This window comes from Eulemur rufifrons, chromosome 3 (genome assembly GCF_041146395.1).
Source record: "Eulemur rufifrons isolate Redbay chromosome 3, OSU_ERuf_1, whole genome shotgun sequence".
Classification (NCBI taxonomy): Eukaryota; Metazoa; Chordata; class Mammalia; order Primates; family Lemuridae; genus Eulemur; species Eulemur rufifrons.
The window spans coordinates 46,196,256-46,340,434 of NC_090985.1; the positions used below are offsets into that span (position 1 = coordinate 46,196,256).

The 144,179-nt window shown below is 37.6% G+C and overlaps 1 protein-coding gene across 1 annotated transcript; it reads left to right on the forward strand.

Annotated features, from left to right (window-relative positions):
* Positions 1-3,602: 3,602 nt before the first annotated feature.
* On the forward strand, positions 3,603-98,738 carry EIF3H (eukaryotic translation initiation factor 3 subunit H). Its single transcript, XM_069466065.1, has 8 exons — positions 3,603-3,738; positions 30,882-31,038; positions 84,564-84,731; positions 86,267-86,366; positions 87,520-87,669; positions 94,918-95,038; positions 97,065-97,197; positions 98,469-98,738. The coding sequence occupies exons 1-8, from the start codon at positions 3,607-3,609 to the stop codon at positions 98,564-98,566; spliced, it is 1,059 nt and encodes a 352-aa protein (XP_069322166.1). The 5' UTR covers positions 3,603-3,606; the 3' UTR covers positions 98,567-98,738.
* The last annotated feature ends 45,441 nt before the right edge of the window (positions 98,739-144,179 follow it).

The following is a 144,179-nucleotide window of genomic DNA, read 5'->3' on the forward strand; positions in this document are numbered from 1 at the left end:
GTGGTGAAATCCTGACTCTTTACTAGGGTTTCTCTGACAATCATTCCATTGGAGAGTGGCATGGGTACCTCATGACTATCTGATGAGGCTGGAAGTCCAGGCTCCCACATGGTTTCTACTGACAGTGTGCAGAGCACAGGGTTTTGTTGGAGTTTTTTGGTCTGTGCCTGTTGCCACTTCCAGTTTATTGAACTTCAGCTCCAAGTCTGGAATATATATGACGAATAGAAACCCTGGGAAATCACATCATGATGTTCCTTGAGTCCCAAGGTCCCTAGGCAGTCTTCTTTTTTTCTCTCCATCTTTAAGTCTTTTTATCACTTTTATTTTTGATATATATAATGTCCAGGGGGTTAGTTGTGCTTATTGGGGGAAATTAGCAAAAATATGTCTTATCCACTCCATGTTCCCAGAAGCAGAAGTTTGGATTTATTTGGATCCCTCCCCTTTTTTTTGAGACGGGATTTTATTTTATTTAATTAATTAATTAATTAATTTTTGAGACAGAGTTTCACTCTGTTACCCCAGGTAGAATGCAGTGGCATCATCATAGCTCACTGCAACCTCAAACTCCTGGGCTTAAGGGATCCTCCTGCCTCAGCCTCCCGAGTAGCTGGGATTAAAGGCATGCACCACCATGCCCGGCTAATTTTTTCTATTGTTTGTAGAGATGAGGTCTTGCTCTTATTCAGGCTAGTCTCAAACTCCTAACCTCAAGCAATCCTCCTGCCTTACTCGGCCTCCCAAAGTGCTAAGGTTACAGGTGTGGGCCACCATACCTGGCAGAAGTCTGTATTCTGGATACAGTTTTAAGATGAAGCCTATAGGATTTTCTGATGCAGTTGGGGTGTGGTGTGAGGGGCACAGAGCAATGAAAGATGAGACCAAGATTTTGGCTTTACCAACTAGAAGAATAGAGCTCTCACCCAATCAGATGGGGGGAAGACTGTTGGAAGAACATTTTTTGCGGGGGGCATGGTATCTGCAGGTACATTTTGGAAAGATTAAGTTGGAGATGCCTGTTAGACATTTAGATGGGGATGTGGAATAGGCAGATGGACATGCTGGTGTGGAGTTCTGTGGAGAGATCTAGGGAGTATAAATTTGGGAATAATCAGTGTATGTATGATATTTAGAGCCATGAGAATGAATGAGATCACCATGAAATGGAATAGAAATAAGGGAAAGATGTTCAAAGTCTGAACTCTGCTGCTCTTCGATATTTAAAGGTTGGGGAGTAGTAAAAAAAAAAAGAAAATCAGCAATGGCAACTTAGAAGAAAGGAGCAGCCAGTGAGCTAGGAAGGAAACCAGGAATCCAACGAAGGAAATGTCATTGTTTCCAGGCTCTTTCTAGTTAAGGTGATCATACTGATTTCCTAATTCAAATTCTGCTTCATTGCTTCTCTCTCTCTCTCTCTCTCCCCCCCCCCCGCCATTTGCACCTTTGGATCTGGGTTATTTTATATAGAGGGCCCACATGAACCATCTAATGACTGATAAAAAGGACCCATTGAAATGTGTTTAGCACATATGGCTGTAAAATCTTAGTGGGATTTTTCTAAGGACAAAAAATTTCAAAGAAATTTTAAACTTTACTTGTAGTTTTATTGCAGGTGGTAATATTGGTATTATAATTTTGAAACAAAACTCTGTTATGTGTGTTGTGGGCTAGAGCAATGAATAAATTTATTATTGCTTATAAGTAGCCTGGCTGTTTTCTGTTGCTTATCATTCCAGCTACCAAGTGTTAGGCATAAACTTCCAGTCTGGTTCTCTCCCATGAAGGATTTTCTTTCTTCTTTTTTCATTTTGGTACCATTCTATTACTGATTTGTAGTGCAATTTTACCATGATCAACCTGGAATACTTCTAAATTTGTGGAGACTTTCTCTGTGGCTCAGGATATATGGTCTATTTTGATAACTATTTCATATATACTGTTAGGGTGTGGACTCACAGGGAGCTCATGGCATGGGCAGAGAAAGATTTCTCACACAAAGTTTAAGATATAAAAAAGTAAAAAGTCTATACTTTCCCAAAAAAGAGAGAGAGAGAGAGAAAGAGAGAAAAGAAGAGAAAATGGCAAGGCACTGAGAGAAGGTAGTGGGAAATGCCGGCAGCTGAGGAAAAACGGCTTGGTGTTTTTAAAGGATAAAAATTGTTTGTTTTTCCTTTGCTGCAGAATGATAACAGGGACATCTCAACTGGGAGATGTCAGGGAGTTGGCTTCCTCCTTTCTCTTTCCCCTGAAGGTGAGTTTGTCCTTGGGATGTGGTTTTGGCAGGAACTGAGGTGGGAAGTTCACACCCTGCTGTCCGCTTAGGGCTCTTCAAGGCAGTGAAACAAACTCTTAGAGATAACAAGTTAGGCTTAAGGAGGAGTTGAGTCCAAGTGTTTAATCAAACAAAACAAAGGGGATAGTTGTGCTGTGAGTCTTCTCTTCAAAGGGGCAATTATATGCTGTGACTTTATTTCTCTTACTTTCTGTTGATGGTTTATTTTCCTCTGTTAGATAGGTTATTAGTAAGGCCACCTTTCATATACTTGAAAACAATGGAAATTAGCTTTCCATTTTGTAGTGTTAGGAACTTGTCACTGTAACCATTTCTGCTCCCAGGTTGAAATATAGCTCCAGAGCCCCAAAAACAAAAACAACAAAAACTTCAGGGCAAGATATGCCCTTCATTGGTGTATCCACTTCATCAATCCTGAATGAATTGTATTATATGTATTGATTGAATGAATAAACATTTCAAATATAAGGGCTAGAAAAAAGTTATTTGGAAGCAGAAAATGTTTTAAATTGATTATTTAAAATGTCTTTTCACAGCTGTCACATGTTCTTTTTAAGACTTGAGATGTGTATTTCAGAGGAATGTGTCCTCAGTCAGCATGAATAGTAGAAAATATGTTCTGCGTCATCCTTCATCACGGCTTTTGCCTTTCCCTGTCGCAGGAAAGGTGGCAGGGATGCATATGATAACTTCTTTGGTATTTTATTCATCTAAATCCCTACATGACACTAAGGGCAAAAGGCTATTAGTTCCAGTAATTCTGATCAACGTTTCTATGTTTTCATTAATTTCTGTATAATCGGAGTGGCTAGAGACAGCTATCTAAAATTACATAAGACAATTTGTGCAATACCGGCTCGCCAGTAATAAACAGAATATTGAGCAAATCGCCTCTCAGTTTCCCTAGTGTGTATAATGGGACTTATTACAGCCTTTGAGTTTACAAGATTAGAAATGAGAATTTAAAAATTAGAACTTAAAACATTTTTACGTAAGAGACGTTACAGAAATGCGACCTATAATGTTATTATGATCGTTTGTCTAGTGGAGAATGATTCAACATAAAGAAAAGTCTAGTATAGTCTTACACCAGTCAATGGGCAAGAGCCTAAAACGCACAATACGCGTGCGCAAAGGATTCCGCCTGAAGCGGGACTTAAGGCTGGAAAAGAGGAGGGAGGCGGGGCGTCACTTTGGTCTCTCCTCCCAGTTCCATCTCTCGATCGCCGGCTTGCGCATGACGACACGCAAGACTTGTACTTCCGCTTCCGGTACCTCACGTTTCTCTTTCTTCCTGTCTGGCTGAAAAGATGGCGTCCCGCAAGGAAGGCACCGGCTCTACCGCCACCTCTTCCAGCTCCACCGCCGGCGTGGCAGGGAAAGGCAAAGGCAAAGGCGGCTCTGGCGATTCGGCCGTGAAGCAAGTGCAGATAGATGGCTTGGTGAGTGGGGTTCTGTCTCCGCAGTCCCACGTGGGAGCGCGGTTTCCAGCCCGGTCCCGCCGGACGTGCTTCCCAGCATTTTCTCCTCTGGGCTTGATGAAACTGAGTCAAGGTTTTCCCCTAGTACCCTTCTCTTTCATCTTCACTTTTTGTTTGGGAGATGCGACAAACTTTTCTGTCTTCGGACGGGACAGTTGGCGGCTGAGGAAGGGGACCGAGGCTAGAGGTGTGTGTGACAGGTTCTTGGGGTCTTGTTTTGAGACGCCTAGAACAAGAGGGGATTTGGAGACAGATTTTTCTTGGGGACAAGCAGGTGACGAAGGTGTCGAGAGAAATTTAGGGCTTTGAGAAGGGGAGAGTAAGGGTAACTCCACTGCTTCCTTACTGGGATCTGACATTTGTAACTTTCCAAGTGGAGCTGCACTTTTGTAGCCACTCCTTTGAGCTTGTAGTTCAGCGCTTACCTGAAACCGCATAACTGGAATAGACGCTTCTGTAGTATTCATTCTGAACTCTATCAAAGAATATCAAAGAGAATGGTCTTAAATGTATCTAGTGATTGAGGTTTGTGAACTAGGACATATAAGAAAATGTTTTATAAGAGAATGGAGAGAGCCGGGGAAAAGCAGAACTAGGAAAATGTGAAATTTTATTTCTGTTATTTTTAAGCAAAACACATTTCTATGATCTAGCTTTAAAAGCATCCTCTCTCGCTTTGATCTCTTTCTTTTTAGGTTATTTTCTACTAGTGCAGACCCCATATTTATAATAAGGACATATTTTTATATCCACATAAAAATTTTAATTGCAGGGAGCTATGTTTAAGTGAAAATTATTGATAATTCCAATCCAGCATATAGTTGAACCTGTTGAACTGACGTAAGTAAACTGGATGAAAAAGTGTAGCCGGGTGGTTAAGAGCTGATTCAGTCTTCTGGGCTCTGCCACTTACCATCTTTGTGACCTTAGGCAAGTTAGCCTTTCCAGGCCTCACTTTCCTCATCTGTCAAGTGGGGATGTTCTTTGGATTAAATGAAAAGTTTTCATTTCCAAAAAAGTTTCCAAAGAGTTGTTCTTTGGATTAAATGAAAAAATTTATGTGGTGACCTGTAGTACAGTGTGATTATTATGTGTTTAATGTCTGTGGTTGGCACAGGGTGAAAGATATGGCAAGAAATAAACTTTGGAATGCCTTGTCCTATCTGCTTAAGTTCACCTGCATAATACTTTGAAAATGCAATAATGTTTCTTCTCCTTACTGATACTCTGGCTTTCCCTGCCTCATTGGAGGCAGGCATGTGTTCAGGAATAAATAACATATCTTTAGAGGTTGCGGATCTCTAAAATTTAGTGGGTGACTGGACTTGAGTTACACATGTTAAAGTATCACTTATATACTTGGGAAATGTTTAAATCATTTCTTAGAAACATATTTGTTATAAATTTGCTTATGTCACAAAACCACTCTTTGAATTACTTAGTTTCCAGAGTTGAAGAGGCAACAGGTAGGTGGCATAAATCTATTTGATGGAGGTAAGTTATTCACCAAATACTTAGGACATTCTTGTAAGTGCTGAGCACTGTCTAACACAGAACAGGGGTAGAAGTATATCGGTAACGGTGTCCTGGCTGCTTTTAGGAGAGATTGTTGAATTAAAAAGAGTGCCGAAGGTGGAGACGGACCAGATTATTTTAAGTTTCAAAAGCGGTCAATGGGCTTAGGAAGGTCAAGAGACTAGTTCTCAATTTTGTGGCTTTGCAAATTATTAATTTTTTATCAGCTCTCTCGGAGAGCTAAGTAGCTGATTACTCCTGTTCACAAGAGATTGATTTATAAACTTAAATGTCAATTTATTAATTTGCTATGGAAGATACACCTTTTCAGTGATGAAAAAATGTTCATGTCTACCAGCAAAAGTATCCTTTTTGATTACCTGGAAAATCAGACTGAAAATCAGAAGCTTACCACTGACCACAAAAATCAATCATAATGAGGGCAGGTAAAGGCCATCAGGGTTATTTATTCCACATTCTTGAAAATCTTAGTGAATTATCTCTTCACAGTAATGGATACCTCTCTGCTTTTGTTCTCCACCAGTCAGGTAGGTATTAACAAAATAGATTCTTAATAATGTCTGTTTCCCTGTCTGCAGACATCTGCCTTTCTATCATTTAAACAATTTTAGGCAACTAGATTGTGATGCAATTGCAAAGTTCTTCTATCATGTAGGGAACATTTAACTGTATGTTCTTTATGTCAGATACTGTGCTAAAAGTACAAGGAATACCGGTTACTCTATAATTTTATTGATTGATTTTTCTTTACGTGGAATAATCAAGAACTGCCCACTCTTGCATAATATTTCCACATCGATGTCTGACCAAACATAATTTTTAGAAACTCTTCCTTTAATTTCCACTCTCCTTTTGTTTCTTTTTTTCTGTCTTGATTAACAGTGTTACTCTTAGGGAAGCAATATTACATCTTGGCCAGGAATATGCTGAAGACAGACCTGGATTCAGATTCTTTATCATTTAAAAAGAATTTTTTTTTAAGACACAGGGTCTTGCTTTGTCACTAACGCTGGAGTGTAGTGGCCCCATCATAGCTCATTGTAACCTTGAGCTCTGGAGCTCAAGCGATCCTCCTACCTCAGCCTCCCAGGTAGCTGGAACTATAGACATGCACTACCGTGGCTAATTTTTTTTACTTTTTTGTAGAGACAAGGTCTTGCTATGTTGCCCAGGCTGGTCTCAAACTCTGGCCTGAGGCGTTCCTCCCACCTTGGCCTCCTAAAGTGCTGGGATTACAGGTGGGAGCCACTGAGATTCAGATTCTTACTCAAGCAGTAAATGTGACCTTCGGCAAGTTATTTAAAATTTTTAGGTCTCAGGATTATCCTTTGTAATATGGGGATAATGATAAAGTAGTTACCTTATAAGGGTTGTGAGAATGAAATTGTGAGGTATATAAAGTGTTTAATACAGTACCTATGTCATAGTTAACACTCATTACTGTCAGTGTCTTTGCCAATCTCACCTTTATTAATAATGGTTTTCAAGTCATTCTGAATGCCACATTTGCCAGTGTAGTTTGGAATTGTGGAAAGGGCACTAAACTGGAAATCAGGAGATGTGTGTTCTAGTCTGCATCCACCAGTAAGTAACAACGCTTCCTAAAGTTGTTTTACTCCAAAGCTACATTCCTTCACCCACAGAGTGATTACCAGTACCTGTTTCAATTTTAATAGTTTATGGTTTCTCCCTTTCTTTTCACTTTCATACCTGAATCCTGAGTGTTCTTACTGGCGTTTGACCCAGTCAGTCACTATCCTGCCTCACAGGCCACTTACTCATCGTTTATGTTGACATCTTTTTTCTTTATCTGTGAATGTTAGAGTGCCTCAGGGTTTCAGTTTTGGCTTTTTTTCTAGTCCCTGCTTGACATAGGTAGCGTAATGAAGTAAATAAAAGTGCATGCTCTGGAGCCAGACTGCTTGGGTTTGAATCCCAGCTCTAAAATTAGCTGAATGGACGGCCACTGGACAAGTCTTTGTGCTTCGTTTTCCTCATCTGGGTTGTTTTGAGGATTTAAATGGACTTAGTGTGTGTCAATAACTGGAACAATGTCTGGGACATAGTAAACCAACATTTAAGTTTAGTGCTATTATTTACAGTAGTTATAGTAATAGACTCTCTTTAAGGATTATTTATATTCTAATAACTCCTAGATCGTATTTCCTGCCACTCTTGAATACCCAACTGCCTGTTTGACATCACTATTTGGATATGTCATAGGCCTATCAGATTTCACAAGTCTAAAATAGAATTATTGACTTCTCCTCAACCCTGCATCTCGCCACCCTGTGTTTCCTTCATAGCATTTTCGACAGCCTGAAACTATCTTGTTTGTTTTCTTACATGTCTTCCCCTCCAGAATGTGAGCTACTCAAGGTAGGGACTATGCATTTTTGCCTATTGTATCCCTAATGGTGACCCTGTTAACTGGCATGTATTAGGATAAATGAATGAATATGTGATTCCTTTTTATTAATATTTTTGTACTACTACTAGTTCATGTCCTGATATCTTCTTATATAGATTATTTTAATGGTATCCTGAATTTTTCTGTCATCTCTCTTCAGTCTGCTCTTCATACTTTCATTAAAACATATATTTAATGTGAAAGTTCAGATCTTCCTTCCTTAGATGTTTTCAGTGACTTTCTGTTGAATTCAGCTCCACCAAAATGTTGTCCTTACTTCTTGCTTTTGTGTTCATGTTTATTTTCTCTTTCTAAGCTTTGTAGAAATTATACATTCCGGCCCCGTAAGATTATTTGACTTTTCCTTGAACAAATCTTGCATAGTTTTGCTATCTTGCTTTTGTTCATGAAGTTTTTTTTTGTTTGAAATTTCTCTCCCAGCATTATATATTGAATAAAATGTAATTTAATAGACTTATTCCGTTTTTTAAAGATTCTCTGTGTAGTCTAATTTCATTCTGTATACTCCAGATATTTCTTGATTCATTTAACAAGTATTTATGAATTACCTACCATCTGCCAGATCTAGCCCTGCTAGATACGGGGGTATATTGGTGAGCAAGGTAGACATAGTCCCTACCCTCATGACCATTCTCAGCCATGTGTAGACATGGATGAACCCAGAGATTAATTTCACCATTGTTCAGCCAAATGTTTAATCACATTTCTTCCTGGCACATTGATAGTGGCCAAGACCAGTTTTCCATTTTGTATTCTTGAAACCTTCCTTTATTACTTTTAGTCGTATTTCATCAATTGTTCTATATTTGTAATATTTCCTTTCCCTTGGTATATGAATGTCATCAGGACTTTCCCATATGAAAACTCTCAGCTCTGTCTCTTTTACCCCCAATTGTACCCCTACTTTTTTGCCTCTTGAAGACAATGGTTAAAGAATTGTCTATATTTGTAGTTTATCATTCTGTTTTAAACTCCACTGCTGTTAGAATCTGCCACCACCAATTCCCTGAATTAATTTTTTAAAAAGATCATTGATAACATTAGCAAAGAACTGTAGAATATATCAAAATATACGTGTAAAATAGTGTATGTAATATATAATTTAAATAATCATCTATCTATCTGCCATTCAACTTGAGAAATAGAGCATTACAAGTATCTTTGAAACCTCTTCCCCTTTTTTATCCCTTCATTCCATCCCTTCTCCTCACCCTTTGTGAAATCACAGTTGTGAGATTTGTTTTTATGATTTCTTTATAGCTTCATCAGTATTCCTAAACAGTTTGTTTAGCTTCAAATGTTTATATGAATACATAAGAATGAAGTATGAATTAAATCATAGGATGTATTCTCCCGTGTCTTGAGTATTGATATATATCTATCTCACATTTTGATTGTTAGGTCTTGAGTATGCTCTTGGTTGCTTTATTAACTACTGTAATGTCAAATTATTTGCCTAAGTCATTGTACCACTTCACATTTATCCTAGAAGTTTTTGAGGAGTCTCATTGCTCCATATCTCTTGTACTATTTTTTTTTTTTTGAGACAGAGTCTCACTCTGGTGCCCGGGCTAGAGTGCTGTGGTGTCAGCCTAGCTCACAGCAACCTCAAACTCCTGGGCTCAAGCAATCCTTCTGCCTCAGCCTCCCGAGTAGCTGGGACTACAGGCATGCCCGGCTAATTTTTCTATATATATTTTAGCTGTCCATATAATTTCTTTCTATTTTTAGTAGAGACGAGGTCTCGCTCTTGCTCAGGCCAGTCACGAACTCCTGAGCTCAAACGATCCACCCGCCTCGGCCTCCCAGAGTGCTAGGATTACAGGCGTGAGCCACCGTGCCCAGCCTCTCTTCTACTTTTAATATGGCTAGATTTCCAGTTTTGCCAATCCAGTAAGTTGAAATGGTATTTCTCAATAATCTTTTAGTTGTCCATTCCATAGACCTGGCAATGTATCTCTTACTGTACCCTGCAAGAGACAGTGCTTGGTACATCTTTGTGGAACAGAAGAGTGAATCTTCATTCTAGTCGAGTGGTCTCATTGTTTCTAGACAAGATCAAGCTAATTCTTCCTGTTGAACTTTTCATGTGAAACCTACCTTGTTTCCCAGAACAGTTTGAATTTTACCTTCCTTATGTTCATTAGACCCTTGCTACTCAAAGTGTGTGGTCCATGAACCAGTAAGATAAATAGCATTGACTTCACCAGGGAGCTTGTCAGAAATGCAGACATACAGTATCTTGCAATCTCAGTCCTCTCTCCTGACCTACTGAATCAGGTAATTTGTAGGATTTCTTTTTTTTGTAGAGATGGGGTCTCGCTTTGTTGCCTAGGCTGGTCTCCTACTCCTGGCCTCATGCTGTTCTCCTGCCTTGGCCTCCCAAAGTGCTAGGATTACAGACCAGCTGATTTATAGCATATTAATCTTTGAAAAGTGTTACTCTGGTCCATGTTGACCCCTTCCTTTCTCTGGACTTTTTAATGATGACGACTTGTATCATTCATCTTGCCATGTGATCACTTACTATTTATGTGTTTTCTCCTTCTTACTGAAATGATAACTCTTTTGAAAGCTAAAATGTAAAACTTGTATTGTCCATAATTCCCAGTGCTTAAAATCCATTTTCATTACTTTGTTACCTTGTAAATTTTGTTTTCCCCTCTATGTAAGAAGTTATCTTATTGTTTAACATATTACTAACATATTATTAACTTCTTATTAGGTACCACATTCCCCAGTTTTGTAAGTAAGGCAGAGTATGTTGTTATTAAATGGAAAAGTCTGAGTTACATATACAGTGGGCCCTCCATATCCTTGGGTTCCAAATCCACCAGTTCCACATCCCTGGATACAATCAACCATGGATAGGAAAGATTGGAGGGGGAAAAAACCAATAAAAAATAAAATATAAAATACAAATAAAAAACAAAACACCATAACAACTATTTACATAGCATTTACATTGTATTAGATATTATAAGTAATCTAGAGATTTAAAGTATATAGGAGAATGTGCATAGGTTAAGATGCAAATACTACAACATTTTATATAGACTTGAGCATCTAGAGATTTTGGTATCTGGTTCCTGAGAACAGGACCCATGTCAGGTTTGTTCACTGCAGTGATAGAGCAATGCTTGACATGTAGAAGGCACTCATATTGTGAATGAATTACTATACTCCTGTCATATGGAAATTTTTTTGAAAATGAATCAGGAAGAAACTGGGCTAGTAAAAGCTTTGTAGAAATTAATAAGGTGTTGACTGGGCGTGGTGGCTCATGCCTGTAATCCCAACATTTTGGGAGGCCTAGGTGGGAAGATTGAGGCCAGGGGTTTGATACAGTCTGGGCAACATAGTGAGACCCCATCTCTAAAAAAAAAAAAAAAAAAAAAGTAGGAAAATTAGCTGTATGTGGTGGCACACTTGTAGTCCTAACTGCTTGGGAGGCTGAGGCAGGAGGATTATTTGAACCCAGGAGTTCAAGGCTGCAGTGAGCTATGATTGTGCCACTGTGTTCCAACCTGGGTGACAGAGCAAGACCTTGTCTCTTAAAAAAAAAAAGAAAAGGAAATTAATAAGGTGTTGGTGAAAAAAGAACACACAACTGAGGACAGGAGATCAGTTACAGTTAGTTTTATGAGCTTGTTCATATTTTTTTTTACCTTTTGTCCATTTATCTGGAAGAAAAATCACTACTAATGTTAATTGAGCACCTAGTATTTACAAGACCTTGTGTTGGAATGGTTGGCTAGATTTTACCTGATCCTCACAGCAGCTTTGGGGGTAGATGTTATGTCTGCCTTACCTACCTAATGATTATTCAGATCTAATGTGAAAATGTTATGAACTGACATGAATAATTCAGATTTGTAATGCTAGGCTATCACGTGTCACTGTAAACTTTTTTTGTGACACCGTATGAAGGAAGTTAAAGAGACTGGATAACAACTTGTTAAATTCCATGAAATGGAAGCTCTTGTCTGAGAGCCTAGTCTCGAGTAGAATATAGTTTGGCCTTGATGTTTTAACAACAAAAAAACTGTGTGGCCCTTTGCTCCTTCTTTCAGTTTTCTGACTTCAGTGGAGAATAAATAAGTTGTTTCACATGTGTGAATTTTTTAGTCAGATAATTTGAAATCCTTTCAAGCACCAAAACTTTTATATTTTAGCCATTTTAATTATAAATCTTTTTGAAGTATATTACATAATTTTCTCCCTCTTTAGTCAGAGAATATTGAACACTGTGACCATGTTTTGATGACTTAGTATTATTGTTAAGAACGTAAGTTATTGACCAACAGTAGTTTTCAAGAATTCCTTGGAGTAGTCTGTTTATTCCTATAATAAATGTTTCGTGACATTCAATTTTATTAATAGGTGTCTTGAGCAGTTTATCTCTCTAGTTCATTGCCTTTTCTGGTTGTTTTTGTTTTTGTTAAATATATCTGTCTATTAACCCCTTAATTTCCAGCTTTTTATTTGCTGTGGGTGAAAAAACCAGTTAAGCAGAATTAAGCAAGTACACTTATGAGTGAGGATTAAATTAAGTATGCAGTCTGAGATTTTGACTATTTAAAGACATAAAGCAAACACATCCTAGAGCTTGAACTCAAATCATGTCTCACTCACGTTATTACAGCTACTTCATACGTTTTAAGGACTCCATAGATGTTAGTTCTTCCATACCAGATACTCTTCTAAGTGCTTTTTATATTTTAGCATTGAAGCCATACAACAACTCTTTGATACAGAAACCATTATCCCTATTTTATAAATGAGGAAACTCAGGTACAAGTAGATTACGTGATTTGATTAATGTCCGGATAGGTAGAAATAGAAGTTAATGTGGTATACACAGAATAATTAGTCCAATATTCCTTGTTTGAGCATTAGGAAGTGTATTTTTCAAAACTTAGGTGTCTTAACAGACAGCTTTAAAGTGTATGAGAAAGCTAATTTATCAGAATCTTTATATTTAATAATATGTCATTTTAGGAGAAGATCTGTTGCTATAATAAGGCAATTTGGTAAATGCTCTCAAGTTTGGAAACATGCATCCCTTAGCCTGTGGGTCCACCAATTAAGATATTAGGAATCAATATTGAAGAAAATAGGAGGTATATTAAAAACAGTCGGGAGGAGTACTGGTAGGTGTTCCGAAGTAAGGTATTTTACCTACATTAAGTAGGGAAACCTAAGTCCATCTGACTTTTCCATTTTTAGGATGCTTCCAAGATTTAAATAATCCTGCAGGTATCCTCGGCATTGTTCCTTTCCCTTAAGGTCAGAAGCTTATTCATGGCCTCTTGTGTTTTTTTTTTTTTGGACAGTGCTTACTGTGTTTGTGTCATATACACCAGTGATGACAACCTGTATCAGTAGTTTATTATAGCTATTTTCTTAGGCATAATTTAAGGAGCCCAGCATACACAGTATTTCTCCTGGCTATGATTTAATAAATCAGTTAGCATCTTTAGGCCTTAGTTCAATATGAGGATAATACATAGCTTTCCTACTGTAATAAGTACAAGCTTAATATATATTTTCTTATTGATGTTTAATCATTGTTGATAAAGGTTTTAGTAGTAGGTATTGATTTTAATAGTTGGTAATAGTTACAGTTGGATTCCAAACTGGGTACTTTACTGTGTAATTGGAATGTAATAAAAAATTTTAACTTTAGTTGTTACAGCAGATCTGGCCTGGATGAAAGAACATACATGGTTTACTCCCTAAATGTCTATTTTGGCATTAAAAGGTGTGCGTCCACAATAAGTATTTTACATCAGACTTGGTTTTTTATGTTGTGCTTTCTTGTCACCTTTGGCTTTAACTGAAATAGCTTCTTTATAATTAGAAATCCTGATAGTTTGCTTAATATTAATATCTAGGACTTCAATATCTGAGCAACTCCAGATATTTGAAGTCTGGGCAGGATTGTTCTGGACTTCCAGCTCAGTCCTAGCCCAGACACTAGGGGAGAAAACCCTCTCGAAAGCTTTAAGCTTTGGAAAGAGTATTTGCCAGTTCTCATTTTTGTGGTCAGATTTTCTCACTTTTACTTTATCAAGTCCGCTGTAGGTAGTTCTATGATGAAAGCTTCTGATTTTAGCACTTATGTGAAAACTTGGTTGCATTTGCTTTCTCTTCAAAATTAGTTTATAATTTTGTTGTTGTAAAATATTTAAGATACTTGGAATTTTCACTTGGCAATGTATGAGATAATATACTTAAAGAGAGTATAGCGTGTTTTCTTAAACCACTACTTGTAGAAGATCACTCTATAAAATGTTTATATCCAGTGAAGATTAGATTTAGTAGGAAAGTGCAGTGTAATTTAGTTACGTATCTATTTGATGACAAACTGTACCTGTTTTATCAAAACCGAAAAGGCTGAAATGGATACTTGTGTATGCCAGAATAGTATGCTGTGTTTTTGTTAGTGTTGGTATGAAGCCCAAGCACACAGAAAAAAAATTGGATTCAGGAAAAATAGTGGTAACCTAGTATTAACTTAGTCAAAATATATATATTTTTTATCCCTTGAGTCTTTTTGGGGGGGAGGGGACAGGGTCTTGCTCTGTCACCCTGGTTAAAATGCAGTGGCATCATCATAGCACACTGCAACCTCAAACTCCTGGGCTCAAGCAATCCTCTTGCCTTAGCTTCCTGAGTAGCTGGGACTGCAGGTGTGTGCTACCATGCCTGGCTAATTTTTGTGTTTTTTGTAGAGATGAGGTCTCACTCTTGCTCAGGTTGATCTCAAACTCCTGGCCTCAAGCGATCTTTGCACCTCAGCCTCCCAAAGTGCTGGGATTATAGGCATGAGCCACCATGCCTGGACTCTTTGAGTCTTTTACTCTTTGAACATCAGCTGTATTTGGCATAAAATTCTAAGATTTTATTTTCCTTCAAAATAGTGCCTAGTCCATGAATGCCACAGGTATTCATTGTATCTTGATGATTACTATGAGATTTTTTTCTCAATACTTTATATACCTCCTTCTTTCCTGTTCCTAACTAGTTTTATTTGACATAAGTGGCAAATGTTTGTTTACCTGTGGTATAATACAATACAAATGTGTTAAAATATGACTTTAAAAAATGAAAACAACATACATTCATGGTAAGAAAACTTTGGAGAAATCACAAAAAACCATGAAGGAAAAATTCATCAATTTTTAAGCTCCCAATTAAGCCCCCAATTAAGATTTTGGAGTTTATCTTTCTAGTGTTTTTCTATGCTTTAATAAATACCTAGAGTTGAAGTTAATGAGTTAAAGGTTATACATGTTTTAATCATTTTAAGCATGTTGCCAAATTGCTTCCCGAATAGTCATATAGTACAGTTTATTCTCCCACATACAGAGTGTGAAAATGTTGTTTCTTGGCATGGTTGCCAATTGAATGTTATGATTTTTTAAATCTTAGTCATTTTTTAAAGAAATTAAGTCTGCATGTTATTGTTCTTATTACAGTGATTTAATTCAGTAAATATTTCCTCTTCATTAATGATACCACCATCTGCCCAAGTCACCCAGGCTTCTGGTGTCATCTTTGATTGTTCCTTGAAGTTTTCTCTGAATTCTCCTAAATCACTTAGTTCTGTGAGTTTATAACTGTATTGTCTATGCTGTTCATTTCTTGCTCTCTTTGCCAACTATTGCAAAAGCCTCAGGTAAGTGGTCTTACAGACTAGATTTTGTACTTGGCTAACACTGACGATGTTGCTGAGTAAATTATCTTCTCAAAGGACAGCTGTAGCCCTAAAACTCAAAAACTCTTTGGAAAATCACCATTACATATAAAATAAAATCAGACTTTATTGACTGACTTTTAAGGTCCTCTCTATTTTTTATTTTCAGCTTCCACACGAGGGCTTGTTGATACTTTCAAGTCTGGTTTACTGGTAGCCTTTAAGACAATTAAAACCAAAATATTTTCCTTTTGGAGAGAAGAGAAGCCCCATTTTACATTTTATGCCTAAATACATAATTTTCAATTTCATTTTGAAGAACCTCTTGACCAGAAAGATGATGAATAATCATCTCTCATGGTCTTACTGTGGTACACTTTATACAGGAAAACAGAAGACTTTTTAACTTACTAAACTAACTTACTTAAACATAACCATTACACTGGGTAATACATGTACATGTTACACAAATCAAAAGACAAAAAAGAGTAGGTGATGAAAAGAAACTTTTACCTCACTGTCATCCCTTGTCTTCCAACCATCCTCTCTCAGAGGCAATCACAGTAACTTTTTAAAAATATTTTCTTCTGGACTTATTTTACAAGTATTGCCTCCTGTTAAGGATGCAGAAGCAAATTATAATCAAAGTGTCCCTAAATCACCTAAAGGCCTTCTGTTTAGTGCTTCTGAATATAGGAAACTTAAAATATATTAGTAAGTAGACAGTTCATAACAGTTCAGAATTTTTTTGTTGTTTTGTATAAGAGAGGAAATGAATTTTGTTCCAGCTAAGCCTTGTCACTCATTTTACTTTAGTAAAATTACCTACCAGCTACATGTGGGAGAATTTGCAGGTTGGGTATATATTTTGAATTGGTAAAATAGGAACTTACAAATTAAATATCCTTATCAGTCAACATTGAGATTATATATTTATGCATTTGATTGCATCATTGTATTTTCTCATGACTAATTTTGATGGTGAGAACAGTGCCGTTCTGTTGAATTTCTTGAGGCTACCTTCCCTATCTCCTCTTTTTCTCAAGAATCATTAGTCAATTTAACTTTAAAAATGTGGACCATCAATGTGCATTAGATCCAAGAGAACAATAATGAAGTATGCCCTTTCAAACTGAAATATTATAGAAGTTATATTGATTAAGTATATTGGAGCATTGTAATTAATCCCCTATGTGTTAGGAGCAAAATATCTTTTTTCCACCTATTGAAGTTACTTAAATTTCTTTCACATCAAAACTTAACAGCAGTGATTTAAATCCCATTTATTATTTGACTCAGCCAGTTATGAAATGGAACCCCTATCCCACTTGAGCCATAAAATGTGTTAAATTTAAGACTAATGCAGCTTTCTGCTTTTTGAATTTACATTTTGGCAATAACTACCTTCTTTGTTCAGTGTTAGAAAAAATGATGTAGGCTTAACCAAATATGAAAACTGCCAAGTTCACAGATCAGTTAGTGAAAGAAGCCAGAATTAAATGAAAGTCTAGATATTGACTTTACAGAATATGCTAAGGGGAGATTTTGTGGCATTACAGTTTCTTTGAGAATAAAATTCTTCTACAGTAATAGCTGTTCTTTGACGGTGATTGATGTGAGAAATTCAGGCTGTGGGCCTTACCTCCCAGAAGCAACAGAACTGTAGTAGAGCCAACTAGGAATTGTGCATCCTGCCTGACCTCTTCAGCAGGCCAGCAACTGTGCAGTTTGGGCTTTGTGTTTTTTATTTCAGACTTTTAAGAAACGCTTGGAGTGGACTCTGTATTTTTAGCTAGGGTAATGATGTTTTAAAGGAAAATTACATGCACACACGTATACAGAATATTTTGAGTAAATCAATTTAATTACACTCTTGACTTTTTAATGCAGATTTACAAAACCTTGCCCTGAAAACTTGTGGTATTGGTTGTTATAGATATGGCTCTAGGTCCAGATGAATGCTGTCTTCACAAAAATGGAAGTTTGGTGTCAGCTGGTTAATTTTTAATAAGTTATAATTTATGTCTTACTAGTCTGACAAAAAAGTCTTTAAGGAATGGACAGTAAACATTCTGGGGAGACAAGTGTCAATGCCATGAGGGTACTTGGCATATTTTAGTCACTCACTAAATATTCGTTGACTGCACAGATGTGTGTATGAGTGAGTAAGAATGAGTGAAATGTTTATTGTAGGAGTAGTCATTATAACAGTAGCTAACATTTACTGAGGACTTACTAGCATTGTATGCTAGATATTTTAGGTAGATTATTTTTTTAATCCTTGCAACAGTGCTTACAGATAGGTGCTGTCTGACTTATCTCCACAGGAGAAGGTGAAACTAGGGTAGATAAGATAAGCTTGTGTAAGGCTGCAGACCTGGCATTCAAATTTTATTTTAAATTCTGGTGCTCAACCTCCCAACTACTATGCTATGTGATTTTTCTGTTTGTACAGACCAGAGGGTCACATTTGTGTATATATTCATACAAATTCACTTTTAAGCTTTTACTAGAGTTTTTTTTGTTTTACTTGAACATTATGTTTTCACAAAGAATAAAGATTTCTAGAATTACTGTGTACTAGACAACAAATGGTAGATGACAGTGAGAGGTTTGATTGTTAGAGTTTCAGCTGGGCTTACTAGATAAATCATTCATAGTCTTCACAGAGCTTGTGATTCAGAGTGGGGCCCTGCTGCTGAAATAAGTTTGTTTTTTACCATTCTTGAAAATATTAATACAATGTTCAGAATAGAATTAGAACTAAGGGAGTGTAGTGGTCTGACCCCAGTGGAGGAGAATGCCTGTCTTCTCCTGTAAAAGCACCAAGGGGTAGTAGAGAAAACTATGGTATTGGTAGCCACACAGTTTGGAGTTCACTTCTATTGCGATAATGATGTATATTGAGAGACTTTGGATCTGTGACATATATTAAGAAGTGTTTGATTCCAAAGTCTGTATGTTCAACTTCTGGAGTTGGGAAAGAACTGTCTACCTGCTTAATGTTACAGCTTCTGTAAATCAGTGCTTCTTAAAGTGTGGGGTATGGTTTGTGAACACTGGTCTGCACGAGATAAGCACAGGATTGAGACTGAGTGTTTAGAAACTAATGGTAGTTTGAAATTGCTGTGACATCCTAGTGTGTGATCTCTGGGCTTGTATTTTCTGTATCTTTAAAAAGTATTCACTTTTCTAGTAAATACTTTTTATTTTTATTAAAGTATTGGGTCTGGGATAGACTGGAAGAAAACAGGTTCTTCATTACTGATAGTTTGAGGAGCATTTTGATAAACTGTTTTCATACCTATTTTGGCTAATAGCATCTTCCTGTAACCAGTGTAATAATATTTAATTGAACTGTATGTAAAGTAGTATTGTGATTACGAAATACCACTAGATTTACTTAATTTATTAAATAGGTTTTGGTGGAAAAAAGTTTTAATAATTGCAGTGTTTTCTTAAATTTGCAAGCTGTTTAAAAGGATGACCAAATAGTTCAGTGTTTGCTTACTGTAGGTGCACGACACAGGTTGCAACCTCAGCATTCCTTGTTAACTTTATAAAGGAAGGCTAAGAATGATAAATGGTATAGTTCTAACAATCTAAACTACTTATGCCCCTAGTTGTTTTAGTGGGGCTTTTCAACAGATTGTTTGTGTCTTACAGGTACAATGGGAAACCTATTGCTTTTCCTGGTGAAGGTTTATTGTAATAAGTTTACACAAAATTTGAACTGTTGATGTGTAATTGGTATAGCTTAGACTTCTCTGAAACAGGTTTCTGCTTGTGGAAAACCAGACTCTATATCCAGAACTTAATTCCTTACCTTGGTTTTGTATACGTGTTTATATTTTCTGGCCATTTTTATATGTGAGTGCAGTGATGTGATATCTGTGATTAGAGTAGCAAGGCAATCAGGTCAATAAGAGATTAGAATTTTTTTTTTTTTTTTTTTGAGACATAGTCTTGCTCTGTTGTGTGGACTAGAGTACAGTGATGTCACTGTAGCTCACAGCAACCTCAAACTCCTGGACTCAAGCAATCCTCCTGCTTCAGCCTCCTGAGTAGCTGGAACTACAGGCTCGTACCACGATGCCTGGCTAAATGGGGTCTCACTCTTGCTAAGGCTGGTCTTGAACTCCTGAGCTCAAGTGAGCCTCTCCCTTAGACCTCCCAGAGTGCCAGGATTACAGGTGTGAGCCACTGTGCCTGGTCAAAAGATTAGAATTTAAAGTCAGCAGGTGCCTTGGCTTGTAGTGTGTGGCTTTTTCTTTTTCTCATCCTTTCAAATCTACTTAACTGTGCTTCATTCAGCCCATATTTTACTAATATACTTAAAAGAAAGTGCTAAAATCAAGGTATATTATGGATAATTCTGTTAACTCGGTAGCACTGTCAAAAAAAGGAAATTAAATTATTATAGTTTATTCTATTTTATGAAACTCCGCACAACAAATTGAAGTGATTGCTGTATTGTAAAAATTCTTTCCCTTACTTTACTTGATGTTTTTTGAATTAAAAACAAATGCTTATTATACCAAGTAAATAATATAGATTCATAAAGGAAAAGGTCCTTCCAAACCATTCTTACTCATATAAACCTTGTAACTGCATGTAGATAATAGGTTTTCGTTACTATTAATTTTTAAAACTTTCTAACTTCTTGGGCATCATGACCTCTTTGGGAATTGTGTGAATGCCAAAGGTGTTTTCCCCCCCAGGAAAATGCCTTTAAGTACACAGACACAAAATATTGCTGATGATTTTGAGAAATTCATAGATCTCTTCAGGCTCATCAGTGGCCTTCAGGTTTGAATATTGGCTTTTAGGGCTTATATGTACATTTTGAGAAATATTGTTTTTGACGTAGAATTTTGGGTAGCATAGATTTTTCTTTTTTAAACCAATGTATTTTGTGGTAGGGGAGGTAAATATTTTAATATTTAATCTACTTTCTTTGATGGATTTGTTTTATGTAATCAGATTTTTCTAGAAACTGAAATTATCTGTTAATTGCCTAAACAGTCTCATTAAATTCCAAAATACTAGGCTGAGTACCGTGGCTCATGCTTGTAATCCCTGCAATTTGGGAGGATCGCTTGAGGCCAGAAGTTTGAGACCACCCTGACCACATAGTAAGACCCTATCTCTATAAAAAAATTAACAAATAGATGGATGTGGTGGCATGTGCCTGTAGTCCTAGCTACTCAGGAGGCTGAGGATGGGGGACTTGGTTGAGCCAGAAGTTTGAGGTTGCAGTGAGCTATGATCGCACCACTGCACTCTAGCCTGGGCAACCCGTGTCTCACAAAAAATAAAAAACAAAAAAAAGAAATTTCCAAAATACCTTATGGTAACAGAGAAATTCTAAGTATCATACTTTGTCTCCTAAAATTATACCATTTAATCTATTCTTGATGACCTACGCTTATTATAAACTTGAATTTATGTATATATATTATACATAATGTAGGGATATAGTTGTGGTTCTTTTCTTAGCTCCTTGGACCTTATAGCATTTCAGGGAATCTTCAAACTCTGAAATTGAGAGTAAGGTTGGGAGACAGTGCATGTATGGATTATTTCTTCATCAGACTTTTAAATGTATTGAGTTTTTTAAAGCTAAGTTGTTATTTATACACAATAAAACCCACTCATTTTAAATGTGTAATTTGAACTTCATAAACAAATGTACAAAAGTAATATGGAAGTACCTGAAAGAGCTAAAAGTAGAACCATTTGATCCAGCAATCCCATTACTGGGCATTCACCTGAAGGAAAAAAAGACATTCTATAAAAAAGACATCTGCACTAGAATGTTTATAGCAGCACAGTTCACAACTGCAAAGATGTGGAAACAACCCAAGTGCCCATCAATCCATGAGTGGATCAATAAAATGTGGTGTATGTATATCATGGAGTTCTACTCAGCCACACAAAACAGTGGTGATCTAGCACCTCTTGTATTATCCTGGGTCGAGCTGGAGCCCATTCTACTAAGTGAAGTATCACAAGAATGGAAAAACAAGCACCATATGTACTCACCATCAAATTGATATTAATTGATCAACGGTAATGTGTACACATGGTAGTAACATTCATCGGGTTCGGGCTGGTGGGAGGGGGGACCAGGGGATACATATATTCATACCTAATGGGTGCGGTGCACACCATCTGTGGGGTGGGCATGGCTTGTAGCTCTGACTTGAGCAGAGCAAAGGCAATATATGTAATCTAAACATTTGTACCCCTATAATATTCTGAAATAAAAACATGTATATATAAAAAAATACCTTTAGGTGAAAAAAAAATGTATTAACTGCTACCACAATCAAGATGTATTGACAGAATAGTTCCCTTACCTCGGAGAGTTTCCTGTTGCCCTTCTGCAGTCAGTATCCTCCTCCTCACCTTGGCCCCAGGCAACAATTACTGTTTTGTCTTTCCTAGAATTTCATATAAATGAAATCATATATATTGTGCATAGCACTTTGACTTCTTTCACTGTGCATGTTTTTGAGATTCCTTTATCTCCCGTGTATTGCTATTTTGTTACTTTTTATTGTTGAGTATGGATATACGGGTTGAGCATCCGTAATGGGAAAAATGCAAAATCTGAAATGCTCCAAAATTTGAAACTTTTTTAAGTGTCAAGATGGTGCCACAAGTGGAAAATTCCACACTTGACCTCATGTGATGGGTCAGAGTCAAAATGCAGACACACAACACAGTTTGTTCATTGTCCCAAAGGGAAAAAAGACCCTCCCAGCTCCCTTGGCTGTGATTTATTTTTTAATTCACGCTAGGATTCCCCACATAAGCATGCCCACAGAGGGTAATAAAATGGCACATTGTGGGCCGGGCGTGCCAACGGCAGGTTCTCCACAAGGATCCACAGGAGGCCAGGATCTACATGCACTACACACTGATTTTTTACTTATTATTCTTTGTTCTGTGGTGTAAAAAATACTGTTGAAAATGCAAATATTCCAAAATCCAAAAAAATCTAATATCTGAAACACTTCTGGTCTCAAGCATTTCAGATAAGCAGTACTCAAACTGTACTGCAGTTTGTTTATCCATCTGCCTTTGGTGAACCTTTGGGTTGCCTCTGGTTTTTGTCTGTTATGAATAATGCTACTATGAACATTTTTGAACATGTCTTTGTGTGAATATATGTTTTTATTTCTCTTGGGTAGATTCCTAGGAGTAGGTATTTGAATCATATGATAAGTTTATGTGATAAGATACTGTAATTACTGTGTTCTGCCTTTCCACTAGCAATTTTCATGAGTACAAGCTTCTTAGAAAGGTCTCAGTTTCTACTTTCCTGACTCAGACACCTTTAAAACCCCATCTCCTGACCCAGGGACAGAAATTGGGTTATAACTCCGTTCCTAACTCTTGGTGGATTTTATTTAGGTCTGTTACACTTTGGACGTTGTTGCATTAACTTGTAATGCCTAAAAGTCCCAAATGTTTCTTAGATAATTTCCTTTTTACCCTCTGAAGTTTTTTAGAGTTGTGACTTTTATTAGAGGAATTTGGGGTGTTAGCTTCATATCTTACCAGGTAAAGATTGATCTTTAAGATATAACTGTTTCTGCCAGTAGTTGGACTTATTATTTATTTACCAGTGTTTTCAGTAAAAACAGGAATCTGTACCACTCCCCCCCCACCCTCATCTATCTCTAAGCCTTTTTGTTCTCCTAAAATACAACTTGTGTACATTATGAAAAGTAATTGTTAGCATTTTTATTTGATTAAAAATCCATAGTTGTCAAGTATTCTCTTCATCCACATCTTCATAGGACTGATGGCTTGTGATTCAGTTTTCCGCTCAAGTGCTCCCTCTGAGAGGCCTTCCCTGCCTCTTCCACATTAAATTTACCTCCCTGTCCCTCCTTGTTACATTCCCTTTCTTCTTCATAGCACTGTCCACAATCTGTAATCACATTACTTTTCCTCATTGTCATTCTAGAATAGTGGTTCTTAAAGTGTGAGGATCTTGGACATTTTTCTAGAGAGCCTCTAAGGTCAAAAGTGTTTTCATACCAATACATAATTTGCCATTTTTATTCTCATTCTTTCACAAGTGTTTAATCAAGGTTTCCAGATGCTACATGATGTGTGATACCATAAAAGATTGAATGTAAAAGCAGACATGGTAATCCAATTGTTTCCTATTAACCTAGATATTAAAAAGATTTACAAAAGTGAAAAACAGGCTGGTCTGGAGCTGTAGTAAGTTATCTCAATTGATTGTTCAGTCAGTTATAGATTGAACTGCTTGTTCTACTTTTTCCCCCTTCTCACTATTACACTTACTGGTCTTAAAAAAAAAAATTAAAACATTTTTTAAAAAGGTAAAAAATGTGATTCTTCTATCCTGGTTAAAATTTTTTTTGAAAATGTAAATTTTTACAAAAATGTGAAATGGTGTCATTCTTGTATTCTGATAAAATTTTTTTGTTTTGGAAAACAGTTATTTTTTGTAAACATGTAGTTTATATTAGTATATAGTGTGTTTATTTTTAAGATGAATATTTCAAGCATTTCTTGGTTTGAATTTCTGATATGCAAATATCAATATAAAAGTTCTTTGGGAGGGCTCTTATAATTTTTAAGAGTTTTTAATTTTTAAGGTCCTTGTGGTGTAATATGAAATATATTTGGTCTTTGCTCCTGGTTCCTGTCACAGTGCTCCTAAAACCCTTAGAATTTCCTGAGTGATAGGCATGTGATTTGTTGTTATTCATAATTCTTCTGCTTTGATCACACCTGGCTTTATGCTAATGAGGTGACTTAGGTCCGGCCTCTAGATTGCCTCAGGATGAGGCTGGTTACCGGAAAGAACAAGTGATTGGAGAGTTTGAACTTTCAGCCCCACTGAGCTCTGGAAAGTGGGCTGGAGGTTAAACTCTAGTAAGTTCTATAAAAACTCTTAAGGAATAAGATTTGATGAGCTTTTTGGGTTTCTGAACACTTGGAGGGTATGGGAGGGTTGTGGGCCCAGGGAAAGTCTGCTTCCTACCCTTTATCTCCAATACCTTGCCCTATGCATTTCTTCATCTGACTGTTCATCTGTATTATTTATAATATGTAAGTAGTGTTTTCCTGAATTCTGCGAGTCATTCTAGCAAATTGTCAAACCCAAGGAGGATGTTGAGGGAACCCCTGATTTATAGCTGGTTGCTCAGAAGTACTGGGCTTGTGACTGGCAACTGAAGTAGGGCAGTCTTGTGGGAACATGCCCTTAACTTTTGGAATCTGACACTAACTCCAGGTAGATAGTGTTTCAGAGTTGAATTAAAATTGTAAGACACTCAGCTGGTGTTTGGAGAATTGAAGAATTGTATGGTACAGAAAAACCCCACACATCTGGTGTCAGAAGTATTGTGTGAGAATAAAGAGAACAAGTGTGTTTGAGACTTGTGGTTTTAAAACTATGAGCCCCATGAAAGTAAAGACCTTACGTGTTTGATTTTGTTTTATATTCCCAGGGTCTGGCAGAGATGACTGATCTGTAGAAGCCAGTCAATAAATATCTAAGTGAGTGAATGAATGAGTGAACGAAAGAAATAAAAATAACAGAAGCCTGGTGATTCTGTGCAGAAAGATTCCAAATCTTTCTGTAGTTACTGGTCTTTCAGGCATTATATTTGATAGAAAATTATTCTAGTACATCAAAAAGTATAATCTTTATTTGGTCAGATTTAAACTGTTCCCTTGTGTGGAATTGAAAGTTTTTGATACGATTTTGATAGGTCTTAGAAATTCTGTTAAATCTTTCCTTTTAGGAAGGATGGATGGTTTTACCCATCATTTTGAACTCTTTCAAATTTTAGGTTTATTGACTTCTAGTGTAATTAATTTATTTTGATATTTTATATTGGTATTTGTATTTTATTCTGTACTATTGAGAATACTTCTGTCTTAGAAGTTAAATCCTTTGTTGCTTTCAGATTATTGGGCAAAGTTAGGTTTTTGTTTGGTTTTTTTTTTTTTTTAAGCCAGGCACTTTAAAAAAATAGTATTATTTTCATTAGAGATTGATTACACAATAGTCTGCTTTACTTTTTCGGATAGTCTGCACTGAATAATAAGCAGCAGTAGAAGAAAAGCAATATCCTTTTTTTAGCAGACAGGACATATTTACTGTCTTGCAGGTTGGGATTCCTTGCTGAGATCTGCCCAACTTGAGATTGTGCAAAACCTCAGAAATCTGGAACATGGTTCTAGGGACAACTGACTTATTCCTAGAACAATACTTTGCAGAGCACATCAAGTAGGCTAAGCGTTTAGACCCAGAATGTGACCAAGTTTGAGAAGGTGTAGAAGAATTTGGTAATTTAGGTTTCTGCTGGCCAGTTTGCTTTCATCCCTTAAAGCATAATTTATAGAAGAATCCTCATTTACCCACTGATTTATAGGATAAAGAAACCTAGTCAAGCACAGTCTTAGATACGGGGTCAAGCCATAAGGCTTAAGTCTTACTTGCTACAAAAAACTTGAATGCTTCTGAGATGGTGTTAACCTTTGCTTTCATTTCTGTACTGTATAGATTCTTCCAAGAAGGGTTTGAATTTCTCTTATTAGGGATGATGTTTATATTTTTATAAATAAAATACTCACTTTTGGGTCTGTATTTCTCAGCACCTTCACTTTTTAGCAACACAGGGAGTCTTAAAGCAAAGCAAAGGAAACTTGTAGTTTAAGCAGCAGTTTGCATTGCAATCACCTGAGGAGTTACCAAAAAACAAAAACAGAGGAAAGCTGGGCCATACTACTTCATTAAAAAAAAGTTATAATGGAGTAGGATATTAGAATCACCTGGAGAACCTAAAAACAAAACCCCCCCAAAACCCATTATGGGAACCCAGCCCAGATCAGTTAACTCTAAGTTTCAAGGGTGCCTACAGGCATGATTATATTTTAAAGCTCCCCATATAGATCTAATTTGTAGCCAGGATGAGGGAGGACCCCTCTTCATTTATCTAGAAAAGCTCCTCAGGTCATTTTGCTCAGCTGAGAACAAGTGATATAGGGCTCCTGAGTATGTGGGGTCATTTGTGATCACATGTGTAAACAAAATATAATAAAGGAGTATGTTTTTGTTTTGGAGAACTTGTTAAGCTTTCCATATATCTGTTTTTAAAAGTAAGATCTGGGAGCGTGACATCTCTAAACAGGCTTAATTAAAAAATATATCAGCACTATTTTCTGGACAGAGGCATGTGGTTGGTTGGAGGGAGTGAAAATGGCATTTGGGAGCCTGACTGAAACAGGACTTTTGTGGGGGAACATTCCCATCTTGTGGTTTGTGAGAATAGTGTGCTAAAGATGAAAAGCTGCATTGCATTTTTACAACTACTGACAGTTTTCTGTTAATGCTGCTTTTAGTGATCAGGGCACAAGGATTTGACCAATAGCACTACTCCCTCACAACCTTTTGCTGCCTGACCCTGTACCCCTACACTAACCTTTTCTTACTCCATGCAGGAAACCCTGTTTCTGTAGGCGTAGTCACACGGACTTCTAGAGTTGTTGACACTGCATCATATCTGTTTCAGCCTTGTTACAAACATGTTTGGTCCACTCAGTTATTGTGAAGTAATTAAAAGTGCCTCGGACTCAAATCAGATCTCGTCTCCCTGACTTAATTTCCTGTAAGATTATCTCTGTTGCTTTATGTAAAATGGGAAAATAATCTAACTGACTTGATAGGGTAGTTGTGAGGATTAAATGAGTCATTACATGTAAGACATTTTAGTGGAATGCTTGACATATCTTCAGTGATCGATAAATGTTTACCATTGATTTCTTCAGCAAGTATATTTTGAGTATCTTTTATGTGCCAGTACCTGTGTGTGGTAGGTGTAGAAGATATGGTAAAATATCCCTGCATTTTTATGAGAACATTTATGAGGAAAGACAATGAGCAGAACATGGATTCTGTCTCACCGCTAATCTATGAAACATTCTCTCTCTCTCTCTCTCTCTCTCAAATTCTTGATTATCTATGTAGAATAGCAAAAGCACATGTCATTTAGTTACTTCTGATCAGAGATGTCCTTTTCTTTTGACATCTAAATTACTTCTGCTCTCAAGGCATTTATTTCCACTACATTATTGTTAAACTAAAGAATTGAGATTTCAGTGTATATAGGAAGCAGGAAGACCATAAAATCCTAGAATGAAGAATGAGCTAGCTTAGTTTTGTTACTAATTGTTTTCTTTCTTTTTTTTCCTGAGTGCTTTATTTCATCAGATTATATTAAAATGGAAAGATTATAAATATTAGAGTTGGAAATTATTTTAGTGATTGAGTCTTTCCTGAAGGCTTTCTGTTTTGGACATCTTTTAATGCTAGAGAGAATTGTCCTTAAAGTTGGAATCTTTCTTGCAACTGTCAGCTGTGGTCCTTAGTTTTTCCTTTCAAAGTAATCTAGTACCTGATAATGCTTCACTATTTGGAAAGTGATTTTATGAATGTTCCCCACTTAGAGATTTGAATTCATTGAACTGGTTCTCTTCACAGTGTTTTTTTTTTTTATTTTTATTTTTATTTTATTTATTTATTTTTTTTTTGAGACAGAGTCTCACTTTGTTGCCCAGGCTAGAGTGAGTGCCGTGGTGTCAGCCTAGCTCACAGCAACCTCAAACTCCTGGGCTCAAGCGATCCTCCTGCCTCAGCCTCCCGAGTAGCTGGGACTACAGGCATGCGCCACTATGCCCGGCTAATTTTTCTATATATATATTTTTAGTTGTCCATATAATTTTTTTCTATTTTTAGTAGAGACGAGGTCTCGCTCTTGCTCAGGCTGGTCTCGAACTCCTGACCTTGAGCGATCCACCCGCCTTGGCCTCCCAGAGTGCTAGGATTACAGGCGTGAGCCACCGCGCCCGGCCTCTTCACAGTGTTTTAAGCTTACTCTCTTACTCTTTTCTGTGTATTCTTACTCATATTGATTGTCTTTAGCAGATAGTAAAACGACTATGCTCTTCCCATCTCTTAATTGGGCACTGTTACTGGTAAATTTTCTCTTTGGTCATTAAATTAAAGATATTAAAGATTAAATAGCTTTCCCAAGGTCACAGCTAGTAAATAGTTCAGTGATGTCAAAAAGAGTGAGATGATAATTTCTTTTACTTGGAGCCTTGTACTTCTATTTATGCTGTATAAAATTACATTGGCTCTTTGGCAGGCATAACAAGCCTGATGTGCTGTTTGGTTACATTGCTCTCACTAATCCTTTTAGAATTCACTTTTGTTAGAGTTAAACCATTTTTCAACGTAAGATATTTTGAGCTGTGATGACTTGTTTTAAAATTCATTTATAATTTCTTGTTTGTAATAGGAAATGAGGTTATATTCACTTGGCTTCTTTGTGAAACTAGGCTCTAGTCATCAGTATTCCTTTTTGTACTTTTAAGAATTCAGCTGTATAGGAATCAATTCTAGAATTGGTCCAAAGATCTACATTAAGCCCATATGTCTTCTAGCATCTATCATTTACTTTGATTTCAACAGCCTTTTAGTTATCTCATTGATAGGGTTAATTATACAGGAACCTAGGTAACCTAGTTAAATTGGTAGGTGTGTTTGTGATAACTCTTTGTCAGTTTATCCCTTCCTTGGTTTATCTCTTGTTAATCATACCATATTGTTCTATTGTTTAAGTGTAAAAATAATCGTTCTTGGCAGAAAGATATGTTGAATTGGAGTTACTTCTTTTTATTGACAAAAAGCAATAATGATCATTTATTGAGCACTTATGTGGCAGACTTTGTGAAATATTCTCTATACTTTGTCATTTTTAATAGTATCAATAATGTTATGAAACAGCTCTGTTTTGTAAATTAGAATGTAAGGCTTAGGAAGATTAAGTAGTTTTCCCAAGGTCACAGCTAGTAAATGCTGGAGCTGTAACTCATACCCATACTTGCATGATTCTTTAAGTCCATTTTTATGCCTGTTGAGAAGTGAAGAGGTCTATTATACAGGAATGTGTAAGGTTTGTGTACCTCCGTTTCTCAGTATTGAAGGTCTGCCAATCTTACCAGTTGGTGTTCTTCCATATTGAGCTCTTTTAACCTGTTGACTGCTCGCTATCCTTTGGAGTTCTGTATCTTCTGGGTATAAAGTGTTTTTGGGTCTATGCATAACAAAGTCTTTGCTGGATGTCTATTACTAACTTATTTTAATTATCGAGTTGCTGATATGAAAATCATCTTGTTATTAAAGTATACACACAAGCATTGGACTTTAGGTTTAAATTTTGGCTCTACTATTTCTAGATGTATGACCTTTAGCCATTAATTTCTCTCTGCCTCAGTTTTCTTATCTATAAAATAAATGTAATCCTTTTTCTTACGGTTTTTGTGAGGATTACATGATTGGGCAATACATGTGAATAATTAGATTATTGCCTGGCACAATGTTCAATAAATATAAACTGTTATTAACCCATAATTAATTACTATTTCTATCATATATTTGTTTCAAATGAAACACCAATCAATGAAATACTAATAAATTATCATTTTGTTGTTAGATTTATTTTCCCCCTGAGAACTTTTCATTATATTTAGACTGTGTTGCCTTTTAGGTTTTCAGGCTTATATTAAATATTACTAAGTTATATTAAATATTACTATGACTACTATTAATAAAAACTATGTGCTGAGCACTATTCAAACACTTTACATATATTAATCCTGTGTTGTAGGAACTATTATTGATGATTATTACTGTGAACTTTTAAATGATAATTATCCAACCATGCACAGTGTTACCTCCTTTATGATTATGGGAATATTAAAGGAGAGAGAATTCAAGAGTTGCTTATTCCATTAGAGGTTATTTAGTGTATCCTTTTGGTTGAGGAAAAGTAGTGCTGGAAATTAGGTTCTCTTTATGTCTTCTTCTGTTACTAACCAGATTCTTGTTGGACGTGTGGTTTGTTGAGAAAGGCAAAATGAGTATTTGTCAAAGAGTTTGCTTTCAGGTGTCTAAATAATTGAGATCTTTATATCTATTGATGGTTTTCTTATCTACCTCAGGAAGTTATCTTCCTTTTAACAGGATCACTTCCTCAATAATAGCCTCGGGTTAAGGGGGTGCTGTTTGATTTGGCTGAAGAAACTCTTAGATGCCAGACCTTGGGGGAGCCTTAACTTGAGAGCATAAGTGCTGTACAATGGACATTTTTGACATGTATTCAAACTTCTGGAATTTCAGACATCCATTTAGATTATGTGAGCTTTATTATTTATGTAGGGGTAAAGGAAATGATTTGTAAGGTATTTGTTTAGTTCAATCATATCATTATGTGGTTTATGAAAACCCACTAGTACATTCTGTTTTTTTCTTAGAAATAAAGGAAATACAAACTAGCATGGCTTTTAAGCTCCCTTCTGTGTTTTCTTTAGGTAGTATTAAAGATAATCAAGCATTATCAAGAAGAAGGACAAGGAACTGAGGTTGTTCAAGGAGTGCTTTTGGGCCTGGTTGTAGAAGATCGGCTTGAAATTACCAACTGCTTTCCTTTCCCCCAGCACACAGAGGATGATGCAGACTTTGATGAAGGTAAGGGTATTCATTTCAAGTGTGTCTTTGCATTGCTCGCAAATGAATATTACATTTCTCATCATGACTTCTGATAATGTGTTTTTAGAATTCTGTCAGGCTAGCCTAATTCACTTGATTTCTGAGGTTTTGGAAAATTTACACAAGTTCTAGGAAACGATGAACAATATCATAAACTTCATTAGTTTGGCCTTTTTACTTATTTTGGAATTTGTGATTCTGATTTGTAGTAATTTGGATAGGAACTTTGCTGTTGTTGACTCTCCCAGTATGAAACCAGCTTGCCAAATTGTGAAGGACACAGATCATCATTGTGTCTAACATCCATTCCCCTCTATCCTATTTTGACTCAATCAGTGTTTAGGAAGAGATGAATTCAGCTCCCTGTTTCAGAAAGAAGGTGATACTCAAGCATTTCAGAAGCATTTTATTTTTGTACTACAGATGTAACTGCTTTGCTAGCAAAGGCCTATAGCATTAATAATTAAAAGCTCACACCAGAGGTCGAGGTCAACTCTAAAAGATTTATTTTAAATCTATTTGAAAATAACTTCTCACTTGTTTTAATTCTCAGGGCTCATTTTCTATATAACTTTTTTTTATAGTGGTAAAAAGCAAATGACGTAAAATTGACCATTTTAACCATTTTTAAATATACGCTACAGAAATGTTAACTGTATGTATGTTGTGCAGTAGATCTCTAGAACTGTTTCATCTTACAAAACTGAAACTCTGTATCCATTGAACAATCCCCTCCTTCACTCCTTGGCAAATAGCATTCTATTATACTTTCTGTTTCTAAGAGTTTGACTACTTTAGATACCTCATATAAGTGGAATCATGCAGTATTTGTTGTTTTGTGACTGGCTTATTTTAATTAACATAGTGTTTTCAGGCTTTATCCGTGTTGCAGCATATAACAGGATTTCTTTCTTTTTTAAGGCTGAATTTCCATTGCATGTATATACCACATGTCTTTATCCAGTCATCTGTTGATGGACATTTAGGTTGCTTTTACCTCTTGGTTATTGTGACTAATGCTGCAGTGAACTTGGGTATGCAAATATCTCTTCAAGATCCTGTTTTCAATTTCTTTTGGATGTATACCCAGAAGGGGTATTGCTGGATCATATGGTAGTTCTATTTTTAATGTTTTGAGGAACTTCTATACTGTTTTCCATAGCAGCTGCTGCACCATTTTAGATTCCCACCAACCATGCACAAGGGTTCCAATTTCTCAATGTCCCTGTCTACATTTGTTTTCTTTGTTTTTTTTTTTTTTTTTTTTTTTTTTGTTGAGACAGAGTCTCACTTTGTTGCCCAGGCTAGAGTGAGTGCCATGGCGTCAGCTTAGCTCACAGCAACCTCAAACTCCTGGGCTCAAGCGATCCTCCTGCCTCAGCCTCCCGAGTAGCTGGGACTACAGGCATGCGCCACTATGCCCAGCTAATTTTTTCTATATAGATTTTTAGTTGTCCATATAATGTCTTTCTATTTTTAGTAGAGACGGGGTCTCGCTCTTGCTCAGGCTGGTCTCGAACTCCTGACCTCGAGTGATCCACCCGCCTCGCCTCCCAGAGTGCTAGGATTACAGGCGTGAGCCACCGCGCCCGGCCTGTTTTCTTTGTTTTTGATAATGGCTGTTTTAACAGGTATAAGATGATGTCTCATTGTGGTTTTGATTTGCACTTTCCTGATGGGTACTGATGTTGAGCATCTTTTAACATGCTTATTAGCAATTTGTATGTCTTTGAAGAAATGTCTGTTGAAGTCCTTTGCTTATTTTAAAATTGGATTGTTTGTTGTTTTTGCTGTTGAGTTGAAAGAATTCTTTATATATTCTGGATATTAAACCCTTATCAAATATGTGGTTTGCAATATGTATTTTCTCCCATTTCGTAGTTGGCTTTTTCACCCTGTTGATTGTTTCCTTTGCTGTGCAGGAGTTTTTAAGTTTGATGTAGTCCCATTTGTCTGTTTTTGCTTTTGTTGCCTGTGCTTTTGGTATCATATCCAAGAATCATCGCCAAATCTAACGTCATGAAGCTTTTCCTCTGTTTTCTTTTCGAGTCTGATAGTTTCAGGTCTTATGTTTAGGTCTTTAATCTATTTTGAATTAATTTTTTATACTCTATGTAGTGAAAGGTAAGAGTCGAACTTCATTCTTTTCTGTGTAGATATCCAGTTTTCCTAGCACCCTTTATTGAAGAAACTATCCTTTCCCATTGAGTGCTCTGTGCACCCTTCTTGAAGATCACTTGACCCCTATATATGCTAGGGTTTCTTTCTGGGCTCTTCATTCTATTTCGTTAATCCATATGTCAGTACTACACTACTTTGTATTACTGCAGCTTTGTAATATGTTTTGAAGTCAAAAAGTGTGAGACCTTCAATTTTTTTCTCATTCAAGGTTGTTTTGGCTATTTGGGGTCCCCTGAGATTCCATAGGGAATCTTAGGATGGATTTTTGTATTTCTAAGAAAAATGTCATTGGGATTTTGATAGGTGTTGCCCTGAATCTCTTTTTGGGTAGTTTTGACAACATAACAAGATGTCATCTTCCGATCTGTGAACAGGGCTTTTCATTCCGTTTATTTGTGTCTTTAATGTCTTTCCGCTATGCTTTGTAGTTTTGGTTTACGTCTTTTGCCTCCTTGGTTAAGTTTATTCCTGAGTATTCTTTATGATGCTATTGTAAATTGGATAGTTTTCTTAATTTTCTTTTCACCTTTTTCAATATAACTTTCAGCTGATCCTCCCCTCCCCCCCGCCTTTTTTTTTTTTAAAGATATCAAGTCTCACCCTGCTGCCCAGGCTGGAGTGCAATGGTGCAGTCATAGCTCACTGCAGCCTTGTACTCTTGGGCTCAAGAGATCCTCCTGCCTCAGCTTCCCAAGTAGCTAGGACTACAGGTGTGTGCCACCACCCACTAATTTTTCTTATGTTTTAGAGATGGGGTCTTGAACTTCTGGCCTTAAGTGATCCTCCTACTTCAGCCTCCTGAGTTCTTGGGATTATAGGCGAGTCATTGGACCTGGGCTGGATCACTTTTAACTTGATAAAATGTTACTTATTTTATTTGACTTCACATCTTTATAATACCTTGGACAGATAATAGATACAAGGTATATTTTTGGTGAGGTTAAATGCTTTGTAATTTTTCTATAAATCAATATTTAATTAAAGTAATACCTCTAGAAACTAACCAAGGCTACTTTTGTTCTAGGAATTAGTACTAGTATACTTGCCATTTTTTTAAACCTTAGTACAGTATGCATTTTTTTTTTTCTTTTAAACTAGCTATGCACTCCCTGTTTCATCTGAATTACTGCCAATAGAATTAAGGTTGAGATTTCTCTGCAGTCCATTCTGGCAGTATTAGGTAGAGTATCTCTATTCCCCTACTCACAAGCATATTTGAGGGTGCTTAATTATATTTCAGTAAGACAAGGAATTGTTAATGCATTTTCTTTGGTTTACAAGTGAGAAGCTTGAGAGGTTCACTTCAAGTGACTTGCTTGGTTATTGGGTTGGTGGCACAGTTGGGAGTAGAATCTATTCCAGAACAGTTTATATAGTCACACACTTTTTTCAGGTAATTCATTTTTTATAATATTCTTGGTTTAGAATATGAAGAAATAATGTTCATAGCAATGATGGTAGATGAACAAAGCAAATTATATTACTAATTTTAGATCTCCATCGTTGGAAGCTAACTTCTTTTATGAGCTTGAAGTAATTGACCAATATATTATTTCACTAACATGTACTTTAATAAGCTCATTAAAAAATGTTTTAACAGCCCTGAGATAAGGAAAGACTTCAATTTAGCATTAAATAATCAAAAATAATTGGGCACTGTGTGCTGTGTACTATATATAAAGTGCCTATGATCAGTTGTTACTCTGCACAGGTGAAGGTTTTACTAGTCCCATTTTCCAGGTTTAGGAAACTGATGCTTAGTGAGATAAATAATTTATCCATTGTCATTTAAGTAGGAATTGGTAGAATAGGGATCTAAACCTGTGGCTGCCTGGATTCCAAATCCCATGATTTTTTTTTTTTTTTCTATACTGTATTGCTCTTAGACTCTTAGTGAAGCATATGCCAGAAATTAGAGGGTAGGCCATTGGAATGTAGGCCATCGTTATTCCATATCTGAAATCTGCTTTTTGTATAAAACTAATAAATTTGTTTTTCTTGGTTTACCTTTGGAAACTTACGGGATTTATCATTTATACATGTGAAAAATCTGAGAAAGTACCCTGTATTTCTTCATAGCTTTTATGTGGTAGGTTTGAATTTCAGGTTCTGTCACCTAACGCATTTATTCTATTTTAATGTATATTTTACTTTAGAATATAGACACTATTAGATTTTTATCAAATGCAGATAAAAACTAAAATTTCTTATTATACAGATATATCTTAGAAGAATATATCCATATTGTATGGTTATACGTATGTCGATTTTTTTTTTTTTTTTTTTTTTCTTTTTTGAAGACAGAGTCTTGCTCTTTTGCCCAGGCTACAGTGCAGTGGCATCATCATCACTCACTGTAACCTCAAACTCCTGAGCTCAAGCCATCTTCCTCTCAGCCTGCTGAGTAGGTGGGATTACAGGTGTATGCCACCACACCTGGCTAATTTTTTTTTTATTTTTTGTAGAGATGGAGTCTCACTTCAGGTTGGTCTCAAACTCCTGGCCTCAAGCCATCCTCCCACTTCAGCTTCCCTGAATGCTAGGATTACAGGTTTGAGCCACCCTGCCTGGCCTGTTGATGTTTTAAATCATGGTAAAGGCTCACTGTTTTGTTCATTGCTTTTCTGTTATTTTATGCCTGCTAAAACTAATAGTTATTTAGGGAAAGAGCTTTTTTTTCCTGCCACCCACCCCATGCAAGTAAAATACCACATATTTTACTTGCATTTCATAATTTTAATGATGGTTTTGAATTGGTTAGGTTTTTGAGAGGGAGGCAAGTTTTTTTAGTTTTTGTTTTGGTGCCTCATTTAAAGAGGAGATTTTAAATTTGATTTTAAAATGTTTTACATCAGAGGTTGACAAACTATGATCTGTTGGCCTGCCTTTGTAAATAAAACTTTATTGGGACACTGCCATGAACATTTGTATTCTGTGGCTGCGTTCTTGCTACCGTGGCACAGTTAAGTAGCTGTAGCAGAGATCATGTGGGTCTCCAACCTGATATATTTACTCTCTGGCCCCTTTTGACCATCTGTAATTTATACAACTATTTCTTACTCCTTATCATTCTCCCTCTCTTGTAAAGGTAAATAATAAGGAAGTAGTTCTTTCTTTTCATCATAAATTGATGATTTTTGTTCAGTGTTTTTTTTTTTTCCCTAAATGCTACCCATTCTTAATATTGACTGAGTCTAGAATGTACTGTGAACACTGAAATGAACGTACTGAATATTATAGGATGTTTGTTTCACAGGTGCATCTGGGAAGTGTCAGAATAGGTAATTTTTGCTTTAATTTTAGTGCATTTTTCCTTTTAAAAAAGCAGATTGAAGTTGATGTTTAGGGGAACTGTCTGTGTACATATTAATAATAGGGAAGAAAGACATTAAATTCATGATTGCAGACCTGTGACTAGGCATTGTGGAAAGGTAATGATATGAGGCCAAAAAATGTGGGTGGCAATCTCAGCTTTAGGAGCTGTTGCATTGCTGAATACCTTCTGAACCTGTTTTTTCACTTTGTGGTACATTTTATTTAGCACATATTAATTGCTCACTTACTGAGTACTAGAAACATAGTTAGAAGGATAATTTCCTTGTGAAGTAAACTTTTTGTGTCATGCTACCTTGGATTATGTTATTATAGGATGATTCAAAACCTATAAACTGTTGTGGTATGAATTTTCTATTGTTTCTCTCTGTTAATTCAGTTTGTTTTTGCACATGTGTTAACTCTCTTTTGAGTGGTTTAATCCTCGATAAACTTTTGTATTATAGAATTTACCTTTCAGTTGAAAGTGACATAATTTATTTTAGAGGATATATGCTTCAAAAAAATGAGTAGAAAAACTCATATTAAAATTCCCATTAGGGGGCACTATTATCAAGCTTAGGAGAACTGGAGACTAATTTGTTTTCTCAGACATGCAACCCGAGGCTTGCTAAAAGGGAAAAATACTTTCATCTGATAAGATTCAGATACTGTTTTATACAACTGAATTCCTTAAATATGTTATAAAGTGCACTGAATTAAACACAGATTCAGTAACTCACTGTCTTGTTTTTCAGCAGACTAAATCAATTTAATATTGCAGGTGAAATAAGAAGCTTATTTTATTCTACAGCAAAGCCAAATCCATAACTTTTATATTTGGAGTGTATACATTTTTTATTTTGCTTGCTTTAAGGTAGTCACAAAGGATGATCCTTGGCCTTCAAAATAGATTTCTTTCAAAACAAAGCATCAAAACTTCATTGTACTACTAAAATGCAGTTAGGAGAATGAAATGATGCCTAACTTAGACAATATTAATGTGTACAGCATGTATAATCACTAAAGTGATAACACACATTGAAGTAACACATACACATAGCTTTTTTTGTTCGTTTTTAGTAGAAGAAAATTGTTACTTGAAAATCATTCTTTTTTATTACTCATGTTTGCTGTTGGAATAAGAAATACTAGTATAGACTGTTCTACACAATAATTTTGTTTAAGCTTTCAAAAGAAAAAGATTCTATAGAAGTGCTGTAGAATAGAACCTTAAACAGTCTTTTTAAAGGCTAAAATATGAATTGACATATGTAACTAAAATAAGATGCATTCAGAGTAAAGTTTCACAGGATAGGTGTTATTTTTGCATCACTGAATTTGGAGAAAGTTTGTATAGTTGTATCATTTGCAATGTTCTCTCTATGTAAGCCATATTTTATGTTGGAGAAAATCTCTGCTTAATTACTTACCTCCTCAAGGCTCACCTTCCTTCTTTTTATTCTTAGTTTGCCTGCAGCCCACACCCAGGGCAAAACTGCTGGAAACCTAGCCTATGATTACTATTTCAGCTTTGTATTGCTTTTGAGTTCAGGGAAGAGTTGAGTCAGGATAGAGAAAGTTTTTCATATTTTTTTAGGCAGATGGGGACATTTTGTGAAAAGACACCATGTTTACTTACTATTTTGCGTTATCCCGTTTCTGTATGAATAGTTAGTTATCCTTGTGATCTGCTCAACAGATTCATCTTTTAGAAATTCTGTTTTTTTCCCTTGCATTTTTACAAAAGAGCTTTTCTTGTTAGAAATATTAGAAATAATATGTAGACAGTTTGGGGGTATGTTTTGAAACTTACTGGAGAAATAGGAGCTTGTTCACTTAATGATCTCAAAGCATTAAATGTGGAGATATGATGTTTCAAATACCTCAGAAAAAAAATTAGTTCACAGTAATTCATTGGAGCATTTATCCGGCAAATTACATTGAGTGGACATTGGAAAAGATGCGAAGATACCAAATCCTAGTTACTGCCTCGAAAGATTTTAAGTCAGAAAGACAAGTGTGTAAATAAAAAAATTGTGAAACAAAATTGATGTAAGTCTAGAGTAAGGGAGGAAAAAATGAAGGGAACACTCAGATATCAGTTACTAATTCCTCCTGAGGGACGACTTTACAGGAGAGGTGAAGTTTTGCATATTGATGTCAGTTGCAATTTTAAATAATTATTAAAGAAGTTATATTTTATAAGTGTATTTCAATTATTCATATTTCTGGGCCCTCATAATGACACAAGACTCTCTAGAAATAAAGAATAAACCAATATACATATTTAATTTGGCATTTTTATTGTTCATAGATAATTAGATTCCTTCTGTGTGTGTGTGTGTGTGTGTGTGTGTGTGTGTGTGTTTTGAGACAGAGTCTCACTTTGTTGCCCAGGCTAGAATGCTGTGGCATCAGCCTTGCTCACAGCAACCTCAAACTCCTGGGCTTAAGCAATCCTACTGCCTCAGCCTCCCGAGTAGCTGGGACTACAGGCATGTGCCACCATGCCCGGCTAATTTTTTCTATATATATTTAGTTGTTTGGCTAAATTCTTTCTATTTTTTTTAGTAGAGACGGGATCTCGCTCTTGCTTAGGCTGGTCTCGAACTCCTGAGCCCAAACGATCTGCCTGCCTCGGCCTCCCAGAGTGCTAGGATTACAGGTGTGAGCCACTGCTCCCGGCTGATAATTATATTCCTTGACAATACTTTTCAAATATTGCTGTTGCTCTAGTAGCCACATAGAGAAGTTATTTTTGTCGTTTATTTTGATACCTGAAAGACCTCCTGACAATGATGCTGGTGTCATGTTTATGGAACCTTGGAGCCTATATTGCAGTTACCTCTATTTAAAATATTTAATAAAATACTCAATACATTTTAAATATTTAATAAATCATTTTAGAAGTATTGGGTAAGCAGATAACTCGAGAGAATCTGTACACTGAATAACGATATAATCCTCCTTGGTATTTATCTTTTTGTTACTCATGGTAGTAGTTTGAAAATGTTAAACTGTTCACATTTAATGGTTTACTGCCAAATATTCAGGGCAGTGAACTTTAGATTATTGCTCACTTAAATTATTTTGATCATTCAGAAAAGCCTATGGTCTGCAAATTGAAATTTTGACTTAAAAACCTAAACTTACTTTATATGTTTGATTTTTTTGTTTATTAAGATAATTGGAATATGAGAAATAAAATCTAAATATGAAGCATCAATTTCAATATTTTTATGCCTTTTTTGTTCTTTCAGTTTGGGTGTCTCAAGATTTTAAATACAAGAGTAGGAGCAAAGTCTAGCTTTATTTTAAAAGCTAGAAAAATATTTTTGCGTTTACTTCATGTTTTAAAATTTAGTTTCTTTTCTTTTTTAAAAAAATGAGAAAAATGAATTGAGAAGCACTTGTGCCTGGAAGGATATACTTTTGAAAATGTGGTCAAGGTAAAAGATTTTTCTGCTTAAAGAAATTAAAGTGCTTTACACTATACTCTCCCTTGGTCCCCAAAGCGTAAGTGCTATGGTTTGGAAAGAAGCCAAGTAAAACCTGTTCAAATTTTGTGTAGACTTAAAGTAATACTGTAAGATTTGAAAATTACAGGTGGATACACTACCTTAATAGTATTTAAAATTCCTAAGTTTCCCAAGTCTAAAAATGTAATCCTTATTGTTCCCAGTGGTTTAAATTTTAATTAAATAAAAACTGTCTTACTTTTGACCCACAACAACTTCAGGTAAAGATATTTGAATTTATTACCAAACTTTAAGGTAATAATCATTAAAAACTAACTGTTTTAGTACTAATTAAAATGTCAAAAAGTCACAATTACAGTATGTAACCAAATATCTTGTTATTTCTGTTTTTTCCAAAAATTATCCTAACCAAACAAGTTCACTCTTGGTTCCTATCTTGCCCAGGAGAAGTGCTACTCAATTTCATTCCCTAATTATGTTACTTGATGTCAGTATTATAGATTGATCATTCATTATAATTAGATTTGGTGTTTTGGTGCTAACACTGAGTTTTCCAAACTGCCCTTCATACTAAAAGAGTGATGTTTTAGTTGTGCCAGTGAAGTATCTTGTTTATTTTATATTCATCTTCTTCTAGGTAAAATTTTCATAGTACTTGGAATTTTTATCTGTTTGAGATTACTCTTCATGACTAACCTATTATCAGATTCAGAGTGCTATTTTCATACCTTTATCACTTTTCCACCATTAGCATTATTTACTGCCTTTTTAAAATCAGTAACTTTTACTCAGTACATTTTAGATGTTTTCTGATGTTGAAAACAAAGGCAATATTTGTTTTGATGTAAGTAACAACATAAACATGACAGTGTAGGTTTATAATGCAACCTTGGAGCTCCCCCTTCTCTCATCATACACATTCATTCCCCCCCCAACATCTAAGCAGTAGGCATCATCTTTTAATATACAGACAACGCTTCTTCCCTACTTAATAGATGAGAGGGTCCTAAAATTACTCCTGTGGTCTTTGCAGAAACATATCCATCTTGTTTCTGTTTTACAGAATTGGATAGGTGATGACCTTGTAGAGACATATTTTGGTGGCAGGCTACTCACCTCACAACGAACAACTGTGGCAGTAGGAATCTGGCAGCAGAGCCCTCACTGGGGCTCTGTGGACTTGTAGCGTGCTGTTAACCCCGGCAGGCAGCAGTGACAGCAGCAGCAGCCCTACAAATGCCAGTTGTCCTCAAGTCACTGTAGCTTCCAGGCTTAATCTACTCTCACTTTAATTTCTACTTCACTTTTCTTTCTTTCTCTCTCTCTCTCTCTCTTTTTTTTTTTTTGTTTTTCATTCATCAAACCAATATTTGAGTGGGAACTGTGTGCCAAGTGCTTTCACTGGCCTTTGCTTCCTGACATTTCTGCTATGGATATTTTTTGAAATGTTTGTTACTTATTTATCTGTTCTAAGAAGTGTATTTGACTTGACTGTGTAGAGCTAGGGAGACTTGTTAGTGTGCTAGGTTAGTGAATCAGATTATTATAAAATGAAAATTATGTTACTATGCAAGTGAAAGTGTCTAGAATATATTTTTGTATACTTGGACAATGACTTGGGCTTGCAAATATATATATGTATTTATATATTTTTATAAATCTGTACATCTCCAAGTTTATAATTCAAAGTGATTCTAAATACGTGTGTTTTGTAAAATAATTTTGTTCTTGAAAATTTATAACCTGTTTTTCGTTGTCAGAAATATTTTATTTCTAGTTTTACTTTTGATTCATCTTCTTTTAGTAGCAACTCCCAATAACTTCAAATGTATTCAGATAGTTTTTAAAGACTCTTGGTAATGTTAATTATTTCTTCTTAATATTTTAATTTCTCTTCTTTCTGCTACCACCAGCACCACCCATACCCTGAAAATATAGATAAAGCAAAACATTAAAAAGATTCAGTAATAGAATTGAGTGAGGGATGTATGAAAAATGGTAATTTAATACCTTGGTGGGTCATAGCCATTTTCTTTGGTGATAAAATAAGAAAAGGGATGGTATAGACATTACATAAAATGTTAAGATCATTGTAAGCCTTTCCCTGCTTCTTTAGGAGATATTTGACATGACTAGTAGTGAGACGGATGTTTTGTCAGAATCCAGATTTGTATTTCTTTCCAAATTGTCTCCTTATTTTGTGGGCAGCTTGATTTACAAAATTGCTAGTAGCCAATTATGGAAACAATATGTGTGTGTATACATATACCATTATAGTTCTTAGTTGAGAAAATTCGTAAAATTATTCATGTATAGATCTTGCAAACTTTCTGCAAGGCATAAAAGGCAGGAAATTTAGACTGAGTTCTGGCTAAAGTTGTGGTAAAATTCTGGCTTCACTAACAATTGTAATCTCCAGTGTCAGTTTTCATGTCTGCAAAGTGGATCACAACAGGAACTTTTGTAATTCTTTTGGCAGATGGGAAACTGAGGCCCAGAGTAGCCCAACATTAAAATTATCAGCACGTTTTAGAACTAGAAACTCCAATATGCCCATGTAATACGTAATCCATCATAATTTAGGAAGGTTGTAGTAATTCCAGTATTTTGTCAGAATCACTGTAAGTGATGCAGATGCCTACAATTGTGACTTGTAGGCATAATGTATTTATACTTGAAAGGCTACTTTTTGTTGTTATTTACTATTAGCACAGCTGAAATTAAGTGATTGTTAAATTTAACACTAGATTTTAGAAAGTTTCTTAAGTTTGTATGTACATACTAGGTATTAAGTAAAGGAAGGGCAATTTTAACCTTCAGGTCCACAGAAAATTAGTGGTGGTTGAATATATTCACTGCCGAAAGTCAGCACAGCCTGTAGTATTTTGCTAGATGGAATGGAGAAACTAATTGAAAGTATAGATTGAGCTGGGTAGGGTAGGGTAGGGTAGGGGAAGAAAAATATCTTATTAAATGTCACTGAATACAATTACAGATAATAATTTGAGTAGATGGCTTACTTTGACTTAGGAAATCAGTGCATGGCTGATGACACAGGAAGACTTTCTAGAATACATTGCTTTGCAGATGACTTAAACAGACAATACTGATAAAGCCTGTCATGTGAATTTCCTTCTTTACTGAGTATACAGTATAGTTAAGGGGTATGTTGTGCAATGCTTCCGATCTGCTGTGACTGCCATCTGGGCAAGCAGAATGAAAGAGAAGAGAGCATGGAAAGGAAATGGATCAGTTAGCTGTAAGCAGTATGTGTGAACACTGGGTGCCACTCACGAAACACTGAGCAGTTAGTGACTTTCCTTTGTAACCAGTACAACTAGCTGTCTGCAAAATGGAGGTGTGCCGCATGAACAACTCTCACAATTCATCTTAGATGTCATGGTACCTATGGTTGAGATAAAGCAGTAAGTCCAGCAACACTAAAATTATTGCACTACCCTTTTCTTATTTTTCTTTTTTTATTCTTTGATATAATCTTTTTGCTGCTTCAGTGTTTGGCCCAATAGTTGAGGTAGATTTAATGATCCTAGCATTTTTACTTTGGTTACATGGAATCTTTCTGGAAACAAATTATGGTAAAGCAAGTTCCTGAGAAATATTTGAGGACTTTTTAAAAAGACAGTAAGGGCCTGGTGCGGTGGCTCACGCCTGTAATCCTAGCACTCTGGGAGGCCGAGGTGGGTGGATTGCTCGAGGTCAGGAGTTCGAGACCAGCCTGAGCAAGAGTGAGACCCTGTCTCTACTAAAAATAGAAAGAAATTATATGGACAACTAAAATATAAATATATATATATATATATATATATATATACACAAAAAATTAGCCGGGCATGGTGGCGCATGCCTGTAGTCCCAGCTACTCGGGAGGCTGAGGCAGTAGGATCGCTTAAGTCCAGGAGTTTGAGGTTGCTGTGAGCTAGGCTGACGCCATGGCACTCATTCTAGCCCGGGCAACAAAGCGACACTCTGTCTCAAAAAAAAAGACAGTAAGACTATAGATGGGAAAATTGCTTTGAAATCTTAAAAGTTGTAATCAACAGGGAAATACATGAATGATGGAGAAGTTGTGTATATTTAAGAGGAACTGATTGGAAAAATCTAACCTGCATGCCTTTGTCAATGGTTACATGTCTTATTTGACTCTTAAGAATTTGTAGAATAGTTCTTTTTGTGTACGTGTGTATGGTTACCTTTTTTTGATAGAACATGTGAGCCCTTATAAAATTGTTAACCATGAGTCATCTGGTATCTTCTTAGGAATTGACATAACCTATATAGGTGACTAATAATACAAAGCCACTATAGTTTCTGTATTTTTCCCAACCACGACTCCATTTCTAAAACATTTAAAATGAGACTCCCTCGCTCTTTCTTAATTTTTTGGACAAAGAGTTGTCTTATCAGAAAATGCAGTAACTTAAGCAGATCCGTAACTGCGGGGAATTAATAACAGAAAGTTTTTGTTGACACCAGGAAGTAGATTAAATAGTGCAATTGTGGTAATGAGTACCATATATGATAAGCCTGAGCCACCTGGCTTTTATTAGGCTGCTTGATACTTTGATCACAATATTATTTCAAGGCTTGTCTGTTTAAATTGCTAAGGTTTCTTGTCATCTTTGTGATTTAGACTATAATTTCTTTCATTGCAAAGAGATTTTTTAAAAGAAAGACTTCTCAAGCCAAAATTTTAAAGAGGTTCAAGTTCAACAGCTAGGCGAACCTTGGAATAAGAAAACCTGTTAAACATAAAATTAAAAGCTTGAAAGTACAGCAGTTAACTATTAAGTTCATCTGACCTTGCTTTTCTTTAGTTTTTTTTGCTTGGATTATAATTACCCTTTTGTTTATCTTATGGTAGAAGGATGTTTGGTATAATTCAGTTAATTAATGTTCGATATAAATATATGAAATTCAAATATATATATTTTGTGTTTTGAGAATATACTTCTGGTATCACTTTCCCTTCAGCTGGTATTAAGTAGTTTTGATGAACATATTTGAGAATTTATGGAAAGATTTTTAACTGCTTCACCCATAATGAATGAATTATGCTAATCACAGAATTTAATTTGCTTGATAAATTGTCTCACTTTGCCTTTGAACTTGAAATCTTTAAAGTTTAGTTAGCCTAATACAGATGAATGAAATTTATAGTCATCAAAATCAACAGGCTTTCCTTTCACTAGTTTTCTTTACTATAGAAATAATCTTTCACAAGTATTTAATGGTATCTTTGTTATGTATTTAAGCGAATGTTTTGGCTTAGAAAAATAAATATTCATTTTGACTACTAAAGGGAAGGTAAGGAAGATTTAATAATTTAAGATACTGTTGTCCTTAGCATAATATTAATAATAACCATTAAGGGCCATTTTGAAAATTTGTAAGTAAAATGCTTTATACTTTTATTCATGTGGCCATTAATTTTTGCTGTTTTGATTCTTGAATACTGTTATAACTATTGTTATTTGGCTTGAAGTTTCCATGTCCCAGTTTAACTTAAGCCTGGTTAAAGGCACTAAACAATGTCTTCTTTTGATTTGCCTTTGGCAGTGAAAAGAATATGTGGAAATGACAGTCAACAGCCTTTTTGTTTTTTGTGATAAGACAAAAGAGAAAAGTATTAAAAATAGGAAAAGATTTAAACACCAGAATGATTGTTTACCAAGAACTTGTAACATTTTTACTTTTTGAAAGTAGGGTTACTTTAAGATTTAGAAATTTCTGACTCACTGATTTAGGAAAGACGATTTAGGAACATGCGTATGTTACAAGCATGGAATAATGAGATCTGTCAGAGCAGAGACTTAGTTTGGGGAATGGTCTGAAATAATAGTGGATAAGGTCAGATTATGGAAGACTTTGAACTTTTGGAAATGAAGCTTAGACTTGAAGTAGTTGTGAGTCATTCTGGGTTCTCCAGCAGAAGTGTGATGGTATAAAACCAATATTTTGTGACTGGAGGCAGAAAAAACAAAGATAATGAGGACTTGAATGAAATATGGACAGTTGCAATAAGAATGTAAAGGTGAATAGTAGAGAGATGGGAGAAATCACAAAAGAGTTAAATGGGACTTTCATGTTTTGAGAACTAAATATTATAAAATAATTATAATATCTGACATATTCTAGAAGAATAAAATTCCTGTTTGTCATCCCTTCCCTCTTGAATACTTTGTAAAAAGCACCTGTTCTGTGATAATGGCATGTATTACAGAGCAGATGGGTATAATAGCTGTGAGCTGTTGATAATTAGCAGGGGAATTCCTGCACTTACAACATCAGCTTTACTAAAATATGAAATATTTAAGGTTTTTCAATTCAGAAATTTTAGAGAGCTGTTTGAGCCATTTAAAAAGTGTGGACTAGTCAGTGTAATATAGTTGTGGACTGATACTTGTAGAGCTGTCTTCTGGGGAGAGGATTAATCTTTATCATCAAACTCTGAAGGACAGAACTAAGATCTATTAAAACACAAGTAACAGTGAAGTAGATTTACTTCATTTTTCCAACAGACTAGTCCATTCATCGGGTGGAATTCTCTGGACAGTTCTGCCCTGTTGCTGGAATAACATGATAAACCAGTGGAGGAGAGAGACATTAGACGGTTAAATAAAATACAGATGCTCCTCATCCTACGACAGGGTTATGTCCCAGTAAACCCATCCATAAGTAAAAAATGTGTTTAATAAACCTAACCTATCAAATATGATAGCTTAGCCTAGCCTGCTTAACCTAGCTTACCTTAAATGTGCTCTGAACACCTTCATTAGCCTGCAGTTGAGCAAAATCATCTGACACAAAGCCTGTTTTATAACTGTTGAGTATCATGAAATTTATTGAATTCTGCACTGAAAGTGAAAAATAGAATGGTTGTATGAATACTCAAAGTACAGTTTCTACTGGATGTGTATTGCTCACCATTGTAAAATCCAGAAATCTTTAAGTCAGGTACCATCTGTAATTACAAGTTGTGCTAAGAACTGTGAAAGAAATAAACAGATGCTTTCATCTGTGATGCCCTGCATTAAACAGGGTGTGCAGAGAGTCTCTGGTATGGAGTATATTCAGCTGACATGTAATGGATAAGAAGGAGCTAGCTGTGTGAAGAACCAAGAGAGTAGGAAACCAGGTGCTAAGGCCCTGTGGTGGAAATGAACTTGACACTGTTTAGGAGCACTCAGAAGGCTAATCTGTCTGAATATTCTACTGAATGAGAATCAAGGGGCTGTGTCATTGAGAGCCATTGGGAGTTTAGGTTTTCTTGAGTAAGCCACAGGAGGCTACTGAAAGGCATTAAGCTATCTATAGTAATCCAGTTGAATGGATGACTATCATGTTCTTTATAATTTTGTGACTTAATCTAGGACTTTCTCTTCTTGGCGTTGCATTTTACACTTGAAATTTTTATGGAAACGCAGCTTGGTGATTGGATTTATTGATGGTGCTATTTGCTCCCAGAATGTATATCTGTGGCTTCTAGATAACCTTTGTAAACAAGTGTGTCTGGAGCCGTTTTTTTAAATAAACTTTTAATTTTGGAATAGTTTTAGATTTATTGGTAAAGATAGCACAAAGAGTTCCCCTATGTCCTTCAGCCAGTCTTCCCCTAATGTTATCATCTTATATTACTGTGATACATTAGTTTAAGAAACTAACTTTGGTACATTACTATTAACTAAACTTCAGACTTTATCTGGATTTCACCAGTGTTTTCATTAATGTCCTTTTCTTTTCCAGGATCTAGTCTAGGATACCACATTGCATTTAGTTATCATGTCTCCTTAGTCCCCTCTGGTCTGTAACAGTCTCTGTCTTGTTTTACACAATCTGGGCAATTTTGAAGAGTAATGGTTAAATATTTTGTAGAATTCCCTCAGTTTGGATTTATTGCATGCTTTTTCATGATTAGGCTGGATTTTTAAGTTTTTGTAGAAAAAAATCATGGTGATGCCTTTTTCATTACGTTTTCTTAGGGGATAACATGATACTCTCGTGGCATCACTGGTGATGCTAATCTTAGTCACTTGGTGAAGGTAGTGTCCGATGTCTTTTTGAATTATCTTACTGTCTTTGGAAATCTTTATAACCTAAGGGAGCACTGGAACATGAATGTTTCGGTTAAGAAATTAGAAATTTTTTTCTTGTATATAAAACAACTTGAATGACTTTTCTCCTTATACTGGTTATTCCTAATATTTTAATATCTAAATAACATGGGTAAATTTATAAATATAAATGTATTCTGTGCCTTAACGTAACTTTTCACACATAATGACAATTTTGTTTTATTTATATAGTATAACATCTCAGTCATACTCTTGAGTATCTAAATTCATATGGGTGGATTAGGATCCATCTCTGATAGAATATGAAATAGATGTTGGAAAACATTATAGCTATTAGACACTTCAGCATTAGGAATATTTGATACAGCAGTTAACATTTCCCATGGACAGTTTTACAAAGTGTTATTGGCATAGTTGGTTTCCACTGCAAAATGCTTTTGTACAAAAGAACTCTCTAGACCTTTACATTTGCAATGTTGTACTTTTGGCCACTGTAATTGAACACACCATCAATGTGGAAGCTACAAATTGGCATAGAATCTATGAAATTATTAAATAATTTAAGAAAAAAATGCTTGAAATTATATGTTATAGATGTTTGAAACATTTCAGCTTAACCTCTTAAAAGAGATTTAAAAGCTGTTAAAAGATAGAAAATAAATAGTGAAATTTTAGGAACATTCCTTTGATTTCCCTTTTATTCAGTTCAATTTTTTAAAAAATAATTAACATTTTAATTTTTAAGAGAGACAGGGAACTCGCTATGTTGTACAGGCTGGTTTCAAACTCCTGGCTTCAAGTGATCCTCCCACATGGTCCTCCTGCCTCAGCCTCCCAAAGTGCTGGGATTATAGGTGTAAGCCGCCATGCCCCGCCCTCAGTGTTTGTTTGATTGTTAACTCCAAAGATCTCTTCATATTTGTTGACTAACCTTACTTTGTGTATGGAACAAAGCAATAACTTTACATCAGAATTTTACTATTAGTAAAATAGACATTTTCACTAGCTGTTAGGAAGAACACAGCAGTGAGGAACTTTCTCCCTTTATCTTTTAAACTAGGAAAGGTCATTAAAAAGTAAAAAACTTAGAAGTTAGCAATGAGGAGACAGCAATCTTGATTGTTATCATCACCATTGTTATTGTACTGGTCATGATAATATTATAATCAGTTGTAATTGCTAACATTTATTAAGCGCCTGTCATGTGGCAAACATTGTGTTGAACACTTGGCATGCATTAATTTAATCCCTACGGTTCTTTTATTAATATGAGTTAAGTACTGTTGCTGTTCCCATTTTACTGAGGCTTAGAGAAGTTAAGTAATTTGTTCAAGAGCCTTTGCTACTGTTTGAGAAATCAGAAGTCAAAGCCTCTAAACCACCTTATAGGAAGACTTTTTATTGATTGTTAATTTTCAGGAGGTAGAAGGAAGCTGAGTATCAGAATGTTATGAGGAAACGATGTTATGTGGAACTGTTGTTGTCTTCTTCATCCTTAACTATCCTAAGGTAATTAAGGTTTTTAGTATGTAATCCTTTGTTACTGATGCTTGAATTTGAACATGCCTGTATTGTTTCCTGTCCACTCCCTAACCCCAATGAATCAGCTTACTTAAGATGATTAAAATAAGACTTCTCATTGATACTACATTCTTCCTGTTAATTCTGATGACTAGTTCATATTATGTATTGTTCATCCATTGAGTCCCTACTATGCTAGGCACTGTCTAAGGCACAATGTAAGGTAGAAACCATTGAATAAGGTAAGTTTCAAGGACTATGTGAAACTTGGTTCCTGCTGTTCCACTCTATTTGTGGAGGGAAGATTTAAATAGAGAAAATTAAAATAGTATGACAAACTTATGACAAGGCAGTACATGATTATGGCCAAATGACTGGTATAGGAAATGATTTCTGAAGAGGCAGTCACTTCAAGACTAGTTTGATCCAATCTACGTGGGATTTGAGTTGGATCTTGAAGACCGGTAGCCCTGCTTTTCTTTCTGACCTTATTTCTTGACAGCACCCCCACTCCTCTCCTCATTATGCCAGCCATTCTGAACCACTTGTTTATCTCACAAACTAAAATCTGTCTTATTCCTGCATTATCGTGATTATCCTGTTCTTTCTACCCCCTTCCCCACTCCAGCTGATTAACACCTTCCCATATTTCAAGATTCAGTTTAGACATCTTCAGACCCCATACACATATCCCTGAGGCAAGCCCTAGCTGCATGTTCTCGTAGATCCTATGCTTATCTCATGGTGATACTTACCAGACTATATATACTTAAGCCTTTTATTTTGAAATAATTTTAGATTTACAGAAGTTGCAAAGACAGTAGGGTTCTCGTGTACCCTTCACTCAGCTTCCCTTGATGTCTTATGTCACCATGGTATATTTGTCAAAACTAAGAAATTAGAATTGGTATAGCATCAATAATTAAGCTGCAGATTTTACTCAGACTTCTCTAGTTTTCCCACTCATATTCTTTTTCTGATCCTGGATCCAATCCAGGATGTCATATCTCCTTAGTCTTTTCCAGTCTATTTCTTTTCTTTGTTTGTCCTGACCATGACACTTTTGAAGAGTGCTGGTCAGCTGTTTTGTACATTGTCTATTTGGATTTGTCTGATATTTTCTCATGATTATGTTGAGATTATGCATTTTGGGGAAGAAAACAAGTAAAGTACCTTTCTCATTGCATCATATCTGAGATACATAATCTCAGCATGTCTTAATGGTGATAACCTTGGTCACTTGGTTTAGGCAGTGATTGCCAGGCTTCTCTACTGAAAAGTTACTGTTAAATTTCATCTTTTGGTGGGAGGAATATCAAAGAATTTCTGGAGATATGTGAAAAGCATCTCAGTAGTTAATAAATATTCTGGGGACTATTAGATTATATCTTACCTTTTTAATTATTATTCACTTCTGCTAGAGTAGATGCTCATCAAGCTCTGGGCCTTAGACTTATTTATTATTTCTCCAATAGGTTAGAACAGTGGAATATAGTAAATGATCAATAAAATCGCCATGGAATTGCTCATGAAAAATTGTGAATTGCATATAAAACTAAAGTAGTTAAACTTGATCCTCTAGGTAGTGGAACAATTTTAATTGTTTAAATGATGTGACAAAAGTAATTTACTGTTTGTTTCTTTCGTTTTAAACTTGTTTGAAATTACGGAGTATATTCTTCCCTAAATTTAACATGATATTTAGAAAAAGTATTTTTCTTCTTGGCTTTGAAGGAGAACTGATTAGAATAAAGCAATTTAACAATATAAATTTAGACCAGGAGCCATATTTTATGATTAAAGATAGCTAGTTGAATATTTTGAGCATACCCTATATTTAGAAGGGTGGACTTACTTGGGAAAGCATGTAATTTGTAAGTAAATTAGCAGTGATAGAAAAATTCCTTCCCATTTCTCAAAAAAGGTGTTTAAAAGCACCAATGTTATGTTTAACCTAGCTTTTGCATTATAAATGGGCTTTCTGAACCCCAACCATGCTAAATTTAACTTCCATAGTAGATGCCAGTTTTACTTATAGGTGCCTTCTGGCCTCCTTTCAAACTGTATAAGTCTTTCTCTTTTTCTTTTCTCCCTTCTTCTTCCTCCCCTCTCCTCCCCTTCCCTCTCCTCTCTTCTCTGTTCTCACATAACCCACTAGGAACAGGAACAGTTTGTAGAAACATGCAAGCCATACTTGTGTTTGACCTTTGGCTTTTTTTTGCTAACTAGTAGGTAAAAAGCAAGGAAGACTTTTTTCTAAAGAAGAACTTGAAGACTTTAGGACTGTGGTCCCCAATCCCCTGGCCATGGACCAGTACTGGTCAGCTGCCTATTAAGGACCAGACCACAGAGCTCCCCCCACCACAGCAGGAGGTGAGCGGTGCCAAGGGAATATTTATAGCTGCTCCCCATGCTCCCATGGTAGCCTGAGCTCCTCCCCACCCCCTCCCTGTGTCCCCGTGGAAAAACTGTCTTCCATGAAACTGGTCACTGGTGCCAAAAAAAGTTGGGAACTCCTGCTTTAGGAGATTGATAATTGATTTTAATCTTTTGTTTCAGCTGCTTTTCCCACCACCCCAAGAAAGATGAGTTTTCTCTAACTCCTTTTCTTCTAAGCAGTTAATTTAAGCAGCTCTTGCTCCATTGTGAGATTTATCAGTGGTTACTTAAAACTGTTTAAAATACCCCATCTTCTATTTCATTGTTTCCATTTAAAAAAAAAAAATCTACATTGTCATTTGCCATCGATTCTTTAAAGGCTGTCACCCTTAGAAGAAAACAATCAGAATACCTGTGTGTTCATTTAATTAGCTGTTTTAGAGAGATTTAAGGAAAAGATTTGTTGAGCTTAGGGGACTCAAGTGTCTAATGCTTTACTGATGACAAAAATGATTGGGAAATTGAACTATGAAATGGATGGAAGTGTAAATGTTATATCAGTAATTTTCATAATTCATAAAAATGATATAGTTGGGTGACTTAAGAATGGTGCACTCTGTGGATTTAGGCATATACACCCAAGTAAGTGTACATGTGTAAGAATTTATATACACACACACACAATATCTGAAGAACAGCCCTACCTCTATCCCTTGCTCTGATGAGGCACTGGTATTAATAGTGTCCTGCATCTCTCAGTAGAAAAAAACCTTAAAAAGTAAAAGTTGGGGATTGGCAGCACCAAAGATATAGGAGTTGACATGATGCATTAGGATTTCTCTAAGTGGGGAAAGAGGTTGGTGGTGGAGAGAGGTTTTGAAATAGAGGCTGTTTTATGAGCAAAGGTACTGAGAGATGCAGTGTATATTAAAAATTAGTCTTTTAGCTTCAGTTTCCTCATCTGTAAAACACAGACAGTTGATATCTACAAGATAATGTGTATTAGTTTTGATCATTCTAGTCATGGGTTCATGGCTCTTATACCGTTTATGGTGGGCAACTTTGAAGGCTTTTTGTGAGTATCATGGCAATGTTCAGATCTGTTTTAAGACAAAATACTAGTTGAATGGGGGAAGACCAGTTAGTGGTAGTAGGAATATTGATGGGTTAGATATGAGAAATGTTATGTCTGCTGAGTAGAGGGATAATTTGCATTCCTGAATGACAGCTAACTTGACTTGTGGGCTAGGCTTACAAAGATCTGGAAAATTGCAACTTATGCTCATGTTGTGAAATGTATATGGTTTGCTTCTCTGAGAAATCGGTTGTGTCAAATTTATTTTATGTCAGATTGATCAGCTTGTGAAAGCCATGATAAAAAAACAAGTGCTATTGTAATTATTTTGCCTGTGAAATCCTAGCTACCTGGTAGACATGGTAGTGGCCCTCTGGTGTATTGATCAAGACATGGCCTCTGGAGTTAAACAGACTTGTTGAATTTGAATCTGATCTGATCTTGAGCATGATACTTCTGTCTACCCTTTAGGGTTCTGAGGATTAAGTAAGAATGCATGTGAAAGAAACATTAAGGCCGTACTTGCTTCTTAGTAAGAACTTAATGAGTGGGAGATACTGTTATTTTTTTCACAAAAGAACTGGGTATAATTATTAGTTCATTGTATGCCTGGAGGTATTTGAAGTATATAGAGTCTGCCCTCCACCAAAGCATAATTTAACTTAATCAGTTGAGATTATGCTTATCAAATTTCAAGATCAAGCCTTGTTGAGTAGACTAATTTGCATTGTATAATTCAAAGTAATCAGGGCAAGCTGAAATTTAGAAAATTTTTAAACAGGACAGTATTTATAGAAACAAATAAAGGTTTAGCCCCTGAGGGAAGAAACATAAACCATTATTAATTCAGTGTGAGGAGGACAGGCTAAGCTAGAGGTTTCTGGTAAAGGGGGTAAAAATAAGTTTGTAACATAATGCACTGGGAATCTCATCTCCTTATAGTGGCTTCAAGGAATAGGGACCGTGGCTTGAGTACAGACAAAGTAGGTTGTGGTCATCCCTACAATTCCATTTAATTCAAAAGCTGAGACTAGTGAAAGGAATGAGCTCCCTTTTGTTTCTAGTCTTTAAGAAGGCATAGGTAGTACAACAGAGGAGCGAAGCCAGCAAATTTGTCAGCAGTAACTGACACTGACCAGTAACTGGGTTGGTGAAGATGGCAGTAGGTTTTCAGTATCTTGTATATTTGCAAGCAGGAATGCAATTTTTTCTTTTTATACTTTTTTAAAAACCTAAAAATTCTATTCTTTTTTTTTTTTTTTATTTCATCCAGGATGAGTATTTCCTTTGAGGTGATCTGGCACCCCTTAGAAAAGCCACAGTGAGGCTACTAGTACTTCTGTGCTTTCACTGTAGTAACATGTAATATGGAGGGCGCGGGGTGCCCTAGCCTTTTTTGTTTGGCTACATATACTAACTTAACTGTTATAGTTCAGCTTTTTTTCTTTTCTTTTAAAAAATCTTTGGTTTCTATGCTTTTGATTTTTTTTTTTTTTTGGGGGGGGTAAGCCTGTTCTGCCTCATCTGTTTTGTAGTGAAATTTATACTTTATCATTTTATCCTCACAAATTATTTTGATTTTTTTATTCCTTGAGAAGGCTAAGCATGATAAAGGGATTAAATAAATGAGTACATAGTAGAGATTCAAAATCATTCTAGCTTTAAAAAAAAAAAACTCCACTATATTCTAAGTATTCTGAATGCCTAGTCATTGAACCCTATATTTTAGGCAGAAATAAATTATTTCAAAAATAATAATGCATAGTATATGGAATCTGATCCTGGATGCAGTCATGAAATATGCTTATCTTCTGTCAAATTTTAATCATTATCCCTAATCATTAATTAAATCACAGAGCTAGAAAACTTTGAATAGTCTCAGGAAGGAACCATTCCCAAGTGTTTTGTAGGGGGATATTTTGAAACATTGTAAGTATTCTATTTTGATAAAATTTCAATTGAATCATGTTTCTCTTTATGTCTATCTAAACTCATGGTTTCCAGTTTTATTCGGTGGGCTGTTATAAGTTACTATCATTATTTAATGTTCAGTTTTTCCCCAGTTTGATTCATGGGATCTCATTAAAGGTAGCTGTGCCCTTTTGCAATGTCCCCATCAATTATTTGAGCATTCGTTGCTCTTTGGCATAACATGATATTCTAGGCTCATTTTGTACCTTCCCTTTCTGAGCCCTGAATTCAGTCATTTCTCAAAGAAGCCGTGGATCCTCCTAGATAAGAGTGGTATTTGGAAGCCAAGAACACACATAGCATGCCTTTCGCTGTTGGGGTGCTACTACTCTAGGGCCTTTTGAGCTGACTGAGCTAGGGAATGTATGTATTTGAATATACAGATAACACATAGGTAAACACATTCACATCTATACCTCTGTATTTATTTATATTGACAACCATGAGTTCACACTAATGCCTCCAACTCCAGTTCACTATAACAAAGTTTATTCTAGTTTTCTCTCTTTCCATATTTGTAATGCCCTTCTCTGACAGTGAAAACACTGATCCACGTTATTCTTAATACATTTATTTACTTGGTTAATTTCCCGTTTATGTAACTAATCTATCTCTGCCATCATGCCTTTTTCTGTTCAAATGCCTTCCTCACCTTGCTTGGTCTCTGACTCCACATGCCATCCCCACGCCCTTCTCATTCCACTTGGGTTCTGAAACCCAATGCCAAGCCATCCATCCATCCATGGGCTGCCCTACCTTCCTTTTTCTGCTCAAATCCTGACTTCTGCTGTGCTTTTCCCCACCCCCAACATCTTCCTCACTTTACTGAGTCTCTGACTCCCCATGCCAACTACCCTCTTGTAATGGCACCTTTCTTAGACTGTATAGTCTCTGACACCCCGAGGTGGACAGACCTCCTACTCTGATACCTTCCTTGGGCTCTGACACTGACTGCCCTGGGCTGTTGCATTCCCCACTTCCCCTATGCTGTGGCCATTTTCTTTAGAAAAAATGTAACTGTGCACAAAGTTAGGCATAAGAATGTAGATGGTTTACCCTGGTTTTTAAGGATCTTTGCATTAGATGGGATTTTTTTTCTTGTTGGTCTATTTTTAAAGACAGTATGGGAATAACCATGGGATAAATAGAGGAAGTAGGGAGATTTTTATTTTATCATTCTCTATTGCAATGTGAAAATACTACTATATGGTCAGTTTTACCTCATTTTTCCTTCTTTGAGGGATTATGTTAACCTCATCACATAGTATTAATATGTATCTCCATGTCTCCTGAACATAATTTAGTTTTAGGGGACAGTTTTAGAACTTCAAAAATAACTTGCATATAGGTCATATATTTCAATGTATAAAACAAAATAAAAAATCGTGAGAGAACTAAAAGAAAACATGAATGAATTATTTACTATGCAGTCTCAGATTTGGTAAGACTTTTTTGTGTATGACACAGATCCCAGAAGTCACAAAATAAATGGTCAATAATTCAAACAAATAAAAATAAAACATCTGTATAGCAAAGTAAAAGAAAATATTTGCAATTCTGCACTGACAAACTACAAATTTTAAAATTACATGAATAGTTTTTTTTACAAATCAAGTCGGAAAAGAGAAAATAGACCAGTGGTAACAAGGGGCTAAAGATGGTTCAGACAGTTCACAGGAAAAAATAGAGAAGGCATTTAAATATGCAAAAATGATGCTCGATCTTAATCATAATGAAAGAAATGCAGTTTAAAATTACAACAAAATATGAATTTTCACACTTCAGATTTGCAAAGATTAAAAGTTTTATAGCATGCTAAATTTAACAGTTACTGTGGAGGGAAACAGGCACACTCATGTATTGCTGATAGTTTAAATCGGCACAAACTGTGTGAAGAAAAATTTGGCAATATCAAAAACAAATGTTTGTTCATAATTCTTGGACCTTGCAGTTTCACTTAAAGGAATTTGATTTACTCATATTCTTACACATATGTGAAGTGATGTACATACAAGGATATTTATTATAGGAATGTTTAATATCAAAAGACTGAAAAAACTTTAATGTCCACCAGTGGAAGAATGGTTAAAATATGATATATCCATTCAGTGGAATGCCAGATACCTTATACAAAAATATGAAAAACTTTTTATGAACAGGTATGGAAAACTACCCAGATATATTTTTAAGGGAACAGGGTTTTTTTAATATAGTAACATTTGTGTTAAAATATACAAATTTATGTATCTTCATGTGTAGTAGGCTTCTGTACTCATAGACTGCCTCTTCAAGGATATATACATGAACTGGAAAGAGTAGTGACCTTTCTATGAGAGGCATAGGAGTGGGAGGGAGACCTACTTTTCATTTTATCCTGTTTGGTACTCACTGAATTTTGAAATATAAGTGTGTGTTACTTAGGGGAGAGGTTATAAAATTAATATCTGTGGTCAAAAATATAATTCAATTTACATTGACCTGTTCAGGTGTTAATTCCCTCCAGTTTCCTTGGTAAGTTATAATCTTCAGTGTAAATGACTTCCTACTTGTCAGTCGTACCTCATTATTTTGAGCTTTTGTTTTGGGGAGGGTTTCAATAGACAAAACGAATTTTATGTAAAACAAATATATAAATTTTCATTTGAACTGCCACAGTGCACTCTTGACATTAACATGTTTATCATTCTTCCAGCTTGGTGTCAAAATGTATAATCATTTAGTGAATTAGCCTAACATGCTGTTCAATTCAGTATTCAGCGTCCACTTATCCATGCAGCAATATGATTCTTTATTCATTATCATGTGGGTGGTACCATTTGAAAAGTGATTAAAACTTTGTTTATTTCTGGGAAAAAAAAGGCTCTGAAAAATAGCACTCCTCACTCTTGGGAGGTGGTGTTCTAGTAAGCTATTAATGGTCATGAACAAACAGCTACTAAAACTTTCTGATGTCAAAATGATGCTAACTTAGTTATAAGATTAAAAATGTTATTTCCCACAAATTGAACATTCTTTATGTTTTTGGTTATACTTTAGCTGTATTTGGTTCTGTAACATAACCAAATTTGGTACTTCAACTTCCTGATATGTTCCTGTTTCATTGTTATTTTTTTTTTTTTTTTTTTTTGTTGAGACAGAGTCTCACTTTGTTGCCCAGGCTAGAGTGAGTGCCGTGGCGTCAGCTTAGCTCACAGCAACCTCAGACTCCTGGGCTTAAGCGATCCTACTGCCTCAGCCTCCCAAGTAGCTGGGACTACAGGCATGCGCCACTATGCCCGGCTAATTTTTTCTATATAGATTTTTAGTTGTCCATATAATGTCTTTCTATTTTTAGTAGAGACGGGGTCTCGCTCAGGCTGGTCTCGAACTCCTGACCTTGAGCAATCCACCCGCCTCGGCCTCCCAGAGTGCTAGGATTACAGGCGTGAGCCACCGCGCCCGGCCCTGTTTCATTGTTATTAAAGGCCAAAAACGTACCGAGAGTTCAGGGAACATAACATTTTTGTTTTAATTGTATGCTTCTCAGGACATGAACTTTGAATATTTAAATATTTGGGCCTTAAGAAATCCTCTCTACAAAGTTAGTCACTTTGGCATATAAATTAGTTCCATTTTATTCCCAAGTAGAAAGAGGTAAGCAGAAAATTTACTGATATAAAGATAAAATTAATTTAAGCTTTATGCCAGGTAGAAGAACTTGGGGTTTATTATGGAGATAGCTTCTCAATGGATTGTGAAAACTTCCCGGTAGATTGTGAAAACTAACTGAAGGCTTGTTTTCTTAGTGTCTCAAATTTGATATTTAGCTATTTTAATATTTTAGTTTGTAGAATAAACTCATTAAACATAATTATTGTGGACACTGTATTTTTAAATAAATGTCTAAGTGCCACAATATAAGATGAAAATATAATATGAGTGGCAAGAAAGAAGTTTTTTTTTTTTGGAGGACAGATTATACTTTTCCTGAGTGTTTCTTAATTGTGCTGTGGAAACTCTTAATTAAGTCTCAATCATTTATCATGGCAAAACTGAATGTTTTGCCTAAGTTCCAGTTAGGTTAGATTTTTAAAACAATATTTACCTTTATTCATAGTTAATAAGGTCAGTGGTCTTTTCTGTAAATGAGAAGATTTAGTCAGTCCTTATATATTGATGCAATTTTTGCTGTATAACCAAGGTCCTGAAAAAATATGCAGCTTGTATTTTTGTAAATCTATACTCTTAAAATGTCTTGAGAATTTGCCATTGAGAGGAATCGTGGGTAAGTCCTTGTAAAGTAAATGGTTGTTCTTTTCTCACAGTTTCTTTTAGGTTATTTCGTATTAATTGAAATTGTGGTAAACTTTATTGAACTTAGGGAGTCATTCAGAGTGCTTGTAAAATTGTGTGTATGTCTTTCTATGCTTATCTCTGTAGTATGTTAGATTTAATTCAGTCCAATAGGTAAAAGAAGGTAGTGCCGGAGTGGGATCCTAGAAAGGACTTTTTAGTAGATTGTTAATCTAGAAAGCTGGACTTTAGTTAGCTTCCCAACATTTGGGAAGAGTGAAGTTTATGTTAGTGTTTGTACTAGCTATAAGAAAACCTCTGTTCCAGGAGGAATAACATAAAAGATAATTGTGTCTAATCCACCAAACTTTAACATTCAAAATAGAAACTTTATATGTTCTCCTTTCTCTTATTTTTTTCAATCAGAAGGGCATTTCTTTTGTAGGCTTTTTTCTTTTATTTTAAAATAGTTAGAGCTTCCTGGTGTTTTTTTGAGGCTTTTTGGTGGCTTTTTGATTTAAATGACTGAAGAACATGGCATGTCAGTAAACACAAGGAAATTATTTAGTATACCTTAAATGGACCAAAAAAAAAAAAAACCCACCACACTTGAGAGTACATATCTTCAGAATGTCTTGGGGTTTTTTGTGTGTGTGGGGGGGGGGCGGAGGGGAGGGCGGTGCTTTTTTGTTGTTGTTCAATCCCTATAGCAGAAGTCTTGGGCTTTTAAGCAGACTCCGCTCCCTGCTCCCCGCAAAACAAAAAGCAGCTGGATTTGTAGGGGGTTGAAGACTGAGTCAGAACCAAAAGGTGGCATTTGATCTTGAACTGGAGTTAGCTGTTAGCACTGTTAGCAGCATTTCAAAGTGTGGTATATGTGTGTCATGGATGCAGTGTACAAATTGGTTGTTAATATAGTCTTTTTTGTGATTGTGTACTTTCACTTTGCATGTGACAGATTCATCCCTGTTGTAGCATGTGTCTATACTTCATTCCCTTTTTTTATACTTTGTTAAAATTTCAAAATATTAAGGGGGTACAGATGTTTGTTACATGGATACCTTTTATAATGCTTAAGTCAGGGCATTTAGTGGTACCCACAATCTGAAAAGTGTTCATTGTACACGATAGGTAGATTTTTACCCCTTCCTCCCCATTTTTAATACTTTTAAAAATTGTGGTAAACTATATATAACATAAAAGTTGTCATTTTGACAATTTTTTATTGTACATTAAGTGGCATTAATTATATCCACATTCTTGTGCAACCATCACGTGATCACTGTCTATTTCTAAATCTTTCTCATCATCCCAAACAGAAGCTCCAGACTTACTAAGCAATAGCTCCTCATTACCCCTTCCTTCCCAGTCCCTGTTAACCTCAAATCTATTTTATGTTTCTGTGAATTTGTCCTTTCCATACACCTTATAAAAGTGGGATTATACAATATTTGTCCTTTTGTGTCCGGCTTATTTCACTAAGCATAACGTTTTCAAGGTTTATCCATTGTGTAGCGTGTGTGAGATTTTCATTCCTTGTTAGGACTGAGTAGTATTCCGCTGTATGTATATTTGTACTACATTTGTTTATTCATCAGTTGATGGACATTTGGCTCTTACGGGTAATGGGGCTGTAATCATTTGTGTCCAAGATTGTGTAGACATTGCATTTCTCTTGGGGCATGTTCCTAGGAAAGAATTGCTAGATCATGTGGTACCTCTGTGTAATTGTTTTAGGAACTGCCACACTGTTTTCCAAAGCAGCTGCGCCATTTGCACATCATGTTTTTTAAATCAAGATACTTTTCTCATTAGTTTTGAGATTTTTGCATCATTTAAAAAATATTATTTTCCATATACTATTTATTTTACAAAAGACATTTACAAGAGAAGTACATAAAACAGACATACAGCTTAATGAATAATTACAAAGCAAATATCTATATAGCCACTATCTTGGTCAAGAAATAGAACATGGATAGCACCTCAGAATCTCCCTGAGTGTTTCTGCCAATCACAGCCCCTTTATTTTCCCCTTAGAAGTAGCCAGCATACTGACTTTTGTGAAGCTTAATTTTGTGTTGTTCTGCCAGCTGTGTTTGCATGCATTATGAATTTTGTCTGTTTTTGAACTTTATAAATGTAATGACAGTATATCTTTTATGTCTTGCTTCTTTCAGTCTGCATTATGTTTGTGAGGTTTATTGCTAGGTTCTTTTGTATGAATGTATCACATTTTATTTTTTCATTCTACTTTCAGTGGGGATTTGGGGTGTTCCCACTTTTTATGTGAAATCTGCAGATTTTTAAAAGCACTGTACATGTCAGAATATGTATATGTTGAAATTGCCCTATGAAGTTTGTCACTTTACAGCCCTTATCTAAGGTATGAATACTAGGGAGACTAGACATCATTCTGTGTGTAGAGCTAGTACTTGAGCATGTTCTGTAGAAGGTATTTTACTACTTTCTAGCTTGTGGTGAGTTTATCAGTAGTTGCTTGTTGCAAAATTTTTGGAACTTTTCCCTTGGAATTCAAATATGTTTCTTCAGTTTTCCCCAATAATGTGAATATTATATAGACAAAAGTGAGGGAAATTATGAGTTAAATTCAGCTGTTAAATATATTTATCTTTATATTTTATTCCTTTGCTTTGATAATACTTTATTTTATATTTAAGCTGTGGTCATAATATTTAGAAGGTCTTGTCCTTCTAAAGTATTTTTGAACTGTCTTTATAGCTTGTATTATAAGCATATGCAGGCAGTAGTCAGAACTGATCATTCTAGATTGGTGTCTTGGACATTTTAGATTTCTTACGTGAATGAACTATTGCTTGTGTGACAGTGTTTCTGTTATAAATATCTTTAAAAGGAATCATAGAGTACATAAATAACTTAGCAACCCTCATCGATACAGGGTTTTTTTTCTTTTAAATTTAGGTGGTTCTTAAGAGATTGGAAAATTATTCCGGAAATGAAAGCAGCGGTGGGACAAACATTTTAGAAATGATGCAGGTTTAAAACATATAAAAATTCCCCTAATTAAATAAATGTCTCCTGGCCCTTCTGCCTTAAATAAGAAAATGGAGTCAAGTAGAAAATATTTCATAAAGCTTATAAAATAGCTAAATCAGGTTTTATTAAATGCCTACATTTGCTTGTCTTTAGCTGACATAGCAACAAAATAATTTAATTATAAATTATAAAAATTATTTATTTGAAACCTTGCAAATTGAACTATTGATTTGTGAATTTAATGATATCAGTTTGTGATTCGTTTCTTTTTTGCTGGAGCTCCAAAATTGTGGACAGAGATTTGTAGTCATTTTCTTATACGTTGTAAACTTTGTTGATTCTCACTAGTTGAAATTGTTTTGCAGTATTCCTTTAGTAACATATCTGACCTGAAATGCCACCTGGAATTTTGATGTTTTCCTGTTGGTGCACTTTTTTTTTTTTTTTTTTTTTTGAGACAGAGTCTCACTCTGTTGCCCGGGCTAGAGTGAGTGCCGTGGCGTCAGCCTAGCTCACAGCAACCTCAAACTCCTGGGCTTAAGCGATCCTACTGCCTCAGCCTCCCGAGTAGCTGGGACTACAGGCATGCGCCACCATGCCTGGCTAATTTTTTGTATATATATATTTTAGTTGTCCATATAATTTCTTTCTATTTTTCATAGAGACGGGGTCTCACTCTTGCTCAGGCTGGTCTCGAACTCCTGACCTCGAGCGATCCACCCGCCTCGGCCTCCCAGAGTGCTAGGATTACAGGCGTGAGCCACCACGCCCGGCCCCTGTTGGTGCACTTAACTTTTACACGAGCCCGCTTTAAAGGTAACATGTATAGTTGTTGAACATGTTCTAGTTTTCATGTTAACTCTATGCAATCTGTCCACATTACCTAACCTCAGGCTTTCATTATCATCTCTTGCCTAAATTATTACAGTAGCCTCTTAATAGCTTTCCTTGTCCAGATCTCTTCCTTTTTAGGCCATCCTCCACTCCAAAGTAATGTCTTAAAACAGAAGTTTGAGAATGTCATTCTCCAACATAAAACCCTTCTCTGGCGCTACCTAACCTGTATAGTAAAGTCCAAGTTTCCCTGTCCTGTGGCCCTTTGTGGCTCAGACCTACCTTTCCAGTCTTATTTCTTATTCCTTCTCCTGTGTGCATGATATAGTATGATATTGTTTAAAGAGCACCCTAAATTTTTTTCAGTTTTGTGCTTTTACACAGTGATTTCCTCTGATCAGGATACTGCTTTCACTTTTTCTGCCTGACAAAGTCTTATCCATTCTTCAAAACCTAGCACAGGTATCCTTTCCTCTGCAAAGCCTTTCTTAATGCCCCTGTCCCCGTAGTCCCCTTTGCATTAATTCTGTACTCTGTATATCTGTTGAATTTATCACCTGGTATTGTTTCTGTGGCTTTTTTACCTACCATGAACTGTGTGGAGTCAAGGATCATGTCTCAATTCAAAGCTGGCTGTCAGCTTTTACCATAGTGTCTAGAAAAAGAGATAACTGCTCAGGAAATACTGGCTGAAATCATCCACAACTGGAGTTGGGACTGACTCTGTAACGACTTTGAATATCTTCTCACATCCTCCTATTTTTATTGTAATACATGGGCCCATTTGGTCATACATATTTTACTTTCTAGGATATGTAGATTGTATTATTTTTTATGATAAGTAGATAGTTAAGATAACCACAAAACCACTGCAGATATACAAAATTCACTTCATGGGGCTTATTGACTTTGAACTTGGTATAAAATCAACTCTTAATGAGATGCTGTATGCTATATTTTAAGTAATAATGTTTAAATTCACAATATGGAACCCAAAATAAGCTTTGTGGATAACATTTGTAAACTATGGTCTAAGGCTTTTGTGATTAGTTGTTTAGTCCAGCATGAGGAGGCAGAAGTATTCCCTCTTTTCATTGATGACTTCCTATATTTAATAGTAGGATTAGTCTGTAATTATATTCTCTTTTCTACTGTCAGTAAAGTTTATTGTATTAAAGTGCTGGGTAAACACCAATGTCTTTTTCATGGATGCTAATGGAAGTAGCCGATAGTGTGAGGTGATGGAAACATTTTATTTCTAAACACTTTTCAGTTTGCAGTTGATTTCTATTACTCTAGGAGACTGATCCTTCACAGCTGTCAGAAAATCTAAGTGGGTTCCTCTCCTGCTGTGCAGATCTTTCCTTGTTTGGGAACCTTTCATGACACAGTAGGGGCTCTTAAAAGTGTCACAAATGTAAGGCAATTTATACCGAAGTAAGGATAGAATTTTGTTGTTGCTGTTTATGGCAGAAAATTGAAAGTTAAAAGTAAATGGAGGAGAAAGGCTGCTGAACATGGTGTGCTTTTTTTGTGTTAATAACGCCACCATCTCTTCTAGTCATCTGGACTTTCTCGGTTTTCCTTTCCTATTTCTTTTGTTCCAAATTCTTTTATTGGCGAGCCAAAAAATAAAAGTGGAATGGCTTGATGCACCACAGACAAGAAATAGCATACATCCTGTCTTGATTAATGCCCAGGTTAATGTACTTGGGGGAGGGGTGTAATCAGCAGTCACATGGTAGAGGCAGTCTGTTCAACAGCTACTTGTTGGAACTGAAGTGTATACTTACAATAGAAATGTTTCTCCAAGTACTCTGGGAGATCCAGTTGTTAGCACATTGCTGAGAAAAGGAAAGCATTCTGGCATAAGAGCATGCTTCATAGTACCTTTTTATTCTTCATTATGCTTTTACTGTATACCATGGAGATTGTAGCTCACACACTTAGTAGCAGATGTAATCCTGGGGCATGTTACATATTTCACCAGATGTGCCATTTCTCTTTAGGGCATCCTCCTGGTTAGTTTTTTACATCGAACACTATAAGAAACCAAAATTTGAAGTTTATTTTAAACAGATAAGAGCGGGAAAAGACACAGTATTTTATAACCTGAAAGATTGAGTGACTTGTATAATATCAATTAGGTTTTATTATAGCTACATTTTGCAAATATTTTTCTGATTGATATTGCATCTACATTCTGTATGAAGTCCTCCTTGTAAATAAACAATAAAGTAGTATTTTTCTTTGACCTGTACAGCAAATATTTATGATTTACCTACTCCTTAAAAAAAAAAAAAAATCATTTGAAGCAGATGAGTTTCTCATTAATTTGACAATTCAAAACATTTTATAATTGAACAAATTGTGGACATTCTTAATTGTAACATCTGCAGGAAGTTGAGTTATGAACACTGTAAAATGCTGTGTTGTTTTCATGCTGTGCATATTTCTGTAGTGTATGCTTGCAGTTCAAAAGAATTACTTTTTTATCTTTTCCTTCAATCTTTGAATTTTAGCGCTGGTCATAATTCTGAGTCTGGAAAAGATTTCACAATACCCCAAATTTCGGTGTTTTTCCTCCCCATCAATAATGGTCTAGCAGTTTTTGTAGCATTAAGGAGTGTTGTTTTGTCAAAATAGCAGTAGTGGCTAAGGAAAAATAAATTATCTTGTTTCTTTGCAATAATAGGAATAGAATACTTGCAAGGTGATTTTAAAATTTATATTAATTGAAGAAAGGGAAAAATTACAGTGTCTGTTCTGGAAACTTTGCTTTAAAATTGTGTTCATTCTAAACCTTCACTTTAGGGGTTATCCAGCAAGAATAGTTCCGTAGTGGATATATTTCAGAAGATTCACTCTGTTCTTCCTACTTTCAATCAAATACTTTGGAAAAAGCCCTTATGTCTGCAGGACTTCCTTCCATCTGGGGAGAACTTGATCCTTTCTGCCCGGTTTCATCTTGGCCCTCTCCAGTGGTTGTAGCATAATAGCTTCTCTTTGAGATTAAAACACAGAACAAAGACAGGCTCTTTTTGTTAATAGTCAAATGAAAGGCTACAGATTTTTGATTGGCCCTTTTTCCAGAAAGGGAATTATTAGAGACAGGTCTTACTTTTTCCTTTCTAAATTCTCTGTTTTAAAATTGTACTAGTGTAGTAGACAATGCTTATACTTCCTTCATCTGTAAAATGGGAATAGTAACAGTACCCTATTGTAGAACTATTGGGATGATTAACATAAATACATGTAAAGTGCCTGATTCCTAGTAAACTGAGAATTAATGTAGGATATTATTAATTATTGTGGCTTTAGAAAAAATAAAGATAGCTAAAATTAAAAAGAATTCAATGTATGTTACTTGCCTGGGCTATATAAATCACTAAGTACTAATGTGATCTTTAGCATTTACTAAACAGCATCTTCATAACCAGAGATTGTTTTTTGCTTTGCTAAACTTTGGTATTGTTTTCTGATATAGTCCTTTCTATGAATATTGATATCAACCATTTTCATTAAAAATTTTTATGTTTTAAATAAAAAATTTGTATTTATGTCATTCATCTCCAGGTACACATACTGTTATCAGATTGAGAAAGTTAAATACAAAGTTTTAAGGTCTGGATGTCTTCCTCTTCCCCCCACTGCCCCCTGAATTCATGTTGAATCCTTAAGCCCCAAACCCCCAATGTGATGGTATCTGGAGATGGGTCTTTGGGAGGTAATTAGGGTTAGATGAGGTCATGAGGATGAGGCCATGGTCTGATAAGATTGGCATCCTTATAAAAAGAGACACCAGAGAGCTTGATCTCTCTACCGTGATGTGACACAGTGAGAAGGGGACTATCTATAAGCCAGGAATGATCCCTCACGAGGAATCCTAATTGGTTGGCACTTTGATCTTGGACTTCCCAGCCTCCCGAACTCTAAGAAAATAAGTTTCTCTTGTTTAAGCCACCCGGTCTATGATGTTTCATTATGGCAGCCTGAGTACATTAATACACAAGTGAAGTTCAAAATTGGAGCAAATAGATATGAAGTAGGCTCATCTGATCTCTATACTGAGGAGATAAATTCATTATATAGAGCATTGCAACAATGAAAAAGCATTCTGCTTAATGTGTGGGATATGACTTTATCTGCTTTTATTCCTAATAGAAGAGAAGATGTCTATTGAAATTTTTGTTTTATGATGCCATTTGTAAAATGTTCTTGTTTAGTAGGTGGTAGGTACTTTGAGATGTTTTGACCTTTAACATTCATGGAAGTTCAATTAATTTTCTCTGGACAGTTACTTAATGTACGAGTCGTAATTCAGTGTCAGATGATTATCATCTAAGCAGAGCTCTCTATGAAAAAATTCATAGGTCACAACCACAGAAAACCACATACTGCATTTCATTTTATGTATTCTCTTGATTAGGTTGTTGACTAGAAATAAACAGGCAATTGGAAGGTAAGAATTTTACCCCTAAGAAATCAACCATTTCCATCTCAAGTGGCTTCATACTACTCTGTATATCCTTAATAAAATCCCATTTTAATTTTGTAGGAAAGGTTAATTTATTAGGTACAGACCACACACTTGGAATAATTCTTACTTTTTACCTATTGTGAGTAATTTAACCAGAGTGTGCATCTCTTACCTTCTTGAAATGTGATATAGACTTGGAAAATGTTTTGTGAGGACATTTGAACTATTCTGCTTCTGGAGACAGAAACATCTTAAGGAGTTTTTTATCTGATTTTGAGAAGTTGTTAGAGGGAGTGTCCACAACACTGCCTAATTTATATAAAAGTAAATCAGAAAAGAGATGCATGGAGACAAAGACATGATGGTAGCAGCAAAAACAAATCAAATGGATATATACTAAGCTTCAAACGAGACCCTGTTCACTTAAATTATGCTTTTGACCTCTATATTTTGAACCCATATTGCCAAGCATCCTTTCCCCAGTGAACTGCTTGAGGAAGCACTCTTCTCATCTTTCCAGTACTTTCTTAACAGCTTTCAACTGATTTTAATTTTGAGTTTTGCTGAGAGTGTAGTGTGGCTTGATTCCTTCAGTGAAATGGACAGTTCTATAGTGGATGAATCCTACTTTTATGCTCTTTGATCTGAATATAGCCGTTGACATTGTGAATTTCTGTTTCCTGGATGCTCTGCTGTAGTTCCCTAAAAACATCTGGTTTACCTCTTGAAATGCTTCTGTTATTGAACTCCTCAAATTCTTGTATCTCTCTTGCTTTTTTCCTATCTTATCTATATCTTTAAACTTAACTATCACTTTTGTGAGCATGTGAATTTTGTTACGAATTAGAGAACAGAATGTACTCTATTTGAACTTTTAGCCCTTGCTAAGTTTTTCTTTCTGAAATGTTTTTTGAATAATAAAATTATTAGAACAGTATTTCAGAGAATTTAGAAAAGAAGAAAAATTACCCATCCTCTACCATCTTTAAAACAGTGGTTATTAGTTTGGTGTGTTTCCTTCTAAATTTTAAAAATGTGTTTTAAATTTTTAAGTTTTAGAGTATTTTTACCTTTTATATGTGTTTCACATTTAATTATTCCTTCTTACATTATTGAATGATCTTTATCATCGGACATTAGGTAATTTCTAATTTTTTTTGCTAAATGATTTTTGATGACCATTTAAAAACAATTTTTTTTTTTTTAAATTTTGGGTTATAACCTTACTCTAGACTTCTGTGAAAGGAATCAATAAGTCACAGAACATAAACATTTTTATGGCTTATTGGAAAGAACATGGACTTGGTAGCTGGGAAAGTCTAGCCTTGCATCGAGGTTTTCACTTACCTACTATTATATGAGCAAGTGATTCATGTGACAGTTGGAAAAACTAATACCTACCTAACATATGAAATATGGCAAGTATCTGATTTATTGATTGAAATATAATAGGTGCTCAGTAAATGGGAGCTATTATTAGTGTAGCATTTTTCCTTCAGGGTGATGGTTCTGAGTATATGAGAGTGCCATTTAACTGTTATCATGTAATTTACTATATAAACCAAAATACTTCAGTCCCAGACGAATGCTAAACTATGTGGGACATTAGGACAGTATGTGTAAACTGTGACCCAGTTACACCAGAGCATATGCCACTCTATAATTAAACCACATCTTTTTACATCATTGAGCATTTTTTTAAAGTTGTACATTTTTTCAGGTGGAAATTACATATTGTTTTAGTTTAAATTTATTTGATTGCAAAATACATTGAATTGTGAGCTGTTTAGTTGAATAAGCCAATGGTGCAAAATTCTGGACTTAATATAAAATACCTTTTTTTTATATTGTATTGTTCTGAAAAATACATAATTAAAATTAGGTATACAATGTTAATTCACCCCTTCTAAATGTATACAGACAGTCATATACAGTACTTACTGAAGTTTCTAAAAACTTGGAATTTTTGCAATGCTTTATTTAGCTCGCTTTGAGGAATCCCCCCCCCCCCCCTTGCTTGATATTCTTAATCACTCTGGATAAATTTGTATATGTTATTTCTTTTCTATACCATAAGGAGCATTATCACAGGATTCATTTGACTCTTTTTTTTTTTAGCAAGGACTTTGTAAAGCACCCACTGGTGCCAGGCAATCATCTGCTTGGTGCTGGGGGCACAATGGCTTATTTGGGAAAATGTAAACAAAACAAGACAATTATAGCATAGTGGGTCAATCTTATGAAAGCAGAAATATGGCGCACAAAGTAGAGGCATTTAATCTGGATTTGGGGAACTGGGAAAGTTTCTAGATAGAAGGAATTTCTAAGTCAAGACCTGAAAGATGAGCCACACATATCTAACCTTTCTCTTGCTTGCCATTTATATTACTAGTGCCGCCATATTAATTCAAGCTTGTGGTCTATCCACCTCCTGTTCTTTCTTTAATTAGTATTAGTAAATAATGTTGTACCAAGAGACAAGTTATGATATGTTGTGATTGCTGTAATTGGTAACCAACTTCAAGCTCTTAACTGCACATGCCCAGCTAATTTTTAAAAAAATTTTTGGTAGAATCAGGGTGTCGCTGTGTTGCCCAGGCTGGTCTCAAACTCCTGGCCTCAAGCATTCCTCCTGCCTTGGCCTCACAAAGTGCTGGGATTACAGATATGAGCTACTGTGCCTGGTCTACTTTTCTTCTTATACTCAGTGGAGTCTTAGACTTGATGAAATAATGTATTATACTTTCTAATCTTCATTCAGTGTGGAAGGAAATAGTGAAAATAATAAATTTAAAATTTCAGTCTTTACAACGTGCTGAATGAAAAATGTGTGGCAGGAGATTAAGTCTGACCCTACTTTTCCGTACTGCCTGTGAGGAGAAGGATGCCTGCATGAATCTTTGACATGAGAGAGAAGATTACATTTTTACCCCTTCTTTATTACACAGTTAATGCCAATAAAGTTACTTCCGTTTTTAAAAATAATTTGCTAAACATGTAGTGCCCTGAGTAGCTTGACAGTATTATTTCTGAATGAAAATATCAGTTTTTAACATTGACATTATGATACTGGAATTAGTAAAGCATTCTCACTCTACTGAGCCTTGGAAATTTTTATTAGAGGAATAAGTTGATGAGATTGCTGGGCATATTTTGTAAAACCACATCTAAATACCGCAGTAGGATATGAATAGCTTCCAGAGCTTTAAATGATCAGAATCTAATCTGCATAATTTTCCTAATTATAATATTAATTTTTAGGTATAGTATGTTTCTTAGACATTTAGTGCAAAATCTTCATAATTTTGGAGTGTCTATTTCATTCATATCATTATCTGACAGTGACCAAATGCAGGATGCTTTTTCTGATGACTTATAAATCTGAGTAAAGAGTTTCTAATTTAGTAGCAATAGACCGAGGACATAAGCCTCCTGGATATGGAGCTTATGATCCAAGCCTCCCATCTCCAGGCTATATATTGAAATCCTGGGGATAGATACAAGTCATCTGCTGTCACTGAGACATGGCAGTTTTTTGTGAGGTTGGTTTTTTTTGTGGGTTTTTTTTTTTTTTGTAATTTTATTAAAACTTTTATATACTTAAAATTGGGATAACTTTTTTAAAACTTGAAATCTGTAGTTTCATGAGTGTCATATGTTTATTTAAAGGGTTTGAGAGGGACTTTTGCTTGTCTGTCTAAAGTAAAGTTAAGTGTTTGGAGTAAAATCTAATGACACCTTTCAAGCCTCCTCCTCTTCAGGTTAGCCTGAGGTCTGTTTTCGGTGTGGAGAAGCCACATCTGCTCTCTGGTTTCCCCTTTAGTCCTGAACACTTGTCACTTCTTAATCTGTGATTTTTTTTTTTTTACTGCTCTCCTTCTTCTGACCACTGTCTACTGTTGTGAATCTTTATTTTCATTTTCTGTTCATTTGAGGTTGTTAGGGTTTCTAGACTATAACTTTAGTGGAACTTTTCCCCCCCACTTATTTGTGTGAAATATTAGCTTCTGAAGGCATAATGGAGATAATTGATTCTATTATAATATCAAAACTTAGCAAAGAAACACATGGAATTTTATTCGTGGTGGGTTTATCTGTTCTGTTTTAACTCTTTTAGAAGGTCAGCTTTCTCCATCTAATAAAGATTATCTTTGCTGTTTTACTGTTGTTTACTATTACCACCATTACCATTTTAATAAGCATTAAACCCAAACATTTTTTTTTCATTTCAGATAAAAAAAAGCTAGATGATTTTAAAATGGGCAAATTAAAAATTAGATGATTTAAAAACTGTGTTATTAAGGATAGTTTGGTCATTTGGAAGTTTTCCTCTGCTCTGTTTTATTGTATTTAATGGCAGAGCCAAAATTGCAGTTCTGGTCTTCTGTTTTCTCAGCCTCCAACTATTCTTTTGCACTATATTATTTTGTACGGTATGAAGTCAGGACTTTGACTCTACGCTTGATTTCTTGGTTCTTGACAGAGATAATTAGTTCACTTTAAAGGCTCAGAAAACTCTTTAGTATTACCCAGATATTTTCTTTAGGGAACTTTAAGATTTGAGTAGACCCCAAAATTCTGGCTGTCATCCTGTGTGTCTTTTCTGTTCCTCTCCACTGGAATGTCAGCTGTAGGAACCTCTTGTGTCTTCTCCGTCCTATGCTGGACAGCACCTATGAGGTCTGGCACAAATTAGAGCTCAGAATAAATACTTTTTCACGTGAATATGTGAAGTAATGATCTATGAATTCACTGTTTCAGATTTTTCTTTCCCCAAATATAAGGAGGAAGCATGTAAGCCATTTAATGCCTTTATCTAACTGAGTATCATAATCTTTTCTGCAAGGAAAAGATATATATCTTTTGAGGGTTCGGGGAAGGAAAGTTTTGTTTTGTGATGTTACCTGGTTTGAAAGTGCTTTGAAATATTGCAAATACTCTGATTAAACTTAGTTCTTTATGCACATATTGTTCTGCCTTTGGTACATTTTCAAAAGCCTCTCAGGATACACTGCTGGCTTAGTATCAGTGGATGCTGCATCAAGGGACAGTTTTTTTGGGAGGGACAAATGATCTGAAACAAGTTTATGGAAAGTAAAACAAAGATACTTCTTCCCTAGATAGTTATTTATGCTTCCCTAGATATTTATTTATTTATAGTTGTACAGTTTATTTCTATCAGTGTAGCCCATAGAAGTTAATTCTATTTTAAACATCTGGCAGGGGCCTGTCTGCCAATTGTGGAAGAAAATTATTTGGTCTGTTTTGCAACCTTCCAACATCTTTCTATAGTAATTTTCTTGCCTTTCAGTAATTTTTACTTCCCCCCATACACTGTATTTCATATTCCTTTTTAATTCAAGAGGTTTCTTCATAGAAAAGTATTATCATAAGCTTCAGATTACATAATGACAATTTATCAGACAAGTTTCAGTAATAACTTTGAGGGATCTGTGTGTAAAATCTACAAAATATAACAGGATTGAGTTCCTTGAGGATGGTCTTTAATGTATGATTAGTCCTTAATGTGTGATTATAGAGGTATCTACCTCTAAAGTACTTTTCTAATATAGAATAATACTTATCCTAAGGGTATTTTAATAATGTGATGTTTTGTTAGAGACTAACTTTTCCCCAAAATTATAAATGTGTGTTTTTCTCAAATATGGAAGGCTCCAGTCATATTAGCTGGTGGGTAAGGGCACATGTTTTTCTCTTGTCCACGTTGAGAAATACTAGTCTGAATCACAGAGTAGCAAGGTGAAGCCTCCAGCCAGCTTTCCCCATCATGCACTTCCTGTTCTTGGTAGGACAAAAGCAAAGGTAAAAGTGACATTCATTTGGCTCTCCTGCTGAAAGCTGGAGTTTTCTCTGAACCTTTGGCCTGGTGTTTGTACTCTTCCTAGTGGTGTATCTTTGGTGATCTCAGTGCCGATTTGTGCTACTTTTGTGGCTGCCTCAGAACTGAATTGATTGCTGCCTTTACACCTCGTCTCTCCCCGGCTTTCTCCTCACATGTATATTATATACTGAGGAATGGAAGTTCCATGAGAGCCAGGAGCACATTCTACTGCATTTCAGTACCTATTACCCTCTTTTGGCTCTTGAGCCCCTTTGAGAATTTGGTGAAAGCTTTGGACCCTCACTCCACAAAAGTGCATATGCTTATGATTTGGGGAATTTCACAGATGTTTTGAAATTTCTGGGTGAGGATTCTTGGGCTAGATACTGTCTTCTATAAGGAGATCTCAACAGGAAATGTAACATAGCCTCTTTTAAAAATAAGCCGTAGGTTTCTAACCTCAGATAACTTCATGAACTGCTAAGATTTCTGCTTGATCAGTTTTCTCAACTTGGAACTCTTTCTTATCCTATAAAAATGTTCAGAAGAAGTAGAGTGTGTAGGGAAAGTTGTGGAGACCAGAAAGTGTGGATGGAGTATGTAGTTATAAATACTTCTATTTTTCTGATTTAACTAAACCACAGGAAATTATTTGCCCTTCCTAACCTTTTCCATAACTCCTGTCACTTTCCATTCTTGCCAGAGTGTCCTTTTTTAGGTTGCAGTTAAGAATACTCTTCAAAAATTATATCCTTCAGGCTTTCTTTTATAGCATCTTTAATATGATTTTTAAATAATACATCACACGGATGTTTAAAGGTAAAGGAAACTTATCTTTGGACAGTTAAGGTTGCTGGAGTGGACGATCCTACTAAGCAACACATGCTCATTATAAAGCTGTTTGCTGTATCTAATTGAATTTAGCTACTTCACTTGAGTGGGCAGTATTTCCAGATGGCCTTTTCCCAGTCCCCTGTGTAAGCTGGCACTGCTGCTCACTCCTCCTTCCCATCCCCAACCCCGTTCTCAGTTTTTTGTTTAAAGTCACCTGTTGGGGAGGGGGCAGGGAACTTATTTCCTCTCTTTGGAAGAGTTATAAATGGAATCAGGAGATAGAACCTTATATAGTACAATGCAATTATATTGTTATATACACAGTAATAATAGAACACCCAAGATTACCTTTTCTTGAAATCTAATTTCTGTAGCTTGTCTCTTTCTTTATTGAATCTGTTCTTTATTATACAGAATATAATTAGCTTATAGCTTTAGTATCTAAGAAGTATTTTTCCTTTTGTAATCCTTTCTCATGGTAGATTGTTTTGATCATACTCCTGTTTGTACATGTGAACTCTGTTTCATAAAATGAATGTTACAGATTCATACTTTCTTTTTTTTTTTTTTAGTTGGCACATACAATCTTCAATCCCCTTCCCCATTTTTCTGATTTCCCCCTACCCCCAATGTGAAGATGAAAACTGTGGAGTTTATACAACACTTAGCAACCAAGTTAATCAAACCTAGTACTCCTTAAACAGTTCGTTTGACCCAGGGAAGTACCATATTCTCTGAATTCTAAATAACATTTCTGAATAATAGGTTATAGTGATAACCTCTTGAAGTCTTCCGGAGGTTATTCAGTTCACCAAGCTCTTATGAGTGATTTCATTTAATCTTAACTGCCTTATGAAGTAGATGCTATCCCCCACCCCTGTTTTTTTTTTTGTTGTTGTTGTTGTTATTATTTTTGTTGTTGTTGTTGTTGTTATTTTGTTGTTGTTGTTGTTTTTATTTTTATTTTTATTTTTTTTGCATCGGAGGGGAGGAGACCAGTCTGTGTAATCCAGTCTGCATAATTTGTTGTAGGACACACAACTAATGTGTGGTCAAGATGTTATTAAGATAGGGTTAGTTGCTTTAGATTCTGAATAGTCTAGTACCCTATCCTATTCTCTGCTTCCACAATTTAGGAGCACAAGTACCCAGGTTATGGGTGACCATGGGAAAGATATTCTGTTGGTATGTATGTATGTATGTATGCATGTACTTCTTTAACATTACATGTATTGGACAATTCTTTTGCCAAAAAACATGAGAAAATAATGGTAAGAATAAGTAAGAAAGCAAAAATCTGCAGTGATTTCACTCTCTGGAGAACTGTTGCCATTACCATTTTAGCATATTTCTTTCTAGTTTTCTCCTTAGGAGGAGGGAGCAACTCAAGTTGTTCACATATTGGCATTTATATGGTATATAGCAATAGTTTTATATTCTGCTTTTTTTTCCTCATAGCCTCTCATGAGCATTTTCCCATGCCATTTACATTTTTTAGAAATGTTCTAAATGATTTTTGCCTTGGAGAAGATAGATTCCACTCAGAAGGTAGATAGATGACTATGAACTGAGAGAGGGCGAAGTAGTCAAGACTGATGACTGAGTATCCTCTTAAAGAGGGAGAAAATACAGAAATAGTAGACTTGGAGGGTGGGTTGATAAAGTCAGTGTATACATTTATAGTGTGTGCTACCTCTGGGACTTCTCCCTGAAAATGCTCATTAAGCAAAGAGCCGTCTGGGCTTGGAGGTAAATTCTTAAATTGCCATCATCAAATGGTTGGAAGTTGAAACTATTATTTTCCAGGTGAGGAAATTAAGGCCCAGAGAGACAAATGTGTTAACTACCATCAGTTCATTGGACAGTCATATTGAAGAAGTCATCTTTTGCAAGATGAGGTCACTATAGCTTTATCAGGCACCTAGCGCAAGAAGTACCCAGTAACTGGTTTTAGAATGAATAAAGTGAAGTGATCCTATGGATTATTTGTCACCAGACTGTTATATGTACACTGCAAAGAGTGCCTCCAAAAAGTGATCATTTGTTCTTTTTTGAATATTTAGTGCTTACTACTGATGTATTCCATTCTGTTTTTAACAACTGAAGTTTGAAATTGACAGATTCTTACAGAGTGAAACTTAATTCATTTTGTTAGCTCTTCTTTTTTTTTTTTTTTTTTTGCTATCTTGTACACACTGTTTTTTGTGTTTTGAAAAGTACTCCTGAGGTCATTTTCTCCTTGTTTTACATTAAAAACCCAAATTTATAGGAAAGGCAAATTAATCATGATATTTCTATTAAAGAAATGTCTTCTGCTTCTCAAAAAGTTGCAGGATAGTTTTCACTTCCGCCTCACATGAAAATTTCATTTTAGGATTAAATACTAGGGAAAGTTTTACCTACTTGAGATGTGATATTTTTCACTCTTTGGATAATGTGAACAGCCTTGTTTCCCTTTTTCTTTGATTTGATTCATAGACAAATTTGTACATTTTAACCAAAATACCTATGGCCTGATTCACTTTGTTCATATCTCTGCCTCACCTTCATTCTTTATTTTCTATATTCTAATTTAGACTTTTCCTACTCTTGAGATTACTGATTATTTTGTGTGGTTTAATGCAAGATACTTCAAGTACTTTGTGAACAGGGCAGAACATATATATAATTTTATTATATGTATGTATTTTACATACGTATTATATATATAAATTTTCCTAGTAGTTGTGACATTTTCTAGTACATTAACACCAGTCACATGTCTTGGATATATTCCATTCTTTTGGAATATTTTCAGCACCTAACTTTGTGTCAGCATTAATGTAGTACCTCATATATAGCTATAAATATGACAGGTGTTACTTGTCCTTATGAAGGAGCCTATTACATAGTGTGAAAAAAATTGTTTTTTCCTGAACCCAGAGAGTCTCATTTGGTCTTCTAACGTACTATCCTCTTAACTGTAGCAAGAGGTAGCAATATTCTTTATGTGAGAATTCTTTGTGGTGACGGGGGTCTAGGCCCCTGGGCCCATCCAGGTGAATTCACTTTGTATAAACAGATCTCAGATGACATACAATTAACTTACTATTGGCTCTTTATCATCTACTTATGTGTATGTGTTTTCATGACCAAGGGCATAAATGCATATGCATTTTAAATTCTCATAACCTCAAAGAAGTAATATATCTTGTTTTTGTTTCATGTTTTGGTTAAGAAGATAATAATGTAGATTTGTTACAGGTTGTACTTGTTATTTTCTGTGAAGAATTCAGTTTATTTCATAGAGGACTTCTTGAGACACATTAAAATCTTTCTAAAAACCTGATTTACAATAATTTTCAAGACTCTTATTAGGTTTAAAAGATTAAATGGAGCAACCACACACATTCCCATTCCTCTATCTCCAGCTTGGCATTCAAAATATTTTGTCAGAATTCATAATACTTTAAAGAAGAAATTAAACCACCCAGAATAAATGAACTATTTAAAAATATTTCTGTAAAATTATTAAGAAATTATTATTATTAGGGCATTATTTTTATTTCTTTTTAAATAAAACAAATTCATTCCTAGGTAGAGTAGAATTTTTATTGGACACTTTACTGTGAAAATGAACTGTTACCAAAATTCTTAAGCAGCAGCAGAGATGGTATTAATAACAGATGTATTAATTGAAAAAAGGAATGAATATGTGATACAAACTGGGTGAAGAGAATGTGGAAATTTTAAGAAATCTGCGTACCTCCATAATTCTCTCCACCCAAAGTAGATTCTTATTTAATTCTTTTTTCAAATGCACATTCTGCTTGCTTAAATCTACATCTGCTGCTAGCTTTGAACATTGCCTGAAACGTATGTGCGGCTTGGCAAAAAGTCTCATATGAAGAGGAAAGCACGGAATAAAGTTTGTCTTGCTAAATAATGGCGCAGAGCCTTCACAGTTCACAGCCTGTGAGTGCTCACTGGTGTTGCATAGTGCAGCTGGGAAAGAGGCCTGTAATTATTTTCTTAAAAGGCCTACTTTGGTTAGCACTCATGCCAGAACAGATAGGACATTTTTATGCATTCCACTTCCCTGTCATAGTTGTTGAAATCATTGGTTTGATTCAGGGAAATTGTGGGGTTTTGTTTGTTTGCTTGCTTTTTAAGCCATTTGCATCTCCTGATTGAGTTTAGTTTCTTTGCTGCAAAGAGCATATACTAGATCTGGTCTCTGTCTGTTCCCTTACTTGATGAATTTGTGCAGGTCATCTTTGATCTGAGCCAGTATTTAGTTACAAAGTAGTCTTGGCACAAATCTCAAATAGTAACATGGAATACAATGTTTTAGGAGTTTGATTACATATTTATGATAAGTATCAACTTTGGCATTTAAAAATCTTTGATGGTAGTTTTATTACTTAAAAGCTTTCTGGTAGTGCTAAATTATTGGTTAATTTAGTGATCAAACACATACAAGCTGTGGTTTCTGAAAACCTAGAAATTTGTTGTATACTTCTGTTGTATCTGTGTGCAGTGCTTCATTGATTCAGAAATAATTTACTTGAAATTTCACCAGTAAGAAGCAATGAAGTTCTCTAAGTGGGTGGTTGCCTTGGCTTTGGAGTCAGATAGTCCCAACTCAAACTGAAGTTGAAGCTATGGTAAACAGCTTTTGTAAAAGGATTTCAATAATCATGATTAGCTCATTAGAGTTATTGTGAGGAATATAGATAACATATGTAGACCACTTAGCAGGAAGTCTGACATAATAAGTGCTCACTAAGTGCTAGTTTCTTTCCTTGTGCTTAGCTCTACTCTTTTCCTCCAAGCTGTATCTATGTTTATTTCAAAAATAATGTAATTATAATTAAATTATTTGGGTTTATATGATAAAATAGCAAATCATTAAATATTAGACAGTACATCCTTAAATTATTTTTAAGTTTAGATTACTTTGCCCATTAAGAGTTCCCTAATAACACCTCTGTAAAAGCACTTTTTCTTAATCTGCCAGAAAGATCTTGAGTTTTCGATTTTGAGTATGCCACAGCTTTAATTTCCTACTTTGAGCTCATCCCGTGGTAATTCTGTGTTCTTGTTTTTCAGTCAGAAATTGTATTTCACGAGGGCTCGCTTAAAATAATAAAATAAAAAAGATGATTTTAAAAGTGAGGGTGAAGAATTGAAGGTGAAAAGAAAGTTGGTTAATTCTACTGAACTGAAAAGCTTCTATTCCATCATCCTTCCCAGTGATCTTCAGGAGTACTCAAATCTCATGGTCTTGTGTGCCAGTGTAACTCCAGATGTAATATTTAAATGTAAGACAACATATAATTTTCAGTATTTTCATAGTTGAAGATGAAACAAGAGAAAGCCCAACCAATGTGATTGATTTTTGAAAGAAATAGTTATTGGGCTCTTTGCCTCAGTTAAGACAGTTTTAGCTCTAGGCACTTTAAAATTGACTGTTTTGCAAAGAGGATATCTGGAAAAAGTGAATATGAATATACTGGTGCCAAACTTCGAACGGTTAAGTCAGTAAAGCAGGCTTTCCTTTGCTTGGGAGAGGCTTAACCAATTAAGGTAATCATAGAAGTTGAAGGGATTTATAAAACTAGTTCATTTTTATAATCCTTCCAAATTTTGTAGCACCACCTAAACTGCATTTAAGTGCAGCTTTTTGTATTAGTAATGTAAGTCAGCTTCATAGTAACTACCAATTTGCCTTTGAAATTCATTTGTTGTGTACTGCTTTTCTTCAGTGAGTAGAGTGTTTGTTTTTTGAACTAAGAATGCCTAAAAGATTCTTTCCCCTTCAAGAGGATTTTCCTCTTGCCATTCGTCTTTGGGAAGTTCCCCAGGAATATTTAGCCATTAACTCAAAAATGAATGTTATTGGTTGAAATTGCTGCATTGGCTTCTGTTAAATATGAGAATTTTAGAACAAAAAATGGAAGCGTGTCTAACCCTTGGACCAACTCTGCAGAGTTGCCAATGAGTGCTTGTTTCTCTATTGGTCTGCATTAATTCAGCAATAGGCAGTTAGGGTACTTTATGTCAAGGAGCCTCCTTTTTTCTTTTTCTTTTCTTTCTTTTTTTTTTTTGAGACAGAATCTCTCTCTGTCACCCTGGCTAGAGTGCTGTGGTGTCAGCCTAGCTCATAGCAACCTCAGATTCCTGGGCTCTAGTGATCCTCCTGCCTCAGCTTCCTGAGTAGCTGAGACTAGAGGCATGCACCACCACACCCAGCCAATTTTTCTATTTTTAGTAGAGACTGGGTCTCACTGTTGCTCAGGCTAGTCTCGAACTCCTTACGTCAAGTGATCCTCCCACCTTGGCCTCCTAGAGTGCTAGGATCACACGCATGAGCCACCATGCCCTCCTTTTTTCTTTCCTTTGTCCTTTTTCCTTTGGTTTTCTGACTGTTTCTCTTCTTTCCGAGGTGTGAGCCATTCCCTAGATAGGGTGAACCTTTTTTCTATCTTTTATATCCTCCTTTTAAAACTCCAGCCAGAAAAATGAGACCAGCTGCATTGAGAAGTCAGGTCAATTCGCCAGAGCCTATGGGCTGTTGACATGGCAGCATCATCATGGGCCACTTCCAGATTTCATGAGGCCCCTCCTCTCCTTCTATTACCTAAGCCTTGAGCTAAATCGGGCCTCTTGTGCTCGCCTTACCTGATCAACCCCAGTATATATCCTTAGGGAGACTAGCATAGCCACAAAATTAAGGACATCCACCTGGAAGATTAGAATCTACAATGAACATTTCTTATTTCCTGTGTAAACTTACTACCATGTCACCATTTCACGATTTTCCCCTTGTCTCTACCTAGGCCAGAGGGGCATTTAGGTGTCAGCTAGTGTGGCAGCTCAGCTCAGTTGATTGATGGCGGGTGCCAGGAACATGGTTTTGAGACAGTTGAGGGGGATAGTATGTTGTTCATTTCTTATTCCTACTGAGGTTTACCAGGAAGTTTTGCAAGGGCTGGTATTGTACTTTTTGAAAATTTGGATTGGGAGGAGGAGGAGGAAAAATTGTGTGAGTGTAGGGAGATGAGGATCATATGTCTATATCAACATTAGAATGAGGACACAGATTCTAAACATCTGCAGAGATAAAGCAGTTTATGTGGCTGTGAGTTGTGTCTTTTGCTCCTTGGCTTATATATAATGGAAAAATCACCTTTTTTATTTTATTAAATCAAAAAGTGACCTCTTTAAAACTGTACATTTATTGGAGCATCACAAGTCCTTTTAGATCCTTTCTTTTTCTCTGTGATGCCTCTGACAGGGCACCTTTTTTTTTTTTTTTTTAATATTGTGTTTATTTTTTTAATTTTTAAAATTGGAGTGATAAGTTCAAACGAAGACAGACAGTGTCCTGGAACTTGTACATAGATTAGGCCCAGCACATACTTTGTTATGTAATAGTGAAATTCCAGTGCACTGTAAAAAAAAAAGTGATTTTATTAATTGACCCATCATTGCTCTTAGCCCTTTATTTTTATATATATATATATATATATATATATATGTATATAAGATATGCAGGTGATATGAAAACTTTTAAGACTCATAAACAATTTTATCTGAAATCTTGTGAAATCTGTTATGTCATTTTTTAAGCTATAGAAGAGGAAAATGGAAATGCTCCCCTTGTTCCTCCCACTAACACGGAAGCCGATCTCCCTACTTTGCAGTCTCCAGAAATACATACATTGGAGCAGTAGGTGTCTCCACATCGCTGTAGGCCTCACCCTTGACTCTCTTCTCTAGTTTAGAGAAACACTTCATTTTCATTCTTACCCTTATTGGAGGGGCTGCAAAGTAGGTAAGACTGTGTAAAGAAGGCATATAGAGGTTTGCTACACATCTTGAACTTTTTAACCTCTTGTATCCTGAAAATGCTATTATAAAATCTATTGTAGTCAGGCTATTTGAGGGGAGACTTAGCAAGATGACAGTGTTTTTCAGAGAAGTGTATTTTTATTTTAAATCATAATGCATGCTGAAGGCCCTTCTTAAGCTAATAGAAAAATCACTTAATCGTAAGTATATCTAATGAACAATGTGGAGTCACAGCATTTTGACTGGGATTGAGCTCTCAGATCTCTTTGGAGATGGGAAAATTAAACCTCAGAGAAGGATCATTAGCTGGACAGCAAGATCTGTGCGAGGGAAATCTTAGAGCTGGCATGAGAACCCATATCTCTAGATTCCAAGTTTTTTCTTCTTTTCTACTGTTGCAAGTTGGTAGAGTCTAACCTCTGCTTATAATTTTGCTAAATTGTACACCAACATGTTTTTTAAATACTGATTTTTTTAAAAATTGTTCTGTAAAATCTCGTTTATACTATCAGTTGCTTGGTAATCTCATCTCCTCTTCCCTTTCCTTTTAATAAATAGCAAATTTAGTGTGGCTCCTGTTTTGCTTATGATATTGGGACTTTTTGTAAATTAAATTTGATTAAAATATATTAGTCAAAACAGTGATTTTACTTCAATTTAAAAGAATTATTGAATTTTAAGGCAGAAAGAGATTGTAGCAATGATTCTGTCCTACTCCCAAATTTATGTGGTTGATATGAATCTATTAAACTAGCTGGGGGAGGTGAGATTCTCTTATATGCCAGGGGGATAAAATATTAAGATAAAAGATAATTGACATAAGATTATCATTAATTTTATACTGCTTCTTCAGGCTATCATTGTATATAAAATAGGTTTCAAAGGTATTTTTAATAGTGGTTTAGAATATACCACGTGGCTTTGTTTTCACATTTTATTCATAAATCTACAGAAACACTGGTTTGGTTTATCTGGTATATTTAGTATAACCCTCTTCCCCCTACCCTTAAAAACACACAACAAAAGAAACAATACTAGCCAAACCACCTCTCTGTTAACACTTTTTTCTTTCTACAAATGAATGAGCCCACATTCAAAACAGAGTCATTTAAACTGATATATATCTTGACAGTATTGCATTTTTGCCATGGGCTTAAGAAGGACCCTCCAGATAGTGGTAAAGGAGCTTTGAGGTTCTTCAACTTTTCTGCGTAGCTAAAGAAAGCCTCCGAAAACACATAATTAGTAGTTGATCAGTTTTGGCTGTCAGTTTTTAGCATGAGAAATATAACCTTCCTTGGAATAAGCAGGTTGATGTTGTCTTTGCCTAGTAACAAGTGTTGAAAAATAAGACTGTGTCCATCTGAGGAAGGTTTATATACTTGTGATCCTGAGTCTTGTTTGCTTTGTAAAACCACAGTGCTATAACCAAAAGAATGACACACATATAACTTTGTTTGAGTTTTGAAAATGAAATGGTTAGGTTCCGAGTTAGGCAAATATGTATACTCAACATAGTCATACATTCATTATGATAGAAATAAATAGCTTGGATATTATGTTGATTATAGTTTTCTCCTGTATTTGCTATACATTGGGCTATATCGCTTTAAAATGACATTTATTATATTGTCAGTTTGCACCTATTTTTCTAATGCTGCTTTAACTTAATAATATATATTGTAGTCATTAATTTGACAAAAGTAAAAGTCATTAAACCTTTTCATTCCATACATGGTGACTAAAATATAGCACTATTCTAATGAAAAAATAGTGTCTGTTACTTAACACTAAGGAACACACAGACAAGAAAAAAGAATTCTTTTTCAAATTTAGCATATGCAGCAGGGGGCACCAGATGAAGGCAAAAATGAATTCTTCTATTTTAAATCAGCTCCAGCCTGTATCCTGTTCATGTATAAGTAATGTAGTTAATTGTTTCCCCTTAACTTTTCTTGATGGTTTTAACTTCTCAATTCTAAAAACTGTGTTGAAGAAGAGATTGATAACAAATGAAACTACTTATAACCAACCAGTTTTGCAATTATAAAATTTTTCCTTAAACATTTACTGTTTTTAAAAAGAGTGGAAACTACATTTAATAATTTCTTGCTTAGAACAAGGCATTAATATTATGTGTTTAATGCATTTTCTATAAAATGTTTTTTTTCAGTAAGGAAAAAAGGAATGCCCACATGATTTGAAAGCTTAATTTTGTTTTCTTTATATGTGAACTAAATGGATTTTAAATCTGGAAACCTGTTCCTTATAGCTACTAGTTATGTAGAAATTGGTTTCCAAAAAGACTTGTTTTTAATATTGGTACCATCATTAAATAGTTTTTTCTTTTGTTCCCCTTCTCTCCATCATCCAGTCCAGTATCAGATGGAAATGATGCGGAGCCTTCGCCATGTAAACATCGATCATCTTCACGTGGGCTGGTACCAGTCCACATACTATGGCTCATTCGTCACCCGGGCGCTCCTGGATTCTCAGTTCAGTTACCAACATGCCATTGAAGAATCTGTCGTTCTCATTTATGGTTAGTAGGAGGTTCCTTTATTATTCTTTTCTTCTCTTAATATTATTACTACTATTTTTGCTTTCTGCCTTTTTTTTTTTTTTTTTTTTGCCTCCTAAGAGCAGCCTGGCAGGCCTTCTCAAGTAAATACCAACCCTGTTTCTGTAGTAGCCTTAGCAGCAGCTAAGTCTAGACAGGGTTTCCTTCTTTCTGTTTATTTTTCTTGCTATCAGAGCCCTGATGTGTACATTTTGGAATGCTGGAGTAGCTGCTTCATTTTTATTCCTCCATCTCCCCTCCCTCATTGAAGGAGCTGGTGGAACTAGACCAGATGTCTAACAAACCCCGATTGCTAGAGTGTCTGGCTCTGTACGTGACTGACCAATCATAATACAGCGTGCCAAGTTTTTTTTATACCTCTGACAGCAGCGTACAAAACCTGGACTGTTTCTTAGCACAAAGATTTTTTTCTTTTCGGCCTATTTAATGGTGTTTCCTCAAGCTCTCCAGACCAGATGTTCTGTGCTGTATCAGAACTGTAGGCAATTTAACAGCTTTATAGCCTTCCCCCTCCCAAAACACTCACAGTTTGCCATATCTGGCAGACTTGCATATAGTTTCCAGCTGAGAAGTAAATGTAACGTCCTGAGTATCTGTCAGAAAAAATACTAATGAATACGATCAATCTTATGAGCTGCCCCAAAATTGTTTCAGTATGTTAACAATTGGATTACAGTAAAGAACAAGTTGTTAAAGTGTACTTATATTGGCTGGAAACATTGCATCATCAGACCTTGATGAATTTTCCACTTGTTTCAATCTATTTTGGTTTTCATTTTATCACCTATTGCTAAAAGTTTCACTGTGTTAAGTTTCAGACAACATGAATGTTAACACAGGTTTTAGGCGAATATTGGCATGCCAGAGCCGTTATCATGCTGCAAGTGCTAAGCTCCCTTACTCATGGAGTGTTTAAGCAGTTAGTTTTGACAAAATTAGGTTCTCTAAAACTAAAAAGACACTTTTGTGATAGCAGTTTCACTTTAGTGGTTTTGTTTTTGGAATCTGTATTAACTAAGAAATGAGAACATTGATTATTAGGACAGATAAATTTTGTTTGCAGGGCTATTTATTTTAAGTTAGTTGACTGAAGAATTATACAAATATGCAGTGAATTTTCATGTTTACTATTCATCAATATTTTCCTCCTAATTATACAAGATGTATAGAACATGTGATATATTTAATTTTCAGCAAGTTTACTAGTTCTTGCTAAGGAATGGATTTGAATATATCTTAGTTTTGTATCTAAACTTTTTATTTTAGGGAGGAAGTTGTTCTACCTATTATAAGTAGGATTGTGAGATCCCTACATTTTTGCTTCTTGTTTGCTATAATGGTTTAAATCTGCTTCACGTTGTGTTCTGGTTATTTATTTTGATCTTTATTTTGCAAAGATTGTGAGATATGTAACAGAATGTGCCTAGAACTAATGTCATTTGAGCACTGGTAGTGACAACATTCTGAGTAATTTCTTTCTCTTTTCCTTATTTGAGATCCCATAAAAACTGCCCAAGGGTCTCTCTCACTAAAGGCATACAGACTGACTCCTAAACTGATGGAAGTTTGTAAAGAGAAGGATTTTTCCCCTGAAGCGTAAGTGTTTGAGGGCCTATGAGGCATATGGTAAAGGGTTTGGGTATTTTTCTTTTAAGATTTTTGTTTGCCACATTTATTGAATCCTCAGTGTAGTGTGGTAATGCTTTTGCCATGTTGACTATAGAAGTTTTATGCATGCCGAGTGCCACTTGCTTTCTTCCTTTCCATGTTTAAATTATTCTTTAGGGAATGTCTCGTTTGTTGTTCTTACCAAGGGTGAATTCAGTTAGAGTGGGAATTAGCTACCAGATTTGAAGAAATAAATGATTGAATAAAAGGAGATGGAAAGAGTGATCAGCGGCTGTCAAATTGTGTAATAAGTCGGACCGGCTGTGAGCTGTATGTCTTATTTTCTGAGCCCCTGTTCTTAAGGCGTGGGAGTGGGAGGAGATATAAACATTTTAAGGATTCAAAAAATGTGACATATTGGAAATTTTATAGGTGACAGGTATGCAGAGATTAACTGATAGGGCTGTTTTGGGATCCTATTTAGTGGTATTGGAATATTTACATTTTTAAAAAATTTTAAATATTTAGAATTCTTCTGTTAACTATACAAATTTTTATTTCTTATTAAAGCAGAGTTAGGGCTTTGACTTCATGTAGGACAGTTCATCTCAATTTTTCCATATGACGCCTAAAAACTTAAGGTGCATAGAAACCATGAGCTGTGTCCTTGCTGTGTTCTGAACTGTTACGTGGAGTCTAGTGTTCTGCTACTTGTTGATCTCTTTAGTTCAGTAGGCTTTTAAAATGAACTTTCCAAGAAACAGAGTAGTATTTCTGTTTTCTAGCTATTTATTTTAAATTAAGTTTTAGATGTAGGTTGTATAGCATAACTTATTGTGACATTTATATTTTACTATCAATGAAATTTAAAAGATACCTGATTACAAAGAATGTATAGTCTCTCTTGCCAGGAATCTTATTTTCTGGGCTTTAGCTCAAATTCAGATCATTTTCAGAGTTACTCAAATCACTCGACTTATGCTTGACTTTGTAAAACTCTAGTTTCTCTCTCCCCCCTTTTAAGAGTGCTAATGAAAGAAAGATCCTGGAGAGGGCCTGTAATTAGGCAAAATGTATGAAATAGTCAATTTAACACTTGCTTCGGACCATCAGACTAAAGTATTTTTAACATGCATCACAGATTGAAAAAAGCAAATATCACCTTTGAGCACATGTTTGAAGAAGTGCCGATTGTAATTAAAAATTCACATCTGATCAACGTCCTAATGTGGGAACTCGAAAAGAAGTCAGCTGTGGCAGATAAACATGAATTGCTCAGTCTTGCTAGCAGGTAAGTGGCCCTGCCTAATGAAAAGTCCCTTTATTAGAACTTTCTGCAAAAGATTTTTTTTCCCCATAGACTTTACCTGTGAAACAAGAAAATTACTTAAGGACATTTTGAGGTTGCTAAGATGTATGTAACATGTAGTATTTGGTCCTGTTAAGATCTCAGGAAAAAAATGCCAAATTGATGAAGTAAAACAAAGCATTTTTTGAATACTAATTGCTCCTATTAGAAGAACCCTCTTCAGCCTTCTTTGCTTTATCATTTGTGCTTTGATATGTAAATGCCTACAGGGGAAGACTTTCTTATTTGGCTCAGTTTTATTTCTTGTACACTATCCTGAGAGGCTTATGGTATTATGTCTGGATATTTAATAATGCTCAGGAGAACAGAAATACTACTTTTTTTTGTTTTGTTTTAACCAGTTAACACTTGCCTTTGTTCAGATGCAGGCTCTGTCAGTAGTAAACTTCTAGTTGTTTGAGTTTTTAACTAAAACTGGCATTTTCTAAACCTGACACTGGCTTTTGCTATCTTAGACAGTTGGTGACAGGATGTCCTCCCACGTAACTGCTTTAGCTATCTAGTTGCTAAGATAATGTTTATTATATTGGTATTATAAAATACTGACTGAGGTATTCTAAACCAGATTGTTTCCTTCATGAAATAAATGTTGATTTTGTCCCTACTGATTACTCTTAACAGAAATGTTAACAGAGTCATAAATATATGTGCTCCTCTATGCCCTTTAAGCTTTATGTTAGTGATTTTGTATAAGGGGCTGGGGGAGGGCAGGAGGCTAGCAGCAAACTTGTAGAATGAAAGTAAATAGACAGAGTAGGTAGTCAATCAATACATGTTTATTGGCTGAAAGAAACAAGGTGTGTTTTCTTAAGGAACCAGTTTGGAGCAGAAGCTCAATTACTTATCAGATTTCTAGTTATCCTAGATAAAAGCTTGTAAAAAAGAAGATACAGAATTTGTACTTCCTCAACATAAGCCAAATGAGATGAGATGAACCCAGAAAGACCAGAGACCCTGATGTTCTTCTCCGTGCTCTGGCATGGATAGGAGTGTGGTTGAAGTGCCACCTTTCATTGCATTAGTCCGTCACAAAGACCACTAGAAAGTCTTCACGGGCTGGGAGATGGAAACTGAATATAAATGGAGTGCTAAGTGACACAGCCAGGTTGCAAGGCTAATTTGGCACCAAGAGTGTACTGTTTGACTGCAAACATATATTCATAAAAGTCTTTTAATTTGTCTATTTTAGAAGGTCATATTTTTCTTTATTGCTTTTACAAACACTCTCAGCGCACCTGTATTTAAAGCATTGCACTAAGAACCTTTTTCAGCATGCAGGGTTACAATTTGATGTATTAAGTATATAGTTATGTAATTATTTTAAATTTACTACATGAAAGCTTTTGCTTATATAATTTATGTCTTCCCCTTTTCCCAGGCTTCCTTTATTGAGCATACAAAACAAATGTAGCCATTATAGTGCTTTCACATTACCAATGAGCTGGTCTATAATGTCCGTTTGTCCAAGCACCATTTATTATATAATGGCTGAGAAAATGTTCCCAGCTTACTGTAGCAACTAAGAGCTAGACAAACATTTTATTATAGTTTTTGTCTTCTGTATTTTTATTTTTATGTGAAAGAGAAAGAAAGGCCTTTGCTTTCCATGTGAAATTATTTAAAGGGTAAATTGGTGTTTCTGTTGGGGGAAAAAAAAAAGGAAGCAACCTTGAAGCAGTGCTTGTACTGTTGGACTATTACATTGAACCAAATTGCTAATATTGTTATTTTGAGAGACTGAAATATACCTTTTGAACATCTCAGTTTTTAATTTCTAACATCAGTAGTGTGATGATGGTAATCAGATCAGTTGCCATAAAAAAAAGTTTTTGTAAGAAACCTCATCAGAAATCATTCTTACACAGCTACATAAACATTTTGTGTGATATTCCCTTTTACAATCTATATGTGGGTAGCAGTTCTTTAATTTACTTGATAAATATACTCTATACTCTGAATAAAATATACTGTATTCTCTTATGTTAAAAATACTCTAATTTTTAATTTTAATTTTATTAGATGGAAATTCTAGTTATGGTTATTCCATAGTAGCCTTTATTAATTTTTAAACATCTATTATATAAGCCTTCAGCTTTTAACACATGAAAAACAATTTTGTTTTTATTTCTTCTTTTTAAAAAGTAAGCTAAGAGTGGGCATCATCCATTAAGGATAGTAAGCATAAACTGATACTGTAGCCAGAGCAGACTTAACACTCTATGTCTTGGTTCACATCTGTTTAAGTTATCTGTTTTAAGTTCTTTGTTTCCTGGGCAATAAAAGAAAAGGCTATAGTATTGAAACTCCTAACAGTAAGTCCATGTTTCAGTATTCTAGTTGAACTTGTACTGAAAAGACCCCCACAAAATTGCTCTTGGTAGTGGTTCTGATTTTCTGTGAATGTTATTTATGAAATATTTTGGTATTGTTAATTCCTGGTGCCCTTCAGGCCTGTACAAGCACAGATTTTTGAGTTTTTCTGATTGGTTAGGTTTCTGAAGAGCATTATTATAATATAAATATTATGAAATCCTTGAAGTCCACGTATTTGTGCTTGTGGCAGTGTTCTTTCACTATAATATTATGCAGTACATAATATTAGTACTTTATATTAAAGACATTTTTGTGTGGAGAAGGAAGAGGGTCTATTTTAGTAGTAATTTTCTTATTGCTAAAATCAGTGTAGTCAGCCTTCAAGATTTAAGGTCTGGGTACAAATACTAGGCTTTTCTCTGCATATGGCAGCACCTCTCCTTTGTGTTTTCCAGTGTCACTGGTCTCCTGGTAACCTCCCAGCCACAGGATTGGTGGTGATCTTCCCTTTCTCTGATTTCCTTTTGTGCTTACTGACATACATGACTTACTTAACAACTGTCCATGTAGTTAATGGAGTTTCTTATACTTAACTTAGCTCTTTGGGCCTCAATTCATTCAGTAGTGAAAATGATCCGTCCCCTGATGTCAATCCCTGCCTGTCCTCTTGCCTTCTCTGGACCTAAGTTAATCATTTCCCTCCTTCCTCATGGATTTTCAGTTCCTCTCTATACCACTGGTTCTTTTTTGTTATCTTTATAGACTTGTTTTTCCCATTAAATAAAAATTTTTTAAATGTTCAACTCTTCAGACAAAAGAATCATGCAACAAACACCCACCTATAAACCTTTTACCCAGATTCACCAATTGTATACCTTGCCACATTTGCGCCCACTCTCTTTCTATTTATGTACATAGGCACATATTTTTTCCCCCTGAACCATTTGAAAGTGAATTATTGATAGGACTTTCAACCCCTAAATACTTCAGTAGATATCTCCTAAAAATAAGAACATTTAAACTGTTTAAGTCCCGCTATCTTAAAAAGAAATAAACTTACAAAAAGAATACCTTTTGACCTCATGCCATCATTATTCCTCTTTTCAGCTTCTGCTGCATTTTTTGTTTTATAGTCAGGCTTCTTGACAGAATTTTCTACATGTCATTATCTATATTTCCTCATTTCCCATTTATCCCCAGCACTTTGCAGTGTTCCATCCATTGTATGTTGTTCAACCTCTCACCAAAGTCACAAGAATTCTTTGTCACTATATCACTGGATGTTATAGATTTTTCAGCATTTAATACAGTTGATAACCCCTTCTTTCTGAAATTTTTTCTTTCTTTAGCATTTGTAAAACTATAGCTCTTCTGAGTTACTTCTCATTCTCCACAGTGAACTCTCTTTTGCTTATCTCTAAACATCAGTGTTCCTCACTGTCTTTTCTTGGGGTCATTTTGTCTTACATGATTTTTGCTTCCTTAGGCCAGGGCCTCATTATTTCTCTTCTTGATTATTTTCATAGTCTCCTAACTTCCTGCTTTTAACCTTTTCCTTTTTCAAAGGATAAATTGTAATGAATGATCTTGCTAAATGCAAATTGGATGCTAATGTGACTGCTTTGCTTAAAATCTTTGGCTCATTCCCAGTGTCCATAGAATAGAATTAAAACTTATAGTCCGAGTTTCCAAGAGTCTTTTCCCGGTGACTGTTGCCTGCCTCTTCAGTGTCATATAGCTCTTTTTCACAGTCTTGCCCTTCTCCTTTGCTCCTGGTATACTGAATTATTTGCAGTTCTTTAAATGTATCAGTTTTCATGCCAAGGTCTCTGAACATGCTGCCCAGTATCTGCAGTCTCTTTTTCTACCTTCCTTGTCTGACTACCTCCAACTCCTCCTCAAAAACTGAAAATTCATTCATCGGATAGTCTGGGGAGGTTTCACCTGATCCTACCAGACTATCCTTTATGCTTCTTTTGTATGTCTGTTATAGCATTTACCACCACTACATTGTATTTATCTATTTGCATTCCTCTCTTCTCACTAGAATGTGTTGAGTACAAGATTATCTTATATAGCTTAATCCTTAGCATCTAAGAGGGTGATTAGCAAAGTATGTACCAAGTTATTTGTGTCAAAAGAATGAATGTGAGGTGCAGTATTGTTAAACTTTATTCCTGAGGTTATCCATGGGTCTGGACATTTGATTAGCTACTGGAAAAAAATCACTTTAATTCTTCATCTTGTACCATATGTTCAAACACTTAAGTCTGAGTGAATTAAAATCAAACTGTTAAGAAATTAGAAGAAAACAGAGGCAAATGCTTATCTGGTTTCCAGAGAAGAAAAACTGTTTTAAAAACAAATCAAAAAATTATAATGGAATAAGATAAATATGAAATAAGATTTAATATGAAAGAAGCACTTGATTCTTGGACAGTTGAAGTCATTAGGCTAAGTTACTGGGCCAAAGTTATCTAGGTAGTACCAGACTGGGATTAAAAGATACATCTATTTACCACATGCGTACACACACGCCTGTCCTATGTTCTTTCCATTATTTGAGAGAGAGCCAAAACTTTATAATTTTCTCGGGTTGCAAATGGAATCCATATTTTAATTGGATTTATTTTCATTTATTTCCAGTATTCCCAACCTGTTTCTTTCTCAGTCTTTCTCTTCTCTGTAAATCTAGTAACCAACCAGTTGGCTGCTCACGCCAGAAAACTGAGAGTCACCCTTGATTCCTCTCTCTTACCCGTGTTAAATAAAGATTGCCAGATCTGCCCCAGAAGAGCTCTCAGTTTTGCTCACTTTTCTCCATACTTACTGCCACCGTCCTAGTTCAAAGCCACCACTGTTTCTCTCTGGTATATCACAATAGATTCTTGAAGGAAGGGGTGAAGTTTTTAAAATAGAGTTAAAAATTGACCATGTTAATGATTTTAAAGTGTATAATTCAGTAGTTTTTAGTGTAGTCACAATATTGTGCAACCATTATGAATTCTAGAACATGATCATCACTGCAGACAGAAACCCTATTAAACAGTCATTCGCTGATCCCCCATTCCCTGGCAACCACTAGTTACTTTCTGTCTCTGTGGATTTGCCTGTTCTAGATATTTCATAAAGTAGGATCCTACATTAAGTAGGCTTTTGTGTCTGGCTTCTTTATTTAATGTTTTCTTCTTTGCATAATGTTTTCCACGTTCATCTGTGATGTAGCATATGTCAGTTCTTAATTCTTTTAATGCCTGAATGATATTCTGTTGTATGGATATACCACAATTTGTTTATCCATTCATTGTCTGATGGTTATTTGGGTTGTTTCTACCTTTTGGTTATTATGAATAATGTAGCTATTAACATGCATGTACAAGTTTTTGTGTGAACATATATTTTCAGTTCTCTTGGGTATATACATAGGAGTGTAATTGCTGGGTCATATTATAACTCTCTTCAGCTTTTTGAGGAGCCACCAAACTATTTTCCACAGCAGTTCCATCATTTTACATTCCAACCTCACTGTATGAGTGTTTCAGTTTCTCTACCTCCCTGGCAGCACAGCACAGTAGACTCTTAACTGATCTCGTGGTTCTGCTCTCCAATCTGTCTGCATAGCAATAGAGTGACCATTTTAAAATTTAAGCCAAAACATGTCACAAACATGCACAATTCCAGGACATCGTTCATGTTGGAGTTGAGAGGTCTCATTCACACACACTACATTGTTTGGGGGAGTTGTGTGGTGCTAATGGGCTTCCTTAACCTAATCACTGTGCTCCAGCTATGCCAGGCCTCTTCTTTTTATCAAATCTGCCCAGTTCTTGCCCATCTCAGGCCTTCAGCACTTGTACTTTCTTTTGCCTGGAATACTTTTTGCATGGCTGACTCCTAATCTTTCGCTTTCAGCCTGTCATCTCCTCAAAGAGATACTCTGACCATGCTATCCAAAGTAAATGTCTTTTCTCTTCCCTCTTCCCTCCCTTCTCCCATTCCTAATCGGTTATAAGCTCATTGACGACAGAGACCATGTATGTCTCATTCACTGTTGTCTTCCTGTTTCCTGATACTGAGGCTGGCACATAATAGGAGTTTAGTAAATATCTGTTTCAAATTAATAAATGGGTAACTACTAGTAGTTGTTAGCTAGCTATTTTTAGAATATATATGTATAGTAGCTGTCCAGGCTTTACCATGGCAGAAGACAGTTGCAGGCAGAAATCAGTGAATATGGTGGTTACTGTATCAATCATTAACATCACTTTATAAAGAGAGTTTAAGTAACTGAGCTGTAATAGAAATTTCTGGAGAAAAGAAGTATGAAAGACTGTACAACAGATTAAAGGAAAGGAGCCTCTTCATCTGGCTTTGCAGAATAAATGCTGTTGTTAAACCTTCTAGATAGAGAAATCATATTCCTGAAGTCTTAATCTGTTTGCATGGTTCTTGCCTATGACTACTGATTTAAAGGCTCTGCAGCACATTTTCAGGGGTCGAGGTGGGAGTTGTTAGGGAAAAGGGTTCTGAAGTACTGAACTTACGTTAAACTTGGTTTTAAAAAAATATAAATGTCTCACTAGGTATGTTTAACAGTTCCTACTCTAACATACCTATGTTCTCACAATAAGAAACTGAGCTATTTCAGATATCCCTGAAATTATAATTGTGTGTGTGTGATAGGGAAAGTTTAATAACAAGCCGACTCAGACACTTTCCTCTACCCTTGCTTTTGTGCATATCTGTGCTCTCATTCTTTTAGCATAAAGATCAAGTTCATGTCTCAGAAGTGTTCAGAGCAGTGACAGAGCCATAACTTCAAGTAAGACATGTCTGTATATTTACTTTACATTTCAGCAATCATTTGGGGAAGAATCTACAGTTGCTGATGGACAGAGTGGATGATATGAGCCAAGATATAGTTAAATATAACACATACATGAGGAATACTAGTAAACAGCAGCAGCAGAAACATCAGGTTGGTATTATGGAAAAATTCAACATTCTTTTCTAAGTATGATACTTCAAGAGTTATCTTCAAAATGATGTAAATTATCTTTGGTAAAGCATTGACCATTAGCTAGTAACTCTATATCATATTTTAAAGATTATTTTTTATATAGTATGTTCCTAATATATTATTTACATGATATATTTAAAAGTATATGTGTTAAAGAGAGCCCTGGTTTATTAAGCTCAGAGTATAATGCCAAGGTTATGCAAATAAGAGATACATTTATTGAGAAAATCAGAGGCAAAGAGATTCCAGAGTGTCACAGCTCATTTCTTTACTAACTGTAATTGGTTTGGTAGGGGCTCACTGCAGCATAGTTAGCAATCTTCAATTCATTTAAAAAATTGAGCAATTGTGATTAAGAGCAAGCAATTTTGATAGGAAATAATAGACCAACTGCTGTGAAGTAAATAGTATAATACAGACAGAAACCCTAGAATTACCTGAGTATTCTCATGTGCACATATATGCTGCTATGGCCATTTAACCCTTTTCTTATTCGTGTTGCTTCAAGGCCACGCGATTTTCACAGTTCCCGAAATGTTGTTTTGGACTATATTGCTCTAAAATGTTCTTAACATTTGATTCATAGATAAGTTGATTCCAGAATGTTTATCTGTGAAAGTAGCATTTGTATATGACACTCTGTGTTCATTAAAATGTACTTTAATGTATATTTAATGTACTTTAAATATAGATTTCTAAGTACAACTGATTCTGAGAATATTGTATTTTTTAAAAAATTTTAATATCAGAGTTCATACATAGTATATGCTGAAATTTAAAATACTTTGTTTCTACCACACTTAGAATTGAGATAACATATATAAATAGTGTGTTTTTTAACTGAAAAGATGGTGGTGGTTATAAATTGCTGATCAACTAGTGGTGGTTACAAATCTCTGATAAACTGAGGGGGAAAAAACCTTCCCAGTTTGATTTCAGTCTCTTGCTGGTTCTTCCTGTAGGTAAAGGACTTGCTTAGAGTATAAAATTGAATATCTGTCACCTATGAGACAATTGGTTCTGGAAACCAATCTTACAGATATCTTTCAGAGTTTAATATGTCTTAAAATTCCTCATGTGACATTTCTTCATACTTACCAGCAGCATTCGTACCTTTTGTAGATTTGTCTTACTTTTACTGTCATACCCCATAATGAGTACAGAAATCTTTGCAAAGCGAGTGACCCCGCTTTTTTAGGAAGAAGTACCATTTCCATTGATCTTCATAGGAATCCAAGAATAAAATTTTTACTAGTCCACCTTGGTTTCTCATTACCTGACATTTTAAAGGCATGTGTGTGTTTTATTTCCTTCACTGTTTTGAACAATCTACAGCTATTAGCTCTTACTGTAATTGTTGATCTACCAAGTTTATAGTTGATCTATACCTTTTTATATGTGTATCCCTCCCTTCTCTTCAGAGAGTCAAAAATTGAGAGTATTTGAATCCAGAGTTTGAGAACATTTGAAGCATTATCTGAGTATCCATCCTTAGCTAAAGTGCTGATCTGTTAAGAATAGTAATAATTGCAAACACAGCAGTAATAACATTGATATTGTAATTTAGGTTAGTAGGGATAAAGTTGAAAATTCCCAATGTGGTAGTTCATTGGTTAGTTATTAAAGTTAGGGTCAATCATTTACTACCACATTTTCATAAAAGGTAAAATTACTCTCTTTCACTCACTAATCATCAGCTTCTTTGTCTTTTAAGGATACTGTTACTTAACATAATCAGTTTTGTTTTCTGAATCATTAGTATAGGCTTAAGAGCTCAGAGTGACACTAGAGTTTACAACAAAGGAATTTTCTTCTCCTGTTGCCATATTTAGCTTCTTAGAAGCAAGTTACCAAATGTTACCATTGATAAAACTGAGATTAGAATTCAGAGCAATGGGGTTTTGCTGGTTGCACAAGCAAGGAAGGTCTTTCTTTCTCCTCAGATAGAGAAAAATCACCAAATCATTTTCCCTTGGAATTTTAGTATCAGCAGCGTCGCCAGCAGGAGAATATGCAGCGTCAGAGCCGAGGAGAACCCCCACTCCCTGAGGAAGACCTGTCCAAACTCTTCAAACCACTGCAGCCTCCTGCCAGGATGGATTCATTGCTCATTGCAGGTATTGTTAGCCAGTGCCAAACCTGGCTGGTTTTCTCTGTTGTTTAGGAAGAAGAAGGCAATGATGAAATTTACAAACAGAAAAAGATGCCATAAAAGCTAGTATATTTTAAATGGTTAGAGGCTGAATTTGAATCTAGCACCTGTAATTTCTGAAATTTAAGAATTTTTAAGTCTTTGTTATTTCTTGGGTCCTTTCACTGCTTTACTCTGTGAGTATCTAAACATTTTTGAGATGACATTATAAACTTTCTAAAACGGAAAGGTTTTATTTGAGTTATCTTTCATGGAAGCTGAGAAACAGATGTTTACAATCTTAATGCAAAAGATCATTTTTATAAAGCTCAGGCCCCTTACTTTTTCCTCTTCTAGCCCTGCACTGTACAGTGGGTACTTGAATTAATTCAAGAAAATATTTCCCTTACTTTGGCTTAAATTTTGGCAATAACACGAGTATAATTCTGGATGAACCTTCTCAGGGTATACTTAACATTTAACACCACCTTTGAGCAGTAGAGATCCTGTGTCCTATGTTAGGACTTGATTTTGAATATATAACATTCATGCTTTTATTTGGCCATAATCTTATTTCTGTAGAAATGTTAAATGCTATTTGATTCAATTGGCTAGTTGTGAGAGGTTTTATTAAAGTGAAAATCCTACTTAAAGAAAAGCTAATCTTCTGCAATTTCTTATTTCTATTGATATATTTTTAGTGTGTGTGGGGAACATCCAAATTTTTAAAAACTTTCTAGTACACACATAAATTAAATTTGGGAAACTGAGACATAATTCCTTTCTTAAGGTCCAATAACACTTAGCATTTCCAAAAGCACAGTGTGAAAACTACTATAGTAGCTCACATCTGGGTCAGGTGGGTCTGGTTGGATTACAGTTCTGTGATTTTATCTTTTATATCTCCTTTCTACCCTGTTAAGGTGAGCTAGTGATATTTTCTTAGTACAGTGTTGGTCTGATCTGCATAGTCGTTACATTTTGATTGACAACTAATATGTCCTTAGGGCTTTTTAAAAGTAGTTTTTCTTCATTCTGCATGTAGTCAAGAGTAGAAGATAACTTATTTTCAAAAGAACTTCCATTCGTTATCCCTTATGGAAAAACAGACTTAATTCTTATAAACTCTTGATTCAAAACAAAACAAAATACTGGTGGTTCTTAATTATGTTGGTTTTCTTGTTTGACTAGTATTCTGGGTCATTTTACAATTTGTGGAACATTATGACTCTCTTTTTCTCTTTTTGAAATGCACAGGCCAGATTAACACTTACTGCCAGAACATCAAGGAGTTCACTGCCCAAAACTTAGGCAAACTCTTCATGGCCCAGGCTCTTCAAGAATACAACAACTAAGGCAAGGAAGTTTCCAGAAAAGAAGTTAACATGGACTCTTCAGATCACACCAGGGCCTCTCTTGGAAGAAATATATTTGCATATTGAAAATAAGAGAGGATTCCTTTAGTATCATTGCCTTTTTTGGCTGTAACATCTTTCTAGCCAATAATAAAATAAAACAAAATTTTGACTGCTAGTTCGTTTGGTTTTAGATGTATTTTATCTTTCTTATTTTTGGTTTTTTTATACTTGTTTCCAAAAGATAAAACAACATTTGACCAGAAGTTTCAGCAGACTCGGAAGTATAGGCTTCACCACCTTTACAACCTCTCAGGTGCCACATTTCAGACATATGTTCCAGTGCTGCTTATCCCGACTCTTGATCTGGAGGCCGTGGTACCTACTATGAATTTTTGTGTTTCATTGCTCCCAAATGAGCACCGCTGAAGCCCAGACTTCATGTACTTGCCCACGCACCCCTCGTCCTCAGGCTTGGAATCTCTTGGCCTCCTTTTCATTCCTTCAGTTGATGATCAACAGTCCCCATACTCAGGCCACTGGACACAGGAATTTTTTAAAAAGATAATTCATTAGATGATCATATTTCATATGAAAGTGAAATTAATTTTGTTTATATTGTTTTATTTAGGACTTCATGTTTGTTGTTCCAAACTATGAAAATAACATTTCTGCTAACAGCAAGTGTTGTGAGTAGAGAAGGAGGAATTGGGAGAATAGTAGTACATTGGTATATATATATATATATTTTTTTTTTTTTTTTCCTTTTAGATTTTTTTTCTTTTAACCTGCGTTGCTCAAGAAAGGAAAAATATATTTTAATAATTTTATATTTGAAATATTATCAAAGATTTGACTATTTAACACCAAAATTAGTGACATCTCCCAGCTGATAGAGACTCTTAGATGGTGATCTCCTAGGAAGATTATCAAAAAAGGGGATGGGTAAATGGTCAGGAGAGTTGAGAAATCCATTTTTTTGACAACATTGTTTTAGAGGCATCAAGCAGCCGGGTTGAAACGTAGCTCTTCCCCTTTCGTGTGTTCTTAGGCAAGTGACTTAACCTCCCTGGGCCTCGCTTTCACCATCCAGATGAGATAAGAAATGAGAACAGGTGTTTTACCTTACGAGGTGGTTGTGAGTGTGGAAAAAGTTCATTAGGGATTGGGGTAAAGCACGCAGAGCAGTGGTTGGTATACAGCCGCCACTCATCGTATTTATGATGGGTGATGCATTCTAGGCAGTCTGTCCAGGAGACTCGGTTGTTAGTTAGATTTTGCTTTTGAAAAGCTCAGGGCCTTGACTGTTCTAGAACCCAAGTACTTGTGAATATGTAGTTATTTCCCTAGGATAAATTCCTAGAAATGGACTTATGGGTCAAAGGGTATGTAAAACGTAGGGCTTTTTTTTACCCACACTGCCAAATTACCTTCAAGAAAGGTTCAGCTGATTTGTACTCCCGTCCACGATAATCCTTTGAGTCAGCACACATTTGAGTGTGACTGTGTTAGGCAGAGGGGATGTGTTATTGATAGGTAAAACTGGTCATGGTCCCTGCCCTTCTGGACTGTACACTCTATTGGTTCATTTGCCTGCATTCTAATTGCCTAGATTTGGAATTTTACTGTGGAGTTAAACAAAGCACCCTTAATGTATCGAGGAGCAAAATGAAGGAAAATCAGTTCAGACATAACCTTAATTACTGTATTTCTCATTGTGTAAGATTAACAAAGTTCAATTATGTTTTTTAAAGGTGTGATTCTTAAGTTCCTTATGATTGTTTAGATTACCATAACTCAATAACATGTAAATACACACCTAATGGAAGATTTCAGTAGTTTTAGATGTAGGAGTTATTGTAATGGGAAGAACTGTTTAGGAAAACATGTCAGTGGAAATTAAATTGCCACAGTATGTAGTGTTAGGGAATAGCTTCTGTTCAGCATTTGATTTGAGTGCTATATTCTGACATTTTTCAGGAACAAATACATGTGGTTCATCTTCTATAAATATTTGCAGTTTCTTCAAGTTGAAATGAGAAAAGCTCATAAACTGAGTACCAGGTCTAATAAATCACTCACTTATCTAAGAACAAAAAGACAGGAAAAGCTAGGATGTTAATCTAATGGAAAATTGAAGAACCAAGAAAGTAAAAGATATTTGACGTTAACCTTATAGTCATTGATAATGTTTTTATAAAATGCTAGAAAACACAGCATTCTTAATCTTAAATGAAAATACCTGAGAGAATCCATCTTTAGTCTGCTTCAAATACCTTATTTTTTTAATATCAATGCAAACTAAAAGAATTTTTTTGCCACAGCTTTGGAAGCTTGGAGATTGAGATGTGGTTATCTGATGTTAACCTAATTAATAGAGCTTGGTATGGTTTCCCATTTACATCATCTAAATATTTAAATTTTAGTGTCCTCTAGAAAGTTACTACACTGTTCACACTATGGTTTTTAACATCGTTTAGAAAACTCGTATCAGCTTCACTTTCAAACAAGGCTGGCATTGAACACTATGGGCATCAGAATGGTATGAAAGAATTTTTTATTTTAGTTGTAAGCTTTATTTTTATAGTAAACATTTCTCAACCAAATTAAGTATATAATATACCATTTGTCAGTTTTTTTCTTCTATTCTCATTGGGCATCTTTTTGTTCTATACTTTTTTTCCATCCTTTTTTTCATGTAAGAAGTATTTATCAAGTACCTACTATGTGTGGAGCACAGAATCTGACTCTGAGCTTTTTAATCCTCAAATACCTCAAGAGAGGAAGATGAGGTTTTAAGTGCCTTGGAGAATGCTTCAGGCCATCTCAACAGGGGATCCCTTCCTCCTTGGGATATACAGAAAGGGTGACAGTGGTTAGTAGACATGTAATGAAGGCAAGTGTGAAGATCTGTGTCTATTAATATTGAAAAGCAATTCATGGTTTCTGCATCCCATAGCTTAAGAATGCTGCAGTGTAGGAGTTAGAACCTGCTTATTGGGCGGTAACTCCCAAATTGGAGTCCGAACCTCTTTGAATGGATTGGAATAAGGGTTGATCTGACTCCAAATTACTTAAGACAGGGAGTGGGTGGATGGGAAGCCAGAGCTGTTGGGAAGTGACAGTTTGCTGGAGCAAACTGCTGTGGCCTAATACCCATTGCCTTGAGATGTCTTTTTACATAAATGGACACTCCGTATAATGTACCTTAAGCCTGTTTGGCTCCGCAGTTCCTGGCAGAACCCAGAATAGCTATGTGAAAGCCTCAATAGTGATTTTAGGGATACAGTCCATGGATGCAAGGAATGGTTTCCAAGAGGTACCACACCCACCATGGGGAGTTTGAGTCATTCTGTAGGAGTTTAGTGTATCCCAGACATTTCTTTCTCTGGGTACCTGCATTCTCCTTATTCTCAGATCAGTTGCCATGTGATCAGTTTAATTATTAGAGTCATTTGATTCCATGGGATTAGATGCTGAGGTCAATTGCATTTTCTTATGAATTAGGTAACCTATTTTTAATCATTTCATTGAATCAATGGCAAGCAGTCTGCTAAAGGATTGAATACAGCCTCAGAATCTTACTAACTCATTTATTCCCTGGAGCCATCATGAGCTGAGGGGATAGGAGGTGGAATGCTGAATTCGTGTTTAGTCCAGGACTTGCTTGAAGTCCTTCCTCTTAAATAGGTTGCTGATACATGTTCTTTCCATGTGCATTCCCCACCCTCCAATAAAAAAAAAAAAGCATAAGAAATTTTTCATCCTCTGATGTTTTCCTGTAAAGAAGATTTTCTCTTTTAGTCCAAAGATTTTACATTTGAACAAAAGTACCATTTTTTCAACAGACCCTTAGCAATGCAGAGTGGCCCATTTCCAAGTATCCTTATTTAAAATTGATTACAGTAGGAAAATATTCTTCTTGTCATTTATGTCAACCTTAAGACATAAACTCAGGTGTCACTTTTCTTTCCTTCAGTAATATATTTTTTTTCATTGACCCTTCTCCAGGGCACAGCCATTTCTGGCATCCTCCATCTCTCTTTGTGGACATGGAGGCAAAGGATTTGTTTAACTTTCAGCAGTGTTTACCGCTCTGACAGTAAATGGTCCTTGCCTCCTCTTCTCGGACCATAGCCTCTCCTGCCAGGTCTTACTTTGTGTGTATTGGAAACAGTTCTTAGTTTGTCAAGTCCCCTGGTTAATCTTTCCCCACCTTTGTTTATCTTGTCATTTGGCTTTCACTTGCTTAACTCATTCCTAATTTCAATCTGCCTGTGATTCTTTAGTTTTGATTCTTGCCCTTCTTCATTTTGAGGTTTTTAAATTGCATTTCACTCTTTACAAATAGTCACAAAGAGTTTAATTTTTCCCTGATCTAATCATGCATCTTTGAATGTCATAATTCTCCAATCAGGCAGGCAAGTGTCTCAGTAACCTCATATCCTAGATCACAATGGTGAGGGTATATTTTTCCCTTTGATGCATGCAGCTCCCATTATTGCTAATGAAAGGTCTTCATGTGCATTAAGGGGAAACTAGGCCTCTAATGAGATACAGGGAGGAATTGCAGCTGATGATTCCACTTCTAGCCCACTGTACTAGAACAGAAATGCACTCTCGGAGGCAATGGGCCAAAGAAATACAAAATGCATGTGCTGCCTACATAAAATGTCTTGTGTGGTCTTAATGTACGGGAGGTAGATATTGTTTTGGCTTGTAGTCTCTGATACTCCATACCTGCGAAAGGAGACCCCCCTTAGGGAGGCAGAAGACCCAGGTACTTGGAGAAGAAAGTGAAGAGACAAATTATATTTGAAATAGCTTTTAAGAACAACCTCCAAATTATTAATAATATTTTACAGTTCACAAAGTACTTGCTCATATATATTCTCATTTGGAATGAGAAAGGAGTACAAATGCATTAGGAAGCCAATGTGCTTGGTACCGAAAACACTAAAGGAATGAGACACATAAAATTCCTGCCCTGGGATAATGAAACCAAACAAAATGTTGTGATTAAGTGAAGCTAGCCCACCTCTAGGTGGCAGGGCCAGAACTGGAGCTCCGGTGCTGTTGTACTCTTACCCTGCAGTCCCCAACCCTGGGGCCGCAGACTGGTACCAGTCCGTGGTCTAATATGATTGAGCCATTCTGTTCACAAGATGCTCTCTGATGTACCATGGAGTTGAGGTGTGTTCTCTGTAGCATTTGGAACTTAAAAGGTTGCATACTCTCTCAAGAAGGGACAAGGAGTTAGGGGCTAATTTGAAACCTCTTACATCTCCCATCACCTTAACTGTTCTAGCTGGGAACTGAATGGAAGAGGTGAGCTTTTGGTGCTTTGCTAAAGATTGGTGGTCTAAACAGGTGGCAGGGTATTCTAAATTTGGTTTGAGATGAAAACATTTCAAGCAAACAAAATTAAGCTAGATTCTTTTGACAGTGAAGTATTTCTTTAGAAATGCAGATGTCAGTTTTATTAAAGTACAGATCAATATTGGAGAAAGAATGCTTGAGGGTGTGTTTGTGTGTTTAAGAACTACTCCTAACAAAAAACTTGGGAAAAGTATAACTCACATTTGCCTCTGACTTCTAAACTTATTGTGGTTTTGCAATGGTAATGTGGAGTCCATTCCTTCCGACTTCTAAACCTACAGAAGAAGGGAAGCTGTGGTAATTTGTTAGGAACAAAGACATTTGCATTTGTGATGTTCATGTCATTCTGTTCATGCTTCTGTGAATTCACAAATGTACAGAAATTCAGAAATCGTCTGGGGTAGGAGAGGGAAAAAGGGAAGGTGTTGATTTTGCATTTTTATGAAGCCCTGATGTGGCAAATCTCAGATGACAATCTCCCATCTTGTATCAACGGGCTGTAGCAATTTCGGGGTGCTCTGCTGCAAAGTGATTAGAGGCTGGCATGGCAAAACCTTCATGAATTCTGAATATATTCAGTGTTAGCAGTAAATCATTGCTCCCGATTTAAAGCACACTTGGACAAAAAAGATTGTCTTCTGATGCTCTCATTACCTCCAGGAAGAAAAACCAACCAGCCATCCAATAGAAACGGCACTTTTCCTCAAAAAGATGAGTGTTGCTTACCCTGTCAGTTCCGTACTTCTGAGTTTCTCTCTATCTCTAATTTGGCAAGTGGGTTTTAGCTTTGCAAATGGAGCATACTGTGGGACAAAAGTAGAATTACAAACTTAAACTTTAAAAATGGTGAGCATCGTGGGTCTTCCTCGGCACGATACTGATGTTAGAGCACCTTCTGGTGCTTATTTAACAAGTAGACGTGTCAAACACTGAGCTCAACACTGGGGATGAAAGGGCAGTAAGTCCCGACGCTCCAAGGATTTAACCAAGGGCAGCATTGCCCAAAGTGTGGCCCACCTGCAAACTTGTTAGAAACAAACATTTTCAGGCTTCAGGCCAGACTTGCTGAATCAGGTACTTTGAGGGTGGACCCTAACCACTAACACCCTAACCCTAACACTACTTGTGTTTTAAGCAACGTCCCTGGTCATTCTGTTGCTTGCTAAAGTCTCCTCTAGTACAGATACTTCTGGTGGGGTCATGTCCCAATAAACCTATTGTTAAGTTGAAAATATTTTACATTGAAAATGCATTGACTACACCTAACATCATAGCTTAGCCTAGCCTACCTGAAACCTGCTCAGAACACTTCCACTGGCCTACAGTTGGGCAAAATCATCTATCACAAAGCCTATTTTATAAGAAAGTGTTGAATATATCATGGAATTGATCAAATACAGTGCCCTGCGTTGGTGGTTTACCCTCGTGATTGCGCGGCTGAGTGGGAGCTGCAGCTCGCTGCTTGCTGCTGGCAGCGTCATGAGACAGTATCGGACTATGTATCATCAGCCCAGAAAAAGATCAAGATTCAAAATTTGAAGTATGGTGTCTATTGAAATTGCATTGCCTTTGTGCCATCGTAAAGTTAAAAAATGATAAGTTGAACCATCCTAAGTCGGGCACCATCTGTACAGTGGTTCCTGAATCTGTCCTTGTTGCTTTAGGAGATTTTAGAAAATTAAAAAAAATTATTTAAAGAATAAATAGTAAGTGTATGAAATAAGGCTTAGAAGTCTTTTTTTTTTTTAAAGTTATCAGATGACATTGAGCAGACATAATGCAATAAATCATTATAGAGTAACCACCTGGATCTAGAGGTGAGGAGGAGGAAGAGGAAGAAGAGGGCCAAAGGCTGGCAGGAATCCAGGTCTAGAAAGCCTTGTTAGGCATGAGGCTGAGACAATAGCAGAGCTTTGTCTACCTGACTGTGCTGTTGCAGTGGCCCCCCTGCAGCCGCAGTGTAGACACTGCATCAAAAAGGACAGCAAGGATGTGCCACTTCACAACCGTGCACTGAAAACTCCTCAGTGACATTAGTTCTGTTTTGAAATCTATGTTGAATCTTGGCAGAGAGGGAGAAATTGTGACAATCTGCTTCCTACCCTCCCCCTCAACTTCTCCTAATTAGGATCAAGGAGTCAGATAAAAAGCAAACACAGAGAAGATTAGAATATGTGTTATTTTTCTAGCAAAAATATAATTTCTAAACACAAGTCCCACAATTTATGTCGAAAAGCATGTTGATGTTGGAAAAAAAATAATCACACTGTTCTCTGCTGTGGTGTTCAGTTGGAATCGTGCAATTTTGTTTGAACTGAAAGCTTCAAAATATGACCTATTAAGCTTTTCGAAAGCTTTTTGTGTATATGAACATCATTGATAGAGCATGCAAGATATTCGACATTCAGTGAAGGAAGTTCTTTTTGAGCACCTTTATAAAATTGTAAGGAGAAGTGTAGTTTTAGCAAACTACAAAGTCTCAGAGCTAAGAGCCTATTTAAAATGGGGAATACCTGGGGAATGCCACCTGGGGAGAGCTTATCTGTGCCCCTTAAGGCAACTGAAACAAATCATTGGTGGCATTGAGAATACAGTTCTCATCTTTCTTGCTGCCAATATCTCTTTTTTCCTCTCCACTTCAACTTTTTTTTTTTTTGCAGTGTTTTCTGAAAGTCTTTTTTTTTTTTTTTCCAAACAGCATATAGAAATTTAGATTTAATTTGTTACAGCTTGCATTTAAAACTCTGGAAAAATGAGAAGTAATTGGAAGATAACAGTAGCAGCTGCTTAACCAGTTGTTTCAAAATATGGCAATAAAATATTAAAACTTGAGACTTGCTATTTTTGTGCACAGATGTCTGTCATTGGTTATGATAGATTTCTAACCTCCCTACCAAGTTAATATTTTAGGAGGGGGCAGGGGTGGACGATTATGACAAGTTATGGACTTATATTGTTCCTAAAGAAAATTTGTAATAAATGGGGCCCTGACTTTCCATATACAAGCACCTGTTCTCTTTTAAAGAGAAGAAAATAACAGCTCAGCATATACCGTGTTGTTTAATTGACCTGGACTAGAAGGCAGCCTCAGATTTTGGACATTACTACTGGAAAAAAAGCCTGGAACTGATGCAGCCCATAAATCCAAAGAACTCGGGCTTGGAGGGAGAGTGAGAAGCTTTGATGGAAGATGCAGTTTATCTGCATCACAAATGGAAGGTATGGGATGGTTAAAGTATATAAAATCAATATGCAATGCCACACAAGGATGGAGCTTCATCATTCCTGTAAATGGAATTAGCCTGCAGCAGTAGCATGGACTAGTCAGGTTATTTTAGTGAATATACAGAGTTTCATTTGCCCACAGAGCAGAGTACAGTGTATCTCAAATTGGGCATGCCCACAGCAGTTGTGTGTGTGTTCTGGGGAGGCAGGAGATGGCTGTAGCTCGGGGGACAGAGATGGCAATACCTGTGAAATATTGCAGGCTCTTTGATGGGGATGAAGGGAGTGGAAGTATTTCCCGAAGTCTGTTCTAAGGAACACTAGTTTTGTGGGATATTCATAGGTATTACTTGGGTGGGAGGGAAACTTTTCTGGTCAAATAAATTTTGGGAAAGTCTTGCTTAAACATCACTAGACTGGGTTCTTCAAAATTAGCAAATCTTTGAATATATAAAGGGAAATGTAAAGTTTTAACATGCAGTAGCATTCTTTCACTTATTAACTGTGTGCCAATGGGCCAGTTGCTCCTGTTTTCTCATCTTTAAAATGGAGAGAATAGTATTAGCTTTATCTACATGAAATTGCCAGTATTCAACCTTTTTTAAAAAATGGCAATTTCATATGGTTCAGGCCAATTCTATTATCACATTCTGTATGCATATAATAATGCATACCTTATAGGATTGTAGGGAGAATAAAATGTGAGTAAAGCTTTTTGCACTCACAGGAGCAAGCATTCATTAAGTGGTAGTTGATTGTGTGGGCTATAATAACCCAAAGAATGAAACCATACAGTCCTTGTTTCTAGCAGTAGCTCCCAGAACTAATAATGGATTCCAGGGGAAGGAAGCTATAGAGCAGGGGTCAGCTGACATTTTTCTGTGAGGGGCCAGGTAGTAAATATTTTAGGCTCTCTATAGCAACTCCTCAGCTCCACTGTGGTAGTGGGAAGGCAGCCATAGATAAAATGTAAATGAATGGATGAGACTGTGTTCCAATAAAACTTTATTTACAAAGTCAGGCATCAGTCTGGATTTCACTCCCAGGGTTATAGTTTTCTGGCCCTAACTAAAGACAAAGGGAGCAGTGAGTTGTAAAAGCATGAAGATTGAATTGGGTGTTTGGAAACCTAGGTTTTGGTTCCAGTTCTGCCACTGACTGTGTCAAGTTGATTTCTGTGAGGCTTAATTCACTGCTTTACCAAGTAGTTCAGTATTTTCTGCTCTAATAACTTCAAACTAAGAAGAGCATGGAAGGAAATGCTATAAAGCAGCCTAAAATCCTATGCAAACATGTAGCATTTTTTTCCTAGGGCTATAATTTCATTTATTCATTCATTCAAAAAATTCATTTTTAGCATGAATCAGTACTGTGCTGAGCTTTGAGGATATGGTGGTGAATAAGACAGATACTGCCCTTGTCTGTATGGAATGGTATTTATTTTTAGAGTATTCTTATATAATTTAAATGGGTGGTGATGCTGTAAGAACTATTGATTCCTCCACTTTTTACAGAAAACCCTTTGTCCTGAGTAAAATAGAGCAAGGTAAAGGAGAAGGTGAGTTCTTCAAATATAACCTAGACTGGAGGAGGAGAAGTTGCCTTTTCCCAAGATACCTACTGAACAGGATTTAGGATGAAGTCAGGCCTAGCTCGTATTTGAGCTTTAGCCACAGTCTTGTATGTAAGAATAGTATATTCTGTTTATACAGCAGATTCCACTTCCAGCCGCAGATGTTTCCGGCACCTGGTTAATTTATCCAGGAAAGACCAATGCTCATTAAGACTCCCAAGTCCCAGAGCTAAGTTTTATGGGTGGGGAAACTGAGGTACTGAAATGGTTATGGGATTGACTCAGATCACAGCTCACCGGACGTAGGACTCGGGCCAACACAACCGGCGGGCCCTAGGATCGGGACCAAGGCCTCCCTCCGTGGGAATTCCTGACTCTCAAGGGCGGCTGAGACTTCTCAGACAGACCCACGACTCCAATTAAACTTAAGAAGTATTAGAGGGACTTGAGATCCTGCTGGGAGAGAACCCGTTCAGACAAGGAAGCTTGAATCAGGAAACCAGATGCTGCTTCGGGGCGGAAGAACTTTGGCAGCATCAGAGCTGAGTGGGAAGGCTGCAGTCTGTCAGAGACAAGCAGCACAGTGCGGAAACACAGGCTCTTTTTTCTTTCGTGAGCTGGTTGCTTCTGTCCCTTGAGTGGCCTGTATTAAGGTTGTCTCTCAGAGGAGAAGTATCCTGGAACCAAGATGTATTCCTGTCTAGATGGCTGGGCTCATGTGTCACTTTCAGTTTTGCCAAGCCTGTCCAGAGTTGGAGCACAATGTTTTACCCCTTGACCCCTCTCTCTAGCAGTGGTTACCAAGGGAAGGGCATTATCAGAATCTCCAAAAGTGGCTGTGAGGTTGGGGGAGCGGGAGTGTTAGGCACATTTTGAAAAAGCATATTTAATATTATGGCTTAATTTTGTATTTTGGAAATAAGAAAAGAGAACCTGTTGGTTTTGTAATTTGCCCATCTTGGCATTTGCCAAAACTACCAAAAGTAGTTCAATCAAATTTTCCTGGCCCCTTGGGATAACCAATGATTCTAAAAATTGTTGGGAGAATGGAAGATTTTAATGTTTATCAAAAGGGGCATGGCTTTAAAAAAGAGAAAGAGAAGGAATGAAATAAAAATAGACTCTTTTTCTAGTTGCCTGGCTGAAACAACAAGCCTAGAGCAAGGAATTCTGGACACTGTCACAGAGATAAGATGAAGACTGAAAATAACAAAATGCCACGTCTATAAAAGGGCTGAATTCCAGCTTTTATCGGGGAAAAGAATGGGTCAGCAAATGTGCTTTGCATTGCGCTTGGAAAAGCCAACTGATTTGGGTTTGCCAGAACTAGTGAGAGAAGGCAGTTTCAGCACAAGAACAAATCGATAGACATGACCTCAGGGCTCTGGATCTCAATTCCAGCAAGTATGTCATAGATGTTCCTGGGTGGTGTGAGGTCCAAGCCAACCAGAGTCTCATCTACTCTGGATTTGGAGGTCAAACTTTATACCTTGTGTGTTCAAAAGCATTATTAGTTTCCTTCTTTGAGAGATGAGAAGGAGGATACAGGATATCAGGACTAGACCTCATATTTACATACCATAGTTTTAAGCCACCAAGATGTGGGGAGTTTTGTCACCAGAGGAAAACTTAAACTATCCTAGTTTACTAAGCTCAGTTTTCTCATCTGTAACATGGGAGCAAGATTAACCTCATACTGCTACTATGATATTTTAAAAAATTCATGTTTGTAAATTGTATAGTTCAATGCCTCAAACATCCTAAGTGCTCAATAAAAGGCAGCTACGTTCATGCTGAGGTTACAATGTTGAGAACAGTTTTTCTCTTTAGCCATCATTGTGGTCATTTGTATAATACAAAGACCCTGAGGAATGGGGCTTTGGTACCGATTCTGTAGGGTATGCCCTTGGAATTGGTTTCTCCAAGGCTGGGTCAGATTTGCTCTGATTGTTTCATACTCTCTCAACTGGTTTTCCCTGTGTCTATGGGCATTTATTCATTTTATACATATTAATCGAGCACCTGGCATACACTAGGCCTCGTGCCAGGCCTCGAGGAAACAAGGGAATAAGCAGGAACCGATGTTTGCATCGGGTGGAGGCCTACAGGTCCTCTGGGCAGGGAGCTGGAGAGGAGGGGGTGGGGGCGAGCCCTCAGATGGCCATGCGAGTCTGCCCTTGCGAAGGAAAGAGGGCAGGAGGGAGCATCTCAGACTGCAGCCCAGTTCTAAGAGGGTTTTGGCCAAGTGAACATGGAGCCCTTGATACAAAGTAGCCTGTCAGAAGAGTCCCGTGGACAGGAAGGGCCCGCCCGCATTCAGCGCTGCGCTCAGTCCATGGCTGGGAGTAGCCAGTGGGAAGCGTGGCCTTGGCACAATGCAGTGGTGGGCTCAGAGCACAGCAGCTGTGCCAGTTGGTCACTTACTCTCCGTGCGGCAGGAGACTTGAGTAGCACATTTTTAAGGCTGCCACAATGTCTTCACGGAATTGACAGTCTGGAAGGGGAGACAGGCATTAAACAAATAATGATGCCAGTAATCAGCGATTTGCAATTGTGATTGGGAACATGGAGAGGTGCAGGAGGCCACGAGAAGGCATCACAGAGTATCTGTTATCAGGAAAGGCCAGAAGGCTTTCCTCAGGGCAGGGTTCCCTGGGGATGAGGTTTGAGGGACAAGCAGGAGTTGGCCAGGTGAAGAGGAGTGGGGAGAGTATACCAGAGAGGGTGAGAGACTGGGGCTCAGACGTGCACTGGAGCAGAGAGAGAGGTAGAGGGAGACTGAGAGCACACAAGCAGAGTTGATGGCTGACAAATTGTCATAAAATTCTAGGGGCTCAAAAAAGGATCGTTTCTGGTTTTCCTTTATTTTTTTTCCTTGGGCTTCAATGGTTGCATATTTTTTCAGGAAAAAAGGACTTCCCTCCTGCTCCAGCTGAGACCTCGTACATAAAATATCAAAGAAGTCAGGATTTTTCTGCTCCTCGGGGGACGTTGGGACATTCTGGCCTTGCTGTTGAAGATTTTCTCCATGAAATCATTGATACTAAGGGCCTCTCAGAGTCGAAGAGAGGTCCCAGTCATCTCCACTGTATTAAAAAATGATGAAATGCTGAAACAGGTTATAAAACTGGTCCTGTGAGTACACCTCAAGGACTCACTATGTAACTTTAATGTTTGGAGATTAACCACAAGAGTCTAAGTAGGGCCGGGTGCAGTGGCTTATGCTTGTAATCCTAGCACTTTGGGAGGCTGAGGTGAGAGGATCACTTGAGGCCAGGAGTTTGAGACCAGTCTGAGCAAGAGCGAGACCCCGTCTTTACAAAAAATAAAAAAAATTAGCCAGGCATGGTGGCTACATGCATGCCTGTAGTCCCAGTGTCTCTGGAGGCTGAGGCAGGAGGATTGATTGAGCCCAGGAGTTTGAGGTTGCTGTGAACTATGATGAGGACACTGCACTCCAGCCTGAGTGACAGAGCGAGACCCTGTCTCAAAAAAAAAAAAAGGTCTAAGTAGAAAGCCAGCGGTGTCCTGCCCACCCAACCCCACGCTGCCACCCAGCCTTAGATAGGCCCTGCTGAGTTCTCTGAGTGTGGGTAGCTCCGTGCAGTGACTGGAGATGGCAGAGGAACACATGCATGCACCGACAAACCCAGAGAGTCCCGCCTCGGTGTTCAGTGAGAGAGGCCAGGGGAGACATAGATCTTCTGAAATTCCTCATGAGCCTTTTTCTGAAATCGATGGCTTTTCTCAAGCACTAAGAAACCTTTGCTGTTTTGTAAAGTAGGCCAATCTTCTTAAAACCTGTTTCCCTTCACCTAATTGCCCCGGTCAGACCCTCTGATAACCAAGGATATCCACCCCAAGAGAATCTCAGATGATTCCTGGCCTCTCTGGACAAGAGGCCCCACCTTGAGCTCTGACATTGACTGTTTGCATTTAGTTCCAGGGCCTCCATTGGGGACTGTTATCTTTCCCTCTTCAACCTTAAATATATTAGCAATATGTATAAATCTCAGCGACCTTCTCTTGGAGGAGAATTGCATTTCTAATATTACTTAAAAGAAATCAGTTCTGTGTGATGAAGCATTTAATTCTGTTTTCTGCCATCTATGCACCTGAAGAATGATTCTTATTAGATTAAAATTTGTCTAAGAGTGTATTAGCATTGAGTATTTTCTCTGCTCTTTCTTGTCAAAGGAATACTCCCTCCCACGCACCCTCCGTAGCTCATTTCCAAGTCTGTACATCTCATTGTGCATCTGCTGCTGCTCTGCTCAGGCCTGAGTAGCCGCTGACAGTGATTGGCAGAAAACTGTTTCCAAGAATATTAAAAAAAAAAAAAAAAATAGAAGAAGAAGAAAAAGAAGGAAAAAGAAAGGGAAAAGAGAGGGAGAAAAGCAAACCAACACACAGAGAGAGAGAGTTTTATAAAAGAATGACAAAGAAAAAAATAGGCTTTTGCTTGCTTCTTATGATTGATAGTGCAGACCAAGATGCTGGCCCTTTGAATTGCAGCCACCAGCTGGCATTTGCTGTGTCACCCATATGACACCCTTATTTGGAACTGAAAAATCCTATATTCAAAGTGCTGAGTGGGGTGTTTCTGGTTTGCATTTTCTCAGCCCCTACTCTTCTTAGCTTTTAAGCACAAGAATATGGGGTTTGCAAAGGACATAATGGGAGAGAGTGGGGACACTTTGTTTTCCTAGCATGCTCTGCCATGTAAATTACTGTTTAAACATGATTTAGAGCAAGAATGCTTAGATCCAGAGAGGGTGGGAAGGCCAGGGCTCTCCTTCCATTCACTTTGTTGTCCCTTTTCTCTTTTCATGATGATTTGTTTTGGATAAAAAGGTCTTAGACTGTGTCTACACAGCATTAGGGAGACCTGTGGAGAATGTAAGCTCCAAAGAATAATTCTCCAGATGCTGCAGATGTTCTTTGTGACTTAATTTTTCTAGAATGAAGCCTTGAAAATGCCCCTCCACCTGCTGAAAATGCTACAGTGATGGCTTCTCATTGCCCTCTGGGTATGGTTGAAACTCTACAATTTGATGGGCGAGGAATTTGGTGAGATGGCCCCTGAATGCCCTTGAACCTCCTCTGGTGCTGCTTTCTGCACACACACTTTACGCTTCACGTGAGGTGTCAGGTAGGGTCCAACCAGGAACACGGGAACCAGTGTGAGTTCTTGAAACAGGGGGACTGAATGCAGAGAATTGGTCACACAGGTAATGAAGGGCTGAGAAGCCAACAAGGGATGATGCAGATGATCCATTCAGAGGTTAGCAGGCAGAAAGGCAGAGGTGTCAGGACAAAGGCTGCAGATCAGGCCTTGGTCACCTGGCAAAAGCAGGAACCATGTGGGCCTGACATCCAGGGGATACAAGAGCCACGGATGAGACAGAGCTGCCAGAGTCAAGGAAAGATGGAGAGAAATAGCCTGGCTTTCCCTTTCTCTTAACTTCCTGGATTTGTCAGCTTGGGCTGCTATAACAGAATAGCAGAATGGGTGGCTTAAATAACAGAAACTTATTTTCTTAGTTCTGGAAGCTGGAAGTCCAAGATCAAGGTGTCAGCAGGGTTGGTTCCTGGTGAGAGCTTTCTTCCTGGCTTGTAGATGGCTACCTTCTGTGTCCTCACGTGGTCTTTCCTCTGTGCACATGGGGGGGGGAGAGAGAGAGAGAGAGAGAGCGAGCATGTGCACACTCTCTCTAGTGTCTTTTTCTCTTCTTATGAGGACACCAGTCCTATCAGATTAGGGCCCCACCCTTACAACCTTGCTTAACCTTCTGTCCTTTAAGGTCCTGTCTCCAAACACAATCACATTGGGGGTTAGGGTTTCAATGTGTGAATTTTAGAGGGACATAACTAAGTTCATAACACTATCTCCTATCAGCACCTCCCAGGGGCCAAACCAGTGGCTGACATGGGAACCTAGGAATTGCAGCCCCTGGGGGCCAGCACCTGTGTGATGAAGAACAAAGGGTTGTGTCAGATTCTGCTGAGCAACCTGGGGTGTGTATGTGGGTGGTGGGTGTATATTCAAAATTGGGGTTCTATTAGAAAATGAATGGGGGAATGCATGCTAGTCTGCAACAGTGTACCACAGACTGGTACCAAACTACTGTTTCTGGAACCAAGCACATTCTTTTTCTTTTCTTTTTTTTTTTGTTGAGACAGAGTCTCACTTTGTTGCCCAGGCTAGAGTGAGTGCCGTGGCGTCAGCTTGGCTCACAGCAACCTCAGACTCCTCGGCTTAAGCGATCCTACTGCCTGAGCCTCCCGAGTAGCTGGGACTACAGGCATGCGCCACTATGCCCGGCTAATTTTTTCTATATAGATTTTTAGTTGTCCATATAATGTCTTTCTATTTTTAGTAGAGACGGGGTCTCGCTCTTGCTCAGGCTGGTCTCGAACTCCTGACCTCGAGCAATTCACCCGCCTCGGCCTCCCAGAGTGCTAGGATTACAGGCGTGAGCCACCGCGCCCGGCCCTTTTTTTTTTTTTTCACATTCTTGCCTTGTTCATATTTTCTCTTTGCCTGGGGCCCTCCCCGGCCCTTTTTCTCTCTACTATCCCTTTGCCTGGCTGAGCTCTCATCTTCAATGCCATCTCATCTATGGGTTCAATTCTTTCATTTATTGAACAAATATTTATTGAGCATCTACTAGATGTCAGGTGCTGTTCTATGCTCTGGTGATATAAGAGCCAACAAAGTACATTATTTGCCTTCAAGGAGCTTACAGTACAATGGAATCAGAGGAGGCAATAAATAATAAATGAGCAAATACATTGTATTTCTGATGGGAATAAATAAAATGGAGAAATAGAAAGCAAAGTAAGGAAGACAGGGAGTGCCAGAGATATGAGTGTGTGTCTATTTTATGCTAGACTGGCCAAGAATGCCTCAGAGACAAGGAGTGTCTAAGCAGAGAATTTAAGGAGAGGAGTCCTGAGGGTTGTGGGAAGCTGAATAAGGACCCCCCAAATATGTACACATCCTAATGCCCGGACCTGTGAATATGTTACATTACATGGTAAAAGGGACTTTGATGATGTAATGAAGGATTTGAGATGGGGAGATTATCCTGGATGTTCTTGGTGGACCTTATAAGTGGGAGGCAAGGAGGTCAGAGTCAGTAGTAGGAGATGTAATAACCAAAGCAAGAATTTAGAGTGAGAGGAGAGGTCCAGGAATAGGCCAGGAACCAAGCAATGCAGGCGAACTTTAGAAGCTGGAAAAAAACGAGGAAGCAGATTCTCCTCTGAAGCTTCCAGAAATAATGCAGCCTTGCTAGCATCTTGATTTTAGATTTCAGATCTCCAGAACTGTAAGAAAATACATTTGTGTTGTTTGGAGCCTTTAAGTCTCTGTGGTAATTTGTTACAGCAGAAGCAGGAAATTCATACAGGCTATCTGGGAGAAGAATGTTCTAGACAGGAATAATAAGTACAAATGTCCTGGGGTAGGAGGGTGCCTGGTGTGTTCTCAGTTCCATTTATTGATCATTTTCACAATTAACTAATTCATTTAAATTAAGTAATTATTGAGCACCTGTCATGTCATAAGCATTTTTCATCACTCCCCTACTCCCAGCACCCTAAGTTTATCTCACTGTTAAAATCACTTCTTTTTTTATGTTTCTGCCACTTTGCCTATAAACTACTTGAGTGCAGGGGCCTAGATTTTTCTTTTTTGTTGCCCTATTCTCAGTGCTTACACAGAGTATGCACTTAAAAAAAATACTGCATTTTGAAAGCTGAAGACTTTTCAGGAAACTTTCCTTGGTACAGATAAATGCCATCAAAAGCTGGCATTCAGAATAGTCTCCTTCAGTGTTTATCTGCCCATCATTGTTTGGATTTGTGGACTGGGCAAAGAAAGAGACGGTAGGGGGCACAGACTGACTGTTCGTATGGTTTCTAGAACCCGGAGCTGAGGTTTATTGGGTGCCTTCCTAATCTGTGGGACAGTAAGGTCTGTCCTTCATGTGAGGGGTGTTAGTGGGTCCCTCATTAGTGGCACTAGGGATCAAGGGGCCACTGTTGCTGGCGAGGGGAGATCTAGGCTCTCAAGGTCACCATTTCATTAAAGATTTTGCTGCTTAGTTCCTATGTAATCCTTTGTGAGCCCAGCTGCCATGGTAACTGGGGAAGTTATCAAAATCCTGCAGGTCTGAGGACATACTCACCCTGCTGCACTTCTCCCTGGGGTGGTCTCTGGCTCTTGTCTGCTTCCGGCTAGCACACAAGCCTCACCAGCTGGGGAGAGAGAGGCGCTTTCATCAGAACCCTTGGAAGCTGTTCAGGGGGCCTGTTTGCTGATTTTCAGACGTCCTGCTCACCAGTGTCTTCGTTCTTTCACACTCCAAATACTTGAAACTGCCACTGGGTCACCCTCAGCTCCCTGCAATTAACCATTGACTTAGAAAATCCAGCTGTGCTCAGCATTTCACTGATGATTACAGATGCAGGGAAAGAGGCCGAGGCTCTCAAGTAAGCCAGTTGGAGGAAGGAGGGAGGGAAGGCGTCAGAAGGAAGATGAGGGCCTGGTGTGTGTGCAGGGACAGGGGTGCCGGGAAGAGAGAAGGGCAACAACAGACAAAGTGCAGGAGTGTGCAGGTGGCCAGGGGGTGGCCTGAACGCACCTCCGTTTTAGCAGGGTAGGGCTCAGGGAAAACAGGGAAAGGTTATGAGAATTGGAAGACAGAGAAAGGTTGGGGGGTTTACAGAGAACCAGAAACAGAGTGAGGGCCTCTGTGTTTGTTATCTCTTTTACATTCCACCTCCAATGTGCATGTGGTAGGCATTATCATTCCCATTTTTGTTAATAAGGAAATGAAGGCTCAGAAAGGTTCAAGATAGCACACGGCAGAGGCAGGATTCAAACCCAACGTGTTCCTTGCTCACTTTCGTATTTCTCATAAATGTAGAAAGATTAAAATGTTAGACAGTGGACCTACCCCTTGGAGTTTCAAAGCCCTGAGTCAGCCAGGTTACGCTGCGGTGACAAATGACCCCATCTCAGTGACCTACAGGTTCAATGGTTTACCTTGCACTCATGCTTCATGTCCACCGCGGGGGCTTCACTCCACGACCCAGGCGGGGGGAACAGCCTCTACCTTGAACGGGGCCTTGTTCGTAGTGAAAGGAGAAGAGAACGTGGCGAGCTTTGAGCTGGCTCTTCTTGGGAATGGCTGGCGTGCTTCTGCTCATGTTTCTCTCCCAAAATCGCATCGTCCGGCCAAGGCTGCCGTTGCCAGTGCGGCGGGGAAGCAAACCTCCCAGGGAGGGCACTGCCTGCTGCAGAATATCAACGCGGTCGGCCACACACAGCTGGCACTTATTGGCGGGGCCGCGCCATCGCCCGAGTCAGGCGTGGCCTGGGCCGGGGCAGCAGCGCCCGGTAGTAAGGCGGGCAGAAAGAATCTTTCCTGAACAGGCTTCTGTCACGAAGCGGCTGTGTCACCCTGGGCTTTCTCAGCCTCTGTGATCGTGTTTCCTCTTTGGTCAAGCTTCCTCTCGTCCTGTTTGCCGCGGTTCCAATAAAGTTTTAGCGAGCACGGACTTGCCTTTTCTTTGGCAAGATGGCGGAGCACGGCCTGACGACTGGCGTCGCGGGCTTTTTGGACAGGTATGTGGTCTTTCCGCTGCTGGAGTTTCTGCCTGTGACGGAGGTGAGGGGGTCTTTGAGCCTGAGGAAAGCGTGGCACGGGGGGAGGTGCCGGGCAGGGCAAGGCGGGAAGGGGGCGGCTGTGGCGCTGGGCCCGGCACACGGGCGAGCCGGTCGCCAGTGAGGTGCCTTCTCGCTCGCAGTTTAGTGTCGTCCCAAGTAATAACACCAGAATTTGGCGGTGAGGAGGAGTGAAGTGACGGTATGAAAACCTGATTACATTCCACAGACCAGAGCAAATCAAGCTGTCAAGCCAAAATCAGTGGGCCCTGAGAAAGAAAACGACTATTTGTGACCAAATGATACAATCTATCACAGGGAGTGGTTACTGGAACCCGGGGCAGAGAGAATTGTGAGGAGAAGCTGCCGGACAGGAGCCGAGACTTTGCAGGGAGGGTGCAGTGAGCTACGGAGCACACAGGAGGGATCTGGAGGAACAAACGCCCCAAACCTATCTCCTGCCTTCTGCCAGTCTCTAGTATGTATCTGGACGCCAGAGGCAAGGGACTTTATTATGCAGTTCTTGCAGGCCAGTTTCCTGGGACAGAGAAGTGAGTGGAAAAGCGTCGAGAGTGAATATGGAGAGGCACATGGAAGATGATTTGGTCATAATCTGGATATTAAAATTGCAGGAAAATGTACCACAAAGCATTTCTTAAAAACTAGCAATCCTCATTCCTAAATGACTTAGGAGGAATTCCAGGCTGACTGTTCATAAAGTTAAAATGGGGGAAAAATTAAGATGGCGATAAATCTTCCCTAAAATCCTGCTATAAATCTAGGGGAAAACCCTTGTGGGTGACATAAGGCATAACCTTTAACAGCTAATAGTCTTGAAACTGTTCGCATCTGACCCTTCTGAGTCTCTAAGTGGTTTCCATTCCAACATTGTCATTTATCTTGTGATATTTACTTTATTGTGGTAAGTTGCAATGTTTTTTTTTTTTCTCCGCGAGTCTGTGATAAAATAAACTCACCAGAGTAAGATGAATGCCAACTTGTTAACAAGCCTCACATAGGAGGGAATGAAGCTAAGCTAGCCCAGCAAGAGGCATGACAGTTTTGTCTCCTTCAACATCAGTCCCTAAGAGATGGTCCTCTGTGCATTTATGTGTTGTTACATATGGTAAGTTGATAGAAGATCTCTAAATTCTGAAAGGTTCTTGAGAAAAATGGCGGAGGGCAAGAGATCTCTCTAAGGCCTTGCATCTTCCTGTTAACCTTTCTCTCCTCAGATTCTTTCTCAGTTCCCTTTCTGAGGGCATGTGGTACTCTCATGTTTCCTTGGTTGTCCAGTTACCCTAGGTTCTAGGATTTGGAGTCCTCCACGGGGTCTGCTTTCTGTAGAAGGAGAAGAATGCTCAATATCTTCTCCCCATAATCTCACCTCTGCCTAAAGGGGGTGAAGAATTCTTCCATCCCTTCCATTACTCTTTGCGCCCATTTCTTAGCTTCCTTTTCCTTCTCTCAGTGCAAGAGAAAGCTGCCAGTTGTGGTGCTCAGGGCCTGAGGCATCAATGGAATCTATTCTCCATTCTCTCTCTGTCTGCTTCCCAGGTCCTCCTACTCCTGTGCAGTAACCATACCGAGGGCCCGTATTGCAGGTTGGCCGGACTCATCCATTTGTCTGCTCAGGTCAGAAGCTTAAGGTCTGCCGTACATATATCACCATCACTGTTACAACTGGGAGAAAGCCCAAATGTCATGCTTCTCCACAGAACACCTTGGATCACCTGCATTATGGGATTGTCAGGGACTTGTTCTGTTTATAAAGAATTATATTTTGCTTTCCTTTGATGTTTGTTTCTTGTGTGAATGCTTCCTTAGTCGGGAACTCTAGAAGAGAGAAGAAATTTGAGATTAAGGTTTGGGCACCAAAGTTTACCCCAAATTTAAGCCCTTTCTTTAGGCTTAATGTCATTTTCTCTTTCTATTCCTGCACAATTGCAGTTGAGGACATACCAAACCACACAGAGGACTTAGTGTTGAAAGAACTGGGGTTTCGTCCTATTATTGGACGTTTGGTTGCAGCTAACATAAACCACTCTAGCTACTTTTAATCCGAAATGGAATTAGGCACTCATAACATCCTTGAAGTGCTGGAGGAGTGGGCTGGGCCTTGCAGAGTGACTGACTTCCAGAACAATACCATAGAATCAGCCCAGTTGGGAAGCTGCCACTTCTGCTGCAATCCTGAAGTGTGGGAATCCAAAAGCAGACGTGGCAAGTGATGCGTCCAGGAACACACCATCCTGATTGTGATCTGGGGTGAGGAAAAAGCCATGGCAGTCACTGCCTCAGCACTGTGCCACAGCTTCCAGATCCACATCCACAAAACATAGACCCCTCCATCCTGCCACTTACCCCCGTGCAGCCAGTGATTGGACACTGCCAATTGGACATTGTTACTGCAGGAAAATCCAGTGCCCCTGTGAACAAGCTGGTCATCAGCAGTGTCAGAAGGACCCAAAAGGAGACCTTCACCTTTGTCACATTTTCCAAATCTCATGCAATTGTATATGTGTGGCCAACCTAAATCATAATTAAATTTTAACTGCAAGAGATTACGGGAAATACCACTTTTAGTTTTTTGGTCTTTGTAGTTTGAGAAGGCACACTAGGATAATGGATATGGTAGGACAGTGGATTTTGCATGCCTGGAATCCACAGTTAAAAATATATTTTAATCAAAACCCAGATTGTGTGTGCATGTGTGCACGCACACATATGCATGGGTTCACAGTGTTTTACAAAATGATATTTACTGTGTACAGAAATAATCCAGCCATGGAATATGAAAAATAGAGACATTTATTGAAGATGATACAAGATATAAGAAACATTGTACATAGGACAATGATGCCTCAGTTCCCTTCAAAGTAGGCACCTTGGGACCTCACAAAGTTCTCCCAGCGTCTCTTAACCCTACATGTTCACCATTCTCAGGTGTTCTGCTTGTTTCAGGCCTTCTAGAACATGGATCACTTTCAACCTATTCCCCACCATCTTTAAAGCATTTGTGCCATGCTTTTATTTGCACTGTATTCATTGCATTGTCCTGAATCAATCCAAAGCCTTCTGAATCATCCAAATGGTTTCTGCAGGGGAATGTTCAAGCTTAACGCAAAATTTGATGCAGATTCGTTGCTCTACTTGCTCAGTCATTTTGAATGCGATGGCCACACAGTACACATGGTCACTCGGCAGCATCTAGCACCCCACTGACTAGTACAGTGCAGTTATCATTGTTCAGGCATGTGCATTCCAGTCCACTCTCCCTGGCTGCCAGGTTACATCGATGTCAAGCTGTTCTTGTTATATTAACAGTGGCTGGATACTTTCTGGACAGACCTCGTATGATACACTGTATATTCTATTCCATTTCATTCCATTCATTGTGTTCCATTCTGTCCCATTCCATTCTATTTCACGTTTTAAAAAAAGCTGGTTGTGATAATGGACTTTTAGTTCTCCTAAGTGATTGCAACCTCAAGTTTGACGAACCCTGTACTAGGGAAAGGGTGGTTTCTGGGCACCTGTGTACCATATTCATGGCACATGGGCTACCCAGGAAAGGTTTTTGTACATTGCAGAGTTCTACATTTTGTAAGATGGCACTATCCTGGGTCCTATTTCCCAGGACACTCCCTCCACCCTCACAAATTGCTATGGTAATTTAATATGAGAAATTATTGGATGTGTTAAGTGGTTGGACTGCCATTCTTCTCAAGCAGCATGTAGGAATTTTCACACAGATCCCCTCTCTTTCCTTACTCTGATTCAGTGTTCTGAACTGTGGGGGTTATGGAAGCACTACTGAACCCATTGATCACACTCTGGAGGAGGTGATATCACTTCTATGCTGAGGACTCTTCTTTCTCACCACCAGGTGGTTGGTGAGGATGGACTTTTATATGGATCTCTGATGCCTGCAGTTGGAAGATGTTTTAATTGTGAGTCTTTTCATGACATGGACTTTTCTCACTCTACAGGCAAATGCTCAGACCATGCATATAGTAATTCAGCCTTCATGGTATTTTCTAGAGAGGGGCAAACTGCCTTCAGTACCATTAACCTGACTTCTGAACCATGAAATAAGAAAAAGAGAGAGAGAGAGAAAGAGCACAGTGAGAGAATGGCCATAATTCCCATTTCCATACTGTTCTAAATATCTCTTTATTATAATATTTATTTCTTTTTATCTGCTTATTCAATGCATTAACCGAACTTTCCCTCCTGGTGATTCATGATTTCTAGATCTAAGACTTAAGATTAGTTATTAATCCCTTCCTCTCCAGCTCGTAAACTCCTATTCATTCTTCAAAATGTCAACTCAATTTTCACCTTTTTTGTGAAGCTCTGATTCTCCTGGGCATAGCTGGCCCTTCCTCTTTGCACCAGCAGCACTCTTTGCATTATATTTATGGTAGATATGTAAATTTACGTATTCTTATTACATCTTGTGATTATTGTCTATGGTTCCTCTTAGATTGATCATCATCTGGGACTTGAATTAGCTATATACGTCATACAATATAGGCCACATTTGCATTTCTTCTTAGATAGGGTTAGTAGGGTAAATAGTGCCAATTCTTTAGGGGTTTTTTTTTTTTTTTGGTTATAATAAAAATTCGAGACATACACAAACTATGACACCATGGAGGGTGATTGATCCATCTTCTCTCTGTGTCTGATTCATTCTCTTTCTCTGAGCCCTTTTTCTTCCCACCTCCCTCACTTCCCACCAAGTATATTTTTCCCTTTAGTCTCTGTGGTAGAAACTGCTAGTTACCTCCTAATATCCAGTTCCCCTTCTCCCTTGGTAATAAGGACCTTGATTTTCAGCTCAGCAGATATAGCCACCAGGTAAAAGACTACATTCTTCAGCCTTCATTGCAGTTAGGTAAAGCTATGTGACTATGTTTTGGACAGTAAGATAGAGGAAAGTGGCTAGGAAATGTGCTTAAAGAAAGAAAAGAGTCCCTTCCGTTCTGCATCCTGTAGTGTGAAACACAGATGGGATGGCTGGAGCTCTGGCAGCCATCTTGGACTGAAGAGTAGTGGAGTGGAAAGATGAATGGAACCAAGGTTCCTGATGACTTCGTGGAATCACCCTATCAGTTCTGGACTGTCTACCTCTGGACTTTTTAATGATGAAATAAAATATAGAGTGTTTAAGCCACTGTTAATTTAACTTTTCTTTCACAAGTGGCCATATCTGATCCTATCTGGTATAACCTGTACCTGGCTCAGCAGTGATTTGAACTTATATGTGTCAGACTTCAAGGTCTTTGTTAGGTACATGCGCTAAGTTTCTGGAGTGAGGTCTGACACAGAGTTGTGGGTATTTCGAAGGGGGAACACCTCTTCTCTTCTTGAGGTGGATAGAATCTCTTCAAGCTGGGTAGCATGCCATGGCTCTGGTTTCAAGGTGAGCTCCTAGCCGTGAGGCTCTAATACAGCAATGTGGACTATAAGAGGTGTGTTCTCTAGAGGAGGCCAGGCCAAGGATACCCTTCCTCTATTTGCTGAGGTTTTGGATACCTTATAGCTTTCTCTTGGTAAGGGCAGTATATGGAAAGTGACTCCCCACCTAGGACATCACCATGCTGAGAGACACTGTCTTCTAGGATGCTGATAACCACGTGGTCATAAACAGAATGGTGGGAGCTATAGACTCCAAGATGTTGAAGCTACAAGAGAACTTAGAAATGCCTTATACAGCTAACTCATTTGGTAGATGAGGAAATGAGGTTTTTAGAAGTAGCCTGACACAGCTAGAAAGGGACAGAGCTGGGACAATTTTCCAGTTTGGTTGTCTTTGCCAAGCATGGTACCTGATCTCCCTGGTATATCAGTCCTCATTCCCCAAGAAGCTGACGCCAAGACAGGATTGTGCAAGGATTTTCTTAGGGGAAATGCCTGTGTTAAGGAAAATGGGGAAGGAGCTGGAACAGCTGGAGGCAGTTGGCAGACTGTGAAGCAAGACTGACCGCAAGTGAACAAGAGAGGGAAAGAAAGTCTGGTGGAAGTACCCTACACTGCTGTGCAGCCCCAAAAAGGCCAGGCAAGGCTGCTGGTGAGTGTTTGAACCACAGTTGGCTATTACAGGAATCCTGTGTGTCCCAGAAATAGGTATTCCCAGAAATTGATATTCCTGCTACTGGAGCAACCCGTGGGAAGGATGGTCTCAGTACAAATGCAGTAGTGAATTTCAGAGTTGGGTCCCATGGTCAATTACACTTCCTTGGTTAGATGTCCACATTCTCATGGCTGCCACATCTGGCATTCATCCACTGCCAATGCTTTTATCCCCTGTGACATACTTTATACTTGTGTTTATCTAATTCAATGTTTTCATAGACAACTAGGCAGATAGGTACATGTGAGGTTTTCTAGTCATGAATGTTAACTTAGGTTACCTCTTTGTGTGGGGATGGATTCTTCCATTTCTTGTGACTTAACAGTAGATTTTGAGCCATGCAGCTGAAGCAATCGAGGTGTCTTTTGATGGAGAGAAGTCCAGTCATCGAGCCTGATAGACGTAGCCCCAAATGTGAACCATGGAACCAAAGCAGTTGCATTACCTGTCTTTCCCACATTTGTTTGGGTGCAAGTCAACAGGATTGCTGGTTAATCCCTCTGATCTTCTCTATAAATTTGTATTAAGTGAGACATTATGCAAATTCTGACTACAAGCATATGGCTAACTTTTAACAGAGATTCTTTGACCAAACTTTAGTCAGGCTCCTGAACCTTCTCCTAAGCCCATCTGTGCACTTTCTTGTAAATCCAGTTTTAGCAAGAACCCTGCTAAGTCAGTTTAGCAAGAACTGCCCACCCCTCTCAATATCTGCTCACCCTTGATATCTCATCAGGTTTCTCATCCTCCACCATTCATCAGGTGATAAAGGATCACTGTGGCCTGTCTTCAGCCAGAATCCTGTTAGTTCAGTTTAGCCGGAGTCCTCCTTACTGCAGTGTTACCTCAGACATTTTCCGTCCACTGACCCTCTGCCCTGATTTTTGGGTAGAAATTCCCACTTGCCTATGCTGTTTTTAGAGTTGAGCCCAATCTCTCTCTCCCACTGCAAAATTCTATTGCAGTGGTCCTTATACCTATTGCCATGGTCCTGGATAAAGTCTGCCTTACTGCACTTTAACAGGGGTCATTGAATAATTTTTTCTTTAACAGTTTTCATCACTGGATTTCCATATGTTTTTCTGCTTGCTCCTTTAGGCCAGGACTGCAAGGCAGATAGAGACATAAACATGTGTTGTGTAGTATGCGCCCTGGCCCTCATGTGGGAGCCACAGAGTACTACGGAGCATCTGGCAAGACTGGGTGACCCATGATGCTTATGGGGCTGTGAGCATTTCTTGTGCTCAGCAGCTACCCAGCATTCTCCAGAACCAAAAATACTGTAGGTTGAGCATGTGTGCCCAATGAAATGGCAAATGCCTTTGGTTGAGACTGGACCAGGTGGGAAGAAGCAGAGTCTGTAACAGCAGGTGCTGCCTATCTACCTGTGTTTTCTGTTCCCTCATGCTGGTGCTCATATTGCCAGCAGGAGGGATTCATTTACTTTACATTCAATAAACATGTATAGCGTGTCACTTATGTGGGGCCATAGAGATGACTAGAACATGATTTTCATTCTCAGATAGCTCACAGTGTGGTGGGTTGATGGACTCTAAGCAGAGAATTAGATCCAGTGTGATAGGGCAACGTGAGCAGAGTAAGAGCAAGAGCCATGGAGAAAGAAAATATGCTACCATAAAACTGGGCCTGCAGGGCATTGGAAAGACTTTCTGGAAAAAGCCATATCTGAGTCTTAAAGGAAAAGCTGAAGTTTACTGGTTAAGGATGGGGTAGGAAGGGGACTCTCAGGCTTGAAAAAAACAACATTGTGTGGGCAGTAAATTGTAGGCAGTTTGTGTTGCTAGAACAGAGGTTCTCAATGTGGTCCTAGGACCCTTAGGAGTCCCTGAGATCTTGTCAAGGGGTTGAGGTCTCATTCTCATTTTCTCATAGGTTTACAATGGTATTTTCCAAATGCTATATAAAGTGTGATATCACAACAGTTTAAATGTGAGATCTGAGAATCTAGCAGATCTGAGAATCTAGCTGTTATTCCAGTCAGACAGTTAAGAGATTTGCAAAATTGTAAAACAATGTCACTTTAGTATTTTTGTTTTGGAAAATACAGCTGTTCCTCATACAATATATGTTATCAACACGTAATGGGTTTCTTACTATTAGTTTAAAATTAATAAAACATTTTAAAAATTGCTCAGCTTAAGTTTCTAATATGGTGATAAATCAACAGACATAATTTATATAAACAAAAGCCCTTTGGAATTTTCAATAATTTTTTGAGAGTATAAAGAGGTTATATTAAATTGCAAAAGAGACTTTGCATGTGTGCTTTAGGATCTTGAGATGGGAAGATTATCTTGGGTTATATGCAGCCAAGGTAATGCCGTGGTTCTTGTAAAAGGGAGGCAAGAGGGTAAGTCAGAGAAGCGATGGATAATGGAAGAGAGGTCTGAGGGATGTGCTCTGAAGACAGAGGGATAGGCCAGGAGGCAAGGAATGTAAGAGGCTTCCAGAAGCTGGAAAAAGCAAGAAAACAGATTCTTTCCTGGAGCCTCCAAAAGAATGCAGCCCTGCTGACATCTTGATTTTAGCCTGTAAGACTGAATTCCAAACTTCTGAGCTCCAGAACTATAAGATAATAGTAAGTTTGTGTTGTTTTAAGCTATTAAGGTTGTAGTAATGGGTTACAGCAGCAATGGGAAACTAATAAACCTGTCCCCCAACTGTATTAGCACCAAATCCCTCAAATAGTCCACAAGTGTCCAGCTCAGAATCCAGCTGAATTCCTCTCAGGGATGTGTACTAGCCAGTCTGAGATTATAGCTAGTTTCCTCTTCATGAAATCTGGTGCGGGAGAGCTTTTGATGTTGTATGTGTACATTGCATGTGGTAACCAAAGATGAGCAGTTTGGAGCCCTGTGTACCCTCAAATTTTACTCTACTGCCCCCAGCATTATTTGCATTTCTATTTTGCACTTATTTTATTTTAGTAATAAAGTGATAATCATTGAGAACATTTGTAGATTAATTTATGTATTTATTTAACAATTATTGAGTACCTATTATACTCCAGGCACTGTTCTAGGCACTGAGGATAGAATGGTGAAGAGGACAGATATGGCCTCTGTCCCCATGGCATTACATTCTACTGGGGAAGAGAGACAAGCCAGTGTGTGAGTCGATACACAAACCACATCATATCAGATTGTGATGAGGCTCTGTGAAGGAGATAAGTGTCATGATGTGATGGAGGGTGAATCAGGATGCCATTGTGATTGAGTTGGCCAGGGAACATTTAAGTTAAGACCTGAAGGTTGAAAAAGAGCCATTTAGTTACTTGAGGAGCTGGAGAGCTTTGGTATCAGTATTCGAGGCAGAGGGAACAGCAAGTACAAAAAGCCACAAGCTGGAAAGAGCTTGAGATACTTGAGGAACAGAAAGGAGACCAATGTGGCTAAAGCTAGTGAGAAGGAGGTGCATGATTGATAGAGAGAAGCAGGTGGCCAGTCAGCATGGGGCCTTAGGTGACATAGAGGCAGAATAAGGAGTTCAGATTTTAAGTGCAGTGGAAAGCCATGGGGATTTTTCACACAGGGGAGAGAGAGGATCTGAATTCTGTTTTAAAATACGACCCTGGCTGCTTTGTGCAGAATGGATTATGGGAAGGCAGGAATGGGAGCAGGGAGACCCATTCAGCCTTTTTTATAGTAGTCCAGGGAAAGATAATGGTGCTCAGATTAGGAGAGTAACCAGAGAGATGGATATAAATTATCCAACTCATGACATACTTTGGAGAATGTGCCTATGAGTCTAGGTGACAAATTGGATGTGTCTGTGGAAAGGTGGGGGAGGGTGAGAGAAAGGGAGTGCTTTAGGATGACTCCCAGGTGTTGGGATACATGAGGGGTCCTTTTACTGAGATAGAGGCGAGGCAGCTTTTTGGAAGCAAAGCAGGAACTTATGAGCTTTCCTTTGGAAGCTTTAGAGCTGCTTGCAGGAGATACAAGTGGCAATGTCAGGTAGGCAATGGTATAAATGGCTCTCCAGCTCAGAGTGGAGTTCAGGCTAGAGAGTGAATTTGGGAGTCATGAGGACTGTGAGGCCAGTTAGAGCCCACCACCTGGATGAGATCACCAAGGAAGAGACAGTGTAGACAAAGAGGTGAGGCTACAGCAGAGATGGGTGTACTGGCATTTAGAGTTCAGACAGGCATGTTGAAAACCTGCCAGGCACCTGCCATTTTATTCAACCATTTGGTCTCATTTGTTCCATCTTGTTGTTGGTCACTTCTGTGCTTTGCTTCTCAAATTTGACCATATTTGGGTACTCTAGCCTGCATTTTTCAAACATTTTTAACTGTTGGTTGAATTGAACAAAGGATGAGTCCCTTATGACTGAATTTTCACAGAAGAGAGCTGCTTCCTGGGACTTACTGTGAGAAGAAAGAAACAAGACAGGCAACTGTGGGAGAGTGAGGCATTTGGCCAGGAGAAAGCCTCCTTGCCTCACCTGGTAGGAGTGCTTGGCAATGAGCCAGGCCCCATGAAGAAGGAGAGTCAGGAGTTTTGCTGCTGCTGGAGATACTTGGGGCATGCTGCCTTGTTCTGAATGTTTGGCTAATCTAGTCACTGACCTTAAACCAGTATAGAGACAAAGGATCACTAGAATATGGTGCAACTGATCAAAAAGGAGGGATTTTTTTTTCTCTCCTTATCTTCCCTGCATTTTTCCACCCCCTAATAAAGATGGTAACTATGTATATAAATATGTAACTTTGTCCTCAAGCTAATTCCATAGGTCAGAAATCATGCAGCAAGTGACCCTGGAATCCAAGGGAGTGGAGATTGTAAGTGAGGTTGGCCATTTACCCTACAAGGAGACCTGTATAGTGATTACCTCAACATGTCAAGTATGGTCACATCTTCTTGGTACAGCCTGAAGTGTCACATGCTGACATCAGTAAGAGGTGAGAGAATGGACATTGACCCTAAGTTTCTGTCTCTTTTAAGAACAAACAAGTATAGATGAAGACCTGCTGGTAGTAAACACTGGATTTTCCCACCTCCCTCTTCTTTGCTTATATAGAAACTTTAAAATATTTATACTTGTGTGCATTTAACCATTCCAATAGGAAGGTATACATGTTCTATATTTTAGAGGGGATTTCTGAATTATGTATATTTTCCATTTGTTTTTCCAATAAGTTCTGGACTTGTAAGTAGAAGACCTGTGTTATAGCCTTTTCTCTCTTGCTAGCTGATGACCTTGGGCTAATCAGTTAGCCTTGCTGAGCCTCAGTCTCTTTAGTAGTTAGAAAAAGGTGGGAGACTGATAAGGATGATATACAAGTTAGTGAATGTTCTAGAACCCTGTGAGTATTCTGTGAAATTTGTCTATACAAATGAACAGAGAGTATATATAAATAGTATGGAAATTACCTGGAGGGTTTAGAGATCAAGATGTTCTGAATCATCAGATAAAATATTCTGGTTGGTTTGGGTTGCAAGCTATATATTGCGTTTACAAATGGAAAATTAGGAGATGCCTCCAAAATCAATTCTTTTAATTGAAATAACAGAGAAATAGCAAACTTTGCAAAAGACTGTGAGTTGTTTCTATAGCCAAATCCAGAATTAGCTAATGTTTCACTTTCATGTGTTCTTTTGGATGCCACATGGAATGACAAATTTGGAGCACTTATTCATCAAACATTTATTGAGCACTTACTATGTGCCACTGTACTAGGCACCAAAGATAAGAAAGCAGGCAAGTTAGACAAGCTCCCTGCCCTCATAAGATCACAGTCTGGTGAGAGACAGACAAGGAGAGAGAAAGAATCACCACACAATGTGGGAAGTGCTTCCAGAGAGGAAACAAATGCAGGATGCCTAGTATCAATGTAGAGGTGACCAGTTCTGCTCTGGCTGCATAACAAAATGCCACAGACTGTGTGGCTTAAAAACCATGCATAAAATGACATTTATTTTCTCACATTTCTGGAGGCTGGAAGTACTAGATCAAGGTGCCAACTGATTTGGTTCCTGATGAGGATGCTATCCCTGGCTTATAGATGGTGCCTTCTCACTGTGTCCTCACTTCATGCAGAGAGAGAGACAGAGAGAGCACCCTGATGTCTCTTATTATAAGGGCACTAATCCCATCATTGAAGGCCCAGCCTCATGATCTCATCTAACCCTAATTACCTTATGGACCTAAACATCCTAATTTGTCCATTTTGCCTCAGAGGGCAGGGGACCATGTCTGTTCTGCGGTTTTGCTCAGTCCTATTCAACTCTTATTGAGTGCACGAATGAAGAATCTTTGTGCGGCTGCCCGGAATAAGCAGCCCTCACTAATGGGGATAAGAATGAGAACTGCACACACCATTTCATGTCTTTGTGATGAATGACCTGCTCCCAGGTGCCTCCACATCCCTCGGCCACCTCTTCCTTTGAGGCTCTCAGTTCAGATGTTGTCTCTTTAAAAGCTTTTCATTATTCTCTAGCCAAATTAATCAGGCTGTCTTCTGTGTTTCCACAGCACTTTGGACAGACCTTTAGTGTAGCATGGGCCACATGATTCCACTTATTGTTTGTGTGTCTCTCCCATAACTCAACTTGTGAGGTCCTGGAGGTGGTATGGTAAGGTGGAATCTGCTCCTAACATGTCATGTAATCCTGCATTTGAATCCTGAGTTCACTCATTTACTACTCTGCGACTTTGGGTTTTCTTCTATAAGATAGGGTTCATTCAACATTTACTCTACAAATATTTATAGAGCTTCTACTGTATGTCAGGCACTAAGATGACACTAGGGATGAAATGGAGCTTCTAATCTAGAGGAAGAACAAACAAGGAAACACACCAATAAGTTTCTACTTACAAAACTGTGATATGTGATTTGAGAGAGAATAACAGGGGACCCATTGCATAGGGTGGCCAGGAAGGCCTCTCCGAGGAGGCGAGGCGACTTCTAACCTGAGACCAAGGACAAAGAGAAGCCAACCATGTGAAGGCTGTATAAAGTGTTCTAAGCAGCAGGGGTGGTGTGTGAAGGCAAGAACTGAAGGGAGAAGCTGGTGATGGAAATTGCTGAAGGAAAGCTCACAGGGCTGAGGGGCAGGGAGCAAGAGGACAGGTTTGGAGAAAGAGCCATCTTGTAAACAGCTATATCCTCTGCCCATATAGGACATATAATAGTTGCTCAATAAATACTTACTGAATAAGTGAATGCATAATTGAAGGATTAAAATCAGTCTTGGTTCTCAACAAAGACATGAACTCTAACAGGGTAAGAGTGAATTTCCTGTAGTTCTTTTGTTTTCTTACTGGCGTCCCAGTCTTGGTCACCAAACCATGGCACATGGACCTATTCTAATGGGCTGGGCAATGTGGAAATCACCCGGTGCAAGAATTTTGTTGGTTCTTGTTATTCTTCTCCACCCCAGGTGTAAGAATTTTGTTGGTTCTTATTATTCTTCTCCACCCCAGGACCCCATGCTGGGTGCTTGCTTCCACATCACTGGGCACCAGCTCTGTTGCTGATTGCTCTGATACTACCAATGCTGCAGGCCTAGGCTGTCTCTCTAATGAACTACGGACTCTGTTTCACAGGAGCAAATCAGCGAGTCCTCATTTCTCCTCACAACCCACCTCTCTGAGGTTCAGACTGGAGACAGATGTGAGTGATGGAAGCCAGTGCTACACTCAGAACTACACCTGTTTCCCTGTGACTCAGGCTTTGTCACTGGGCCAAGCTTGTCTGCTGACCCTCTTCCCCCTGGGGTGAGAGCTTTCCCAGGAGGCTTCTCAGTCCCTTATGCAAATGTCCTGCTGGCAACCCAGCCCACCGGCTCATTAAATCTGTTTAGACGTATTTGAATCCCAGAGGTCCATATAACTTAGGCTCAGAATGGTACGCCCAGTAGGTCTGAGGCTGCTTTTTGTTTTTCCTCCTCCTCTCCCCTGGATAGCCTTTATTTTCTCTTCCCTCTCTGAAGAAAAGTCTGGTAGAGGCATTTGAGATATAGACTATTGATACAACATAGTGTTTTACATCTGTAAGAGACAAAGGTGTAAATTGATTCCTTAAGTGTAGGAAGGGGCATACATATTTCTGGATGCTCTTAAAATCATATAACTAGGCAACTCTCCATTTCACTCATGCTTACGTCTCTTCTTTTGTGGTATTGTGTTTGTTACTGCCGGGGTAGACAGAACTGAGGCAAACAGCAGCAGCGGCGCCAGGGAGCAAAACCTGGTGAGTCACTCTCAAGCCAAAAGGCAGTTGGGTTGCTCTGCTAATTTGTCAGTAACAACAAAGCATGGTCTCTGGAGCCAGGCACATTTGGCCGAATCCTGTCTGATTGCTCATTCAGTTTATGAACATAGGTCACATTGCCTCTCCATGCCTTCATTTCCTCGTCTGTGAAATGGGTAGAATAATAGTTAAGAGTGCTGGTTTCAGAGTCAGACTCCCTCACTGTCAGAGGGAATTGACTTTCTCAAATTCCCAGAGAGAATTCCTTCATCTCTCTGCCTCAGTTTCCTCATCAAACGGTGATACTGATATTAATAGTATACTTACCTCTTCAGGTTGTGGTGAGGATTCCATGAGTTGATCCACAGGAAGCACTCCGAGCGGTGGCTGACACATAGTGAGCACCACATGAGTATTTGCTGTTGTTGTTGATATTTTTACTACTAATGCCCGTCTTGTAGGTCGTAGGTTGGTAGTTGTGAGAATGAATGAGATACAAAGCCTGTAAGGAGCTTGCCTGGTGGGTGATGAATTTCAGCCAGTACCTCTATTAGTCTAACAACAACAACACTGTGCTCTTAGGATGTGAGGCTCCTGCACTGAATTTTATGTGAACCTCTTAAGCTGAAGTTTATAAGTTTAGGAAAGCGAGGGCTTTCAAACTTGCTTTTCACTTTTACAAACTCACTCTCATGACCCAGTTTTCTCTGGGATCTTCTATGAGGAATGTCAGAAGCTTTCGTGTGTGTAGGAACTGCCCTTAATCCCTGATAAGGGGGATAAAGAGAGGAATACAGCTGAGTGACATTAGAGCCTGGTGGGTTTACAGTGTCACGTAAAGGGTGTTCTGATTTCTCTGCTCTATAAAACACCCCATATAAACTATAAAATAAAATATTTACATTTTTACATACCCAGAAGTACTGGGTGGGTAGAGTGAAGCTATTTGGTAGATTTCCAAATCCATGAGGCTTTGGGGATTCTGGTTTTGCTTCACCTGATGCAAACTGATACTCTGGATTCCATGGAAAGCACATTTTTATGCTTGAGCTAGTCTTAATGGGGGGGCTGGAGACCATATTGGCTCAGGGGGAGCTTGCATAGAGGCTGCAAAGTGAATAGTGGCACTTTGAGTGAACAGTCACTCATGTTTTTGATAACTGAATCGGGGGGAGGCTGGAAATTTATATATATATAATTAATTTTTCTATTTATATGAAAAGGAATTTTAAAGGCATGTTACTTCTAAAAATTTCTACTTGCAGCTGGTTAGTTTTCTGAGCCACTATGGAGACAGAGCAAACACACTGTCAAAGTTAGTTTAATCATAAACTGATAGCTGTAGCTTGGAAAGCGGCGGGGAAAGATCTGACTTAATAAGCCAACGGATAAGTCAAACACCCACAAATGGTAATTTATAGCTGCAAAGGGCAGTGTTTTAAAATCATCCTAGTGAATTCTATGTTTCCAAAAAAGTAACTATGTATCTGAAAAATTATTTCCGTAGTAATATTTTAGACAATATTTTTTGGTATGTCACCCTATAAGTCACCTGGTCCTTTCTACCTTTGGTTTCTGAGATTAGTTAGTTGTCACCAGCTCTGGGTTTCCTGGCTATGACGGAACTACGTTCTGTTCACCTGCACACACTCCATCCCTCAGCCTCTTTGTCACCTCAAGGAGACATTTTAGGGTGTGGATTTCAGCTGCTTGTGTGGGAGCTGAGTGGCTTTGGGTCCTCTTTTCTGGTCCAGTTCTCCCTGTTGCCCTCTTCTGTCTACTCAGTGGACCACCACACTGAAAGGAGAGTGTAGTTATTTCTTGCTCATTCTGAAGCAACTCAGTGCCCAGTTTTTGACCACAGGCCTACTACCTGTGGAGTGTTATGCTAGGAGAAAGGCTGTGGCCCACGCAGGGGTGCCCTGTAGGAGGCTGCAGGCCGAGCCAGTTGGTGCTGCCCTCTCGAGGCATGCATCTACCTGGAGAAGAGGCACCTTTCTTTGTCTGGCTTACACTGAGGAGCTTCATTGGCTAGTGAAGGGCCCTCGAGAGAATCTTAGTCTCAAGGAACATCTTAGTCTCATTGCCATTTAGCCATCAAACACCATGGTAGTGAGATTTAGGGTTTGAGGAGTTTTCTGCATTACTTTGGCTAAGTAGAGATTCTTCAGAAAAACAACAACAGCATCCATGATGACAACAACAACTGGAGGTAAATTCTGTTTTCCAAAGTTGGCTGCAGCAGTATCTTCCTCCTGCACTCTCTTCTAAAATAGGAATTTGCCATTCCTCCATCAGAAGGTAGAGTTTATCTCTCTACTCCCTTGAGTCCCATTCGTGCTCTGACCAATAGAATATGGCGGAACCTAGCCTGGAAGCCTCTGCTTTCGGCTTTTGGAGGTCAGTGGCTACAGAGGAAGTGAGATAACCTTGGGACTTGCATGTTGGGAGAAGCACAAGCCACGTGGGGAGGCTCTGGAGGAGAAGATGCCATATGAAAGAGAGGCTGGGGAGAGGCCAGGGAGCAAGCTTCAGAAGACTCCAGCCCTAGCTAGCTTCTGCTGGCACCTGCAGCAGAACCCCCAAGCCACAGCTGCCCTACTGCGACCTGTCAACCCACAGAGTCATGAGAGAGAATGCATTGTTATTGTAAACCACCAAGTTTTGGGATGTCTTGTTGTGTAGCAGTGATAACTGAAAGACCCTCTCCCTTCCTGCCATTTCCTATGAAAACAAAACTCCGTGCTTTCAGCTCAGTGCTCTTTTGCTTCTTGCAAATTTATTTCCAGGAACTAGAGCCATGGAGAAAATAAAGTATGGAGTATAGCCTGAGTTTCATTGTAATAGATTCCTGGTGAGTAGTGTCCAAGTTTTCTCACAAGCAGGTTTTTGTCCCTATTTCCTTACTTCCTATTTCACCCCATATCTACCTGTCCCACTCTTTGACACAAGATATATGGGAATATATGCACTCCATTCATTCATGTATTTATTCGGTTATTTTGTCATGGGTGTGACAGTGACTGAGCACCCAGGACTCTTGGGCATGGGGATTCAAAGACAAGGATGCAGCCCTGTCCTTGAGAGACTCATCGTCACCCTGGGAGACTTGTACATAGTGCAACGAATGAAAGTGCAAGGTGTCAGCACAGGAAAAGGGTCTGTGGAATACTTTGGAGGAAAGGACATGTCCAGCCCACATCTCCTAGGCCACATGCAAAAGAAAACTCCAGGGGACCTAACTGGCTGACTCCACCCTGCCACACTGTATGCTGGGGACACTCTCTGTGAAGAATGAGTCCTGCTCTGTGGCCTGTGAGGATGGGTATTATAGTCACCAGAGTGCTGGCCATAGGCACAGCCTCATGAGCAATGCAGAACCTTGACCGTTTGAAACCACTTTCCTTCCCACTCCACCCAAACACCTCCAGGCTCAAGCTTCAGTGACATTTATGGTCTTACTTACTTGATTTTCACTGCTTTGTACTGTTCACTAATTGTTTCATATGTACCCATGTGGCCTCCTTAATTAGGCCACAAGTTTCTTGTGGGTGTTATTGTTCTCTTTTATTCCTCATATGGGTGCCATTGGGCACTTAGAACTCAATAATCACTTAACAGTTGGTTGATGAATATGAAACTGGATTGGGCGGATCACAAAAACTTCCAAGTAAAAAGGTTCAGATATTGAAAGAAAGTCTTAGAGATATTTAGCCATTGGCAGAACTCTCAGTTGGTATCAGGTATTGGCTGAGCATTTTTCTAGTCCGTAACTACATAATCCTCACAACTCAGTAAGGTAGGTGACATCATCCTTATTTTGTAGCTGAGGAAACTGAGTCCTAGAGGATAAATCACTCTGGCCAAGATTATACAGCTAATTACGTTGTAGGCCTGGATATTGAACCCATGGCACCACACCTCGGAGGTTCATGCTTCTACCATGACACTCTGATGCCCTACCTTTGGAATTGGATGTGCCAATCAAATGGGGTTGTCTGTCAAATATAGTGCAGTTTTTATGGGTCTGGTCTCCCAATTTCCCTGAGTTTCCCCATACTTTCAAGTTCTAAATCTTATATGCATGGACTTAAATTTAGCAATGTCTCATTTCCTGCCCCTGACTTAGTTTGGATATCATATCCAAAAAGTTGGATCCAATGTGTAAATTTCTGGTGGAAGCAAAAAGTGCAAACCTTCCAGCATCTGTTACTTATAATTGTTCTGCATTAAATTACAATTTTGGATTTAAATGTGAAAAAGAACATTTCAGTACCAAGGTTTTGATGTGGAAATAAAAAAGGTAGGAAGTAACTGATACCTTCCATATTTTTCTTTAACAGAGGGAGATGTGTAAAAAAATTCAAAGTCAAAGGAAGGTGCCCTGGTGCTTGTTCTAAGTCTTTGGAGGGGATTGTAGACTTCCATAATTGTGCTCATGTTAAGGCCTAGAACAGAATGTACACATGCCTTCTTGAATCTGTACGATGGAAGCCTCAGAATTTTACTTCAAGCACTGCCTGGTTCATGTTCTTTGTCTTTAGTGGGTGCAGCAGTTCTCTGCTGCAGCTAGTCCAGCACCTGGACCAAGTAGAAGCCAATACAACCTGCCCTAGTTTCCCAATCAGGTCCTTTGATCAGCATACCTGACCTTGTAAATCAAATTAAGAAATCATTGGATGACGAAAACACAAACAGTAAGAAAAAGACAAACTGGATAGAAATATGAGTAAAAGATGTAAACATAGTGTGTTAGTCTGCTAGGGCTGCCATAAAAAAATGCCATAGTCTGGGTGGCTTCAACAATAGAAATTTATTTCTCACAGTACGGAGGCTGGGAAGTCGAAGGTCAAGGTGCCAGAAAGGTAGGTTTCACTCTGAGACTTTTTTTTCTTAACTTGTAGGCAGCTGCCATCCGGCCGTGTGCTCATATGACCTCTTTGGACATCACAGAGAGAGAACAAGCGAGAGAGAAAGAGAGAGACAGAGACAGAGATAAGGACACTAATCTTATTGGATCAGGGGCCCATTCTTATGACCTCATTTAATTTTAATTACTTCCTTAAGAGTTCCCATCTCCAAAACAGCCACACTAGGGGTTAGGATTCAACATAGCAATTTGGGGGGAACACAAACATTTAGTCCATAACACAGGGCATTCACAAAAAGGGTAGTACAAATGATGAGTAAACATATATTATTTTTTTTAATAGCAACAATAATAGACAACATGAATTTGGAGCATACTGTATTCCAAACATTGTTCTAAGCACTTGACATCTATTCACTCATGTAGTTTTTGGAGGGACCTATGATGAGGTAGGTTCCACTGTTACCCTATTTGACAGAAGAGGAGCCTGATAGACAGAGGAGTCAGGCAACTTGGCCAGGGTCACACGGCTAGGAAATGGCAGCACCAGGGTTCAAGCTCAGAGTGTGGCTGTGAGCCTGTGCTCTCAACAACTCTATGAGATGCTCCAACTTATTCATAGGTACAATCTAGAGCAAGGCACCACTTATTAGCTATTGGATTGGTAAAAATAAAAAAAGCTTGATATGTCTGGTGCTGGCAAGTGTGTGGGGAAAGTGGCATTTTTACATACCTGTGGTGGAAGTGGAAACTTTTGAAGGGCGATTTGACACCTTCAAAATTATGTATGCATTTGTACTTTGAGCCAGCAATTCCATTTCTGGGAATTCAATTTATAGATATACTTACAAAATTACACCAAGATATCAGTACAAGGAGGTTCACTGCTGCATTGTTTGGATTAGTCAAAAACCTGGAGTCAAAGTGAATGTCAATCAATAGGGCAGAGATGAAAGAAATTGTGATGAATTTGTATGATAAAATGAGGGGGGTCCATGAGCACTGATACGGCGCTATCACAACTTATACTAATAGGCTGTATTAGTCTGCTCAGTCTGCCATAACAAAATACCACACACAGGGTGGCTTCAACTACAGACATTTGTAGTCTCACCTTTCTGGAGGCTGGAAGTCCGAGATCAAGGTGCTGGCAGGGTCTGTTTCCTCTGAGGCCTCTCTCCTTGACTTGCAGATGGCCGCCCTGCCCTCTTGCTGTCTCTCTCTATGTACGTGCATCCCAGGGGTCTCTTTGTGTGTCCTGATCTCCTCTTCTAATGAGGACACCGGTCAGATTAGATGAGGGCCCACCCTAATGGCCTCGTTTTATTTTAATTACTTCTTTAAAGGTCCTATCTCCAAGTACAGTTACATTCTGAGGTGCTGGGTATTAGAACTTCAACATATGAATTTTAGGAGGGACACATTTTAGCCCATAATATAGATGAAAAGGAAAGATGGATAATTTTGATTAGTATTAATATAAACATTTATGTGTAATTTTAAAAGATACATAAAGGTTGGTATATGCATTGAAATTTTGTCTTCAGAGCTCTCCAGGGAACTCTTAAACAGACTTGCTTTTGGGATTAAAAAAAACTGGATCAGTCTGGACTGTGGTTGAAGGTAAACTCCTGTTTTGCTTTTATACTTTTCCATATTTAATATTCTAGTCACGTGGAAACATTGTTTATTATTGTTCAGATGTCACCAGAGCCTACCTAGATAGCAAGATTATGGATCTTTTTTTTTTTTTGAGATAGAGTCTTTCTCTGTTGCCCAGGATGGAGTGCAGTGGCACCATCATAGCTCCCTGCAGCCTCAAACTTCCTGGCTCAAGCGATCCTTCTAGCTCAGCCTCCTGAGTAGCTGGAATTTCAGAGGCACACCACCACGTTTGACTGATTTTTTTATCTTTAAAATTTTTGTAGAAACGAGGTCTTGCTATGTTACCCAAGCTGGTCTTGAACTCCTGGCCTCAAGTGATCCCCCTTCCCCCATCTCGCCAAACGCTAGGTTTATAGGCGTGAGCCATCATGCCCGCCGATCATTTTAATTTTTGCCTTTAATTTTTCCAATGGAAAACTTTATAAATATTAGTAAAATAAAAACAATCCTTAAAAAGGAGCAACAAGGTAATTGAGGGGAAATGGGCAGCATGTATGTGGGGAGATTCACTGGTCTGTGGATAATTCTCCTTGTTTTCAGTGTATTGTGGTATATTAATGGTTTTTGAAAAAAACTTCTATCCAGTTTCATGATCCATGGTCCCATCCTTATTTTTTTCTGGTATTATTTTGATATATAAAGTTTTCTTGTAGGTTAACCTATATTAGGAATAAGTTTTGTGTCTTCTCTTCATTGGAAATTGTCCAAAAAGAAAAAAAAAATACTGTCAACTTCTATCTACATCCTAGTGATCTGCCTTAGGGATCAAACATAGCAAAATTATTAATCACTGCCCACCTTCTGTTACCGGCAGGCTCCTGGGTCATCTTCTCAGATCAACAGTTGTGTTCATTGAATGTCAAAGAATTTTAACATTTATTAAAAAAAAATGTGATTAGGAGAGAAAATCTGCAAAGGAGAATCTATACACCTTTCTCCAAAGTGAGATCTCTATCTTTTTTTTTAATCACTTGTAGCTTGGTATTAATATGCTCCTGCTTCCCTCTAACAGCAAGAAGTCTCTTGGATAGAAATGTTTAAAACTTTGACCAAAGAAGAAGGGGAGGAAATTATATTTGTTGAGGGCCTACCAGGTACTGGATGCATTGCATATATTCTCTCACTTGGTCTTCACAGTTACCTTATGAAGTATTATTATTTCCCATTTGCAGATGAGGAAACAGAATCAGAGAGGTTAGGGAACAATTTCAAAGTCTAGCAGCTGGGGTATGGGTGGAAATAGATGGTTCCCGGGTCATAAGTACACATTCATACCAGCTTCTGCTAACAATTTACAAACAAGGAATCTGAAGGGGTCTCCAGCTCCCAGGCTTTGGGGCCTAGTAAGATGGGGCAGAACAGCAGGCCCAAGGCCTGGGTTTCCCTTGGAAACAGGAAAATGGAAGATTCTTTATTCAGCCCAAGAGAGACACTGGTGAGAACCTGAAGTGATGCTGCTGGAAGGTTTCCCACTTAAGCCCGCCTTTTACGAAGGAGGAAAATGAAGCCTGGAAATGTTAAATGAATTTTGCCCCTATTTCTTATAGTCTCAATTTCCTATTTCTTTTTCTCCTTATAGATTTAAAAACCGAAGTAGCAAGTTCTGCAATGCAGGAAGATGGTTTGCCAGTGGAGTCTTTGTTGGCGGTGCAGCCTCATTCATTTTTTTTTTTTTTATCAGTCAACTGACTGCCTAGATAGATTTTAGTATCATCTTGTGTTTTTGGTTCATGGTTTCATCAAGCAGTTAGACTTTAAGAATCCTCATTTATTTTATATATATTCTCATGGCAAAATAGTTAAAAAAAATTTAGAATGTAAAACAGAAAATGAAATCCTAGGTAATTTCTTACTCCAGAAATAAAAGTGTGGGGTCTAACCTTCTAAATATTTGACTATGGTATAAACAAATATACCCCATGACAAGCCATGCTGAAGTCTGAAGCAAAAGGAAAAATCAGTAATACTGATCTTATCTTTGTTTAAAATTTTAATTATTTTGTTAATCATGGAATTTTTGCATTCCTTTGATTTTTTTTTTTTTTTGTTGTTGTTGTTGAGACAGGGTATTGCTCTGTTGCCTTGGCTACAGTGCAGTGGCACCATCATAGCTCTCTGCAACCTCAAACTTCATGTTCAAATGATCCTCCTGCCTCAGCCTCCCAAGTAGCTGGGACTACAGGTCCATTCCACCACGCCTGGCTAATTTTTTTCTGTTTTTTTGTAGAGACGAGGTCTTGCTCTTGCTCAGGCTGGTCTCAAACTCCTGACCCCAAGAAATCCTCCCACCTTGGCCTCCCAAAGTGCTAGGATTACAGGCCTGAGCCACCTCGTCCGACCTCTTTTGATTTTTAAAACATTGCATTGAAATATTATTTATCCTGATTACTGAATTTTTTTACATTCTTTAAATTTTGCACCTAAGGTAAATTCTGTTGTTATCCCTCAGTCATCTCACCCTAGCTCTGGCCCTAGAGTATACACATTGCTATTCAAAAGCCTTTTTTGGGGGGCTTGTTTTTACAAAATAAAAAATCATTTTATAATTAGAGCAGTTCACACTTCTATAGAGCTTACTATATAATTCTATAGAATTACCATTGTTTTTGCTTTCCATATGTTAACAGTCCTATGAGGTAGGTACTGTTTATATTGTTACCATTTTGTAGACAGAAAAACTGAGGCATAGAGTTAAAGTGCTCAAGGCCACACAGCAGTTAAGGGGCAGAGCTGGAATTAGGGGCAGTCTGGCTCCTAGGGTGTGCACTCTAACTCACCGTGCACTTCTCCCTCTACCCACCGCCCCCCACACTGTCCTGTTACCTACATTTTTTTCTTTCTTTATCATGAGCATCTTTCAGTGTCAATACAGAAGACTTACCTTGGATTCCCAATATAAATGGAAATAGCAAGGAAAAAAAATAAAACCCCAAACATAGCTCAATAGCACCCTGACCATCTCTCCTATTTTCCTGTTCTTGCCCTTTTGCCTATAAAGACCGTTTCTCTCAAGTATACTTTTGACCATTGTGACCTAGCTTCTCCTCTTTTGTGGCAGCGCTCTTATTTTGAAGATAATTGACTCGAACCAACAATCTGGCTGCTGTGTATGCAGAGCAAGCCACCTCTTCACAAGCTCAGGGAAAACATTTGGAGCACAGATTGCAAAGCACCTGAATTTGAAATGTTTATTTCTTGGCTGGCTTTTATTTTCTTCCAACTATCAGAGGAACTTTGGCTGAAGTTGACGCATTAATCACTTGTCTAATTTCATTTCTTAAATCCTAGTTATTTTTAAATGATAAGTAACATGATTTACTGCCCTTTCTGATTTAGAAACTTGTTCAAAATTCAGAGTGGTATCCACCTCTTTGTTAGCATAGTCGTTGGATGCTTTTCCTTTTGTCTTTTGTGATAATTAAGTGCTTATGGTTCTTTCATCTAAAATGCAGGCTCCTTATTGATACAGTTCATGCACTCTGGACCATTTAATTTAGATATTGGTTATTTCTAGTAAACTGTAATATGGTCAGTGTACCATAAGATAAGTGAGCTAAGAGGAGTAACATGATCTGTTCTGACTGTTTTGCAGTATGCTCCCTTTTCTTTTGTGAGTGGTTAGCAAATCCTGCTAACAAGGTCAGCAATTCAAATCCTATATGGCTGAGTTCCAGGTAAGAGTCTGCACCTTGTGATGCAAAGTCTATGATGTAGAACACTGATCACAAAGAATGTGTGTGTGTGCACACGTGTATGTCAGTTCAGACTCTCAATTATTTTCTGTGGTGTGAGTAGATAACAGGCAGAGGCACAGTCAGGTCCCTTTTAGCACCAGGGATGAGAACAGAGCCCAGCTGGTTTGTGTGCACGTCACTGTGTGAGAGTGGTTGAGTGAAGATGTTTGGCAAGTTAGGTGGTATCATGGGCTGAATTGTGTCTCCCCTCTAAATTCATATTCAGATTTTGAAGTCCTAATCCCCAGGACCTCAGAACATGACTGTATTTGGAGATAAGACCTTTAAAAAGGTGATCAAGTTAAAATTAAGTCACTATGGTGGGGTTCTAATCTAATCTGACTGGTGTCCTTATAAGAAGAGGAGATTAGGACACAGACTGATTCAGGGGTAGGAGGACCATGTGAAGACACAGGGAGAAGATGGCCATCTGCAAGCCAAGGAGAGAGGCCTCAGAAGAAACCAACCCTGCTGACACCTTGATCTCAGACTTCTGGCCTATAGACTGTAAGAAAATAAATCTGTTGTTTAAGCCACCCCATCTGTGGTAATTTGTTATGGCAGCCCTAGAAAACTATTATAGATAGGAAGCAGGTATAACAGCGTGGACGTTAGAATTGAAGACACATATTTTTGTCCAGCTGGTCAAGTTAAAGATCTCATTACTTTTACTGTCCCTATAATTTACCTACCTGTAAATAGATTTTCTGTTCTGAATTCTTGTGATTTCCATGTAATAATGAAGTAGCTCTTGTAGCCTAAATGGACTAAGTATACTAAGTGGTTGGAAAATCCAATGACTCACCTCTGAGGAATGGGCTGGTGGAGACTTAGGAGCCACGCTGTCATTCTGAGGCCGCTGCTAAAAGAGAGGGCACCACTCCCCTGTGAGTGGAAGGGGAAGAGAACCATTGCTCTCACGCCAAATATTGGGCTGTGAACTTTACAAACATCTCCTTTAATTTTTACCACAAACTTACATGATGTATTACATTATCCTTGTTTTATAGATGAGAAAACTGAGGACGCAGCAATTATAAGAACTTGTGACTCAGACAGATCTGTGTGTATCTAACCCAATATTGTTTTTTATTACATTATGATATCTCTAATATCTTTTTAAAAATGTGA

What these genes read in the sequence shown, in the direction of transcription:
- EIF3H (XM_069466065.1), top strand. Translation starts at nt 3,607, where the DNA reads ATGGCGTCCCGCAAGGAAGGCACCGGCTCTACCGCCACCTCTTCCAGC. An exon ending in TGATGCAGACTTTGATGAAG is followed by an intron (nt 31,039 to 84,563) that starts GTAAGGGTATTC and finishes TCCATCATCCAG; the next exon opens with TCCAGTATCAGATGGAAATG. An exon ending in ATCTGTCGTTCTCATTTATG is followed by an intron (nt 84,732 to 86,266) that starts GTTAGTAGGAGG and finishes TCCTTATTTGAG; the next exon opens with ATCCCATAAAAACTGCCCAA.